Source organism: Nerophis lumbriciformis, linkage group LG38, assembly GCF_033978685.3.
Source record: "Nerophis lumbriciformis linkage group LG38, RoL_Nlum_v2.1, whole genome shotgun sequence".
Classification (NCBI taxonomy): domain Eukaryota; kingdom Metazoa; phylum Chordata; class Actinopteri; order Syngnathiformes; family Syngnathidae; genus Nerophis; species Nerophis lumbriciformis.
Window position 1 is genome coordinate 8955112 of NC_084585.2, and position 131500 is coordinate 9086611.

The following is a 131500-nucleotide window of genomic DNA, read 5'->3' on the forward strand; positions in this document are numbered from 1 at the left end:
GGGTGACTTGAGTAATTCCGATTTATTATTTTTTTCATTTTTATTTTTGAAATATTTTTAATGAAAAAAAAACCAAAAAAAAACCCCGCCAATGACAGTATTTTATTTGAGTGCCCTGAGTAATTATGAATGATTTTTTTTATTTTTCATTGAAAAAAACCAAGAATTTTATTTGGGTGTCCAGACTTATTTTAATTGACTTGTATTTTAACTTTATTTTAAAAATAAGCAGATATTAACAGTAAATGAACAAGTGGATTAATAATCCATTTTTACAGCTTGTTTTTTCATTTTTATATTTATTTAAAAAAAATCATTAAGGGAAAAAAAGGCAACTACAGTATTTTATTTGGGTGACTTGAGTAATTCCGATTTATTATTTTCTTCATTTTTATTTTTGAAATATTTTTAATGAAAAAAAAACAAAGAAAAAACCCGCCAATGACAGTATTTTATTTGAGTGCCCTGAGTAATTATGAATGATTTTTTTTATTTTTCATTGAAAAAAACCAAGAATTTTATTTGGGCGTCCAGACTTATTTTAATTGACTTGTATTTTAACTTTATTTTAAAAATAAGCAGATATTAACAGTAAATGAACAAGTGGATTAATAATCCATTTTTACAGCTTGTTTTTTCATTTTTATATTTATTAAAAAAAAATCATTAAGGGAAAAAAAGGCAACTACAGTATTTTATTTGGGTGACTTGAGTAATTCCGATGTATTATTTTTTTCATTTTTATTTTTGAAATATTTTTAATGAAAAAAAAACAAAGAAAAAACCCGCCAATGACAGTATTTTATTTGAGTGCCCTGAGTAATTATGAATGATTTTTTTTATTTTTCATTGAAAAAAAACAAGAATTTTATTTGGGTGTCCGGACTTATTTTAATTGACTTGTATTTTAACTTTATTTTTAAAATAAGCAGATATTAACAGTAAATGAACAAGTGGATTAATAATCAATTTTTACAGCTTGTTTTTCCATTTTTATATTTATAAAAAAAAAATCATTAAGGAAAAAAAGGCAACTACAGTATTTTATTTGGGTGACTTGAGTAATTCCGATGTATTATTTTTTTCATTTTTATTTTTGAAATATTTTTAATGAAAAAAAAACAAAGAAAAAACCCGCCAATGACAGTATTTTATTTGAGTGCCCTGAGTAATTATGAATGATTTTTTTTATTTTTCATTGAAAAAAAACAAGAATTTTATTTGGGTGTCCGGACTTATTTTAATTGACTTGTATTTTAACTTTATTTTTAAAATAAGCAGATATTAACAGTAAATGAACAAGTGGATTAATAATCAATTTTTACAGCTTGTTTTTCCATTTTTATATTTATAAAAAAAAAATCATTAAGGGAAAAAAAGGCAACTACAGTATTTTATTTGGGTGACTTGAGTAATTCCGATTTATTATTTTTTTCATTTTTATTTTTGAAATATTTTTAATGAAAAAAAAACAAAGAAAAAACCCGCCAATGACAGTATTTTATTTGAGTGCCCTGAGTAATTATGAATGATTTTTTTATTTTTCATTGAAAAAAACCAAGAATTTTATTTGGGTGTCCAGACTTATTTTAATTGACTTGTATTTTAACTTTATTTTAAAAATAAGCAGATATTAACAGTAAATGAACAAGTGGATTAATAATCAATTTTTACAGCTTGTTTTTTCATTTTTATATTTATTAAAAAAAAATCATTAAGGAAAAAAAGGCAACTACAGTATTTTATTTGGGTGACTTGAGTAATTCCGATTTATTATTTTTTTCATTTTTATTTTTGAAATATTTTTAATGAAAAAAAAACAAAGAAAAACCCCGCCAATGACAGTATTTTATTTGAGTGCCCTGAGTAATTATGAATGATTTTTTTTGTTTTTCATTGAAAAAAAACAAGAATTTTATTTGGGTGTCCAGACTTATTTGAATTGACTTGTATTTTAACTTTATTTTAAAAATAAGCAGATATTAACAGTAAATGAACAAGTGGATTAATAATCAATTTTTACAGCTTGTTTTTTCATTTTTATATTTATTAAAAAAAAATCATTAAGGAAAAAAAGGCAACTACAGTATTTTATTTGGGTGACTTGAGTAATTCCGATTTATTATTTTTTTCATTTTTATTTTTGAAATATTTTTAATGAAAAAAAAAACAAAGAAAAAACCCGCCAATGACAGTATTTTATTTGAGTGCCCTGAGTAATTATGAATGATTTTTTTTATTTTTCATTGGAAAAAAAACAAGAATTTTATTTGGGTGTCCAGACTTATTTTAATTGACTTGTATTTTAACTTTATTTTAAAAATAAGCAGATATTAACAGTAAATGAACAAGTGGATTAAAAATCAATTTTTACAGCTTGTTTTTTGATTTTTATATTTATTAAAAAAAAATCATTAAGGAAAAAAAGGCAACTACAGTATTTTATTTGGGTGACTTGAGTAATTCCGATTTATTATTTTTTTCATTTTTATTTTTGAAATATTTTTAATGAAATAAAACAAAGAAAAAACCCGCCAATGACAGTATTTTATTTGAATGCCCTGAGTAATTATGAATGATTTTTTTTATTTTTCATTGAAAAAACCAAGAATTTTATTTGGGTGTCCAGACTTATTTTAATTGACTTGTATTTTAACTTTATTTTTAAAATAAGCAGATATTAACAGTAAATGAACAAGTGGATTAAAAATAAATTTTTACAGCTTGTTTTTTCATTTTTATATTTATTTAAAAAAAATCATTAAGGGATAAAAAGGCAACTACAGTATTTTATTTGGGTGACTTGAGTAATTCCGATTGATTATTTTTTTCATTTTTATTTTTGAAATATTTTAATGAAAAAAAAACAAAGAAAAAACCCGCCAATGACAGTATTTTATTTGAGTGCCCTGAGTAATTATGGATGATTTTTTTTATTTTTCATTGAAAAAAAACAAGAATTTTATTTGGGTGTCCAGACTTATTTTAATTGACTTGTATTTTAACTTTATTTTTAAAATAAGCAGATATTAACAGTAAATGAACAAGTGGATTAATAATCAATTTTTACAGCTTGTTTTTTCATTTTTATATTTATTTAAAAAAAATCATTAAGGAAAAAAAAGGCAACTACAGTATTTTATGTGGGTGACTTGAGTAAATCCGATTTATTATTTTTTTCATTTTTATTTTTGAAATATTTTTAATGAAAAAAAAAACAAAGAAAAAACCCGCCAATGACAGTATTTTATTTGAGTGCCCTGAGTAATTATGAATGATTTTTTTTTATTTTTCATTGGAAAAAAACCAAGAATTTTATTTGGGTGTCCAGACTTATATTAATTGACTTGTATTTTAACTTTATTTTAAAAATAAGCAGATATTAACAGTAAATGAACAAGTGGATTAATAATCAATTTTTACAGCTTGTTTTTTCATTTTTATATTTATTAAAAAAAAAACATTCAGGGAAAAAAAGGCAACTACAGTATTTTATTTGGGTGACTTGAGTAATTCCGATTTATTATTTTTTTCATTTTTATTTTTGAAATATTTTTAATGAAAAAAAAACAAAGAAAAACCCCGCCAATGACAGTATTTTATTTGAGTGCCCTGAGTAATTATGGATGATTTTTTTTATTTTTCATTGAAAAAAAACAAGAATTTTATTTGGGTGTCCAGACTTATTTTAATTGACTTGTATTTTAACTTTATTTTAAAAATAAGCAGATATTAACAGTAAATGAACAAGTGGATTAATAATCAATTTTTACAGCTTGTTTTTTCATTTTTATATTTATTTAAAAAAAATCATTAAGGAAAAAAAAGGCAACTACAGTATTTTATGTGGGTGACTTGAGTAAATCCAATTTATTATTTTTTTCATTTTTATTTTTGAAATATTTTTAATGAAAAAAACAACAAAGAAAAAACCCGCCAATGACAGTATTTTATTTGAGTGCCCTGAGTAATTATGAATGATTTTTTTTTTTTTTTTCATTGGAAAAAAACCAAGAATTTTATTTGGGTATCCAGACTTATATTAATTGACTTGTATTTTAACTTTATTTTAAAAATAAGCAGATATTAACAGTAAATTAACAAGTGGATTAATAATCAATTTTTACAGCTTGTTTTTTAATTTTTATATTTATTAAAAAAAAATCATTAAGGGAAAAAAAGGCAACTACAGTATTTTATTTGGGTGACTTGAGTAATTCCGATTCATTATTTTTTTCATTTTTATTTTTGAAATATTTTTAATAAAAAAAAAAACAAAGAAAAAACCGCCAATGACAGTATTTTATTTGAGTGCCCTGAGTAATTATGAATGTTTTTTTTTATTTTTCATTGAAAAAAAACAACAATTTTATTTGGGTGTCCAGACTTATTTTAATTGACTTGTATTTTAACTTTATTTTAAAAATAAGCAGATATTAACAGTAAATAAACAAGTGGATTAATAATCAATTTTTACAGCTCGTTTTTTCATTTTTATATTTATTAAAAAAAAATCATTAAGGAAAAAAAGGCAACTACAGTATTTTATTTGGGTGACTTGAGTAATTCCGATTTATAATTTTTTTCATTTTTATTTTTGAAATATTTTTAATGAAAAAAAAACAAAGAAAAAACCCGCCAATGACAGTATTTTATTTGAGTGCCCTGAGTAATTATGAATGATTTTTTTTATTTTTCATTGAAAAAAACCAAGAATTTTATTTGGGTGTCCAGACTTATTTTAATCGACTTGTATTTTAACTTTATTTAAAAAATAAGCAGATATTAACAGTAAATTAACAAGTGGATTAAAAATCAATTTTTACAGCTTGTTTTTTCATTTTTATATTTATTTAAAAAAAATCATTAAGGAAAAAAAAGCAACTACAGTATTTTATTTGGGTGACTTGAGTAATTCCGATTTATTATTTTTTTCATTTTTATTTTTGAAATATTTTTAATGAAAAAAAAACAAAGAAAAAACCCGCCAATGACAGTATTTTATTTGAGTGCCCTGAGTAATTATGAATGATTTTTTTTAATTTTTAATTGAAAAAAAACAAGAATTTTATTTGGGTGTTCAGACTTATTTTAATTGACTTGTATTTTAACTTTATTTTAAAAATAAGCAGATATTAACAGTAAATGAACAAGTGGATTAATAATCAATTTTTACAGCTTGTTTTTTCATTTTTATATTTATAAAAAAAAAATCATTAAGGAATAAAAGGCAACTACAGTATTTTATTTGGGTGACTTGAGTAATTGCGATTTATTATTTTTTTCATTTTTATTTTTGAAATATTTTTAATGAAAAAAAAAACAAAGAAAAAACCCGCCAATGACAGTATTTTATTTGAGTGCCCTGAGTAATTATGAATGATTTTTTTTTTTTTTCATTGAAAAAAAACAAGAATTTTATTTGGGTGTCCAGACTTATTTTAATCGACTTGTATTTTAACTTTATTTTAAAAATAAGCAGATATTAACAGTAAATTAACAAGTGGATTAAAAATCAATTTTTACAGCTTGTTTTTTCATTTTTATATTTATTAAAAAAAAATCATTAAGGAAAAAAAGGCAACTACAGTATTTTATTTGGGTGACTTGAGTAAATCCGATTTATTATTTTTTTCATTTTTATTTTTGAAATATTTTTAATGAAAAAAAAACAAAGAAAAAACCCGCCAATGACAGTATTTTATTTGAGTGCCCTGAGTAATTATGAATGATTTTTTTTTATTTTTAATTGAAAAAAAACAAGAATTTTATTTGCGTGTTCAGACTTATTTTAATTGACTTGTATTTTAACTTTATTTTAAAAATAAGCAGATATTAACAGTAAATGAACAAGTGGATTAATAATCAATTTTTACAGCTTGTTTTTTCATTTTTATATTTATTAAAAAAAAATCATTAAGGAATAAAAGGCAACTACAGTATTTTATTTGGGTGACTTGAGTAATTCCGATTTATTATTTTTTTCATTTTTATTTTTTAAATATTTTTAATGAAAAAAAAACAAAGAAAAAACCCGCCAATGACAGTATTTTATTTGAGTGCCCTGAGTAATTATGAATGATTTTTTTTTTTTTTTTCATTGAAAAAAAACAAGAATTTTATTTGGGTGTCCAGACTTATTTTAATTGACTTGTATTTTAACTTTATTTAAAAAAAATAAGCAGATATTAACAGTAAATGAACAAGTGGATTAATAATCAATGTTTACAGCTTGTTTTTTCATTTTTATATTTATTAAAAAAAAATTATTAAGGAAAAAAAGGCAACTACAGTATTTTATTTGGGTGACTTGAGTAATTCCGATTTATTATTTTCTTCATTTTTATTTTTGAAATATTTTTAATGAAAAAAAAACAAAGAAAAAACCCGCCAATGACAGTATTTTATTTGAGTGCCCTGAGTAATTATGAATGATTTTTTTTTTTTTTTTCATTGAAAAAAAACAAGAATTTTATTTGGGTGTCCAGACTTATTTTAATTGACTTGTATTTTAACTTTATTTAAAAAAATAAGCAGATATTAACAGTAAATGAACAAGTGGATTAATAATCAATTTTTACAGCTTGTTTTTTAATTTTTATATTTATTAAAAAAAAATTATTAAGGAAAAAAAGGCAACTACAGTATTTTATTTGGGTGACTTGAGTAATTCCGATTTATTATTTTCTTCATTTTTATTTTTGAAATATTTTTAATGAAAAAAAAACAAAGAAAAAACCCGCCAATGACAGTATTTTATTTGAGTGTCCTGAGTAATTATGAATGATTTTTTTTATTTTTCATTGAAAAAGAACAAGAATTTTATTTGAATGTCCAGACTTATTTAAATTGACTTGTATTTTAACTTTATTTTAAAAATAAGCAGATATCAACAGTAAATGAACAAGTGGATTAATCAATTTTTACAGCTTGTTTTTTCATTTTTATATTTATTTAAAAAAAATCATTAAGGAAAAAAAGGCAACTACAGTATTTTATTTGGGTGACTTGAGTAATTCCGATTTAATATTTTTTTCATTTTTATTTTTGAAATATTTTTAATGAAAAAAAAAACAAAGAAAAAACCCGCCAATGACAGTATTTTATTTGAGTGCCCTGAGTAATTATGAATGATTTTTTTTATTTTTCATTGAAAAAAAACCAAGAATTTTATTTGGCTGTCCAGACTTATTTTAATTGACTTGTATTTTAACTTTATTTAAAAAAAAAAACAGATATTAACAGTAAATGAACAAGTGGATTAATAATCAATTTTTACAGCTTGTTTTTTCATTTTTATATTTATTTTAAAAAAATCATTAAGGGAAAAAAGGCAACTACAGTATTTTATTTGGGTGACTTGAGTAATTCCGATTTATTATTTTTTTCATTTTTATTTTTGAAATATTTTTAATGAAAAAACAAACAAAGAAAAAACCCGCCAATGACAGTATTTTATTTGAGTGCCCTGAGTAATTATGAATGTTTTTTTTTATTTTTCATTGAAAAAAAACAAGAATTTTATTTGGGTGTCCAGACTTATTTTAATTGACTTGTATTTTAACTTTATTTTAAAAATAAGCAGATATTAACAGTAAATGAACAAGTGGATTAATAATCAATTTTTACAGCTTGTTTTTTCATTTTTATATTTATTAAAAAAAAATCATTAAGGAAAAAAAGGCAACTGCAGTATTTTATTTGGGTGACTTGAGTAATTCCGATTTATTATTTTTTTCATTTTTATTTGTGAAATATTTTTAATGAAAAAACAAACAAATAAAAAACCCGCCAATGACAGTATTTTATTTGAGTGCCCTGAGTAATTATGAATGATTTTTTTTATTTTTCATTGGAAAAAAAACAAGAATTTTATTTGGGTGTCCAGACTTATTTTAATTGACTTGTATTTTAACTTTATTTTAAAAATAAGCAGATATTAACAGTAAATGAACAAGTGGATTAATAATCAATTTTTACAGCTTGTTTTTTCATTTTTATATTTCTTAAAAAAAAATCATTAAGGAAAAAAAGGCAACGACAGTATTTTATTTGGGTGACTTGAGTAATTCCGATTTATTATTTTTTTCATTTTTATTTTTGAAATATTTTTAATGAAAAAAAAACAAAGAAAAAACCCGCCAATGACAGTATTTTATTTGAGTACCCTGAGTAATTATGAATGATTTTTTTTATTTTTCATTGAAAAAAAACAAGAATTTTATTTGGGTGTCCAGACTTATTTTAATTGACTTGTATTTTAACTTTATTTTTAAAATAAGCAGATATTATCAGTAAATGAACAAGTGGATTAATAATCCATTTTTACAGCTTGTTTTTTCATTTTTATATTTATTAAAAAAAAATCATTAAGGGAAAAAAAGGCAACTACAGTATTTTATTTGGGTGACTTGAGTAATTCCGATTTATTATTTTTTTCATTTTTATTTTTGAAATATTTTTAATGAAAAAAAAACAAAGAAAAAACCCGCCAATGACAGTATTTTATTTGAGTGCCCTGAGTAATTATCAATGTTTTTTTTTATTTTTCATTGAAAAAAAAGAAGAATTTTATTTGGGTGTCCAGACTTATTTTAATTGACTTGTATTTTAACTTTATTTTAAAAATAAGCAGATATTAACAGTAAATGAACAAGTGGATTAATAATCAATTTTTACAGCTTGTTTTTTCATTCTTATATTTATTAAAAAAAAATCATTAAGGGAAAAAAGGCAACTACAGTATTTTATTTGGGTGACTTGAGTAATTCCGATTTATTATTTTTTTCATTTTTATTTTTGAAATATTTTTAATGAAAAAAAAAACAAAGAAAAAACCCGCCAATGACAGTATTTTATTTGAGTGCCCTGAGTAATTATGAATGATTTTTTTTTTTTTCATTGAAAAAAAACAAGAATTTTATTTGGGTGTCCAGACTTATTTTAATTGACTTGTATTTTAACTTTATTTTTAAAATAAGCAGATATTAACAGTAAATGAACAAGTGGATTAAAAATAAATTTTTACAGCTTGTTTTTTCATTTTTATATTTATTAAAAAAAAATCATTAAGGAAAAAAAGGCAACTACAGTATTTTATGTGGGTGACTTGAGTAAATCCAATTTATTATTTTTTTCATTTTTATTTTTGAAATATTTTTAATGAAAAAAACAACAAAGAAAAAACCCGCCAATGACAGTATTTTATTTGAGTGCCCTGAGTAATTATGAATGATTTTTTTTTTTTTTTTTCATTGGAAAAAAACCAAGAATTTTATTTGGGTATCCAGACTTATATTAATTGACTTGTATTTTAACTTTATTTTAAAAATAAGCAGATATTAACAGTAAATTAACAAGTGGATTAATAATCAATTTTTACAGCTTGTTTTTTAATTTTTATATTTATTAAAAAAAAATCATTAAGGGAAAAAAAGGCAACTACAGTATTTTATTTGGGTGACTTGAGTAATTCCGATTTATTATTTTTTTCATTTTTATTTTTGAAATATTTTTAATAAAAAAAAAAACAAAGAAAAAACCGCCAATGACAGTATTTTATTTGAGTGCCCTGAGTAATTATGAATGTTTTTTTTTATTTTTCATTGAAAAAAAACAACAATTTTATTTGGGTGTCCAGACTTATTTTAATTGACTTGTATTTTAACTTTATTTTAAAAATAAGCAGATATTAACAGTAAATAAACAAGTGGATTAATAATCAATTTTTACAGCTCGTTTTTTCATTTTTATATTTATTAAAAAAAAATCATTAAGGAAAAAAAGGCAACTACAGTATTTTATTTGGGTGACTTGAGTAATTCCGATTTATAATTTTTTTCATTTTTATTTTTGAAATATTTTTAATGAAAAAAAAACAAAGAAAAAACCCGCCAATGACAGTATTTTATTTGAGTGCCCTGAGTAATTATGAATGATTTTTTTTATTTTTCATTGAAAAAAACCAAGAATTTTATTTGGGTGTCCAGACTTATTTTAATCGACTTGTATTTTAACTTTATTTAAAAAATAAGCAGATATTAACAGTAAATTAACAAGTGGATTAAAAATCAATTTTTACAGCTTGTTTTTTCATTTTTATATTTATTTAAAAAAAATCATTAAGGAAAAAAAAGCAACTACAGTATTTTATTTGGGTGACTTGAGTAATTCCGATTTATTATTTTTTTCATTTTTATTTTTGAAATATTTTTAATGAAAAAAAAAACAAAGAAAAAACCCGCCAATGACAGTATTTTATTTGAGTGCCCTGAGTAATTATGAATGATTTTTTTTAATTTTTAATTGAAAAAAAACAAGAATTTTATTTGGGTGTTCAGACTTATTTTAATTGACTTGTATTTTAACTTTATTTTAAAAATAAGCAGATATTAACAGTAAATTAACAAGTGGATTAAAAATCAATTTTTACAGCTTGTTTTTTCATTTTTATATTTATTAAAAAAAAATCATTAAGGAAAAAAAGGCAACTACAGTATTTTATTTGGGTGACTTGAGTAAATCCGATTTATTATTTTTTTCATTTTTATTTTTGAAATATTTTTAATGAAAAAAAAACAAAGAAAAAACCCGCCAATGACAGTATTTTATTTGAGTGCCCTGAGTAATTATGAATGATTTTTTTTTATTTTTAATTGAAAAAAAACAAGAATTTTATTTGCGTGTTCAGACTTATTTTAATTGACTTGTATTTTAACTTTATTTTAAAGATAAGCAGATATTAACAGTAAATGAACAAGTGGATTAATAATCAATTTTTACAGCTTGTTTTTTCATTTTTATATTTATTAAAAAAAAATCATTAAGGAATAAAAGGCAACTACAGTATTTTATTTGGGTGACTTGAGTAATTCCGATTTATTATTTTTTTCATTTTTATTTTTTAAATATTTTTAATGAAAAAAAACCAAAGAAAAAACCCGCCAATGACAGTATTTTATTTGAGTGCCCTGAGTAATTATGAATGATTTTTTTTTTTTTTTTCATTGAAAAAAAACAAGAATTTTATTTGGGTGTCCAGACTTATTTTAATTGACTTGTATTTTAACTTTATTTAAAAAAAATAAGCAGATATTAACAGTAAATGAACAAGTGGATTAATAATCAATGTTTACAGCTTGTTTTTTCATTTTTATATTTATTAAAAAAAAATTATTAAGGAAAAAAAGGCAACTACAGTATTTTATTTGGGTGACTTGAGTAATTCCGATTTATTATTTTCTTCATTTTTATTTTTGAAATATTTTTAATGAAAAAAAAACAAAGAAAAAACCCGCCAATGACAGTATTTTATTTGAGTGCCCTGAGTAATTATGAATGATTTTTTTTTTTTTTTTCATTGAAAAAAAACAAGAATTTTATTTGGGTGTCCAGACTTATTTTAATTGACTTGTATTTTAACTTTATTTAAAAAAATAAGCAGATATTAACAGTAAATGAACAAGTGGATTAATAATCAATTTTTACAGCTTGTTTTTTAATTTTTATATTTATTAAAAAAAAATTATTAAGGAAAAAAAGGCAACTACAGTATTTTATTTGGGTGACTTGAGTAATTCCGATTTATTATTTTCTTCATTTTTATTTTTGAAATATTTTTAATGAAAAAAAAACAAAGAAAAAACCCGCCAATGACAGTATTTTATTTGAGTGTCCTGAGTAATTATGAATGATTTTTTTTATTTTTCATTGAAAAAGAACAAGAATTTTATTTGAATGTCCAGACTTATTTTAATTGACTTGTATTTTAACTTTATTTTAAAAATAAGCAGATATCAACAGTAAATGAACAAGTGGATTAATCAATTTTTACAGCTTGTTTTTTCATTTTTATATTTATTAAAAAAAAATCATTAAGGAAAAAAAGGCAACTACAGTATTTTATTTGGGTGACTTGAGTAATTCCGATTTAATATTTTTTTCATTTTTATTTTTGAAATATTTTTAATGAAAAAAAAAACAAAGAAAAAACCCGCCAATGACAGTATTTTATTTGAGTGCCCTGAGTAATTATGAATGATTTTTTTTATTTTTCATTGAAAAAAAACCAAGAATTTTATTTGGCTGTCCAGACTTATTTTAATTGACTTGTATTTTAACTTTATTTAAAAAAAAAAACAGATATTAACAGTAAATGAACAAGTGGATTAATAATAAATTTTTACAGCTTGTTTTTTCATTTTTATATTTATTTTAAAAAAATCATTAAGGGAAAAAAGGCAACTACAGTATTTTATTTGGGTGACTTGAGTAATTCCGATTTATTATTTTTTTCATTTTTATTTTTGAAATATTTTTAATGAAAAAACAAACAAAGAAAAAACCCTCCAATGACAGTATTTTATTTGAGTGCCCTGAGTAATTATGAATGTTTTTTTTTATTTTTCATTGAAAAAAAACAAGAATTTTATTTGGGTGTCCAGACTTATTTTAATTGACTTGTATTTTAACTTTATTTTAAAAATAAGCAGATATTAACAGTAAATGAACAAGTGGATTAATAATCAATTTTTACAGCTTGTTTTTTCATTTTTATATTTATTAAAAAAAAATCATTAAGGAAAAAAAGGCAACTGCAGTATTTTATTTGGGTGACTTGAGTAATTCCGATTTATTATTTTTTTCATTTTTATTTGTGAAATATTTTTAATGAAAAAACAAACAAATAAAAAACCCGCCAATGACAGTATTTTATTTGAGTGCCCTGAGTAATTATGAATGATTTTTTTTATTTTTCATTGGAAAAAAAACAAGAATTTTATTTGGGTGTCCAGACTTATTTTAATTGACTTGTATTTTAACTTTATTTTAAAAATAAGCAGATATTAACAGTAAATGAACAAGTGGATTAATAATCAATTTTTACAGCTTGTTTTTTCATTTTTATATTTCTTAAAAAAAAATCATTAAGGAAAAAAAGGCAACGACAGTATTTTATTTGGGTGACTTGAGTAATTCCGATTTATTATTTTTTTCATTTTTATTTTTGAAATATTTTTAATGAAAAAAAAACAAAGAAAAAACCCGCCAATGACAGTATTTTATTTGAGTACCCTGAGTAATTATGAATGATTTTTTTTATTTTTCATTGAAAAAAAACAAGAATTTTATTTGGGTGTCCAGACTTATTTTAATTGACTTGTATTTTAACTTTATTTTTAAAATAAGCAGATATTATCAGTAAATGAACAAGTGGATTAATAATCCATTTTTACAGCTTGTTTTTTCATTTTTATATTTATTAAAAAAAAATCATTAAGGGAAAAAAAGGCAACTACAGTATTTTATTTGGGTGACTTGAGTAATTCCGATTTATTATTTTTTTCATTTTTATTTTTGAAATATTTTTAATGAAAAAAAAACAAAGAAAAAACCCGCCAATGACAGTATTTTATTTGAGTGCCCTGAGTAATTATCAATGTTTTTTTTTATTTTTCATTGAAAAAAAAGAAGAATTTTATTTGGGTGTCCAGACTTATTTTAATTGACTTGTATTTTAACTTTATTTTAAAAATAAGCAGATATTAACAGTAAATGAACAAGTGGATTAATAATCAATTTTTACAGCTTGTTTTTTCATTCTTATATTTATTAAAAAAAAATCATTAAGGGAAAAAAGGCAACTACAGTATTTTATTTGGGTGACTTGAGTAATTCCGATTTATTATTTTTTTCATTTTTATTTTTGAAATATTTTTAATGAAAAAAAAAACAAAGAAAAAACCCGCCAATGACAGTATTTTATTTGAGTGCCCTGAGTAATTATGAATGATTTTTTTTTTTTTCATTGAAAAAAAACAAGAATTTTATTTGGGTGTCCAGACTTATTTTAATTGACTTGTATTTTAACTTTATTTTTAAAATAAGCAGATATTAACAGTAAATGAACAAGTGGATTAAAAATAAATTTTTACAGCTTGTTTTTTCATTTTTATATTTATTAAAAAAAAATCATTAAGGAAAAAAAGGAAACTACAGTATTTTATTTGGGTGACTTGAGTAATTCCGATTTATTATTTTTTTCATTTTTATTTTTGAAATATTTTTAATGAAAAAAAAACAAAGAAAAAACCCGCCAATGACAGTATTTTATTTGAGTGCCCTGAGTAATTATGAATGATTTTTTTTATTTTTCATTGAAAAAAACCAAGAATTTTATTTGGGTGTCCAGACTTATTTTAATCGACTTGTATTTTAACTTTATTTAAAAAATAAGCAGATATTAACAGTAAATTAACAAGTGGATTAAAAATCAATTTTTACAGCTTGTTTTTTCATTTTTATATTTATTTAAAAAAAATCATTAAGGAAAAAAAAGCAACTACAGTATTTTATTTGGGTGACTTGAGTAATTCCGATTTATTATTTTTTTCATTTTTATTTTTGAAATATTTTTAATGAAAAAAAAACAAAGAAAAAACCCGCCAATGACAGTATTTTATTTGAGTGCCCTGAGTAATTATGAATGATTTTTTTTAATTTTTAATTGAAAAAAAACAAGAATTTTATTTGGGTGTTCAGACTTATTTTAATTGACTTGTATTTTAACTTTATTTTAAAAATAAGCAGATATTAACAGTAAATGAACAAGTGGATTAATAATCAATTTTTACAGCTTGTTTTTTCATTTTTATATTTATAAAAAAAAAATCATTAAGGAATAAAAGGCAACTACAGTATTTTATTTGGGTGACTTGAGTAATTGCGATTTATTATTTTTTTCATTTTTATTTTTGAAATATTTTTAATGAAAAAAAAAACAAAGAAAAAACCCGCCAATGACAGTATTTTATTTGAGTGCCCTGAGTAATTATGAATGATTTTTTTTTTTTTTCATTGAAAAAAAACAAGAATTTTATTTGGGTGTCCAGACTTATTTTAATCGACTTGTATTTTAACTTTATTTTAAAAATAAGCAGATATTAACAGTAAATTAACAAGTGGATTAAAAATCAATTTTTACAGCTTGTTTTTTCATTTTTATATTTATTAAAAAAAAATCATTAAGGAAAAAAAGGCAACTACAGTATTTTATTTGGGTGACTTGAGTAAATCCGATTTATTATTTTTTTCATTTTTATTTTTGAAATATTTTTAATGAAAAAAAAACAAAGAAAAAACCCGCCAATGACAGTATTTTATTTGAGTGCCCTGAGTAATTATGAATGATTTTTTTTTATTTTTAATTGAAAAAAAACAAGAATTTTATTTGCGTGTTCAGACTTATTTTAATTGACTTGTATTTTAACTTTATTTTAAAAATAAGCAGATATTAACAGTAAATGAACAAGTGGATTAATAATCAATTTTTACAGCTTGTTTTTTCATTTTTATATTTATTAAAAAAAAATCATTAAGGAATAAAAGGCAACTACAGTATTTTATTTGGGTGACTTGAGTAATTCCGATTTATTATTTTTTTCATTTTTATTTTTTAAATATTTTTAATGAAAAAAAACCAAAGAAAAAACCCGCCAATGACAGTATTTTATTTGAGTGCCCTGAGTAATTATGAATGATTTTTTTTTTTTTTTTCATTGAAAAAAAACAAGAATTTTATTTGGGTGTCCAGACTTATTTTAATTGACTTGTATTTTAACTTTATTTAAAAAAAATAAGCAGATATTAACAGTAAATGAACAAGTGGATTAATAATCAATGTTTACAGCTTGTTTTTTCATTTTTATATTTATTAAAAAAAAATTATTAAGGAAAAAAAGGCAACTACAGTATTTTATTTGGGTGACTTGAGTAATTCCGATTTATTATTTTCTTCATTTTTATTTTTGAAATATTTTTAATGAAAAAAAAACAAAGAAAAAACCCGCCAATGACAGTATTTTATTTGAGTGCCCTGAGTAATTATGAATGATTTTTTTTTTTTTTTTCATTGAAAAAAAACAAGAATTTTATTTGGGTGTCCAGACTTATTTTAATTGACTTGTATTTTAACTTTATTTAAAAAAATAAGCAGATATTAACAGTAAATGAACAAGTGGATTAATAATCAATTTTTACAGCTTGTTTTTTCATTTTTATATTTATTAAAAAAAAATTATTAAGGAAAAAAAGGCAACTACAGTATTTTATTTGGGTGACTTGAGTAATTCCGATTTATTATTTTCTTCATTTTTATTTTTGAAATATTTTTAATGAAAAAAAAACAAAGAAAAAACCCGCCAATGACAGTATTTTATTTGAGTGTCCTGAGTAATTATGAATGATTTTTTTTATTTTTCATTGAAAAAGAACAAGAATTTTATTTGAATGTCCAGACTTATTTTAATTGACTTGTATTTTAACTTTATTTAAAAAAATAAGCAGATATTAACAGTAAATGAACAAGTGGATTAATCAATTTTTACAGCTTGTTTTTTCATTTTTATATTTATTAAAAAAAAATCATTAAGGAAAAAAAGGCAACTACAGTATTTTATTTGGGTGACTTGAGTAATTCCGATTTAATATTTTTTTCATTTTTATTTTTGAAATATTTTTAATGAAAAAAAAAACAAAGAAAAAACCCGCCAATGACAGTATTTTATTTGAGTGCCCTGAGTAATTATGAATGATTTTTTTTATTTTTCATTGAAAAAAAACCAAGAATTTTATTTGGCTGTCCAGACTTATTTTAATTGACTTGTATTTTAACTTTATTTAAAAAAAAAAACAGATATTAACAGTAAATGAACAAGTGGATTAATAATCAATTTTTACAGCTTGTTTTTTCATTTTTATATTTATTTTAAAAAAATCATTAAGGGAAAAAAGGCAACTACAGTATTTTATTTGGGTGACTTGAGTAATTCCGATTTATTATTTTTTTCATTTTTATTTTTGAAATATTTTTAATGAAAAAACAAACAAAGAAAAAACCCGCCAATGACAGTATTTTATTTGAGTGCCCTGAGTAATTATGAATGTTTTTTTTTATTTTTCATTGAAAAAAAACAAGAATTTTATTTGGGTGTCCAGACTTATTTTAATTGACTTGTATTTTAACTTTATTTTAAAAATAAGCAGATATTAACAGTAAATGAACAAGTGGATTAATAATCAATTTTTACAGCTTGTTTTTTCATTTTTATATTTATTAAAAAAAAATCATTAAGGAAAAAAAGGCAACTGCAGTATTTTATTTGGGTGACTTGAGTAATTCCGATTTATTATTTTTTTCATTTTTATTTGTGAAATATTTTTAATGAAAAAACAAACAAATAAAAAACCCGCCAATGACAGTATTTTATTTGAGTGCCCTGAGTAATTATGAATGATTTTTTTTATTTTTCATTGGAAAAAAAACAAGAATTTTATTTGGGTGTCCAGACTTATTTTAATTGACTTGTATTTTAACTTTATTTTAAAAATAAGCAGATATTAACAGTAAATGAACAAGTGGATTAATAATCAATTTTTACAGCTTGTTTTTTCATTTTTATATTTCTTAAAAAAAAATCATTAAGGAAAAAAAGGCAACGACAGTATTTTATTTGGGTGACTTGAGTAATTCCGATTTATTATTTTTTTCATTTTTATTTTTGAAATATTTTTAATGAAAAAAAAACAAAGAAAAAACCCGCCAATGACAGTATTTTATTTGAGTACCCTGAGTAATTATGAATGATTTTTTTTATTTTTCATTGAAAAAAAACAAGAATTTTATTTGGGTGTCCAGACTTATTTTAATTGACTTGTATTTTAACTTTATTTTTAAAATAAGCAGATATTATCAGTAAATGAACAAGTGGATTAATAATCCATTTTTACAGCTTGTTTTTTCATTTTTATATTTATTAAAAAAAAATCATTAAGGGAAAAAAAGGCAACTACAGTATTTTATTTGGGTGACTTGAGTAATTCCGATTTATAATTTTTTTCATTTTTATTTTTGAAATATTTTTAATGAAAAAAAAACAAAGAAAAAACCCGCCAATGACAGTATTTTATTTGAGTGCCCTGAGTAATTATCAATGTTTTTTTTTATTTTTCATTGAAAAAAAAGAAGAATTTTATTTGGGTGTCCAGACTTATTTTAATTGACTTGTATTTTAACTTTATTTTAAAAATAAGCAGATATTAACAGTAAATGAACAAGTGGATTAATAATCAATTTTTACAGCTTGTTTTTTCATTCTTATATTTATTAAAAAAAAATCATTAAGGGAAAAAAGGCAACTACAGTATTTTATTTGGGTGACTTGAGTAATTCCGATTTATTATTTTTTTCATTTTTATTTTTGAAATATTTTTAATGAAAAAAAAAACAAAGAAAAAACCCGCCAATGACAGTATTTTATTTGAGTGCCCTGAGTAATTATGAATGATTTTTTTTTTTTCATTGAAAAAAAACAAGAATTTTATTTGGGTGTCCAGACTTATTTTAATTGACTTGTATTTTAACTTTATTTTTAAAATAAGCAGATATTAACAGTAAATGAACAAGTGGATTAAAAATAAATTTTTACAGCTTGTTTTTTCATTTTTATATTTATTAAAAAAAAATCATTAAGGAAAAAAAGGAAACTACAGTATTTTATTTGGGTGACTTGAGTAATTCCGATTTATTATTTTTTTCATTTTTATTTTTGAAATATTTTTAATGAAAAAAAAACAAAGAAAAAACCCGCCAATGACAGTATTTTATTTGAGTGCCCTGAGTAATTATGAATGATTTTTTTTATTTTTCATTGAAAAAAACCAAGAATTTTATTTGGGTGTCCAGACTTATTTTAATCGACTTGTATTTTAACTTTATTTAAAAAATAAGCAGATATTAACAGTAAATTAACAAGTGGATTAAAAATCAATTTTTACAGCTTGTTTTTTCATTTTTATATTTATTTAAAAAAAATCATTAAGGAAAAAAAAGCAACTACAGTATTTTATTTGGGTGACTTGAGTAATTCCGATTTATTATTTTTTTCATTTTTATTTTTGAAATATTTTTAATGAAAAAAAAACAAAGAAAAAACCCGCCAATGACAGTATTTTATTTGAGTGCCCTGAGTAATTATGAATGATTTTTTTTAATTTTTAATTGAAAAAAAACAAGAATTTTATTTGGGTGTTCAGACTTATTTTAATTGACTTGTATTTTAACTTTATTTTAAAAATAAGCAGATATTAACAGTAAATGAACAAGTGGATTAATAATCAATTTTTACAGCTTGTTTTTTCATTTTTATATTTATAAAAAAAAAATCATTAAGGAATAAAAGGCAACTACAGTATTTTATTTGGGTGACTTGAGTAATTGCGATTTATTATTTTTTTCATTTTTATTTTTGAAATATTTTTAATGAAAAAAAAAACAAAGAAAAAACCCGCCAATGACAGTATTTTATTTGAGTGCCCTGAGTAATTATGAATGATTTTTTTTTTTTTTCATTGAAAAAAAACAAGAATTTTATTTGGGTGTCCAGACTTATTTTAATCGACTTGTATTTTAACTTTATTTTAAAAATAAGCAGATATTAACAGTAAATTAACAAGTGGATTAAAAATCAATTTTTACAGCTTGTTTTTTCATTTTTATATTTATTAAAAAAAAATCATTAAGGAAAAAAAGGCAACTACAGTATTTTATTTGGGTGACTTGAGTAAATCCGATTTATTATTTTTTTCATTTTTATTTTTGAAATATTTTTAATGAAAAAAAAACAAAGAAAAAACCCGCCAATGACAGTATTTTATTTGAGTGCCCTGAGTAATTATGAATGATTTTTTTTTATTTTTAATTGAAAAAAAACAAGAATTTTATTTGCGTGTTCAGACTTATTTTAATTGACTTGTATTTTAACTTTATTTTAAAAATAAGCAGATATTAACAGTAAATGAACAAGTGGATTAATAATCAATTTTTACAGCTTGTTTTTTCATTTTTATATTTATTAAAAAAAAATCATTAAGGAATAAAAGGCAACTACAGTATTTTATTTGGGTGACTTGAGTAATTCCGATTTATTATTTTTTTCATTTTTATTTGTGAAATATTTTTAATGAAAAAACAAACAAATAAAAAACCCGCCAATGACAGTATTTTATTTGAGTGCCCTGAGTAATTATGAATGATTTTTTTTATTTTTCATTGGAAAAAAAACAAGAATTTTATTTGGGTGTCCAGACTTATTTTAATTGACTTGTATTTTAACTTTATTTTAAAAATAAGCAGATATTAACAGTAAATGAACAAGTGGATTAATAATCAATTTTTACAGCTTGTTTTTTCATTTTTATATTTCTTAAAAAAAAATCATTAAGGAAAAAAAGGCAACGACAGTATTTTATTTGGGTGACTTGAGTAATTCCGATTTATTATTTTTTTCATTTTTATTTTTGAAATATTTTTAATGAAAAAAAAACAAAGAAAAAACCCGCCAATGACAGTATTTTATTTGAGTACCCTGAGTAATTATGAATGATTTTTTTTATTTTTCATTGAAAAAAAACAAGAATTTTATTTGGGTGTCCAGACTTATTTTAATTGACTTGTATTTTAACTTTATTTTTAAAATAAGCAGATATTATCAGTAAATGAACAAGTGGATTAATAATCCATTTTTACAGCTTGTTTTTTCATTTTTATATTTATTAAAAAAAAATCATTAAGGGAAAAAAAGGCAACTACAGTATTTTATTTGGGTGACTTGAGTAATTCCGATTTATTATTTTTTTCATTTTTATTTTTGAAATATTTTTAATGAAAAAAAAACAAAGAAAAAACCCGCCAATGACAGTATTTTATTTGAGTGCCCTGAGTAATTATCAATGTTTTTTTTTATTTTTCATTGAAAAAAAAGAAGAATTTTATTTGGGTGTCCAGACTTATTTTAATTGACTTGTATTTTAACTTTATTTTAAAAATAAGCAGATATTAACAGTAAATGAACAAGTGGATTAATAATCAATTTTTACAGCTTGTTTTTTCATTCTTATATTTATTAAAAAAAAATCATTAAGGGAAAAAAGGCAACTACAGTATTTTATTTGGGTGACTTGAGTAATTCCGATTTATTATTTTTTTCATTTTTATTTTTGAAATATTTTTAATGAAAAAAAAAACAAAGAAAAAACCCGCCAATGACAGTATTTTATTTGAGTGCCCTGAGTAATTATGAATGATTTTTTTTTTTTTCATTGAAAAAAAACAAGAATTTTATTTGGGTGTCCAGACTTATTTTAATTGACTTGTATTTTAACTTTATTTTTAAAATAAGCAGATATTAACAGTAAATGAACAAGTGGATTAAAAATAAATTTTTACAGCTTGTTTTTTCATTTTTATATTTATTAAAAAAAAATCATTAAGGAAAAAAAGGAAACTACAGTATTTTATTTGGGTGACTTGAGTAATTCCGATTTATTATTTTTTTCATTTTTATTTTTGAAATATTTTTAATGAAAAAAAAACAAAGAAAAAACCCGCCAATGACAGTATTTTATTTGAGTGCCCTGAGTAATTATGAATGATTTTTTTTATTTTTCATTGAAAAAAACCAAGAATTTTATTTGGGTGTCCAGACTTATTTTAATCGACTTGTATTTTAACTTTATTTAAAAAATAAGCAGATATTAACAGTAAATTAACAAGTGGATTAAAAATCAATTTTTACAGCTTGTTTTTTCATTTTTATATTTATTTAAAAAAAATCATTAAGGAAAAAAAAGCAACTACAGTATTTTATTTGGGTGACTTGAGTAATTCCGATTTATTATTTTTTTCATTTTTATTTTTGAAATATTTTTAATGAAAAAAAAACAAAGAAAAAACCCGCCAATGACAGTATTTTATTTGAGTGCCCTGAGTAATTATGAATGATTTTTTTTAATTTTTAATTGAAAAAAAACAAGAATTTTATTTGGGTGTTCAGACTTATTTTAATTGACTTGTATTTTAACTTTATTTTAAAAATAAGCAGATATTAACAGTAAATGAACAAGTGGATTAATAATCAATTTTTACAGCTTGTTTTTTCATTTTTATATTTATAAAAAAAAAATCATTAAGGAATAAAAGGCAACTACAGTATTTTATTTGGGTGACTTGAGTAATTGCGATTTATTATTTTTTTCATTTTTATTTTTGAAATATTTTTAATGAAAAAAAAAACAAAGAAAAAACCCGCCAATGACAGTATTTTATTTGAGTGCCCTGAGTAATTATGAATGATTTTTTTTTTTTTTCATTGAAAAAAAACAAGAATTTTATTTGGGTGTCCAGACTTATTTTAATCGACTTGTATTTTAACTTTATTTTAAAAATAAGCAGATATTAACAGTAAATTAACAAGTGGATTAAAAATCAATTTTTACAGCTTGTTTTTTCATTTTTATATTTATTAAAAAAAAATCATTAAGGAAAAAAAGGCAACTACAGTATTTTATTTGGGTGACTTGAGTAAATCCGATTTATTATTTTTTTCATTTTTATTTTTGAAATATTTTTAATGAAAAAAAAACAAAGAAAAAACCCGCCAATGACAGTATTTTATTTGAGTGCCCTGAGTAATTATGAATGATTTTTTTTTATTTTTAATTGAAAAAAAACAAGAATTTTATTTGCGTGTTCAGACTTATTTTAATTGACTTGTATTTTAACTTTATTTTAAAAATAAGCAGATATTAACAGTAAATGAACAAGTGGATTAATAATCAATTTTTACAGCTTGTTTTTTCATTTTTATATTTATTAAAAAAAAATCATTAAGGAATAAAAGGCAACTACAGTATTTTATTTGGGTGACTTGAGTAATTCCGATTTATTATTTTTTTCATTTTTATTTTTTAAATATTTTTAATGAAAAAAAACCAAAGAAAAAACCCGCCAATGACAGTATTTTATTTGAGTGCCCTGAGTAATTATGAATGATTTTTTTTTTTTTTTTCATTGAAAAAAAACAAGAATTTTATTTGGGTGTCCAGACTTATTTTAATTGACTTGTATTTTAACTTTATTTAAAAAAAATAAGCAGATATTAACAGTAAATGAACAAGTGGATTAATAATCAATGTTTACAGCTTGTTTTTTCATTTTTATATTTATTAAAAAAAAATTATTAAGGAAAAAAAGGCAACTACAGTATTTTATTTGGGTGACTTGAGTAATTCCGATTTATTATTTTCTTCATTTTTATTTTTGAAATATTTTTAATGAAAAAAAAACAAAGAAAAAACCCGCCAATGACAGTATTTTATTTGAGTGCCCTGAGTAATTATGAATGATTTTTTTTTTTTTTTTCATTGAAAAAAAACAAGAATTTTATTTGGGTGTCCAGACTTATTTTAATTGACTTGTATTTTAACTTTATTTAAAAAAATAAGCAGATATTAACAGTAAATGAACAAGTGGATTAATAATCAATTTTTACAGCTTGTTTTTTCATTTTTATATTTATTAAAAAAAAATTATTAAGGAAAAAAAGGCAACTACAGTATTTTATTTGGGTGACTTGAGTAATTCCGATTTATTATTTTCTTCATTTTTATTTTTGAAATATTTTTAATGAAAAAAAAACAAAGAAAAAACCCGCCAATGACAGTATTTTATTTGAGTGTCCTGAGTAATTATGAATGATTTTTTTTATTTTTCATTGAAAAAGAACAAGAATTTTATTTGAATGTCCAGACTTATTTTAATTGACTTGTATTTTAACTTTATTTAAAAAAATAAGCAGATATTAACAGTAAATGAACAAGTGGATTAATCAATTTTTACAGCTTGTTTTTTCATTTTTATATTTATTAAAAAAAAATCATTAAGGAAAAAAAGGCAACTACAGTATTTTATTTGGGTGACTTGAGTAATTCCGATTTAATATTTTTTTCATTTTTATTTTTGAAATATTTTTAATGAAAAAAAAAACAAAGAAAAAACCCGCCAATGACAGTATTTTATTTGAGTGCCCTGAGTAATTATGAATGATTTTTTTTATTTTTCATTGAAAAAAAACCAAGAATTTTATTTGGCTGTCCAGACTTATTTTAATTGACTTGTATTTTAACTTTATTTAAAAAAAAAAACAGATATTAACAGTAAATGAACAAGTGGATTAATAATCAATTTTTACAGCTTGTTTTTTCATTTTTATATTTATTTTAAAAAAATCATTAAGGGAAAAAAGGCAACTACAGTATTTTATTTGGGTGACTTGAGTAATTCCGATTTATTATTTTTTTCATTTTTATTTTTGAAATATTTTTAATGAAAAAACAAACAAAGAAAAAACCCGCCAATGACAGTATTTTATTTGAGTGCCCTGAGTAATTATGAATGTTTTTTTTTATTTTTCATTGAAAAAAAACAAGAATTTTATTTGGGTGTCCAGACTTATTTTAATTGACTTGTATTTTAACTTTATTTTAAAAATAAGCAGATATTAACAGTAAATGAACAAGTGGATTAATAATCAATTTTTACAGCTTGTTTTTTCATTTTTATATTTATTAAAAAAAAATCATTAAGGAAAAAAAGGCAACTGCAGTATTTTATTTGGGTGACTTGAGTAATTCCGATTTATTATTTTTTTCATTTTTATTTGTGAAATATTTTTAATGAAAAAACAAACAAATAAAAAACCCGCCAATGACAGTATTTTATTTGAGTGCCCTGAGTAATTATGAATGATTTTTTTTATTTTTCATTGGAAAAAAAACAAGAATTTTATTTGGGTGTCCAGACTTATTTTAATTGACTTGTATTTTAACTTTATTTTAAAAATAAGCAGATATTAACAGTAAATGAACAAGTGGATTAATAATCAATTTTTACAGCTTGTTTTTTCATTTTTATATTTCTTAAAAAAAAATCATTAAGGAAAAAAAGGCAACGACAGTATTTTATTTGGGTGACTTGAGTAATTCCGATTTATTATTTTTTTCATTTTTATTTTTGAAATATTTTTAATGAAAAAAAAACAAAGAAAAAACCCGCCAATGACAGTATTTTATTTGAGTACCCTGAGTAATTATGAATGATTTTTTTTATTTTTCATTGAAAAAAAACAAGAATTTTATTTGGGTGTCCAGACTTATTTTAATTGACTTGTATTTTAACTTTATTTTTAAAATAAGCAGATATTATCAGTAAATGAACAAGTGGATTAATAATCCATTTTTACAGCTTGTTTTTTCATTTTTATATTTATTAAAAAAAAATCATTAAGGGAAAAAAAGGCAACTACAGTATTTTATTTGGGTGACTTGAGTAATTCCGATTTATAATTTTTTTCATTTTTATTTTTGAAATATTTTTAATGAAAAAAAAACAAAGAAAAAACCCGCCAATGACAGTATTTTATTTGAGTGCCCTGAGTAATTATCAATGTTTTTTTTTATTTTTCATTGAAAAAAAAGAAGAATTTTATTTGGGTGTCCAGACTTATTTTAATTGACTTGTATTTTAACTTTATTTTAAAAATAAGCAGATATTAACAGTAAATGAACAAGTGGATTAATAATCAATTTTTACAGCTTGTTTTTTCATTCTTATATTTATTAAAAAAAAATCATTAAGGGAAAAAAGGCAACTACAGTATTTTATTTGGGTGACTTGAGTAATTCCGATTTATTATTTTTTTCATTTTTATTTTTGAAATATTTTTAATGAAAAAAAAAACAAAGAAAAAACCCGCCAATGACAGTATTTTATTTGAGTGCCCTGAGTAATTATGAATGATTTTTTTTTTTTCATTGAAAAAAAACAAGAATTTTATTTGGGTGTCCAGACTTATTTTAATTGACTTGTATTTTAACTTTATTTTTAAAATAAGCAGATATTAACAGTAAATGAACAAGTGGATTAAAAATAAATTTTTACAGCTTGTTTTTTCATTTTTATATTTATTAAAAAAAAATCATTAAGGAAAAAAAGGAAACTACAGTATTTTATTTGGGTGACTTGAGTAATTCCGATTTATTATTTTTTTCATTTTTATTTTTGAAATATTTTTAATGAAAAAAAAACAAAGAAAAAACCCGCCAATGACAGTATTTTATTTGAGTGCCCTGAGTAATTATGAATGATTTTTTTTATTTTTCATTGAAAAAAACCAAGAATTTTATTTGGGTGTCCAGACTTATTTTAATCGACTTGTATTTTAACTTTATTTAAAAAATAAGCAGATATTAACAGTAAATTAACAAGTGGATTAAAAATCAATTTTTACAGCTTGTTTTTTCATTTTTATATTTATTTAAAAAAAATCATTAAGGAAAAAAAAGCAACTACAGTATTTTATTTGGGTGACTTGAGTAATTCCGATTTATTATTTTTTTCATTTTTATTTTTGAAATATTTTTAATGAAAAAAAAACAAAGAAAAAACCCGCCAATGACAGTATTTTATTTGAGTGCCCTGAGTAATTATGAATGATTTTTTTTAATTTTTAATTGAAAAAAAACAAGAATTTTATTTGGGTGTTCAGACTTATTTTAATTGACTTGTATTTTAACTTTATTTTAAAAATAAGCAGATATTAACAGTAAATGAACAAGTGGATTAATAATCAATTTTTACAGCTTGTTTTTTCATTTTTATATTTATAAAAAAAAAATCATTAAGGAATAAAAGGCAACTACAGTATTTTATTTGGGTGACTTGAGTAATTGCGATTTATTATTTTTTTCATTTTTATTTTTGAAATATTTTTAATGAAAAAAAAAACAAAGAAAAAACCCGCCAATGACAGTATTTTATTTGAGTGCCCTGAGTAATTATGAATGATTTTTTTTTTTTTTCATTGAAAAAAAACAAGAATTTTATTTGGGTGTCCAGACTTATTTTAATCGACTTGTATTTTAACTTTATTTTAAAAATAAGCAGATATTAACAGTAAATTAACAAGTGGATTAAAAATCAATTTTTACAGCTTGTTTTTTCATTTTTATATTTATTAAAAAAAAATCATTAAGGAAAAAAAGGCAACTACAGTATTTTATTTGGGTGACTTGAGTAAATCCGATTTATTATTTTTTTCATTTTTATTTTTGAAATATTTTTAATGAAAAAAAAACAAAGAAAAAACCCGCCAATGACAGTATTTTATTTGAGTGCCCTGAGTAATTATGAATGATTTTTTTTTATTTTTAATTGAAAAAAAACAAGAATTTTATTTGCGTGTTCAGACTTATTTTAATTGACTTGTATTTTAACTTTATTTTAAAAATAAGCAGATATTAACAGTAAATGAACAAGTGGATTAATAATCAATTTTTACAGCTTGTTTTTTCATTTTTATATTTATTAAAAAAAAATCATTAAGGAATAAAAGGCAACTACAGTATTTTATTTGGGTGACTTGAGTAATTCCGATTTATTATTTTTTTCATTTTTATTTTTTAAATATTTTTAATGAAAAAAAAACAAAGAAAAAACCCGCCAATGACAGTATTTTATTTGAGTGCCCTGAGTAATTATGAATGATTTTTTTTTTTTTTTTCATTGAAAAAAAACAAGAATTTTATTTGGGTGTCCAGACTTATTTTAATTGACTTGTATTTTAACTTTATTTAAAAAAAATAAGCAGATATTAACAGTAAATGAACAAGTGGATTAATAATCAATGTTTACAGCTTGTTTTTTCATTTTTATATTTATTAAAAAAAAATTATTAAGGAAAAAAAGGCAACTACAGTATTTTATTTGGGTGACTTGAGTAATTCCGATTTATTATTTTCTTCATTTTTATTTTTGAAATATTTTTAATGAAAAAAAAACAAAGAAAAAACCCGCCAATGACAGTATTTTATTTGAGTGCCCTGAGTAATTATGAATGATTTTTTTTTTTTTTTTCATTGAAAAAAAACAAGAATTTTATTTGGGTGTCCAGACTTATTTTAATTGACTTGTATTTTAACTTTATTTAAAAAAATAAGCAGATATTAACAGTAAATGAACAAGTGGATTAATAATCAATTTTTACAGCTTGTTTTTTCATTTTTATATTTATTAAAAAAAAATTATTAAGGAAAAAAAGGCAACTACAGTATTTTATTTGGGTGACTTGAGTAATTCCGATTTATTATTTTCTTCATTTTTATTTTTGAAATATTTTTAATGAAAAAAAAACAAAGAAAAAACCCGCCAATGACAGTATTTTATTTGAGTGTCCTGAGTAATTATGAATGATTTTTTTTATTTTTCATTGAAAAAGAACAAGAATTTTATTTGAATGTCCAGACTTATTTTAATTGACTTGTATTTTAACTTTATTTTAAAAATAAGCAGATATCAACAGTAAATGAACAAGTGGATTAATCAATTTTTACAGCTTGTTTTTTCATTTTTATATTTATTAAAAAAAAATCATTAAGGAAAAAAAGGCAACTACAGTATTTTATTTGGGTGACTTGAGTAATTCCGATTTAATATTTTTTTCATTTTTATTTTTGAAATATTTTTAATGAAAAAAAAAACAAAGAAAAAACCCGCCAATGACAGTATTTTATTTGAGTGCCCTGAGTAATTATGAATGATTTTTTTTATTTTTCATTGAAAAAAAACCAAGAATTTTATTTGGCTGTCCAGACTTATTTTAATTGACTTGTATTTTAACTTTATTTAAAAAAAAAAACAGATATTAACAGTAAATGAACAAGTGGATTAATAATCAATTTTTACAGCTTGTTTTTTCATTTTTATATTTATTTTAAAAAAATCATTAAGGGAAAAAAGGCAACTACAGTATTTTATTTGGGTGACTTGAGTAATTCCGATTTATTATTTTTTTCATTTTTATTTTTGAAATATTTTTAATGAAAAAACAAACAAAGAAAAAACCCGCCAATGACAGTATTTTATTTGAGTGCCCTGAGTAATTATGAATGTTTTTTTTTATTTTTCATTGAAAAAAAACAAGAATTTTATTTGGGTGTCCAGACTTATTTTAATTGACTTGTATTTTAACTTTATTTTAAAAATAAGCAGATATTAACAGTAAATGAACTAGTGGATTAATAATCAATTTTTACAGCTTGTTTTTTCATTTTTATATTTATTTAAAAAAAAATCATTAAGGAAAAAAAGGCAACTACAGTATTTTATTTGGGTGACTTGGGTAATTCTGATTTATTATTTTTTTCATTTTTATTTTAGAAATATTTTTAATGAAAAAAAAACAAAGAAAAAACCCGCCAATGACAGTATTTTATTCGAGTGCCCTGAGTAATTATGAATGATTTTTTGTTATTTTTCATTGAAAAAAAACAAGACTTTTATTTGGGTGTCCAGACTTATTTTAATTGACTTGTATTTTAACTTTATTTTAAAAATAAGCAGATATTAACAGTAAATGAACAAGTGGATTAATAATCAATTTTTACAGCTTGTTTTTTCATTTTTATATTTATATAAAAAAAATCATTAGGGAAAAAAAGGCAACTACAGTATTTTATTTGGGTGACTTGAATAATTCCGATTTATTATTTTTTTCATTTTTATTTTTGAAATATTTTTAATGAAAAAAAAACAAAGAAAAAACCCGCCAATGACAGTATTTTATTTGAGTGCCCTGAGTAATTATGAATGATTTTTTTTTTTTTTTCATTGAAAAAAAACAAGAATTTTATTTGGGTGTCCAGACTTATTTTAATTGACTTGTATTTTAACTTTATTTTTAAAATAAGCAGATATTAACAGTAAATGAACAAGTGGATTAATAATCCATTTTTACAGCTTGTTTTTTCATTTTTATATTTATTAAAAAAAAATCATTAAGGGAAAAAAAGGCAACTACAGTATTTTATTTGGGTGACTTGAGTAATTCCGATTTATTATTTTTTTCATTTTTATTTTTGAAATATTGTTAATGAAAAATAAAACAAAGAAAAAACCCGCCAATGACAGTATTTTATTTGAGTGCCCTGAGTAATTATGAATGATTTTTTTTATTTTTCATTGAAAAAAAACAAGAATTTTATTTGGGTGTCCAGACTTATTTTAATTGACTTGTATTTTAACTTTATTTTAAAAATAAGCAGATATTAACAGTAAATGAACTAGTGGATTAATAATCAATTTTTACAGCTTGTTTTTTCATTTTTATATTTATTTAAAAAAAAATCATTAAGGAAAAAAAGGCAACTACAGTATTTTATTTGGGTGACTTGGGTAATTCTGATTTATTATTTTTTTCATTTTTATTTTAGAAATATTTTTAATGAAAAAAAAACAAAGAAAAAACCCGCCAATGACAGTATTTTATTCGAGTGCCCTGAGTAATTATGAATGATTTTTTGTTATTTTTCATTGAAAAAAAACAAGACTTTTATTTGGGTGTCCAGACTTATTTTAATTGACTTGTATTTTAACTTTATTTTAAAAATAAGCAGATATTAACAGTAAATGAACAAGTGGATTAATAATCAATTTTTACAGCTTGTTTTTTCATTTTTATATTTATATAAAAAAAATCATTAGGGAAAAAAAGGCAACTACAGTATTTTATTTGGGTGACTTGAATAATTCCGATTTATTATTTTTTTCATTTTTATTTTTGAAATATTTTTAATGAAAAAAAAACAAAGAAAAAACCCGCCAATGACAGTATTTTATTTGAGTGCCCTGAGTAATTATGAATGATTTTTTTTTTTTTTTCATTGAAAAAAAACAAGAATTTTATTTGGGTGTCCAGACTTATTTTAATTGACTTGTATTTTAACTTTATTTTTAAAATAAGCAGATATTAACAGTAAATGAACAAGTGGATTAATAATCAATTTTTACAGCTTGTTTTTTCATTTTTATATTTATTAAAAAAAAATCATTAAGGGAAAAAAAGGCAACTACAGTATTTTATTTGGGTGACTTGAATAATTCCGATTTATTATTTTTTTCATTTTTATTTTTGAAATATTTTTAATGAAAAAAAACAAAGAAAAAACCCGCCAATGACAGTATTTTATTTGAGTGCCCTGAGTAATTATGAATGATTTTTTTTTATTTTTCATTGAAAAAAAACAAGAATTTTATTTGGGTGTCCAGACTTATTTTAATTGACTTGTATTTTAACTTTATTTTTAAAATAAGCAGATATTAACAGTAAATGAACAAGTGGATTAATAATCAATTTTTACAGCTTGTTTTTTCATTTTTATATTTATTAAAAAAAAATCATTAAGGGAAAAAAAGGCAACTACAGTATTTTATTTGGGTGACTTGAGTAATTCCGATTTATTCTTTTTTTCATTTTTATTTTTGAAATATTTTTAATGAAAAAAAACAAAGAAAAAACCCGCCAATGACAGTATTTTATTTGAGTGCCCTGAGTAATTATGAATGATTTTTTTTTATTTTTCATTGAAAAAAAACAAGAATTCTATTTGGGTGTCCAGACTTATTTTAATTGACTTGTATTTTAACTTTATTTTAGAAATAAGCAGATATTAACAGTAAATGAACAAGTGGATTAATAATCAATTTTTACAGCTTGTTTTTTCATTTTTATATTTATTAAAAAAAAATCATTAAGGAAAAAAAGGCAACTACAGTATTTTATTTGGGTGACTTGAGTAATTCCGATTTATTATTTTTTTCATTTTTATTTTTGAAATATTTTTAATGAAAAAAAAACAAAGAAAAAACCCGCCAATGACAGTATTTTATTTGAGTGCCCTGAGTAATTATGAATGATTTTTTTTTATTTTTCATTGAAAAAAACCACGAATTTTATTTGGGTGTCCAGACTTATTGTAATTGACTTGTATTTTAACTTTATTTTTAAAATAAGCAGATATTAACAGTAAATGAACAAGTGGATTAAAAATCAATTTTTACAGCTTGTTTTTTCATTTTTATATTTATCAAAAAAAAATCATTAAGGAAAAAAAGGCAACTACAGTATTTTATTTGGGTGACTTGAGTAATTCCGATTTATTCTTTTTTTCATGTTTATTTTTGAAATATTTTTAAAGAAAAAAAAACAAAGAAAAAACCCGCCAATGACAGTATTTTATTTGAGTGCCCTGAGTAATAATGAACGATTTTTTTTATTTTTCATTGAAAAAAAACAAGAATTTTATTTGGGTGTCCAGACTTATTTTAATTGACTTGTATTTTAACTTTATTTTAAAAATAAGCAGATATTAACAGTAAATGAACAAGTGGATTAATAATCAATTTTTACAGCTTGTTTTTTCATTTTTATATTTATTAAAAAAAAATCATTAAGGAAAAAAAGGAAACTACAGTATTTTATTTGGGTGACTTGAGTAATTCCGATTTATTATTTTTTTCATTTTTATTTTTGAAATATTTTTAATGAAAAAAAAAAACAAAGAAAAAACCCGCCAATGACAGTATTTTATTTGAGTGCCCTGAGTAATTATGAATGATTTTTTTTTTTTTCATTGAAAAAAAACAAGAATTTTATTTGGGTGTCCAGACTTATTTTAATTGACTTGTATTTTAACTTTATTTTTAAAATAAGCAGATATCAACAGTAAATGAACAAGTGGATTAATAATCAATTTTTACAGCTTGTTTTTTCATTTTTATATTTATTTAAAAAAAATCATTAAGGAAAAAAAGGCAACTACAGTATTTTATTTGGGTGACTTGAGTAATTCCGATTTATTATTTTTTTCATTTTTATTTTTGAAATATTTTTAATGAAAAAAAAACTAAGAAAAAACCCGCCAATGACAGTATTTTATTTGAGTGCCCTGAGTAATTATGAATGATTTTTTTTTTTTCATTGAAAAAAACCAAGAATTTTATTTGGGTGTCCAGACTTATTTTAATTGACTTTATTTTTCAAATATTTTAATGTAGACAAAATAATAGGTGTATAAATGACACAATATGTTACTGCATACGTCAGCAGACTAATTAGGAGCCGTTGTTTGTTTACTTACTACTAAAAGATAAGTTGTCTAGTATGTTCAACATTTTATTTAAGGACTAAACTGCAATAAGAAACATATGTTTAATGTACTCTAAGATTTTTTGTTAAAATAAAGCCAATAATGCCATTTTTTGTGGTCCCCTTTTATTTAGAAAAGTATCGAAATACATTTTGGTACCGGTACCAAAATATTGGTATAGGGACAACAACCCTACCCCAGACCTTACTAAAGCCTGAAGAGAAACACGTGTCGCAGCTCACAAATGACACACTATATTGATTGGCCGTTTTATTTTCAATTAAAAATACTCTCAAGGTTGAAGAGTAAATCACACCAGAGTCGTGTGAATGCTGACAATAAACAGCGGCTGGAAATCTCCACTTTCACAGTCTGTCCACAGTTGGTGTGTTGGCCACACCAGGTCAGTGCAAACTTCAAATACTGTATCAAACCTAGCATGTCATATATCTGAGTCTACAAATGTCATTTAAAAAACCTCCTAGAAACACGAGGCTGTGTAAAAAGTCTGTCAAGATTTTAATGTTGTCTATTTATCCACTTAAACCGTCCAAAGCTTTGCCTTCACGGCGAGAGCACCCACGGGTGTAGAATGGAAGGTTGTCACTGACTTTGACAGGCCGTGCCGCTGCTCTTGGCCCCCGCCGCAGCTTTCTTGCGCCTCTTGTTGAGGAGCGGGTTGCTGGAGGTGTCCAGGTCCTTGATCTTCACCTGGTCGTAGTCCACGCGCATGGTGGCCAAGGCGCTGGTCATCTCCTCCTGGGACACGTCACAAGGAAGACACGCCGGCGGTTAAATGTGGAGGTGGCAGAATTGTGTCCATATAGGACCAATTTTTCTAGAAATATTAAAATTAAGAATATTTAGTTTCCCCCCCACATACAAAATCTTGTTCAAAGATTCTGCAACATCTCAAGGATCCTTAATTTAGGAATCCCAAGTTGAATAATGCTTTTTTAAAGAATAAAATACTTTTTTTAATCATGTAAAATTATTTGTCCATGCAGCTAGTTAACGTCACAATTTTTTTCCTAAAATCTAGTCTTTATCTTGGCTCTTTTTTGCAGTACATGATATATAACAATATAATAACATGTAAACTACAACATTTTACAATAAATAAGTAGACAAACTTGTCATGTCTGTGTAATCATATTTTGTTTTAAGTCATGTTTTGTTTAGTTTCTGGCTTTTCACTCCCTTGTCTTGTTTGCATGATTACCCATTAGTTTCACCTGTTCCACGTTTGGACTCATTGTGCACTCTTGTTTGTCACCATAGCAACCATTAGTTTTCACCTGTCACGTCACGCACCTGTTTCACGTTTTGAGTCACGCACCTGCTTTCACTAATCATGTCCATAGTATTTAAGTTCATTCATTTTCTGTTGTTCGTCCTGACGACATCCCCGCATTTATGCTCCTGCACACTCTCCACACCCTGATGACCCTTGCTACTCTTTTTTTCATGCCGGTTCCATGCCAAGTAAGTTTTTGTTTATTAAGCCACAGTTAGTGTTTTGTTTAATTGTTCATAGTTTCTGCCAATGTGCAAGTTTTGTGTTTATAGTCTAGTTTTGTGCGCGCTTTTCGTTTATTCCTTTTTTGATAGTTTAAATAAATCATGTACCCACCTTCAAGCCTTGACCAGTCCAGTTCATTTGCACCACGGGAGAACAAACCAAGCCACAGTCCCAGTCTTGACAGAACTGAAGTAATTATATAACTATATATGTCTATAACTGTGTGTGTGTATATATATATGTATATATATACATATATATAAATATATATACACAGTATATGTACATACATACATATACGTTTGTATGTGTCTATATATATATATATATATATATATATATATATATATATATATATATATATATATATATATATATATATATATATATATATATATATATATATATATATATATATATAAGAGATGAAATAGTCTTGTGATTTTTTCCCACACATACATATATATATATATATATATATATATATATATATATATATATACATATACATACATACATATACATGTATGTATGTGTATATATATATACATACATACATACCGTATTTTTCGGACTATAAGTCGTAGTTTTTTTCATAGTTTGTCATATTTTCGGGGGTGCGACTTATGTGTGAAATGATTAACACATTACCGTAAAATATCAAATAGTATTATTGATCTCATTCACGTAAGAGACTAGACGTATAAGATTTCATGGGATTTAGCGATTAGGAGTGACAGATTGTTTGGTAAACGTATAGCATGTTCTATATGTTATAGTTATTTGAATGACTCTTACCATAATATGTTACGTTAACATACCAGTTGGTTATTTATGCCTCATATAACGTACACTTATTCAGCCTGTTGTTCACTATTCTTTATTTATTTTAAATTGCCTTTCAAATGTTTATTCTTGGTGTTGGCTTTTATCAAATACATTTCCCCAAAAAATGGGACTTATACTCCAGTGCGACTTATATATGTTTTTTTCCTTCTTTATTATGCATTTTCGGCCGGTGCGACTTATACTCCGAAAAATACGGTACATACATACATACATATATACAGTATGTGTGTGTGTGTGTGTGTATATATATATATATATATATATATATATATATATATATATATATATATATATATATATATTTATTAGGGGTGTACATCTCTACTTTAATTGGGCAAAAAAAATAATGTAACATATACTGTTTATTTTTTTTGCCCAATTAAAGTAGAGATGTACACCCCTAATAAATATATATACAGTATATATATATATATATATATATATATATATATATATATACACACACACACACATACTGTATATATGTATGTATGTATGTACCGTATTTTTCGGAGTATAAGTCGCACCGGACGAAAATGCATAATAAAGAAGGAAAAAAACATATATAAGTCGCACTGGAGTATAAGTCCCATTTTTTGGGGAAATGTATTTGATAAAAGCCAACACCAAGAATAAACATTTGAAATAACACTGCATACAAAGCAAGGCATACTTGGTCAACAACCACACAGGTTACACTGACGGTGGCGGTATAAAAAAAACCTATAACACTCTTACTAATAATGCGCCACACTGTGAACCCACACCAAACAAGAATGACAAACACATTTCGGGAGAACATCTGCACAGTAACACAACATAAACACAACAGGACAAATACCCAGAATCCCATGCAGCCCTAACTCTTCCGGGATATATTATACACCCCCGCTACCAAACCCCGCCCACCTCAACCGTCGCACAGAGGGGGGGGGGTTTGTGTGAGGGAGCAGGGTTGGGGTGGGGTTTGGTGGTAGCAGGGGTGTATAATGTAGCCCGGAAGAGTCAGGGCTGCATGGGATTCTGGGTGTTTGTTCTGTTGTGTTTATGTTGTGTTAAGGTGCAGATGTTCTCCCGAAATGTGTTTGTCATTCTTGTTTGGTTTTGGTTCAAAGTGTGGCGCATTATTAGTAAGAGTGTTAAAGTTGTTTTATATGGTCAACGTCGGTGTAACCTGTTTCGGGGTCGCAGGGGGTGCTGGAGCCTACTCTCATATATATATATATATATATATATATATATATATGTATATATATATATGTATATATATATATATATATATATATATATATATATATATATATATATATATATATATATATATATACACCGCATTTTTCGGAGTATAAGTCGCACCAGAGTATAAGTCGCACCTGCCGAAAATGCATAATAAAAAAGGAAACAAACATATATAAGTCGCACTGGAGCCCAGCCAAAAACTGCGACTTATAGTCCGAAAAATATGGTATATATACATACACACACAGTATATGTGTGTGTAAATATATGTACATATATATATTAGGGGTGTGCATCTCTACGTTAAATGGCGATCCGATATGAATGGGTTCCAATACTATTCACTAACAATACTTTGTAAAACATTATGATTCGATGTGATACGACTTGATGCTTTTCGATCCAGATGTAAGCTTTGCCAGCTGAAAATGACACAATATGTTACTGCATACGTCAGCAGACTAATTAGGAGCCGTTGTTTGCCTACTTACTACTAAAAGACAAGTTGTCTAGTATGTTCACTATTTTATTTAAGGACTAAATTGTTCTTGGATTGCAATAACAAATATATGTTTAATGTACTCTAAGATTTTTTGTTAAAATAAAGCCAATAATGCTAATTTTTTTGTGGTCCCTTTTATTTAGAAAAGTATCGAAATACCTTTTGGTACCGGAACAACCCTAATGAAGTATTTTAGATGCATAAAAAAAATCATAATATGACCCCTTTAATGTGCCTTATAATCCGGTGCGCCTTCTGTATGAAAATAGCCCCGAATAGACCCCTTCAACGTCAGTGCGCCTTATGGTCGGAAAAATAAGGTAGGCTTAGTTTGTACACTAAATATAACACAACCCTCCCTTTTATGCATTCAGGCTTGGGCCATCTGCAAAAAAAGGCAGTAGTAGTGTGTACTATTACACCACCTGGGCTTGTCATGTAGTAACTGTGAAGGTGCAGGAAGTTGCAAATGTGACGCAGTTCCTCTAACGCTGCTAAACTTCCATGTTAGTGCAATAGTTTGTGCTCATTTGCTTCTTCATTCTTACATCTGAGACTGTATTTTTCTGACACGCACTGCAAAAACTAAAATCTAAGTAAGATGAAATATCTCAAATAAGGGTGATATTTGCTTATTTTCTGTCTGATAAGATAATTCTTCTCACTAAGCAGATTTTATGTTAGAGTGTTTTACTTGTTTTTTTTGGTCCTAAATGATCTCAGTAAGATATTACAGCTTGTTGCTGAGATTTGATGACCTATATTGAGTAAAACATGCTTGAAACTAGAATATCAAGTGTTGCAAAGCTGTGTCATCAACACTCACAAGTATAAAACTACTTTTTTAAAGTAATCATTTCTTATTTCAAGCATGAAAAAAAAAAAATCATGACTTTGACACAATTGTGTCTCATAATTAAAACAGATGACAGCCAAATTTACTTTGCTGTTTTATTTTCAATGAAACAATAGAAAATAGGTACTCATATAGTAGTACAGTTGGCACAGTACAGTAAACTAGTTAATAAAGTTAATATTTAAACATTTAACATGTGACATTTCTAACAATTTTGAACAGAAATAGTTCATGCACATTCAGATAAATTCTTCAAAATTACAATTAAAAACATTTTGGCCGGGGGCCGGGCTGTATATATGCGCACTAATTGACTGAAAGAGCACGCACTTGGCATGATGATGTCATGTTATCCATGGAAAAATGCATTTTTAGACAATATGATTTGCCTGAGCGGCTAGGAGACCCCGAGAGTAACAAGCGCTTGCCTTGTTGCCTTTCCATTAAGAACAATAAATTAGTTTTTAGTATAAGTTTGCTGGTTTCAAGAAATGTAATGCCGAGCGCATATCATTATGTCAAGATAATGGAACTAGCATTAAGAATGTTTTTTCAACATATTGAGCAAAAAGGTCTCATTTTTTTTTTCTACCAAGAAAAGTGCACTTGTTATTAGTGAGAATATTCTTATTTTAAAGGTATTTTTGGGTTCATTGAGGTTAGCTAATTTTACTTGGTTTGGAAAGTCTTGACAAGCCAAATGTTCTTGTTCTATTGGCAGATAATTTTGCTTCGTTCAAATAAAATACCCCTAATTTTTGTATTTTTTTTTCTTGTTTTTGAACCGACGTTTAAGTTCTTAACCTTGTTGGAGGTACCGAACCCCACCAGTTTCATATGCGCATTCACCGAACCCTTCTTTAGTGAAAAATAAAATGTTTATTTTTTTAAATTCAAGACAAAGTTATATGTTTTTGGTAACACTTTAGTATGGGGAACATATTCTAAGTAACAAAGACTTAATTTAGAGTTATTTGGACACTCGGGGAACATATTCTAAGTAACAAAGACTTCATTTAGAGTTATTTGGACCCTAGGGGAACATATCCTAAGTAACAAAGACTCAATTTAGAGTTATTTGGACACTCGGGGAACATATTCTAAGTAACAGAGACTTAATTTAGAGTTATTTGGACACAAGGGGAACATATTCTAAGTAACAAAGACTAATTTAGAGTTATTTGGACACTAGGGGAACATATTCTAAGTAACAAAGACTATATTTAGAGTTATTTGGACACTAGGGGAACATATTCTAAGTAACAAAGACTAAATTTACAGTTATTTGGACACTAGGGGAACATATTCTAAGTAACAAAGACTCAATTTAGAGTTATTTGGACACTAGGGGAACATATACTAAGTAACAAAGACTTAATTTAGAGTTATTTGGACACTCGGGGAACATATTCTAAGTAACAAAGATTAAATTTAGAGTTATTTGGACACTCTGGGAACATATTCTAAGTAACAAAGACTTCATTTAGAGTTATTTGGACACTCGGAGAACATATTCTAAGTAACAAAGACTAAATTTAGAGTTATTTGGACACGAGGGGAACATATTCTAAGTAACAAAGACTTCATTTAGAGTTATTTGGACACTCGGGGAACATATTCTAAGTAACAGAGACTAAATTTAGAATTATTTGGACACTAGGGGAACATATTCTTATTAACAAAGACTTAATTTAGAGTTATTTGGACACTAGGGGAACATATTCTAAGTAACAAAGACTTAATTTAGAGTTATTTGGACACTAGGGGAACATATTCTAAGTAACAAAGACTTCATTTAGAGTTATTTGGACACTCAGAGAACATATTCTAAGTAACAAAGACTAAATTTAGAGTTATTTGGACACGAGGGGAACATATTCTAAGTAACAAAGACTTAATTTAGAGTTATTTGGACACAAGGGGAACATATTCTAAGTAACAAAGACTAAATTTACAGTTATTTGGACACTCGGGGAACATATTCTAAGAAACAAAGACTTAATTTAGAGTTATTTGGACACGAGGGGAACATATTCTAAGTAACAAAGACTACATTTAGAGTTATTTGAACACTTGGGGAACATATTCTAAGTAACAAAGACTATATTTAGAGTTATTTGGACACTAGGGGAACATATTCTAAGTAACAAAGACTATATTTAGAGTTATTTGGACACTAGGGGAACATATTCTAAGTAACAAAGACTTAATTTAGAGTTATTTGGACACTAGGGGAACATATTCTAAGTAACAAAGACTTCATTTAGAGTTATTTGGACACTCGGGGAACATATTGTAAGTAACAAAGACTTAATTTAGAGTTATTTGGACACTAGGGGAACATATTCTAAGTAACAAAGACTTAATTTAGAGTTATTTGGACACTAGGGGAACATATTCTAAGTAACAAAGACTAAATTTAGAGTTATTTGGACACTCGGGGAACATATTCTAAGTAAAAAAGACGAAATTTAGAGTTATTTGGACACTAGGGGAATATATTCCTATTAACAAAGACTTAATTTAGAGTTATTTGGACACTAGGGGAACATATTCTAAGTAACAAAGACTTCATTTAGAGTTATTTGGACACTCGGGGGAACATATTCTAAGTAACAAAGACTAAATTTAGAGTTATTTGGACACTCGGGGAACATATTGTAAGTAACAAAGACTTCATTTAGAGTTATTTGGACACTAGGGGAACATATTGTAAGTAACAAAGACTTCATTTAGAGTTATTTGGACACTAGGGGAACATATTCTAAGTAACAAAGACTCAATTTAGAGTTATTTGGACAGTAGGGGAACATATTCTAAGTAACAAAGACTTAATTTAGAGTTATTTGGACACTAGGGGAACATATTCTAAGTAACAAAGACTATATTTAGAGTTATTTGGACACTCGGGGAACATATTGTAAGTAACAAAGACTCAATTTAGAGTTATTTGGACAGTAGGGGAACATATTCTAAGTAACAAAGACTTAATTTAGAGTTATTTGGACACTAGGGGAACATATTCTAAGTAACAAAGACTATATTTAGAGTTATTTGGACACTCGGGGAACATATTGTAAGTAACAAAGACTTAATTTAGAGTTATTTGGACACTAGGGGAACATATTCTAAGTAACAAAGACTCAATTTAGAGTTATTTGGACACTAGGGGAACATATTCTAAGTAACAAAGACTTCATTTAGAGTTATTTGGACACTAGGGGAACATATTGTAAGTAACAAAGACTTAATTTAGAGTTATTTGGACACTAGGGGAACATATTCTAAGTAACAAAGACTTAATTTAGAGTTATTTGGACACTAAGGGAACATATTCTAAGTAACAAAGACTTAATTTAGAGTTATTTGGACACTAGGGGAACATATTCTAAGTAACAAAGACTTCATTTAGAGTTATTTGGACACTAGGGGAACATATTCTAAGTAACAAAGACTTCATTTAGAGTTATTTGGACACTAGGGGAACATATTCTAAGTAACAAAGACTAAATTTAGAGTTATTTGGACACTCGGGGAACATATTCTAAGTAAAAAAGACGAAATTTAGAGTTATTTGGACACTAGGGGAATATATTCTTATTAACAAAGACTTAATTTAGAGTTATTTGGACACTAGGGGAACATATTCTAAGTAACAAAGACTTCATTTAGAGTTATTTGGACACTCGGGGGAACATATTCTAAGTAACAAAGACTAAATTTAGAGTTATTTGGACACTCGGGGAACATATTGTAAGTAACAAAGACTTCATTTAGAGTTATTTGGACACTAGGGGAACATATTCTAAGTAACAAAGACTTAATTTAGAGTTATTTGGACACTAGGGGAACATATTCTAAGTAACAAAGACTATATTTAGAGTTATTTGGACACTCGGGGAACATATTGTAAGTAACAAAGACTTAATTTAGAGTTATTTGGACACTAGGGGAACATATTCTAAGTAACAAAGACTTCATTTAGAGTTATTTGGACACTAGGGGAACATAGTCTAAGTAACAAAGACTCAATTTAGAGTTATTTGGACACTAGGGGAACATATTCTAAGTAACAAAGACTTCATTTAGAGTTATTTGGACACTAGGGGAACATATTGTAAGTAACAAAGACTTCATTTAGAGTTATTTGGATACTAGGGGAACATATTCTAAGTAACAAAGACTTAATTTAGAGTTATTTGGACACTAAGGGAACATATTCTAAGTAACAAAGACTTAATTTAGAGTTATTTGGACACTAAGGGAACATATTCTAAGTAACAAAGACTTAATTTAGAGTTATTTGGACACTAGGGGAACATATTCTAAGTAACAAAGACTTCATTTAGAGTTATTTGGACACTAGGGGAACATATTCTAAGTAACAAATACTAAATTTAGAGTTATTTGGACACTAGGGGAACATATTCTAAGTAACAAAGACTCAATTTATAGTTTTTTGGACACTAGGGGAACATATTCTAAGTAACAAAGACTAAATTTAGAGTTATTTGGACACTCGAGGAACATATTGTAAGTAACAAAGACTTAATTTAGAGTTATTTGGACACTAGGGGAACATATTCTAAGTAACAAAGACTTAATTTAGAGTTATTTGGACACTAGGGGAACATATTCTAAGTAACAAAGACTTAATTTAGAGTTATTTGGACACTAGGGGAACATATTTTAAGTAACAAAGACTTAATTTAGAGTTATTTGGACACTAGGGGAACATATTCTAAGTAACAAACACATAATTTAGAGTTAATTGGACACTAGGGGAACATATTCTTATTAACAGAGACTTAATTTAGAGTTATTTGGACACTCGGGGAAGATATTGTAAGTTACAAAGACTTAATTTAGAGTTATTTGGACACTAGGGGAACATATTCTAAGTAACAAAGACTAATTTAGAGTTATTTGGACACAAGGGGAACATATTCTAAGTAACAAAGACTTAATTTAGAGTTATTTGGACACTCGGGGAACATATTCTAAGTAACAAAGACTTCATTTAGAGTTATTTGGACACTAAGGGAACATATTTTAAGTAACAAAGACTTAATTTAGAGTTATTTGGACACTAGGGGAACATATTCTAAGTAATAAAGACTAAATTTAGAGTTATTTGGTTAGGGTCAGGGTTATAATAAGGCCATGCCGTATAAGGCATTAATAAGTACTTAATAATGACTAGTTTGAGCCAATATGTTACTAATTTGCATGTTAATAAGCAACTAATTAATGGTGAATATGTTCCCCATACTAAAGTGTTACCATGTTTTATCACTGGTGCACAAAATGAAGCGTGCATGAACATCACCTTGTTCAAACAACAAAACCAACACAGTGCATAAACTCACAACAAATTACACACCTGCAAATCAGTCAGCTGTTGCCGTATCCGTAATACGCCGATAGGGAGAAGTTTGTATTTACACGATGAGTCGGGTGTGTTTTGACCTCCGCCGAACCCCGAACCAGTTTCAGAAATCGCCAAAATTGAACTTCTACCAACCTTTTATCCGTCACACTTGAGAATAAGATGAAGAAAGACGTCGGTTATACAGGAGTGAAATCTTAAAACAACAACAGCATTGCGCAACAATCCTCCATGACATTACTCTCTATGATGTACTCTATTATTATTATCTCTTATCACACCAGACTTGCACATTCAACTAATAAGAGGGATTGCTTCTCATTCCTTTCACACACAACTGTGATATGCAATTGTGTAACACAAAGGCGCAAAAACAAGTTGTGTGTCGCTATTATACAAACACATGTTTGTACGCGGTAATAATAAACTCTAATAATACAATTAGAAACACAATAAATTATAGAACTGAATATCATTTAGAGCAGGTAACTTAAGTAAACACTATTCCACATTTTTATAAAGCTTATATTATTGCATTCAGAATGTTCTAGTATTGTTGTAAATCAGATGATTTGTGGTATTGAATGCTACACAAAATAAAGTGGCGAGCGCATACACCTAAAGCAGGGGTGTCAAAATCATTTTAGCTCAGGGGCCGCATGGAGGAACATCTGTGCACACGCGGGCCGGACTATTAAAATCATGGCATTAAAACAAAAAAATAAAGACAACTTCAGGTTGTTTTCTTTGTCTTACTTTGGGCAAAAATAGAACAAACACATTCTGAAAATATTACAATAAAAATATTGAAAAGAATACCGGTAGTGGTAAAGTTTAGATCCATGAAGGAAAGAAGAAAGTGAATGAATGTTTATAACTGAATACATTTACATATGCATAAAAATATAAAAAAATTTTTTATTTAGAAATGTCCGATAATAGCTTTTTTGCCGATATCCGATATTCCCATATTGTCCAACTTTTAAATACTGATTCCGATATCAACCGATACCGATATATACAGTCGTGGAATGAACACATTATTATGCCTAATTTTGTTGTGATGCCCCGCTGGATGCATTAAACAATGTAACAAGGTTTTCCAAAATAAATCAACTCAAGTTATGGAAAAAAAAAAATGCCAACATGGCACTGCCATATTTATTATTGAAGTCACAAAGTGCATTATTTTTTTTAACATGCCTCAAAACAGCAGCTTGGAATTTGGGACATGCTCTCCCTGAGAGAGCATGAGGAGGTTGAGGTGTGGGGGGGTTGGTAGCGGGGGTGTGTATATTGTAGTGTCCCGGAAGAGTTAGTGCTGCAAGGGCTTCTGGGTATTTGTTCTGTTGTGTTTATGTTATGTTACGGTGCGGATGTTCTCCCGAAATGTGTTTGTCATTCTTGTTTGGTGTGGGTTCACAGTGTGGCGCATATTTGTAACAGTGTTAAAGTTGTTTATACGGCCACCCTCAGTATGACCTGTATAGCTGTTGACCAAGTATGCTTGCATTCACTTGTGTGTGTGTGAAAAGCCGTAGATATTCAGTGATTGGGCCGGCACGCAAAGGCAGTGCCTTTAAGGTTTATTGGCGCTCTGTACTTCTCCCTACGGCCGTGTACCAGTAAGTACAGCGGCGTTTTAAAAAGTCATGCATTTTACTTTTTGAAACAGATACTGATAATTTCCGATATTACATTTTAAAGCATTTATCGGCCGATAATATCAGCAGTCCGATATTATCGGACATCTCTAATTGGTTCCAAAAAATGTGAATACTTTCCGGATGCTGTATCTTCATTGCCCGTCTCTCATTATTATCATTATTATTATTGTCTCTCATCATTAATAAGTACTGTATTTTCCGCACTATAAGGCGCACCGGATTATAAGGCGCACCGCATTATAGGGCGCATAGAATAGACGCTACAGTAGAGGCTGGGGTTGAGAGACCTGTTGTGGCTCAATATTGGTCCATATATAAGGCGCACCGGATTATAAGGCGCACCTTCAATGAATGACCTATTTTAAAACTTTGTTCATATATAAGGCGCACCGCAATATAAGGCGCACCACATTATAGGGCGCATAGAATAGACGCTACAGTAGAGGCTGGGGTTGAGAGACCTGTTGTGGCTCAATATTGGTCCATATATAAAGCGCACCGGATTATAAGGCGCACCTTCAATGAATGGCCTATTTCAAAACTTTGTTCATATATAAGGCGCACCGCAATATAAGGCGCACAGCATTATAGGGCGCATAGAATAGACGCTACAGTAGAGGCTGGGGTTGAGAGACCTGTTGTGGCTCAATATTGGTCCATATATAAGGCGCACCGGATTATAAGGCGCACTTTCAATGAATGGCCTATTTTAAAACTTTGTTCATATATAAGGCGCACCGCAATATAAGGCGCACCGCATTATAGGGCGCATAGAATAGACGCTACAGTAGAGGCTGGGGTTGAGAGACCTGTTGTGGCTCAATATTGGTCCATATATAAGGCGCACCGGATTATAAGGCGCACCTTCATTGAATGGCCTATTTTAAAACTGTGTTCATATATAAGGCGCACCGCATTATAGGGCGCATAGAATAGACGCTACAGTCGAGGCTGGGGTTGAGAGACCTGTTGTGGCTCAATATTGGTCCATATATAAGGCGCACCGGATTATAAGGCGCACCTTCAATGAATGGCCTATTTTAAAACTTTGTTCATATATAAGGCGCACCGCAATATAAGGCGCACCGCATTATAGGGCGCATAGAATAGACGCTACAGTGGAGGCTGGGGTTGAGAGACCTGTTGTGGCTCAATATTGGTCCATATATAAGGCGCACCGGATTATAAGGCGCACCTTCAATGAATGGCCTATTTTAAAACTTTGTTCATATATAAGGCGCACCGCATTATAGGGCGCATAGAATAGACGCTACAGTAGAGGCTGGGGTTGAGAGACCTGTTGTGGCTCAATATTGGTCCATATATAAGGCGCACCGGATTATAAGGCGCACCTTCAATGAATGGCCTATTTTAAAACTTTGTTCATATATAAGGCGCACCGCATTATAGGGCGCATAGAATAGACGCTACAGTAGAGGCTGGGGTTGAGAGACCTGTTGTGGCTCAATATTGGTCCATATATAAAGCGCACCGGATTATAAGGCGCACCTTCAATGAATGGCCTATTTTAAAACTTTGTTCATATATAAAGCGCACCGCATTATAGGGCGCATAGAATAGACGCTACAGTAGAGGCTGGGGCTGAGAGACCTGTTGTGGCTCAATATTGGTCCATATATAAGGCGCACCGGATTATAAGGCGCACCTTCAATGAATGGCCTATTTCAAAACTTTGTTCACATATAAGGCGCACCGCATTATAGGGCGCATAGAATAGACGCTACAGTAGAGGCTGGGGCTGAGAGACCTGTTGTGGCTCAATATTGGTCCATATATAAGGCGCACCGGATTATAAGCCGCACCTTCAATGAATGGCCTATTTTAAAACTTTGTTCATATATAAGGCGCACCGCATTATAGGGCGCATAGAATAGACGCTACGGTAGAGGCTGGGATTGAGAGACCTGTTGTGGCTCAATATTGGTCCATATATAAAGCGCACCGGATTATAAGGCGCACCTTCAATGAATGGCCTATTTTAAAACTTTGTTCATATATAAGGCGCACCGCATTATAGGGCGCATAGAATAGACGCTACAGTAGAGGCTGGGGTTGAGAGACCTGTTGTGGCTCAATATTGGTCCATATAGGGGGCGGTATAGCTCGGTTGGTAGAGCGGCCGTGCCAGCAACTTGAGGGTTGCAGGTTCGATCCCCGCTTCCGCCATCCTAGTCACTGCCGTTGTATCCTTGGGCAAGACACTTTACCCACCTGCTCCCAGTGCCACCCATACTGGTTTAAAAATGTAAATTAGTTATTGGGTTTCACTATGTAAAGCGCTTTGAGTCACTTGAGAAAAGCACTATATAAATATAATTCACTTCACTTCACATATATAAGGCGCACCGGATTATAAGGCGGACCTTCAATGAATGGCCTATTTTAAAACTTTGCTCATATATAAGGCGCACCGCAATATAAGGCGCACCACATTATAGGACGCATAGAATAGACGCTACAGTAGAGGCTGGGGTTGAGAGGCCTGTTGTGGCTCAATATTGGTCCATATATAAGGCGCACTGGATTATAAGGCGCACCTTCAATGAATGGCCTATTTTAAAACTTTGTTCATATATAAGGCGCACCGCAATATAAGGCGCACCGCATTATAGGGCGCATAGAATAGACGCTACAGTAGAGGCTGGGGTTGAGAGACCTGTTGTGGCTCAATATTGGTCCATATATAAGGCGCACCGGATTATAAGGCGCACCGGCAGCTTTTGAGAAAATTGGACGTTTTTAGGTGCGCCTTATAGTGCGGAAAATACGGTACACGCTTCTTGTCTTGTGAGCACTTTTGAAGATCCACCTCCATTAAATTCAATGTGAATTAAAAGCTGACATTATTATGGTTTAACCATCTGCGTGGTAGACAAACAATTACTACCACAATGCACTTTTTTGTAGTTTGAATGTAATTACTAGTGTATATACTGTATTTGTGTTGGTATTAAAACTACTTTGCTGTGATTTGTTCTGTAATGTCGCACAATGACCAGAGGGGGTCAGTGTTGGTGCAGTTCAGACCTTGACGTCCTCCCACATCTCTCTGTCCTCAGTCAGCACCCGGGTGGTGTGGAGCGGCGTGGAGGGAACCGCCATGGACTGCTGCAGAGTGCAACAACAACAACATGATGTGTAAACACTGTGTTGAATAAACAAAAAGTAGTAGCAACAATATACATTTTGTGTGTGGGTGTGTGTGGCAAAGTAAACTTACACTAATCCAAGGGTGATTCATAAACTGGGTGATGGTCATTCTCTCATTGGGGTCCGTCTTCAGCAGCTGGTTAATCAAGTCTTTACCTAGTAGAGGAAAACAAACTTAGGATAATTGAAGTGATTATAATGGCACGTCAAACCAATTAAGTCAAAGAAAAAGTTGTAAACTGTTAGCAAATACAAAAAGTGAAACTTCCAATGTTGAAATGAACTCAATTCAATGTTTTTAACCACGCAGGCAGAGCATTAAGTCCTATTTTTGACCATCGTGTAAGCATAAAGACAAGTATTAGGTGAAAATGTGTTATGATATGAAATAATGTCAGTATGTGGAGTCTTTTACAAAGGTCACCTAACTGATGGTGCAGTTGAAATTAGGGATGTCCCGATCCAGGTTTTTGCACTTCCGATCCGATACCGATATTGTTTTTGCACTTCCGATCCGATACCGATACTGACCGATACTGGCCTATCCGAGCATGTATTAAAGTTTAAAGTTATTTAGTCTACTTGGTTGTCAGAATCATGTTGAAAAGGGTTTTAGTACTCTTGATAACAACTAGCCAGCTGAATTAGGGGAGTTTGAATAATACACAATGGTTGGTAACAAGAAACTGACCTGTTTATTCAAGGAGAAACACAAAATAGACAAAATTATACATGACAAACAGAAATGGCATCATTGAAACTAGGGCTGGGCGATATGGCCTTTTTTTAATATTGCGATATTTTAAGGCCGTATTGCGATACACGATATATATCTCGATATTTTGCCTTAGCCTTGAATGAACACTTGATGCATATAATCACAGCAGTATGATGATTCTATGTGTTTTGATTGATTGATTGAGACGTTTATTAGTAGGTTGCACAGTGAAGTACATATTCCGTACAATTGACCACTAAATGGTAACACCCCAATAAGTTTTTCAACTTGTTTAAGTCGGGGTCCACTTAAATTGATTCATGATACAGATATATACTATCAGATATATACTATCATCATAATACAGTCATCACACAAGATAATTACATTGAATTATTTACATTATTTATAATCCAGGGTGTGGAGGGGGGCGCCGGATGTAAGTGTCAAAAAGACAGCCAAAAGAGTTTGATATGAGAATAAATCTAAAGTTAAAATATAGGGTAGAAATGCACCCATTTGCAGGAAATGTAGTCTTGATTTTCAACATTTTCTTTCAAGGCTTGCATGTCTACATTAAAACATTCTTCTTCATACTGCATTAATATATGCTACTTTTAAACTTTCATGCAGAGAAGGAAATCACAACTAAATAGATCACTAATTTTTTCAGACGGTGTTGATCTGGAAATTTTTGCCTCGGCATTTTGATGGTGTGGACGTGTGGCACCGAATGGAGATAAGCGTCTCGACAGACATTACAATATTTGAACAATGATGACGAAAACGGTTTTCTCTGTCGTGTCCGTGTGTCGAAAATTGTTATGCGCTTATTTTTTTATTTGATTTTGTGCGTGGCATAGATTTGCCGTGCGCAGAGGACGTTTGAGCAGGCGCGCACCTTAGCGGCTGCGCTAGCATCACAGCTAACGTAAGCCATGCTGCTACCTCTCTGCTCGGGGAGGACGTATACGTATGTGACGTATGACGTGACAGTATGTGACGTATGACGTGACAGTATGTGATGTGTGTAAGAAGGTGCGCTCTCTGTCTGTGAGAGGGAGACACAGGAAAGAGTGAGAAGAGCCTGTCGTGTAATGCCAGCAGCTAAAAGCAACTGCGTGAGATTCCACAGACCTGTGGATGTGTTGAAGGTGTGCTGGAAAAAGCGGAACGGAAATTACGGAGCAGCAGAAAAGTGGAATGTATTATTTAAATCGGTGCGTTGGAAAACACGGACCGGAGTTTTTTTTTAAACTGGATCTGGATCGGCATTTTCCCATGCCTTGCCGATACGCATTTTTTGGCAAATATCGGCGGCCGATCCGATCCAAATATCGGATCGGGACATCCCTAGTTGAAATGGTAAAAAAAAGAGAGGTTTACCACTATAAAATACAACTAAACAAAAGTAAACTAAAACTGCTAACTCTTTGAAGAGACATATTGGAGCTAGACCAGTGGTGTCAAAGTCAAGGCCCGCGGGCCAGATCCAGCCCGCGAATGATCGATCTATGGCCCCCGGGATGATATTTGATTAGTATTAGAAGCGGCCCACAGGCCACAGCCGCCTGCTGCTGTTTTGCATGCACCAATACTCCATTAGTGTTGGCGCTAGGAAGTGTCAAAATGGGGTCCCAGGGACCCCATCAAGTCATCAAAATGGGGTCCCACACAATGTTCCCTCTAATTTTTCATATGTGTGAGCAAACGCAAAAACTCCCTGAACATTCAGTGGAGCCCATGTGAGCAACATCAGATGTGCACACTGTGGCTACACCAGCAGCACACCTGTCCCAAACATGACTAAATAACAAGTTCAATCTCCATCCATTCATCCATTTTCTACCGCTTGTCCCTTTCGGGGTCGCGAGGGGTGCTGGAGCCTATCTCATCTGCATTCGGGCGGAAGGCGGGGTACACCCCGGACAAGTCCCCACCTCATCGCAGAGCCAACACAGATAGACAGACAACATTCTCTTATTATTATAATCAAATGACAGCAGTCATTTCCATTTCTAATATAAGTGTTTAGGCCCACTTACAATGACAATAACAAAACATATTGTTTTTCATGAACTGTGTACTTGTATTGTTTGTCTGGGTGGAGGTCCTGCTTTGGAAATAATTTGTACCCCTTTCAGACATTGCATTTAGTTCTCATTAAAACATTCACATGTTGCACAATGAGATGTAAGCAGGGGATTATGTGTACATTCCTGCAACTTCCTGTTTGTAAAAAATATATTTTTATTAGTATTTATTTAATATACTAACAGCATTTCATGATTAATATTTATAAATTAAGATTCCTAATAAATGACACTAGAATAAGCAGTGTTTAGGCCCACTTACAGTGACAATAACAAAACATATTGTTTTTCATGAACTGTGTACTTGTATTGTTTGTCTGGGTGGAGGTCCTGCTTTGAAAATAATTTGTACCCCTTTCAGACATTGCATTTAGTTCCCATTAAAACATTCACATGTTGCACAATGAGATGTAAGCAGGGAATCATGTGTACATTCCTGCAACTTCCTGTGTGTAAAAAATATATTTTTATTAGTATTTATTTAATATACTAACAGCATTTCATGATTAATATTTATAAATTAATATTTCTAATAAATGACACTAGAATAAGCACACATTTGATTGGTAAATCATAGTGTAACGACCTGGAATGACACTTTATGTGTGGTGTTGGAGTTGTCCGACTTTTTGTGTGGCTGTAAACGCATCACTGGCTAAGTGCCATATGTGCATGTGTTGACGCAAGTGAGAAAGAGCGAGCGGCTGCTGTTGATATAACAAAGTTGCTTTTGGTCTGGTTTGTACTGCAGAAAATGACCACTTTTGCTAGATATAATGTTTTTTACTAATGTTTTGGTGATGTGTTTATGGCCGACAATAAAGAGTTTTGCTCAGTAAAGTGATTGATGGAATTCATGTCCTCAAAGCGTCTCGACGGACGATACAATATTTGAACAATGATGACGAAAACTGTTTTCTCTGTCGTGTCCGAGTCGTGTCGAAAATCGTTATGCACTTATTTTTTTATTTGATTTTGTGCGTGGCATAGATTTGCCGTGCGCAGAGGACGCTTGAGCAGTGCGCAATTGCACAGGCGCGCACCTTAGAGGGAACATTGCTCCCACAGTACATTTTTGGGGTCACACTTTTTTGTAAGCGTTTTGAAAACAAATGATAAATGTATGCATTATCCTGTTATATCTCACATTCTATATTGTGTTTTGGAAAAAGGTTGTCATAAACGTTATTTAATTCATTAAAAAAAAATATATAAATGAAAACACATTTTCTTTCCTTCATGGATCTAAACTTTACCGCTGCCGGTATTTTTTTTCTATATTTTTATTGTACTATTTTCAGAACGTGTTTGTTCTATTTTTGGCCAAAGTAAGACAAAGAAAACAACCTGACGTTGTCTTTATTTTTTAGTTTTAATGCCATGACTTTAATAGTCCGGCCCGCGTGTGCACACATTCTACTACATGCGGCCCCTGAGCTAAAATGAGTTTGACACCCCTGAGCTATAGACCTGTCTTCAAAACGTGCTGACATAGCCATACTGCCATCTAGTGGTGTTTTATAGATATTGTTTGAATTGGGGCCTGTTAATTGTGTGTTTATCAGGGATGTAACAGTATTGTCTGTCTCCACTCGGGATGGTCTCCTGCTGGCCCTACTATGGACTGGACTCTCACTATTAACTAGATCCACTATGGACTGGACTCTCACTATTATGTTAGATCCACTATGGACTGGACTCTCACTATTATGTTAGATCCACTATGGACTGGACTCTCACACTATTATGTTAGATCCACTATGGACTTGGACTCTCACACTATTATGTTAGATCCACTATGGACTGGACTCTCACACTATTATGTAAGATCCACTATGGACTGGACTCTCACACTATTATGTTAGATCCACTATGGACAGGACTCTCACAATATTATGCTCGATCCACTATGGACTGGACTCTCACACTATTATGTTAGATCCACTATGGACTGGACTCTCACTATTATGTTAGATCCACTATGGACAGGACTCTCACAATATTATGCTCGATCCACTATGGACTGGACTCTCACACTATTATGTTAGATCCACTATGGACTGGACTCTCACTATTATGTTAGATCCACTATGGACTGGACTCTCACACTATTATGTTAGATCCACTATGGACTGGACTCTCACTATTATGTTGGATCCACTATGGACTGGACTCTCACTATTATGTTAGATCCACTATGGACTGGACTCTCACAATATTATGCTCGATCCACTATGGACTGGATTCTCACTATTATGTTAGATCCACTATGGACTGGACTCTCACTATTATGTTAGATCCACTATGGACTGGACTCTCACAATATTATGTTAGATCTACTATGGACTGGACTCTCACTATTATGTTAGATCCACTATGGACTGGACTCTCACTATTATGTTAGATCCACTATGGACTGGACTCTCACACTATTATGTTAGATCCACTATGGACTTGGACTCTCACACTATTATGTTAGATCCACTATGGACTGGACTCTCACAATATTATGCTCGATCCACTATGGACTGGACTCTCACACTATTATGTAAGATCCACTATGGACTGGACTCTCACACTATTATGTTAGATCCACTATGGACAGGACTCTCACAATATTATGCTCGATCCACTATGGACTGGACTCTCACTATTATGTTAGATCCACTATGGACTAGACTCTCACACTATTATGTTAGATCCACTATGGACTGGACTCTCACAATACTATGCTCGATCCACTATGGACTGGACTCTCACACTATTATGTTAGATCCTCTATGGACTGGACTCTCACTATTATGTTAGATCCACTATGGACTGGACTCTCACTATTATGTTAGATCCACTATGGACTGGACTCTCACTATTATGTTAGATCCACTATGGACTGGACTCTCACAATATTATGTTAGATCCACTATGGACTGGACTCTCACACTATTATGTTAGATCCACTATGGACTGGACTCTCACTATTATGTTAGATCCACTATGGACTTGACTATCACACTATTATGTTAGATCCACTATGGACTGGACTCTCACAATACTATGCTCGATCCACTATGGACTGGACTCTCTCACTATTATGTTAGATCCACTATGGACTGGACTCTCACTATTATGTTAGATCCACTATGGACTGGACTCTCACAATATTATGCTCGATCCAGTATGGACTGGACTCTCACACTATTATGTTAGATCCACTATGGACTGGACTCTCACAATATTATGCTCTATCCACTATGGACTGGACTCTCACTATTATGTTAGATCCACTATGGACTGGACTCTCACAATATTATGTTAGATCCACTATGGACTGGACTCTCACACTATTATGTTAGATCCACTATGGACAGGACTCTTACAATATTATGCTCGATCCACTATGGACTGGACTCTCACTATTATGTTAGATCCACTATGGACTGGACTCTCACACTATTATGTTAGATCCACTATGGACTGGACTCTAACAATATTATGCTCGATCCACTATGGACTGGACTCTCACACTATTATGTTAGATCCACTATGGACTGGACTCTCACTATTATGTTAGATCCACTATGGACTGGACTCTCACTATTATGTAAGATCCACTATGGACTGGACTCTCACTATTATGTTAGATCCACTATGGACTGGGCTCTCACAATATTATGTTAGATCCACTATGGACTGGACTCTCACAATATTATGCTCGATCCATTATGGACTGGACTCTCACTATTATGTTAGATCCACTATGGACTGGACTCTCACACTATTATGTTAGATCCACTATGGACTGGACTCTCACAATATTATGTTAGATCCACTATGGACTGGACTCTCACAATACTATGCTCGATCCACTATGGACTGGACTCTCACAATATTATGTTAGATCCACTATGGACTGGACTCTCACAATATTATGTTAGATCCACTATGGACTGGACTCTCACAATACTATGCTCGATCCATTATGGACTGGACTCTCACAATATTATGTTAGATCCACTATGGACTGGACTCTCACAATATTATGTTAGATCCACTATGGACTGGACTCTCACAATACTATGCTCGATCCACTATGGACTGGACTCTCACAATATTATGTTAGATCCACTATGGACTGGACTCTCTCACTATTATGTTAGATCCACTATGGACTGGCCTCTCACAATATTATGCTAAATCCACTTGACGTCCATTGCACCGGTCGCACATCTGCGGTCCTCTCCAAGGTTTTATCATTGTCCCATTGGGTTGAGTTTTTCCTTGCCCTGATGTGGGATCTGAGCCGAGGATGATGTTGTGGCTTGTGCAGCCCTTTGAGACACTCGTGATTTAGGGCTATATAAGTAAACATTGATTGATTGATTGCGGTATTGTGGTTTCAAAATCTTGACAATAATGCCGTGAAGCGTGACCCTATCAAACGAAAACTTGGTGAGTGTAGTTTTTTAGGCACTTTTGCTTGGGCGAGTGTGAAAATAAACTACATTTCCAGAATCCGATTCATTCAATTAATACTTGAGGTACAGGAAAAACTGTTCTTATTTACAATAATGCTTATCCATCCATCCATCCATTCATCCATCCATCCATCCATTTTCTACCGCTTGTCCCTTTCGGGGTTATCCAACAAAGGAAATCATTTTGAATGTGTTGTTTGTGTTTTTTTAAATATTTGGTTAAAAGATTTCAGCATAAACTTTTTAGCACATTTAAAATAACTGCGATAATAATAATAACCATGCTGATTTGGGTCACATTAACCGTGATAAGAATTTGTTCATACAGTGACCGTCATCTACAACAGATTTTTATCCCAAATGACTGTGACATCTCTGACTATGTGTGACTCATTCACATTTTAAGAATGCTTCGGCATCGTTGCACAACATTGATTTTTAAAAGCAATGACTTTACTGAGACATTATCTGTTCATTTGGTGCTTCAGGCCGGTCTGTCTCTCGCACACACAAACATTTACGGAATCTTGTCAAATGACTTTGTTATCACTTTATCGAACCGCGCATGCGAGTGACATCGAGGCCACATTGGGACCTCTGCGTGTTTATACTGTCGTCTGATAAAGATCACATTTTTACTTGTAATCTAAATAGTCAGCTGGAAAAAAAAATCTGATTTTGAAAAAATCTGATTTGGGCCACTCTGGGCCAACGTACTGTATTTTCCGGACCATAGGGCGCACCGGATTATAAGGCGCACTGCCGATGAGCGGGTCTAGTCGGGCCGATTTTCATACAAACGGCGTACCGGATTATAGGGCGCATTAAAGGAGTCATATTATTATTATTTTTTTCTAAAAGTAAAACACTTCCTTGTGGTCTACATAATATGTACCGTATTTTCCGCACTATAAGGCGCACCTAAAAACCACAAATTTTCTCAAAAGCTGACAGTGCGCCTTATAACCCGGTGCGCTTTATATATGGATAAATATTAAGATTCATTTTCATAAAGTTTCGGTCTCGCAACTTCGGTAAACAGCCGCCATCTTTTTTCCCGGTAGAACAGGAAGCGCTTCTTCTTCTACGCAAGCAACCGCCAAGGTAAGCACCCGCCCCCATAGAACAGGAAGCGCTTCTTCTTCTACTGTAAGCAACCACCCGCCCGCGTAGAAGAAGAAAAAGCGCGCGGATATCACCGTACGTTTCATTTCCTTTGTGTGTTTACATCTGTAAAGACCACAAAATGGCTCCTACTAAGCGACCGGGATCCGGTTCATGAAAAGACGCAATCTCTCCATCCGCACACGGATTACTATTTCACAGCAACTGATATTCCTGTGAACCGCACTGTGGATACAACGGGAGCACGTACGGTGAATATTCGCACCACAGGGAATGAGAAGTCATCCTTCACTGTGGTTCTAGCTTGCCATGCTAATGGCCAGAAACTTCCACCCATGGTGATATTCAAAAGGAAGACCTTGCCAAAAGAGACCTTTCCAGCCGGCGTCATCATAAAAGCTAACTCGAAGGGATGGATGAAGAAAAGATGAGCGAGTGGTTAAGGTAAGTTTAAGTTTACGCGAAGAGGCCGGGTGGCTTTTTTCACGCAGCTCTGTCCATGTTGATATACGTATGTTTGTGATTGCACATTTGCGTACATTTTGGGAGTGAACAGAGTTGTTAGAACGCTGGTTTTTAATATATTATTAAAGTTTGACTGACCTATCTGACTGTTTTTTTGACATTCCTTTAGCGCAGTTAGATGCGGCTTACAACATGGGGCGGCTTATTGGTGGACAAAGTTTTGAAATATGCCGTTCATTGAAGGTGCGGCTTATAACCCAGGGCGCCTTATGGTGCGGAAAATACGGTAATGGTGGTTCTTTGGTCAAAATGTTGCATAGATGATGTTTTACAGATCATCTTCAAGCCACTTTCCGACAGTCGCTTCAGGATGCGCCGTTTTGTGGGCGGTCTTATTTACGTGACTCATCTTCGACAGCATCTTCTCCCCGTCATCTTTGTTGTAGCGGTGTAGCGTGCAAGGACGGGAGTGGAAGAAGTGTCAAAAGACGGAGCTGACTGTTTTAATGACGTTCAGACTTTACTTCAATCAATAACGGAGCAGCATCTCCTCATCCGTGGCTCACTAGTGCAACAACAACACCGGAAATGTGTCCCGTGAGAAACCGTCCGACCGGAACTCTCTAATAACTAAAGTTCCTTGGGTGAATAATGTGAACTCACTACACCGGTATGTTTTAGCGCTTTCATGGCGAGTTCACTGACAGATATAAGTAAGAACTTTACACTACTTTATATTAGAAATGGCAACAACGAAGGATGAATGTCACATCACAAGAAGATAAAGAAAAAGAAGAAGCTTATCGACTATGGTGTCGGCACGAACTACAAAGGTGGACGCGCACATATTTTCAGGATTTATGCAGATCCCAAATACAGATTAGCAGGTACCAGAAGGTAAGAAAAGTTTCTTTTGCATAATATTGTGAAACGAAACGCCAGATAATATGTCTTACCTTATACACACACCATAAGTCCTAACCTTACGGCTTTTTAGTGTGGTTTGCTAGCTGCACTAAAGCGAACCAACAGGCCCTCCAGCGAGTGGTTAAAGCGGCGGGGAAAATTACAAGGACGATACTCCCAGAGATGAGTGCCATGTACACGACTCGCTGCCTAAAGCGAGTACATAACATCCTGAAGGACAGATACCACCCAGCACATGGCCTCTTCAGCATGCTACCCTCTGGAAGGAGGAATAGATCGATTCGCGCCAGGATCACCATGACATTCAGACTTTACTTCAATCAATAACGGAGCAGCATCTCCTCATCCGTGGCTCACTAGTGCAACAACAACACCGGAAATGTGTTCCGTGAGAAACCGTCCGACCGGAACTCTCTAATAACTAAAGTTCCTTGGGTGAATAATGTAAACTCACTACACCGGTATGTTTTAGCGCTTTCATGGCGAGTTCACTGACAGATATAAGTAAGAACTTTACACTACTTTATGTTAGAAATGGCAACAACGGAGGATGAATGTCCCATCACAAGAAGATAAAGAAAAAGAAGAAGCTTATCGACTATGGTGTCGGCACGAACTACAAAAGCGGACGCGCACATATTTTCAGGACTTATGCAGATCCCAAATACAGATTAGCAGGTACCAGAAGGTAAGAAAAGTTGCTTTTGCATAATATTGTGAAACGAAACGCCAGATAATATGTCTTACCTTATACACACACCATAAGTCCTAACCTTACGGCTTTTTAGTGTGCTTTGCTAGCTGCACTAAAGCGAACCGACAGGCCCTCCAGCGAGTGGTTAAAGCGGCGGGGAAAATTACAAGGACGATACTCCCAGAGATGAGTGCCATGTACACGACTCGCTGCCTAAAGCGAGTACACAACATCCTGAAGGACAGATACCACCCAGCACATGGCCTCTTCAGCATGCTACCCTCTGGAAGGAGGAATAGATCGATTCGCGCCAGGACCACCAGAATGTCTCACAGTCTGTATCCCCAGGCTGTGAGACTGCTAAATGAACAGCCTGCCCCTTTGCTGTCCCGGACCATCTTAATACCTGACTCTTCACCACGTCAATAATTGTGCTCTGGACATTGCATGGCTGCAACATCAACGTAACACCCATCAGACATCTAACTGTTCCCACCCCCACACCCCTCTATTCGCGATCTTCTTGACAATGCTAAACTGTAAACTATGGTCAACCTGCACTTCAATGCAGTTTCTATGCAGCTAGACAAAGCTCAAACAAAATCTCGTTGACATGTATGACTTAAGTGTTATTATGACAATGACAATAAAGGAATTGATTGAATAATACTCGTATATTGAAGCACAGAACAATCCATCAAGCGGTGCAGCTTCATAACTTACCAAAGTCCTACTAAAAAATGTTGATAGATTATTGAGCGCCGTGTGTATTGTTATATATTTTCAATAGAACCTATAAAATGTTGGTGTTGTTTACTTGAGTCTAGGGATGTCCCGATCCGATATTTGGATCGGATCGGCTGCCGATATTTGTCAAAAATTGCGTATCGGCAAGGCATGGGAAAATGCCGATCCAGATCCAGTTTAAAAAAAACTACGGTCCGTGTTTTCCAACGCACCGATTTAAATAATACATTCCACTTTTCTGCTGCTCCGTAATTTCCGTTCCGCATTTTCCAGCACACCTTCAACACATCCACACGTCTGTGAATTCTCACGCAGTTGCTTTTAGCTGCTGGCATTACACGACAGGCTCTTCTCACTCTTTCCTGTGTCTCCCTCTCACAGACAGCAAGCGCACCTTCTTATACACGTCACATACTGTCACGTCATACGTCACATACTGTCACGACATACGTCACATACGTATACGTCCTCTCCCAGCAGAGAGCGAGGTAGCGGCATGGCTAACGTTAGCTGTGATGCTAGCGCAGCCGCTAAGGTGCGCGCCTGCTCAAGCGTCCTCTGCGCACGGCAAATCTATGCCACGCACAAAATCAAATAAAAAAATAAGCGCATAACAATTTTCGACACACGGACACGACAGAGACAACAGTTTTCGTCATCATTGTTCAAATATTGTGACGTCTGTCGAGACGCTTATCTCCATTCGGTGCCACACGTCCACACCATCTAAATGCAGAAGCAAAAATTTCCTCATCAACACCGTATGAAAAAATTAGTGATTTTTTTAGTTGTGATTTCCTTCTCTGCATGAAAGTTTAAAAGTAGCATATATTAATGCAGTATGAAGAAGAATGTTTTAATGTAGACATGCAAGCATTGAAAGAACATTTTGAAAATCAAGACTACATTTCCTGCAAATGGGTGCATTTCTACCCTATATTTTAACTTTAGATTTATTCTCATATCAAACTCTTTTGGCTGTCTTTTTGACACTTACATCCGGCGCCCCCCTCCACACCCTGGATTATAAATAATGTAAATAATTCAATGTGATTATCTTGTGTGATGACTGTATTATGATGATAGTATATATCTGATAGTAAGTGGACCCCGACTTAAACAAGTTGAAAAACTTATTGGAGTGTTACCATTTAGTGGTCAATTGTACGGAATATGTACTTCACTGTGCAACCTACTAATAAAAGTCTCAATCAATCAATCAAAACACATAGAATCATCATACTGCTGTGATTATATGCATCAAGTGTTCATTCAAGGCTAAGGCAAAATATCGAGATATATATCGTGTATCGCAATATGGCCTTAAAATATCGCAATATTAAAAAAAGGCCATATCGCCCAGCCCTAGTTCAATGATGCCATTTCTGTTTGTCATGTATAATTTTGTCTATTTTGTGTTTATCCTTGAATAAACAGGTCAGTTTCTTGTTACCAACCATTGTGTATTATTCAAACTCCCCTAATTCAGCTGGCTAGTTGTTATCAAGAGTACTAAAACCCTTTTCAACATGATTCTGACAACTAAGTAGGCTAAATAACTTTAAACTTCAATGCATGCTCGGGTAGGCCAGTATCGGTCAGTATCGGTATCGGATCGGAAATGCAAAAACAATATCGGTATCGGATCGGAAGTGCAAAAACCTGGATCGGGTCATCCCTACTTGAGTCTTATTGCAGTCTTCACATATCTCTTATGTGTGACTGCCATCTACTGGTCACACTTAACATTTCACCATGTACCAGATAAAATAGCTTCGAGGTCGGAAAGCACAACCAAAATGATTCAGTACTATAGGTGCACCAGGTTATAAGGCGCACTGTCGAGTTTTGAGAAAATGAAATGATTTTAAGTGCGCCTTATAGTCCGAAAAATAGGATATATGTGAGTGAGACTGTGCTGAACGCTTGTTTTAGGGCGGGGCTCCCACCTTCCTGAGACACGTCAGCCCACTCTGGTTTGGGAAACTCATATTGGCCCATCCTGATTCTCCTCTTCATTCCCGGTGAAATAGCCTGACCCGTGTTGGAGTAAAATGGGGGGAACCCGCACAACCTGCAAGTGAGAGAACGTTATATAAGACACTTGTCATATGTCCACTCACTATACTGTACTCACACGATGTACATGATGACGCCCAGAGACCACATGTCACATGACTTGTCGTATTTCTCCGGACCCAAAACCTCCGGTGCTGATTCGTGACCACAGAAAAAAACAAAATATGTCATTAAAAATAAGAAACATGCAATTTTGGGTGAAAATGTCAACTAAAACTCGATAACACAAACACTTAAAGAGGTATGCCACGCGACGTAAAAACAGAACTAACCCACGTAGTAAGGTGTGTAGCAAGGGGTCTGTAAAGGGTTGTGTTGTGAGGTTTCCTTTGCGAAGCCAAAGTCTGTTAGTTTGAGGATTGCGTTTTTGTGCTTGGAGGTGTACAGCAGGTTTTCAGGCTGTCAAAAGACAAGATGGGGCAAAAATTATTATTATTTTCTTTTTTTTGGAAACCCAAAAAAGTAGTCATAACATTGATCTCACCTTGATGTCTCTGTGGGCAATGTTAATATTGTGCAGAAACTCGATGGCTGAGCCGATGTCTCTCATAATCTCTGACGCCTCTGGGATGAAAAGGGGGAGAATGCACAGTCTCAAACCAGAAGCCATAAAAACAAAAAGGAGCAAAACAAAAAGGGAGAAAGATAACAAATCTGTGTTATGGTATTTCATCAAATTGGTTATTTTCAGAGGTGGGTAGTAACGCGCTACATTTACTCCGTTACATCTACTTGAGTAACTTTTGGGATAAATTGTACTTCTAAGAGTAGTTTTAATGCAACATACTTTTACTTTTACTAAAGTATATTTATAGAGAAGAAACGCTACTTTTACTCCGCTACTTTTATCTACATTCAGCTCGCTACTCGCTACTAATTTTTATCGATTTGTTAATGCACGCTTTGTTTGTTTTGGTCTGTCAGACAGACCTCCATAGTGCCTGCGTTTCAACAAATACAGTCACTGGTGACGTTCACTCCGTTCCACCAATCAGATGCAGTCACTTGTGACGTTGGACCAATCAAACAGAGCAAAGTGGTCACATGACCTGACTTAAACAAGTTGAAAAACTTATTGGGGTGTTACCATTTAGTGGTCAATTGTACGGAATATGTACTGTACTGTGCAATCTACTAATACAAGTTTCAATCAATCAATCAAAAGTGTGAAGGAAAAAAAGACCCTTTTTTATTTCAACCGTACATCCCGTCGAAAGCCTAAAGACTGACTGCACAGTTCCTGTCTTCACAATAAAAGTGCCGCTCCATCGCGCCTGCTCTTTCAAAATAAGAGTCTCCGAAAGCCAGCGCAAACAAGCTAGCAAGCTAGCAAGCGACGGAGTTTGCCAATGTATTTCTTGTAAAGTGTATAAAAACGAATATGGAAGCTGGACAAATAAGAAGCCAAAAACCAACCACTTTCATGTGGTATTAGACCAGGGGTCGGCAACCCGCGTCTAGCGCCGCCCTAGTGGCTCTCTGGAGCTTTTTCAAAAATGTATGAAAAATGGAAAAAGTTGAGGGTAAAAAAAATAAATTTTTGTTTTAATATGGTTTCTGTAGGAGGACAAACATGACACAAACCTCCCTAATTGTTATAAAGCACACTGTTTATATTAAACATGCTTCACTGATTCGAGTATTTGGCGAGCGCCGTTTTGTCCTACTAATTTTGGCAGTCCTTGAACTCACCTTAGTTTGTTTACATGTATATTTTTCTGCGACTTTCTAGGACGTGTTTTATGCCACTTCTTTTTCTGTCTCATGTTGTCCACCAAACTTTTAACGTTGTGCATGAATCCACAAAGGTGAGTTTTGTTGATGTTATTGACTTGTGTGGAGTGCTAATCAGACATATTTGGTCACTGCATGACTGCGAGCTAATCGATGCTAACATGCTATTTAGGCTAGCTATATGTACATATTGCATCATTATGCCTCAATTGTAGCTATATTTGAGGTCATTTAGTTTCCTTTAAGTCATATTAATTCAATTTATATCTCATGACACACTATCTGTATGTAATATGGCTTTTAATTTTTTGCGGCTCCAGACAGATTTGTTTTTGTATTTTTGGTCCAATAAGGCTCTTTCAACATTTTGGGTTGCCGACCCCTGTATTAGACAGAAAGGAGGAACTATTTTTCTCCTCCATTTGAAAACGTGGACGTTATCATCACTACTGTCTGATTACAATCAATGCAAGTCATCAGAATCAGGTAATACACCAACTTATATTCTTGTTTTCATGAAAGAAAGAAATCTATGTGTTAAACATGCATGTATATTCATTAAAACACCTTTAACATGTAAACAAAAATGGCAAAATAAATAAATATAAATTATATACTGTATATATCAATGTATGTATATATATATATGTGTATATGTATATATGTGTATATATATATATATATATGTGTGTGTGTATATATATATATATATATATATATATATATATATATATATATATATATATATATATATATATATATATATATATATATATATGTATATATATGTATATATATATATGTATGTGTGTATATGTTACTCATCAGTTACTCAGTACTTGAGTAGTTTTTTCACAACATACTTTTTACTTTTACTCAAGTAAATATTTGGGTGACTACTCCTTACTTTTACTTGAGTAATAAATCTCTAAAGTAACAGTACTCTTACTTGAGTACAATTTCTGGCTACTCTACCCACCTCTGGTTATTTTAGAGAGCAGCAATTATTTATTTGGAGGTGTCGGTTTAAGGATCCTGTTTGTACAAAAACTACAACACTGATTCCCATAAAACTTTGGTAATCGATGGCTCATTCGGCTCACAAGAACCCATTTCATTTAGTTGCAAATGGGAATAAAAATGTGTATATACGTTATTAAGACACGATTTTGTTATCCAAAGTAGTTACAGTAAGTAGAGATGTCCGATAATATCGGACTGCCGATATTATCGGCCGATAAATGCTTTAAAATGGAATATCGGAAATCATCGGTATCGGTTTCAAAAAGTAAAATGTATGACTTTTTAAAACGCCGTTGTACGGACCGGTACACGGACGTAGGGAGAAGTACAGAGCGCCAATAAACCTTAAAGGCACTGCCTTTACGTGCCGGCCCAGTCACATAATATCTACGGCTTTTCACACGCACAAGTGAATGCATAGCATACTTGGTCAACAGCCATACAGGTCACACTGAGGGTGGCCTTATAAACAACTTTAACACTGTTACAAATATGCGCCACACTGTGAACCCACATCAAACAAGAATGACAAACACACTTCGGGAGAACATCCGCACCGTAACACAACGTAAACACAACAGAACAAATACCCAGAAACCCTTGCAGCACTAACTCTTCCGAGACGCTACAATATACACCCCCCGCTACAAGTTGCTGAGCCGAGTGCTGTTCTGGCGCATTTGCACCCAATAGAATATAGTTGAAACCAGGCTACCGGGCTCCCGTGAGGATCTATAGTGGTCAGGAGAATCCACACTTGTCTTTTAAATCTCACATTGAATTTTTTTTTTTTTTTTATAAACAAGTCTTGTTTTTTTCCTACAAGTAAGAAACGTTTGATCCTGACTACTTTCATGCCTTTGCTAGATTATGGACACTTGCTTTTTATAAATGTACCTGAAAACCTTTTTGAAACAATTAAAACTGTTTATGCCTTACGTTTTATTACTGGTTGTGGCCACCTTGTCAACCATTGCACTTTATATGCAACGGAAACCTGTAAGAACTTTATTTAAAATGCACTTTTCATTTGACACCAAATCACAAAGTGCTAAAACTTTTGCTAAAACAGTCCATCTTTGTCTGTCCGCAGATTTCCCGATGGATGGTTTTTATATATTCATCCCTTCTTAGGCTGTTTACCACCTGTTTATGTGTAGAGATTCCAGACGCTACACTGCAAAAAGTCAGTGTTCAAAAACAAGAAAAAAAAATACAAAAATGAGGGGTATTTTTATTTGAACAAGCAAAATTATCTGCCAATAGAACAAGAAAATTCGGCTTGTCAAGACTTTCCAAAACTAGTAAAATTAGCAAACCTCAATGAACCCAAAAATACCTTAAAATTGTCATGTCTGTGTAATCATGTTTTGTTTTAGTCATGTTTTGTTTAGTTATTGGACTCTTTAGTTTCTGGCTTTTCACTCCCTTGTCTTGTTTCAATGATTACCCATTAGTTTCACCCGTTCCACGTTTGGACTCATTGTGCACTGTTTGTCACCATAGCAACCCATTAGTTTTCACCTGTCACGTCACGCACCTGTTTCACGTTTTGAGTCACGCACCTGTTTTCGTTAATCATGTCTGTAGTATTTAAGTTCATTGTTTTCAGTTTGTCTTTCTGGTGACATCCCCACAATTATTCTCTGCACATTTCTGACACTTGATTTCATGTCCATCGTTCATGCTGCTCCTTTTAGTCCATGCCAAGTAAGTTTTGTTTGTTAATGCTATAGTCTTTTGGTTTCATCAGAATCAGAATCAGAATCAGAATCAGCTTTATTGTCATTACGCAAGGTAACGAGATTGAGGCCATTCCATACAGTGCGATGTGTGCATGCTAGAAAAACAATGTGCAAATATATAGAAATATAAAAAATTTAGAAGTGCAATGAATATGGTGTGAAATGAATATATACATGAAAAAACAAAACAAAAACAGGGTGGTTGGTGGAATGGGTTATTGCACCGAAGAGAAGGCAGTTATGAGGGACAATGGGGCAGTCCGTTCAGGATGGTTATGGCCCTGGGGAAGAAGCTGTTCTTTAGCCTGTTTGTTTTAGTTAGTTTGTTCTCCGCCACTGTGCGCGCTTTTCGTTTGTACTTTATTTTGATATATTAAATAAATCATGTATTTGCATTCCCGTCTCGCCCGAGCCAACTTTCCGTTGCATTCCGGAAAAGCAAACACCCAGGACCAAGTCATGACAAAAATAAGTATATTCTCACTAATAACAAGTGCACTTTTCTTGGTAGACAAAAAAAGAGACATTTTTGCTCAATATGTTGAAAAATATTCTTAAATTAAGTGAATGCTAGTGCCATTATCTTGACATAATGATATGCGCTCGGCATCATGATTTTTTTTTTTCATGCTTGAAGTAAGAAATTATTACTTTAAAAAAGTAGTTTTATACTTGTGAGTGTTGATGACACAGCTTTGCATCAGTTGATATTCTAGTTTTAAGCATGTTTTACTCAATATACGTCATAAAATCTCAGCTACAAGCTGTAATATCTTACTCAGATCATTTAGGACCATACTTGCCAACCTTGAGACCTCCGATTTCGGGAGGTGGGGGGTGGGGGTGGGGGGCGTGGTCGGGGGTGGGGTGGGGTGTGTGGTTGGGGGCGTGGTTAAGATATATATATATATATATAAGAAATACTTGACTTTCAGTGAATTCTAGCTATGTATATATATATTTTTTTATTACATATATATATATATAAATATATATATATATAAATAAAAAAAATACTTGAATTTCAGTGTTCATTTATTTACACATATACACACACACATAACACTCATCTACTCATTGTTGAGTTAAGGGTTGAATTGTCCATCCTTGTTCTATTCTCTGTCACTATTTCAGAACACACACATTATACAAATATACATTATAAAATCAATAAGAAAACGGGAGCTCTAATTTGGGAGTCTGAATTAGGATCAGAAGTTCCTATATAAACATTGCGCACTCACGTCGCCTTTTTGTATTGATTACTGCAGCTGTACACTGGATTCATTCACAAATACAAACTACAACTCACAAACACTTTAGAGTTAGGCTCCACCATCAGAATGTGTACTTAAACTTATAAAGATCACATGGATATTATTCAGTGAGTTGATTCACCAAAACTAACCTGTTATACAGGAGGAAAAAGCACACAGGACGTTTCAATTGTTCACAGACTGGTCGCGCTCATCAGAATGACAAGACACTTCCGGTCTGCAGGTGATAGCATTCAATTGGGAAGAAACGCCCTACTGCCCCCTCCTGACCAATGTGAATACTGATAAATGTGGAACGACAGCTCCAAAAACGAATTCAAACCACAAAATAAAATAAATAAATCAACACAAAAATGTGACACATTATGGGTGGGTCACATATGCATGTAGAGTAGATGGCAGTATTGTCCTGTTTAAAAGTGTCACAACATTGCTGTTTACGGCAGACAAACTGCTTTACGGTAGACGGAAACCTGACTGCTGTTGTTGTGTGTTGTTACCGCGCTGGGAGGACGTTAATGAAACTGCCTAACAATAAACACACATAAGAAACCAAGAACTCGCCCTCCATCATTAGCTGTTTCTATTGTGAGAAAGCGGACGTGTGAACAGGCTGTCAACACGTCACTCAGGTCCGCATGGAGCTGGAGGGGGCGTGGCCTCCAGCTCCGCCTAAATTTCGGGAGATTTTCGGGAGAAAATTTGTCCCGGGAGGTTTTCGGGAGATGCGCTGAATTTCGGGAGTCTCCCGGAATATCCGGGAGGGTTGGCAAGTATGTTTAGGACCAAAACACTTAAAACAAGTAAAACACTCTAACATAAAATCTGCTTAGTGAGAAGAATTATCTTATCAGACAGAAAATAAGCAAATATCACCCTTATTTGAGATATTTCATCTTACTTAGATTTCAGTTTTTGCAATGTACCCTTTGCAATCACACAGGACATCCTTGGCGTGTTGGTTCTGAGAGCCAACACAAGCCTTGGGGGGAAAAAAGCCTTCAGATATGCCATTCCATTGTCATGGAATGAATTACAAAAGAATCTGAGGCTACCTGAACTATCATTTTTGGGGAAATTTCAGGCTATTTTAAAGGATGGAGAAACTGGTTCTAATGGGCAATGTACCTGTTTTTACTGTAACAATATATTTTTACCTATTGCATGTTTTTATGTTAATGTTGGAAGTAATTTGTACTTTTCCTATAGTGCTGCAGATTTTTTTTGTGTGTGTTTTGAGTGTCAATGTATACTGCTATACAGTTATACACTGACTACTCTTAAAAGGACCCATAGCCTTCAATGACCTAAATTACACTAACCAGTTCTCCTTGCTTGTCCCTTAAAATAAATCTAGCAGTCATTTCCCGTAATAGCAATTAGTTGTTGAGTATTCGGTAGATAATTAACCGTACTTGAAACGCACCCTTTCATTTGCCAGACTCTACATGCCACCCCTTCTTGGTGAGAGGTCATCTACAGCAGTGTTTTTCAACCACTGTGCTGCGACACACTACTTTGTCTGGTGTGCCGTGGGAAATTACGCAACTTCACCTAATTGGTCCAAATAATATTTTTTTTTGCAAATCAATAATTATAATCTGCAAATAATGTGCCGTTGCTTAGTGTCTGTGCTGTGTAGAACTCGGCAGGGTAACCACGTAATACTCCATGTCAGTAGGTGGCAGCGGGTAGTTAATTGCTTTTGTAAAAGTCGGAATGTGTCGGGTGAGACGAGGATGGTTTGTTGTGATCCCAATATGCAGACCGCAGCGGGAGGCAGCGTGCAGGTAAAAAGGCATGCAATGCTTAAACCAAAAATGAACGAAAGGAAAAGGCAATGGCTATGCAAAGCGAAAGTAAAAGTGAACTGGCTACAAAGTAAACAGAAACAAAATGCTGGACGACAGCAAAAACTTACGACGTCCACAAAGTACATCCGTACATGGCCATACTTGCCAACACTCCCGATTTTCCCGGGAGAATCCCGAATTTCAGTGCTCCTCCCGAAAATCTCCCGGGGCAACCATTCTCCCGATTTCCACCCGGACAACAATATTGGGGGCGTGCCTTAAAGGCACTGCCTTTAGCGTCCTCTCTCACCTGAAAAGGATACTATTATATATGTCTCCGTTATCCATAGGTTTATCTATAACCCATAAAGTAGGCAGGCACGGAGCTATTTCTCAGCGTGTGTTTATTCCAGCCGGCACGTTAATACACTGACACACAACATCCGGATTACCATCATGCATTGCTTCAAAACTACAGCAAGTAGTAATGTCCAAAAACATAACAGAGACGAAGCAGAAGAACGACGAAGAGACATGGTGGCAAGTTCCAAAATGATTGGATAAAATAATTTCAGTTCATCCTCCCCCCCATCTCCCGAATTCGGAGGTCTCAAGGTTGGCAAGTATGTACATGGCATGACCATACTTGCCAACTTTGAGACCTCCGATTTCGGGAGGTGAGGGATGGGGGCGTGGTCGGGGGTGTGGTTAAGAGGGGAGGAGTATATTGACAACTAGAATTCACCAAGTCAAGTATTTCATACATATATATATATATATATATATACATATATATATATATATATATATATATATATATATATATATATATATATATATATATATACATCCTGAAAATATATGCAAACAAAACTGTGTTTGGATGATTGATACTTCAAACCTGCATAAATAAATATTAAGGAATATAACATAACTTGGCTTCTGAGGGTTTCAAAATGTAATGAATAAAATGCTAAATTTGTTGATAAACAAGCAATTATTTTAATAATTAAATATGGTCATTTTAAATGAATTATGATAATAATTTAAAATCAATTATTTCAAATATGTTTATTTTAATGTATAATTCTATGGCTGGATGTAATAAGGAGTCACGAAAAAATACAAATAAAAATACAATTAATTTTGATGTTTTTAGCAAAATATAGTAAAAATGTATTTAGTTTTTTTTTTTTTTTTAATAAATAAATATATTTATTTTTAGGTAAAATAAACATAATAATAGTGGAGGAGTTCAAGTACCTCGGAGTCTTGTTCACGAGTGAGGGAAGAGTGGATCGTGAGATCAACAGGCGGATCGGTGCGGCGTCTTCAGTAATGCGGACGCTGTATCGATCCGTTGTGGTGAAGAAGGAGCTGAGCCGGAAGGCAAAGCTCTCGATTTACTGGTCGATCTACGTTCCCATCCTCACCTATGGTCATGAACTTTGGGTCATGACCGAAAGGACAAGATCACGGGTACAAGCGGCCGAAATGAGTTTCCTCCGCCGGGTGGCGGGGCTCTCCCTTAGAGATAGGGTGAGAAGCTCTGTCATCCGGGGGGAGCTCAAAATAAAGCCGCTGCTCCTCCACATCGAGAGGAGCCAGATGAGGTAGTTCGGGCATCTGGTCAGGATGCCACCCGAATGCCTCCCTCGGGAGGTGTTTCGGGCACGTCCGACCGGTAGGAGGCCACGGGGAAGACCCAGGACACGTTGGGAAGACTATGTCTCCCGGCTGGCCTGGGAACGCCTCGGGATCCCCCGGGAGGAGCTGGACGAAGTGGCTGGGGAGAGAGAAGTCTGGGCTTCCCTGCTTAAGCTGCTGCCCCCGCGACCCGACCTCGGATAAGCGGAAGAAGATGGATGGATGGATGGATGGTTACAATTTATCTCTAGTCTGGATGATTTAGTTCTTGTCACCCTGTTGTCCTCCCGTCATGAAAAAAAGGCTGTCCTCACTCAGGTCCGCATGGAGCTGGAGGGGGGCGTGGCTTCCAGCTCCGGCTGAAAATCGGGAGATTTTCGGGAGAATATTTGTCCCGGGAGGTTTTCGGGAGAGGCGCTTGAATTTCGGGAGTCTCCCGGAAAATTCGGGAGGGTTGACAAGTATGGGCATGACAATCAACAATGTCCACACAAAGAAGAATAGCAACAACTTAAATAGCCTTGCTTGCTAACACAAAGCAGGTGCGGGGAATAGTGCTCAAAGGAAGACATGAAACTGCTACAGGAAAACACCAACAAAACGGGAAGGGCCACCAAAATAACAGCGCAAGACAAGAAGTAAAGCACTACACACAGAAAAACACAAACAAACTCAAAATAAGGCACGACGACCTGGTGGAGTTTCATTTTTATTAACGTTTTTTTGCTGGTGGTGTGCCTCCGTATTTTTTCATGAAATTTTTTTTGATGCCTCAAAAAAGGTTGAAAAACACTGACCTCCAGAACTGGAATCCATTTCCCCGCATAGACAGTGTGGATGAGGGAATGTAAAATGATTATTTTGATCACTTAATTGCATGTTTTGTTGCCCTGGTCCATGATTACTTCACAACTGATATGGTTAACATTATGAGGAAAAAAACATATAAATATAATGTATAGTATATATATATATATACTGTATATGGATACTATAGCCCAGACCTGTGCAAATTAAGGCCCGGGGGCCACATGCGGCCCGTTGAGTTTTTCAATCTGGCCCGCCGGACATTCCCAAATAATTTTTTTAGATCTTTAAGATGGAAACTGGGGCTGCCATTATGATGTGCAGTCGTGTTTTCTAATGACCGTAAGTCTTCAACAATACAAAGTATTTCAATGGTTGGAATATGCGTTTATGGATGATATACCAGTTACTACGGTAATCTAATTAGTTACTATGGTAATCTACGTCACAGCAGCTCAGACGAGGCACCGAGCAGTGTGGGCGGGGAGCGTTTACACAGACGCGGAAGGAGATTTTCACAACAAAGTTCTAAAGCTTAGGGATATATAGAATAGAATAGAATAGAAAGTACTTTATTGATCCCCTGGGGAAATTCAGCAAATATTGTTTTTTGTACCCTTTGCGTTCATATTTCACTGTTTGTTGCATTTTTATTGCGTTTCACTTGATTGTAAAATATGTCGATCGAAAGGGGGTGTGACATTCATATTTTGTCGATATTCAGTGTTTTATCCTTCATAGAAAAAAAATTAAAATTCCATTGCGTTTTTTAAGGCGGTCTGTCATGACGTTTTTAGCATTCAATCAGACATTATTGTGAGGTTTTACATCAGTGTTCCTAAAAATAGATATACCGGCCCCAAGACACATTTTTTTTCTCTAAATGTGGCCCCCCGAGTCAAAATAATTGCCCAAGCCTGCTATAGCCTGTGTTTCCTTATCTTCAATGTCTGCTTGTCATGGGTATTTTCTTATTATTCTTATTATGGCATTTTTAATATTTTGTATTCCTTTTTTTTAACCTCCATGCATCTGTATGTTCCCACCGTTGTAAAGCTGTTCTTTCAGCATTTTCTCAAGCACCAATAAACTCAACCCAAGGTGCAAATGCAGAAATAAAACATCAGTAGAAGAGGACGCAAAATAGAATGGGCCGGCTGTATATATGCGCACTAATTGACTGAAAGAGCACGCACTTGGCGCGATGATGTCATGTTATCCATGGAAAAATGCATTTTTAGACCATATGATTTGCCTGAGCGGCGAGGAGACCGCCTTGTTGCCTTTCCATTAAGAACAATAAATTAGTTTTTAGTATAAGTTTGCTGGTTTCAGGAAATGTAATGCCGAGCGCATATCATTATGTCAAGATAATGGCACTAGCATTTACTTCATTTAAGAATATTTTTCAACATATTGAGCAAAAAGGTCTCTACCAAGAAACGTGCACTTGTTATTAGTGAGAATATTCTTATTTTAATATATTTTTGGGTTCATTGAGGTTAGCTAATTTTACTTGTTTTGGAAAGTCTTGACAAGCCGAATTTTCTTGTTCTATTGGCAGGTAATTTTGCTTAGTTCAAATAAAATACCCCTAATATTTGTTTTGTTTTTCTTGTTTTTGAACACTGACTTTTTGCAGTGTGGTTATGACGGCACACCACTGTTTGAATATATTGTCGAGTGAGAAGATATATTGCAATACAAATGGCTTCTGAAATATGATGCCTGTAAAAATCTGTACTCTGCACTCCATCTATCCTGGATCCAAAAAAAAAAAAAAAATGCCGCAATTTTGATCCATTCTCACCTTTCTCTGTGAAAGCTTGGTCCCCTCTGGCCTGGATCCTGCTGAACAGCTCTCCACCCTCCATACTGTGCACACAAACATACAAAAATTAAGCAATGAAGACACCGATTTGGTAAGTTGCAGACAATGGGACAAATGTAAAATAGCAACACGAAACCACTTTCTGATTGAGCTGGGGACTAACTAGATCCGCCTCCTCACACAACCTGATAGTTCCCTTCAGGAAAAGGGCCTTCAGCCAGTCGGCCTTCTCAGTAAGAGCAGTCCAGTTTTATGAACAAGATCCCTTCTCATATACGCTATGTTGACACATTAAGGCAATTTAAATGCTAAAATCAGGGCCGGCCCGTGGCGTAGGCCGTATAGGCAAATGCTAAGGGCGACGTCCATCAGGGGGCGCCACGCCAGTGCCACAAATGTTGGAGAAAAAAAAGAAAGAAAAAAAAAAGTTGGTACTATTATTTCTAAATACAAAAAATAATCCCACGTTAATTAAATTGCAAAGTAAAGCCTATTTAATAGAAATATTATTTGTTACAACATTAAATCAAATGTAACCCAAATGTTAGATTAAAAAAATATATAATTAAAAAAAAAAAAAAGAACAATTTAAGTTGTTTTGATAAGCCACTTAAGTCATCCAGTAGCGATAAAATTATAAAATGATACTGCTGAATAGACGATATGTGTAATAGTTTTTATTTTTTAAACATTTGTTTATTGGATTTTTGACATATTCAGTCCAGAAATACAATTAAAAACATTTCAAATGTAACCCAAATGTTAGATTAAAAAAATATATAATTAAAAAAAAAAAAAGAACAATTTAAGTTGTTTTGATAAGCCACTTAAGTCATCCAGCAGCGATAAAATTATAAAATGATACTGCTGAATAGACGATATGTGTAATAGTTTTATTTTTTTACACATTAGTTTATTGGATTTTTGACTATTCAGTCCAGAAATACAATTAAACACATGTCAAATGTAACCCAAATGTTAGATTAAAAAAAAATATATATATTTTTTTAAATAAGAACAATTTAAGTTGTTTTGATAAGCCACTTAAGTCAACCAGCAGCGATAAAATTATAAAATGATACTGCTGAATAGACGATATGTGTAATAGTTTTTATTTTTTTACACATTTGTTTATTGGCTTTTTGACATATTCAGTCCAGAAATACAATTAAACACATGTCAAATGTAACCCAAATGTTAGATTAAAAAAATATATAATTGTTTTTAAAATAAGAACAATTTAAGTTGTTTTGATAAGCTACTTAAGTCAACCAGCAGCGATAAAATTATAAAATGATAGTGCTGAATAGACGATATGTGTAATAGTTTTTATTTTTTTACACATTAGTTTATTGGATTTTTGACATATTCAGTCCAGAAATACAATTAAACACATGTCAAATGTAACCCAAATGTTAGATTAAAAAAATATATAATTAAAAAAAAAAAAAGAACAATTTAAGTTGTTTTGATAAGCCACTTAAGTCAACCAGCAGCGATAAAATTATAAAATGATACTGCTGAATAGACGATATGTGTAATAGTTTTTATTTTTTTACACATTTGTTTATTGGATTTTTGACATATTCAGTCCAGAAATACAATTAAACACATGTCAAATGTAACCCAAATGTTAGATTAAAAAAATATATAATAAAAAAAAAAAAAAAGAACAATTTAAGTTGTTTTGATAAGCCACTTAAGCCAACCAGCAGCGATAAAATTATAAAATGATACTGCTGAATAGACGATATGTGTAATAGTTTTTATTTTTTTACACATTTGTTTATTGGATTTTTGACATATTCAGTCCAGAAATACAATTAAACACATGTCAAATGTAACCCAAATGTTAGATTAAAAAAATATATAATTAAAAAAAACAAAAAACAATTTAAGTTGTTTTGATAAGCCACTTAAGCCAACCAGCAGCGATAAAATTATAAAATGATACTGCTGAATAGACGATATGTGTAATAGTTTTTATTTTTTAAACATTTGTTTATTGGATTTTTGACATATTCAGTCCAGTAATACAATTAAACACATGTCAAATGTAACCCAAATGTTAAGATTTATTTTTTTTATTTTTTTTTAAAATAAAAAAACTATATATTTTTTACCTTACAGTCCAAATGTGTCGACACACACTTAGAATGGAGGATTAGTGGCCTTGTGGTTAGAATGTCCGCCCTGAGATCGGTAGGTTGTGAGTTCAAACCCCGGCGGAGTCATACCAAAGACTATAAAAGCCAGTAATTTCCAGGAGTTATCTCCATTCTGAGTAGCCTCTGATTTACTAATGGTTGTAAAAATGTGTAAATTAAATATTAAATTCCAACATTTCTGTCAACGACGATTCCTGCGACACATCCTCATTTTGATAGTAGGCTATTATAGCTATTATAGACACTTACGTCACGTGTTGCCTTCATTATAACACTTATATACCGCTTTTAATTTTTTTGCGGCTTCAGACAGATTAGTTTTTTGTATTTTTGGTGCAATATGGCTCTTTCAACAATTTTGGTTGCCGACCCTGTCATGTCTGTGTAATCATGTTTTGTTTTAGTCATGTTTAGTTATTGGACTCTTTAGTTTCTGGCTTTTCACTCCCTTGTCTTGTTTCCATGATTACCCATTAGTTTCACCTGTTCCACGTTTGGACTCATTGTGCACTCTTGTTTGTCACCATAGCAACTAGAGATGCGCGGTTTGCGGACACAACCGCGGAGTCCGCGGATTATCCGCGGATCGGGCGGTTGAAATAAAAAAAAATTAGATTTTATCCGCGGGTCGGGTCGGGCGGTTGAAATAAAAAAAAATTAGATTTTAAATAGATTCAGGCGGGTGGCAGTTAAACCAATTCGGAAATATATATACATAGTTAAATGTTGATACCCACATACGAAAAACGAGCAGGCACCTGCTGCATATGCCACAACAGAAGAAGAAAAAAAAAAGAGATGGACACTTTTACGGAGCGGAGAAGGGACGCCTCGCCGGGGTCCGGGACCGAGGCCCCTTCCCCCGAGAGGGCCCCACCGGGAGCCGTAGCTGAGGCCATCCGCGAGAAGGGCCCGACGCACGTCCAGGGTCACCACCGCGCCCACCGCACCGACACCCCACCTCGTCCGCCTTCGCCGCGGCCGGCGTCACGCGCAGCAGGTAAGCAGCTTACCTGCCCGCCACCCCCGTGGCCGGGGGCTCGTAACAGGGGTCACTCCGCGCGCTCTGCCCGCGCAGCTTACCTGCCCGCCACCCCTGTTGCCGGGGGCGCGTAACAGGGGTCACTCCGCGCGCAGTGCGCTCACGAAAGGGGTGGGGCTCACCCTGGTTGATATAGACAGCAGGACGGTGGCCATGGAAGTCGGAACCCGCTAAGGAGTGTGTAACAACCCACCTGCCGAATCAACTAGCCCTGAAAATGGATGGCGCTGGAGCGTCGGGCCCATACCCGGCCGTCGCCGGCAGCGAGATGCGCTTGGAGGTGCGCTCAGCGCGGCTCCCATATGATTGCGCACTGGTGTGCGTCTGGGCCGTGACAGCGTGGCACGCGAATGTCTGTGCTGCATTGGATCAGTCTCCTTTCTTTAACAGGCAAAAGCTTTATAACCTCACTAATGCCTTGCATCGTCTATATTAGATATATAACAACGGGCGGGTGCGGTTCTGATTAAATGTTAGATCAGGTGGATGGCGGATGGTTGACGACTTTCTGATGCGGTTGCGGATGAAATAATTGCCTATCCGCGCATCTCTAATAGCAACCCATTAGTTTTCACCTGTCACGTCACGCACCTGTTTCACGTTTTGAGTCACGCACCTGTTTTCGTTAATCATGTCTGTAGTATTTAAGTTCATTGTTTTCAGTTTGTCTTGCTGGTGACATACTGTCAAGACTTGGTCCTGGGTGTTTGCTTTTCCGGAATGCAACGGAAAGTTGGCTCGGGCGAGACGGGAATGTGAGTACATGATTTATTTAATATATCAAAAAAAAGTACAAACGAAAGGCGCGCACAGTGGCGGAGAACAAACTATGAAACCAAAAGACTATAGCATTAATAAACAAAAACTTACTTGGCTTGGACAAAAATAGTAGCATGAAGGATGGACATGAAAAACAAGTGTCAGGAATGGAGATGTCAACAGAAAGACAAACTGAAAACAATGAACTTAAATACTACAGACATGATTAACGAAAACAGGTGCGTGACTCAAAACGTGAAACAGGTGCGTGACCTGACAGGTGAAAAACTAATGGGTTGCTATGGTGACAAACAAGAGTGCACAATGAGTCCAAACGTGGAACAGGTGAAACTAATGGGTAATCATGGAAACAAGACAAGGGAGTGAAAAGCCAGAAACTAAAGAGTCCAATAACTAAACATGACTAAAACAAAACATGATTACACAGACATGACAGACCCCTGCCCTAAAAGAAAGAGGAAGTGTACTATTTGTGGCCTCACAGCGGAAGAGACATATCCGAGAGATGAGTAAAACTGCTTCTTTGCTAAACGCAACTAAAATGTCCTCGGCTAACCTCCAATATGACACAGGAAGCAGCTCATAACGCAGTAACACACAGGGTCACTACAAACAGTGCAACACACACCGTTGCTATGCCACTCTGTTACGTCAATAAATATGACGTCAAGAGATCAAACATTCCGTGTCACAGTTGCTAGGGTCAGGAGGACCATTTGCGAGTAATACGCTGTAAACACTCACATGCACACAGTTATGTTATCATAATATGTCGTCCACATCACTGCAGACATGCTCATTTTGTTGCGTCAGTTTGGAGTCACTTGACTTGACTTCTGGCACACACACACACACACACACACACACACACACACACACACACACACACACACACACACACACACACACACACACACACACACACACCAACTGGTGGCAACTCCTAATGACTTCAAACTGACCTTCCTGTGTTCTAAGTTGTTTCACACCTGCCAACTTTTGAAATCAGAAAAACCTAGTACCCAGGGTCCAGGGGCCGCAGGCCCCGGTAGGTCCAGGACAAAGTCCTGGTGGTGGGTTCAGGGGCCCCGACGCAAAATGATTATTAGCATTCAGATAGCAACATCGCGTGGACATCGGGGACGGTACCTCTGGATTGGCAGACCGGGGTGGTGGTTCCTCTCTTTAAGAAGGGGAACCGGAGGGTGTGTTCCAACTATCGTGGGATCACACTCCTCAGCCTTCCCGGTAAGGTCTATTCAGGTGTACTGGAGAGGAGGCTACGCCGGATAGTCGAACCTCGGATTCAGGAGGAACAGTGTGGTTTTCGTCCTGGTCGTGGAACTGTGGACCAGCTCTACACTCTCGGCAGGGTCCTTGAGGGTGCATGGGAGTTTGCCCAACCAGTCTACATGTGCTTTGTGGACTTGGAGAAGGCATTCGACCGTGTACCCCGGGAAGTCCTGTGGGGAGTGCTCAGAGAGTATGGGGTAACGGACTGTCTTATTGTGGCAGTTCGCTCCCTGTATAATCAGTGTCAGAGCTTGGTCCGCATTGCCGGTAGTAAGTCGGACACGTTTCCAGTGAGGGTTGGACTCCGCCAAGGCTGCCCTTTGTCACCGATTCTGTTCATAACCTTTATGGACAGAATTTCTAGGCGCAGTCAGGGCGTTGAGGGTATCTGGTTTGGTGGCTGCAGGATTAGGTCTCTGCTATTTGCAGATGATGTGGTCCTGATGGCTTCCTCCGGCCAAGATCTTCAGCTCTCACTGGATCGGTTCGCAGCCGAGTGTGAAGCGACTGGGATGGGAATCAGCACCTCCAAGTCTGAGTCCATGGTTCTCTCCCGGAAAAGGGTGGAGTGCCATCTCCGGGTTGAGGAGGAGATCTTGCCCCAAGTGGAGGAGTTCAAGTACCTCGGAGTCTTGTTCACGAGTGGGGGAAGAGTGGATCGTGAGATCGACAGGCGGATCGGTGCGGCGTCTTCAGTAATGCGGACGCTGTATCGATCCGTTGTGGTGAAGAAGGAGCTGAGCCGGAAGGCAAAGCTCTCGATTTACCGGTCGATCTACGTTCCCATCCTCACCTATGGTCATGAGCTTTGGGTCATGACCGAAAGGACAAGATCACGGGTACAAGCGGCCGAAATGAGTTTCCTCCGCCGAGTGGCGGGGCTCTCCCTTAGAGATAGGGTGAGAAGCTCTGTCATTCGGGAGGAGCTCAAAGTAAAGCCGCTGCTCCTCAACATGGAGAGGAGCCAGATGAGGTGGTTCGGGCATCTGGTCAGGATGCCACCCGAACGCCTCCCTAGGAAGGTGTTTCGGGCACGTCCGACCGGTAGGAGGCCACGGGGAAGACCCAGGACACGCTGGGAAGACTATCTCTCCCGGCTGGCCTGGGAACGCCTCGGGATCCCCCGGGAGGAGCTGGATGAAGTGGCTGGGGAGAGGGAAGTCTGGGCTTCCCTGCTTAAGCTGCTGCCCCCGCGACCCGACCTCGGATAAGCGGAAGAAGATGGATGGATGGATGGATGGAAGCATTCAGATAGGTTAAAATGTTGCTAAAACCATCACTTTTCTATCAGTCACAGTGACTTTTCAAAACAGAAATATTACAGCAAAAATCATATGGGTTGATTGACATGTTTATTCTGTAAGCTAACTTCAATAGTTTGAAATTATTTTGTTTTGAACATGTTATCGTTATCACAAATAAAAAGATATACTGTACACGGAAATTATTTTTGATTTGATTTATTGTTTATGTAATAAAAGATTTACTTAAAATTTTATGTTTTGTGAGTTTTTTTTATGCTACGAACTGTACTTACCGGCGATGTAAACCGAAGGAGACATTTCCGTAATGAAAGCTGCAACACCCTTTTTAGATCCCATCATCACTGCAGCATTATCGGCAGCAAAGCAAACCAAATTCTGCCAAGGAATTTCGTTTGAGTCTATTTCTTCCGCGAGTATTTTGCAAATGTTTTCGCCTGTGGAAGCCGTATTGCATTCCCTCAAAGACAGAAGTACCGACAATACTTTTCCAGTGTCGTCATCGAAATATCGAACACAAATGGGGTACAGTTTTACATCGTCATAATCGGTGCTGCCGTCAGTCGACATGCTAAATGGTTCCGTCTTCATGACATCGGCGATACTTTTTGAGGATTCTGTTCCAAGACACTGAATAATGTTTGATGTTTTGGTTCGACCACATCCATATTTTTTGGCGATTTTCGAGTCGGGAAACATTTTCCGAAATAACTGTCCCATGTGATCAGCCAGTGCGATTGGAAGTCCATGCTCAATTTTTGCCTCCGTAAATAAAACTTCGGCATTTATCACATCCAAAGAATCTGTTTGGGCGATGAAAAACGTTGAAAGTTTTCCACTTGTATCGCTAGCAACGGCATTAGACTTGGTTTTTTTTGTCCCAACGTGGTCTTTTACATCGCTAATTCCTCCGTGTCCGATCGAAAAATCTTGTCTGCACAAGGTGCAATTTGCGTAGTTTTCACCCTTTTTGGAACGGATAATTATTCCCGGATAGGCTTTTGAATATTCTCATACCTGCCAACTTTTGAAATCAGAAAAACCTAGTAGCCAGGGTCCAAGGGCCGCAGGCCCCGGTAGGTCCAGGACAAAGTCCTGGTGGGGGGTTCCTTCGCCCCCCGACGCAAAATGATTATTAGCATTCAGACAGGTTAAAATGTTGCTAAAACCATCACTTTTCTATCAGTCACAGTGACTTTTCAAAACAAAAATATTACAGCAAAAATCATATGGGTTGATTGACATGTTTATTCTGTAAACTAACTTCAATAGTTTGAAATTATTTTGACAGTTAATGCCAGTTATCCTGTCAACCTTTCACAAGACTTCAATTTGTTAATTGAAAGTATAAACAGTATAAACACTTTTTACAGTAAACAAATGGTAAAACAGTACTAAACAATTCCATAAAAAAAAAATTGGTGTCATTATTAACTTTCTGTCCAAGCTTGTATAATCTACTGCCTTGTTCAATTGTAAAAAATATTCTGTGCCTAAAATTCACATTTCTATCACAATTATCATACTGTAAACATGGTAAGCTAACTTCATTAAAATTAATAGTCCTGTCAATAGCATGGAAATACAATTCAAATGTAGTTTTTTTGTAAGCCTTTCAAAAGAATTCAAAATATGAAAAATTAATGAAAATTAATTTAAGCCATCAGACACTTGAAAAGTGGCACATCACATCTCTAATGTAATCATTTTAACTTTTCAACAGAAATAGCACTGCAAAAATATTAAGGACATACTTCTGTATTTTGGTAGTTATGCTGTCAACATTTAACAAGATTTCTTCAACTTGGACTTGAAAGCATAAATAGTATAAACACTTTTAACAGTATAACAGTACTAAACAATTCCAATAGATAACATTGGTGTCATTACCTTTTTGTTTGCTCAATTATTGCCTCCGTAAATAAAACTTCGGCATTTATCACATCCAAAGAATCTGTTTGGGCGACGAAAAACGTTGAAAGTTTTCCACTTGTATCGCTAGCAACGGCATTAGACTTGTGTTTTTTTGTCCCAACGTGGTCTTTTACATCGCTAATTCCTCCGTGTCCGATCGAAAAATCTTGTCTGCACAAGGTGCAATTCGCGTAGTTTTCACCCTTTTTGGAACGGATAATTATTCCCGGATAGGCTTTTGAATATTCTTCACGGAATGACTGCAGTTTTCTTTTCGGTTTAAGACTCGTTTGCGATTTTTCTCCGGCTGATTCCATGATCGTTCGCTCGTTTGGAAACAATGGCAACAGGTGCCTCGTGCTTGGCAGCGGTGCTATAAATAGCCTCGCGCATGGCATTCGGAATGGCTCGATAGGAAGTTACGGGAAGCAGTGTCGATTGTCATTGTTGTTACGCGATTTCGTGAATAAAACTTTTAAAAACTTTTTTTTTTTTAATTAATGAAAAAACGTATTTTTTATCACTGCAACCGTAACCCGGAATAGGTTGATGAAAACCGTACTAATTACGGGGAAACCGGAGTAGTTGGCAGGTATGTTGTTTTACACAACTGAGGTAGGAGAAGGCATTCTGCTTAGCTTTAGCTTTAAGGGTTCATATAGGGCTGGGTGATATATGGAATGTACTCGATATATCGCGAGTTTGTCTCTGTGCGATATAGAAAATGACTATATATCACGGTATATAGTATAGTATACGTTCTCACGCAGTTGCTTTTAGCTGCATTACACTACAGGCTCTTCTCACTCTATCTTGTCTCTCCTTCTCACAGAGACATAAAACAAGCGCACCTTCTTACATACGTCACATACTGTCACGCGTGCAACATCAGACGCCCTCGCAGAGCAGAAAGTTAGCAGCATGGGTAACGTTAGCTGTGGTGCGAGTGGTAATACGAGAGAAAGAAGGTGCGAATCTGGCAACAAATGAAGGAAGAATTAATTCCCAAGAAAAACAGCACGTCTGGCGGTGGTTTGGCTTCAAGCGGGAAGATGTCGAACAGACAACCGTAATATGTCAAGTATGCGGCAAAAGCGTTGCTACAAAAAGTAGCAAGCACTACTAATTTGTAGCATTATTTGAAAAGTCACCCGCTAGAGCAGGGGTGCTCACACTTTTTCTGCAGGCGAGCTACTTTTCAATTGATCAAGTCGTGGGGATCTACCTCATTCATATATATAATTTATATTTACTTATTTATGAAATATATGTTTTTGTTAACAAGTTAAAGGTGTTTAATGATAATAGAAGCATGTTTAACACATATAGTTAATATTGTTAACAACTTAAAGGTGGTTAAAGATAATACAAGCATGTTTAACACATATAGTTAATATTGTTAACACGTTAAAGGTGTTTAATGATAATACAAGCATGTTTAACACATATAGTTAATATTGTTAATAAATTAAAGGTGTTTAATGATAATACAAGAATGTTTAACACATATAGTTAATATTGTTAACAAGTTAAAGGTGTTTAAAGATAATACAAGCATGTTTAACACTTATAGTTAATATTGTTAACAAGTTAAATGTGTTTAAAGATAATACAAGCATGTTTAACACATATAGTTAATATTGTTAACAAGTTAAAGGTGTTTAAAGATAATACAAGCATGTTTAACACATATAGTTAATATTGTTAACAAGTTAAAGGTGTTTAATGATAATACAAGCATGTTTAACACATATAGTTAATATTGTTAATCAGTTAAAAGTGGTTAAAGATAATACAAGCATGTTTAACACATAGTAAATATTGTTAATAAGTTAAAAGTGTTTAAAGATAATACAAGCATGTTTAACACATATAGATTCCTTTCTTTCATGAAGACAAGAATATAAGTTGGTGTATTACCTGATTCTGATGACTTGCATTGATTGGAATCAGACAGTGGTGCTGATAATGTCCGCATTTTCGAATGGAGGAGAAATAAAGTCCTCCTTTCTGTCCAATATCACATGAAAGTGGTTGGTTTTTGGCATCTTATTTATCCAGCTTCCGTACTCCTTTGTATACACTTTACAAGAATACATTGTCGGCAAACTCCGTAGCGTGCTAGCTTGTGCACGCCAGCTTCCTGAGACTCTTATTTTGTTAGTGCAGGCAGGATGAAGCAGAGCTTTTATTGTGCAACTGTGCAGTCGGTCTTTGGAGTTTTGACGACAGGTACGGCGCCAGAGTCTGTTGAAATAAAGTGTTTCTCGCCTTCCTGTCGGCAATTTTTTTTAATGAGCTGGCAGCAGCCAGCGTCATCTCAGAAGACCCTCGGGTGCCGTGAATGTCAATCAAGTGACGAAAGTGACGTCATAGTGAAGATTTATGATCGCTCATTTTTAGGACAAATTTTTTTAATGCCTGGCTGGTGATCGACTGACACACCCTCCGAGATCGACCGGTAGCTCGCGATCGACGTAATGAGCACCCCTGCGCTAGAGAATGAAGAGTGCTTGAAACTCCGCATGTGAACATCTCCGGCCGGTGACACACCCACAAAATGCCCAAGCAACCATTTCCACATCAACAACGTATAAAAAAAATAGTCAACAAGAGAAGGAGATAACATCCGCAGGAACCTACCACATAGCAAAGGACATACACTATTTGATTTTCTATTATGCAGCTCATTTTTATTTGACATTTATTGAAATATCTTGTGTGACATCATGCACAAAAGTGCACTTTATTTGTTTTAAACTATTGTAGTGGCGTCCTGTACAAAAAGTGCACTTTAATTGAGTGTTGTTTTGATATGTCATCTTAGTGACATCATGCACAAAAGTGCACTAATAGCTTGTTTTAAAATGTCTCTGACAATCTTGCACTTTCTGTTTTGGAAATGACATGAATGTTTGTGCCACTGCTTAATAACTGTTTAATAAATACACTTTTGGTCAATTGACTTAGTTGTGATTTCCCTCTCTGCATGAAAGTTTAAAAGTAGCATATATTAATGCAGTATGAAGAAGAATGTTTTAATGTAGACACATAGAATCATCATACTGCTGTGATTATATGCATAAGTGTTCATTCAAGGCTAAGGCAAAATATCCACATATATATGGTGTATCGTGACATGGCCTGAAAACATCGAGATATTAATAAAAGGCCATATCGCCCAGCCCTAGGTTCATATTGTAATTTTTTGCTACAATATTTTTAAAACACTTCATTTTGGACTACACAACAAGTATTGGTGGTTCGTTGGTGAAAAATGTACATACCGTATTTTCCGTACCATAGGGTGCACCGGATTATAAGGCGCAATGCCGATGAATGGTCTATTTTTGATCATGTTTTATACATAAGGCGCACCGAATTATAGGGCGCAATAAAGAAGTCATATTATTATTATTTTTTCTAAATGTAAAACACTTGCTTGTGGTCTACATCAGTTTTTCAACTTTTTTTGAGCCAAGGCACATTTAAAAAAATAAAAAATACGGAGGCACACCACCAGCAGAAAAGAAGCTAAGAAGCAATGTTACTTAATTAAACCTCTTGGTATTTGGTTTATAGATCATCCATTTTAAAGTTACAGTACCAATGATTGTCACACTAGGTGTGGTGAGATTATCCTCTGCATTTGACCCATCACCCTCACCCCCCTGGGAGCTGGGAATAATAACACGGGGAATAATTTTTGGTGATTTAACCCCCAATTTCAACCCTTTGATGCTGAGTGCCAAGCAGGGAGGTAATGGGTCCCATTTTTATAGTCTTTGGTATGACTCGGCCGGGGTTTGAACTCACGACCTACCGATCTCAGGACGGACACTCTAACCACTAGGCCACTGCGCAGGCCATGATGTTCTGGGTTACAGAGAGCTGGAGTATACAGTATTTTGAAAATAAAGTCTAATCAACTAAACATTTCCAAATTGCTTTGTATTATGTCTGCGGAGCCTCTAGGGGTCACGGACCCCCTGTTAAAGACCTCTGCACTAGTGCATCAGTGACTACAGATGAAAGTGTCCTACAATAGATTGAAACATAACACAAAAATACATCTATTTAAAAAAAAAAATAAAAAAAAAGCTATATGTTTTATATTTGCTAAGAGTTGTCAAATTCCCAAGCTGGTTCGATGATAGTAAAGTGTACAGTACCATTCCATGATTATGAGCAGGCACTTTTTCCCCTGATGCATGTTTTCATACAGGTTGAGAATTGGAACAATGTGCGGCCCGCCAGAGACCCGCCAGTGAAGCTCCACTTCTCGCTTCGCTTTGGGGCTGTCATAGAGGATCTGGAAGACATATAAAGGGGAAAAGAAATGAGTGCAGGACATATACTGTATAAACAGTAAGGGTGTAACGGTACACAAAAATTTTGGTTCGGTACGTACCTCGGTTTAGAGGTCACGGTTCAGTTCATTTTCGGTACAGTAAGAAAACAACAAAATATACATTTTTTGGTTATTTATTTACCAAATTTGTACATAATGGCTTTATCCTTTTAACATTGGGAACACTATAATAATTCTGTCCACGTTAATCAACATTAAACTGACACAATTTGTTGCTCAGATTAAATAAAATGACAAAACTTTTCTTCTACATTAAACAGTTTCAAGTCAACTCATCATGCTTAATTTATTACAGCATTTGGGAAGCCTGTAGTTGATTTTTATTATGTAAATGTTATATTTTTATCAACATGTGATAGCAGGGACCCTGCCATTCAAAACTAGGCTGCTGCATTTCTAATGATTAATGTAACTATAGCTGAAAAAATGGTACAATAGCAATAGGAGAGACTATTCATCCCTGAACACCATGGAGTTCCATCCATCCATCCATCTTCTTCCGCTTATCCGAGGTCGGGTCGCGGGGGCAGCAGCCTAAGCAGGGAAGCCCAGACTTCCCTCTCCCCAGCCACTTCGTCCAGCTCCTCCCGGGGGATCCCGAGGCGTTCCCATGCCAGCCGGGAGACATAGTCTTCCCAACGTGTCCTGGGTCTTCCCCGTGGCCTCCTACCGGTCGGACGTGCCCTAAACACCTCCCAAGGGAGGCGATCGGGTGGCATCCTGACCAGATGCCCGAACCACCTCATCTGGCTCCTCTCGATGTGGAGGAGCAGCGGCTTTACTTTGAGCTCCCCCCGGATGACAGAGCTTCTCACCCTATCTCTAAGGGAGAGCCCTGCCACCCGGCAGAGGAAACTCATTTCGTCCGCTTGTACCCCGTGATCTTGTCCTTTCGGTCATAACCCACAGCTCATGACCATAGGTGAGGATGGGAACGTAGATCGACCGGTAAATTGAGAGCTTTGCCTTCCGGCTCAGCTCCTTCTTCACCACAACGGATCGATACAGCATCCGCATTACTGAAGATGCCGCACCGATCCGCCTGTCGATCTCACGATCCACTCTTCCCTCACTCGTGAACAAGACTCCGAGGTACTTTAACTCCTCGACTTGGGGCAGGGTCTCCTCCCCAACCCGGAGATGGCACTCCACCCTTTTCCGGGCGAGAACCATGGACTCGGACTTGGAGGTGCTGATTCTCATCCCAGTCGCTTCACACTCGGCTGCGAACCGATCTAGCGAGAGCTGAAGATCCTGGCCAGATGAAGCCATCAGGAGCACATCATCTGCAAAAAGCAGAGACCTAATCCTGCAGCCACCAAACCGGATCCCCTCAACGCCTTGACTGCGCCTAGAAATTCTGTCCATAAAAGTTATGAACAGAATCGGTGACAAAGGGCAGCCTTGGCGGAGTCCAACCCTCACTGGAAACGTGTCCGACTTACTGCCGGCAATGCGGACCAAGCTCTGACACTGATCATACAGGGACCGAACTGCCACAATAAGACAGTCCGTTACCCCATACTCTCTGAGCACTCCCCACAGGACTTCCCGGGGTACACGGTCGAATGCCTTCTCCAAGTCTACAAAGCACATGTAGACTAGTTGGGCAAACTCCCATGCACCCTCAAGGACCCTGCCGAGAGTATAGAGCTGGTCCACAGTTCCACGACCAGGACGAAAACCACACTGTTCCTCCTGAATCCGAGGTTCGACTATCCGGCGTAGCCTCCTCTCCAGTACACCTGAATAGACCTTACCAGGAAGGCTGAGGAGAGTGATCCCACGATAGTTGGAACACACCCTCCGGTTCCCCTTATTAAAGAGAGGAACCACCACCCCGGTCTGCCAATCCAGAGGTACCGCCCCCGATGTCCACGCGATGTTGCAGAGTCAACTCATCATGCTTAATTTATTACAGCATTTGGGAAGCCTGTAGTTGATTTATTATGTAAATGTTATATTTTTGATCAACATGTGATAGCAGGGACCCTGCAATTCAAAACTAGGCTGCTGCATTTCTAATGATTAATGTAACTATAGCTGAAAAAATGCTACAATAGCAATAGGAGAGACTATTCATCCCTGAACACCATGGAGTTCATGTAGGCTTAATGATGCACTTACATTATTATATCAACTATCAGAGACAGAAACTCTTCATTTAACATAATGTCCTTTTTTGCTGCTTCTACACAGCTCAATCAACACAGAAAAGGGTAAAATGAAATAACAGACAGACAGACAGGGCTTTGCTGTCCGTAACACACACACACACACACACGCAAACACACGCACACAAAAACGTTACGCTAAAAGCTAATTAGCCTTCACCCCAAGACAGGACTGCGAGCGAGCGGAGCTGCCGTTTACGTTTATGTCACTGCTGATTGGCTGTTACCACTCCGTGTGTAACCAATCAGATGGTTGTGTGGGTGGGACAATGCTGGGTGCTGTGTAGAGGACTGACAGAGACAGAGGCAGAACGAAGCGTAGCAGCTTGTTAAGACTTTAGCTCAGGGGTGCTCACACTTTTTCTGCAGGCGAGCTACTTTTCAATTGATCAAGTCGTGGGGATCTACCTCATTCATATATATAATTTTGATATTTACTTATTTATGAAATATATGTTTTTGTTAACAAGTTAAAGGTGGTTAAAGATAATACAAGCATGTTTAACACATATAGTTAATATTGTTAATACATTAAAGGTGTTTAATGATAATACAAGTATGTTTAATACATATAGTTAATATTGTTAATACATTAAAGGTGTTTAAAGATAATACAAGCATGTTTAACACATATAGTTAATATTGTTAACAACTTAAAGGTGGTTAAAGATAATACAAGCATGTTTAACACATATAGTTAATATTGTTAACAAGTTAAAGGTGTTTAAAGATAATACAAGCATGTTTAACACATATAGATTCCTTTCTTTCATGAAGACAAGAATATAAGTTGGTGTATTACCTGATTGTGATGACTTGCATTGATTGGAATCAGACAGTGGTGATGATAACATCCGCATTTTCGAATGGAGGAGAAAAAAAGTCCTCCTTTCTGTCCAATACCACATGAAAGTGGTTGGTTTTTGGCATCTTATTTGTCCAGCTTCCGTACTCCTTTGTATACACTTTACAAGAAACACATTGTCGGCAAACTCCGTAGCTTGCTAGCTTGTGCACGCCAGCTTTCTGAGACTCTTATTTTGGTAGCGCAGGCAGGATGAAGCAGAGCTTTTATTGTGCAACTGTGCAGTCGGTCTTTGGAGTTTTGACGACAGGTACGGCGCCAGAGTCTGTTGAAATAAAGTGTTTCTCACCTTCCAGTCGGTAATTTTAATGATCTGGCAGCAGCCAGCGTCATCTCAGAAGACCCTCGGGTGCCGTGAATGTCAATCAAGTGACGAAAGTGACGTCATAGTGAAGATTTATGATCGCTCATCTTTAGGACTATTTTTTTAATGCCTGGCTGGTGATCGACTGACACACCCTCCGAGATCGACCGGTAGATCGCGATCGACGTAATGAGCACCCCTGCTTTAGCTTATGCGGCTACTTAATATGTTCGTGTGGAAACTCGTTCGGTACACCTCCGAACCGAACCGAACCGAAACGGTTCAATACAAATACACGTACTGTTACTACCCAATAAACAGCTAATCAGTTCTTTATCTAGTTTCTACTGTTTATCCTGTTTGGAGCGACCGGTGAGCAGCAATAATGATTTCTTTAAGAAATTCAAAATACGCATATAGTGCTGTTTTGGTTGTGTACGACCGTAGTGTGTGTCATGAATAACAACACGTACGCGGACAGCAGGTGGTACACACGGACATAGTGTGCATGTCCAGTCAGTGTGTATTTTTGGATATGACAGCCATGGAGTGATCCACTTTTCACACCAAGGCCACTCTGGTCGCACCACAAGGGGGCTGACTCATGGACATATGGACATTCAAAACTGATTAGAGACAAGTAACCTGCTTATTTGTTGATTCAAGAAGTAGAAACTCTAGTCAGTAACAGCTTCCGACTGGATGTGTGGATAAGGAAGTGATAGCGTGTGTGCACAACAGACAGGTTGAAAGGAGAAGTCTATCTGGCGTAGGGTGTGACTACTCACATGAAAGGTGACTTTGATCAAAATAATGAGAGCTTTTGTTGTTGGGAGCTCATTTTTATGGCTTTACAACCCTCATTTCCTGCACTGCAGACTTAGCGGTGATGTATAAAGAGTGGATTAAAAACTACAAGAATCACAGAGAGGGAGTGAGTCATCTCATGTGCTGATAAGTCTCTAAACACAGATTGGCTTCATTTTGCTCAACCAATTAACAGCCTCCTCTCACGTCTACATGGAGGCTGTATTCCAACACGCAACCCAAACACAGTATATCGTATTAGTTACCACAAGTTGGCTCTGTATTCAAAAGGCAATAAAGAAAAAGGGTTCAAACAGGGAATTTTTGACAGTGATCAGCTAACCAACTCTGTTCTACAAACCCCAAAACCAGTGAATTGAGTTGAGTTTGAGTTTAATTCGAACATGCAAGTATACAACATGATACATCACAATCTCCAGTTTCTCTTTTCAACATGTTCGAAAAGGAGTAGGAAGAAGCAGAGCTTATTTAATCCTACCCCTTTTCTTTTACATAACAGTTGCTACAACTTTTGTTCACTTCCTGTTCTCAATTTATTCACAATATACTCCTTAAGTAATCACAATAAAATAAGTAAATAAATGATAATTGGTGAAGTAAGTTACATTTCATATGTTGAGATAAGTAAGATTATTTTGTGAGTGAAAGAATGAAAGAATGGATGAGTTAAATAAATTCAGAATGTTTATCATGGTTCTTCTTCTTTGTACTTTGTAAACACTTTAAGTTTGAAGAGTTTCTTGAAGTGGATCATATTAGTACATTGTTTGATTGCTTTGCTTAATCCATTCCATAATTTAATTCCACATACTGATATACTGAAGGTCTTAAGTGTTGTACGTGCATACAAATGTTTTAAATTACATTTCTCCCTAAGATTATATTTCTCCTCTTTTTTTGAGAAGAATTGTTGTATATTCTTGGGTAGCAGGTTATAGTTTGCTTTGTGTATCATTTTAGCTGTTTGCAAATTCACTATGTCGTAGAATTTCAGAATCTTTGATTCAATAAATAAAGGATTTGTGTGTTCTCTATATCCAACATTATGTATTATTCTAACTGATCTTTTTTGTAACACCGTTAATGAATGAAGTGTACTTTTGTAATTATTTCCCCATATTTCTGCACAATAACTCAGATATGGTAACACTAGTGAGCAGTAGAGAATATGAAGTGATTTTTTGTCTAGAACATGTTTTGCTTTATTCATTATTGACGTGTTTCTTGCTACTTTATGTTGTATATTTTTTACGTGAGATTTCCAGTTCAATTTATCATCAATCATTATACCTAGAAATTTGGTTTCATTTACTCTTTCAATTTCTATTCCGTCTATTTGTATTTGTGTTTGACTTTCTCTTCTACTGTTACCAAATAGCATTATTTTAGTTTTACTGAGATTCAACAATAGTCTGTTTTTGTCAAACCATCTTTTTAATTTGTTAATTTCTTCTGTTATTATTTGTAGTATCTTCTGTGTGTTCTCTCCTGAACAAAACACTGTTGTATCATCCGCAAATAATACTAACTAGTTGTCACGTTGTGTAAATGGTAAATAAAAACAATGATTTGCAAATCCTTTTCAACTTATATTCAATTAAATAGACTGCAAAGACAAGATACTTGACGTTCGAACTGGAAAAACTTTATTTTTTGCAAATATTAGCTCATTTGGAATTTGATGCCTGCAACACGGTTCAAAAAAGCTGGCACAGGTGGCAAAAAATACTGAGAAAGTTGAGGAATGCTCATCAAACACTTCTTTGGAAGATCCCACAGGTGAACAGGCTAATTGGGAACAGGTGGGTGCCATGATTGGGTATAAATGCAGCTTCCACAAACAAGGATGTGGCGAGTTGTCACCACTTTGTGAACAAATGCGTGAGCAAATAGTCAAAGAGTTTAAGAACAACATTTTTCAACCAGCTATTGCAAGGAATTTAGGGATTTCACCATCTACGGTCCGTAATATCATCAAAATGTTCAGAGAATCTGGAGAAATCACTGCACGTAAGCGATGATATTACGGACCTTCGATCCCTCAGGCGGTACCTCATCAAAAAGCGACATCAGTGTTACAAAAAAGATCAGTTAGAATAATACATAATGTTGGATATAGAGAACATACAAACCCTTTATTTATTAAGTCAAAAATATTAAAGTTCGGTGATTTGGTAAAATTGCAAACAGCTAAAATGATGTACAAAGCAAACTATAACCTGCTACCAAAGAATGTACAACAATTCTTCTCAACTAAAGAGGAGAAATATAACCTTAGAGGAAAAAATAATTTAAAACATTTATATGCACGTACAACACTTAGAACTTTTAGCATATCAGTATGTGGAATTAAATGATGGAATGGATTAAGTAAAGAAGTTAAAAATTGTACTGATATGATCCAGTTTAAGAGGTTGTTCAAAATAATAGTGCTTACAGAGTACAAAGAAGAACAATTATGAGAAATACTTTCAACCTTATTGAAAATAAGATATTCTTCATCTCAGTATGTTAATAATGACTGAATTAATTAATTAATTACATATTACAAAACTGTTGTATACTAATTCATAGATGTTATTTTATTATATAAAAAGGTCAGCAAATGATTCTATATATTTGTAAACGCTTTGAAGTGGGAAAGGGGTAGGATTAAACAAGCTTTGCTTCTTCCTACTCCTTTTCGGGCATGATGTAAAATGAAATGATATGAAATTGTGTGATGTATTATGATGTAAGTGTGTTCATGTTCGAAATAAACTAAAGAAAGAAAGAAAAGTGTGTAAAGGATATCACCACATGGGCACAGGAACACTTCAGAAAACCACTGTCAGTAACTACGGTTCGTCTCTACATCTGTAAGTGCATCTTAAAACTCTACTTTGCAAAGCGAAAGCCATTTATCAACAACTAGGGATGATGTTCGATAATAAATTATCGAGTTCGAGCACATTATCGAATTCTCTTATCGAACCGATTCCTTATCGAACCTCTTATCGAATCCAGATAGGTTGTGTGTGCATTGAGCATACTTGCCAACCCTCCCGAATTTTCTGGGAGACTCCCGAAATTCAGCGCCTCTCCCGAAAACCTCCCGGGACAAATATTCTCCCGAAAATCTCCCGATTTTCAGCCGGAGCTGGAGGCCACGCCCCCTCCAGCTCCATGCGGACCCGAGTGAGGACAGCCTTTTTTCACGACAGGAGGACAACAGGGTGACAAGAACTAAATCATCCAGACTATTATTTTGTTTATCTTACCTAAAAATAAATATATCTATTAATTAAAAAAAAAAAATAAATACATTTTTATTAGATTTTGCTAAAACATCAAAATTAATTGTATTTTTTTTTGTATTTTTTCTGACTCCTTATTACATCCAGCCATAGAATTAAAATAAACATATTTGAAATAATTAATTTTAAATGATCATAATAAGTCATTTAAAATGACCATATTTAATTATTAAAATAATTGCTTGTTTATCAACAACTTTAGCATTTTATTCATTACATTTTGAAGCTCTCAGAAGCCAAGTTATGTTATATTCCTTAATATTTATTTATGCAAGTTTGAAGTATCAATTATCCAAACACCGTTTTGTTTGCATATTTTCAGGATGTATATATATATATATATATATATGAAATACTTGACTTGGTGAATTCTAGCTGTCAATATACTCCCCCCTTCTTAACCACGCCCCCAACCACGCCCCACCCCACCCACCCCCGACCACGCCCCCCACCCTCCACCCCCCACCTCCCGAAATCGGAGGTCTCAAGGTTGGCAAGTATGGCATTGAGTTCCACAAGCCATAGACGTGCTGCGCCTTATTTATGCGTTAAATATAGAAATAGCACCCGTAACTGACACGGTGCGCCTTATGGTCGTGAAAATACGGTATAGTGGCTTCGATAACGGGAACCGGTTCTCAAAAAGGGATTTGAACCCATGGAATCGGTTCTTTTCTTATTGAACAATCGGGAGAACCGGTTTCCAACATCATCCCTATCAACAACACCCAGAAACGCCGTCGGCTTCGCTGGGCCCGAGCTCATCTAAGATGGACTGATGCAAAGTGCAAAAGTGTTCTGTGGTCTGACGAGTCCATATTTCAAATTGTTTTTGGAAACTGTGGACGCTGTGTCCTCCAGAAAAAAGAGGAAAAGAACCCTTCGGAATAGAGATGTGATAAATGCGTTAAAATGTAATATCGGAAATTATCGGTATCGTTTTTTTTATTATCGGTATCGTTTTTTTTTTAAATGTATTTATTTTTTATTAAATCAACATAAAAAACACAAGATACACTTACAATTAGTGCACCAACCCAAAAAACCTCCCAAAAGGGTTGATTCTTTCTGTTATTAATATTGTGGTTCCTACATTATATATCAATATATATCAATACAGTCTGCAAGGGATACAGTCCGTAAGCACACATGATTGTGCGTGCTGCTGGTCCACTAATAGTACTAACCTTTAACACTTAATTTTACAAATTTTCATTAATTACTAGTTTCTATGTAACTGTTTTTATATTGTTTTACTTTCTTTTTTATTCAAGAAAATGTTTTTGATTTATTTATCTTATTTTATTTTATTAATTAAAAAAAAAAAGTACCTTATCTTCACCATACCTGGTTGTCCAAATTAGGCATAATAATGTGTTAATTCCACGACTGATATCGGTATCGGTTGACATCGGTATTGGTAATTAAAGAGTTGGACAATATCGGAATATCGGATATCGGCAAAAAGTCATTATCGGACAACCCTACTTCGGATTGTTCTAGGTCAGGGGTCGGCAACCCAAAATGTTGAAAGAACCATATTAGACCAAAAATACAAAAACAAATCTTTCTGGAGCCGCAAAAAATTAAAAGCCATATTACATACATATAGTGTGTCATGAGATATAAACTGAATTAAGAGGACTTAAAGGAAACTAAATGAGCTCAAATATAGCTACAAATGAGGCATAATGATGCAATATGTACGTATAGCTAGCCTAAATAGCATGTTAGCATCGATTAGCTTGCATGCAGTGACCAAAAATGCCCGATTAGCACTCCGCACAAATCAATAACATCAACAAAACTCACCTCTGTTCATTCACGCACAACCTTAAAAGTTTGGTGGAAAAAATGAGACCGAAAAAGAAGTGGCATAAAACACGTCCTAGAACGTCGGAGAAAGTTATACATGTAAACAAACTAAGGTGAGTTCAAGGACCGCCAAAATTAGTAGGACAAAACGGCGCTCGCCAAATACTCGAATCAATAAAGCTGACAGTGTGCTTTATAACAATTAGGGAGGTTTGTGTCATGTTTGCCCTCCTACAGAAACCATATTAAAATGAAAAATATATTTTTTCCCCCTCATCTTTTTCCATATTTCATACCTTTTTTAAAAAGCTCCAGAGAGCCACTAGGGCGGCGCTAAAGAGCCGCATGCGGCTCTAGAGCCGCGGGTTGCCGACCCCTGTTCTAGGCGCAAAGTTCAAAAGCCAGCATCATTTATCATGTTATCAAGGACGCCCCTGCTTATTTCAGCAAGACAACGCCAAGCCAAAAGTGTTCTGTGGTCTGACGAGTCCACATTTCAAATTGTTTTTGGAAACTGTGGACGTCGTGTCCTCCGGACCAAAGAGGAAAAGAACCATCCGGATTGCTTTAGGCGCAAAGTGTAAAAGCCAGCATCTGTGATGGTATGAGGGTGTATTAGTGCCCAAGACATGGGTAACTTACACATCTGTGAAGGCACCATTAATGCTGATAGGTACATACAGGTTTTGGAGCAACATATGTTGCCATCCAAGCAACGTTACCATGGACGCCCCTGCTTATTTCAGCAAGACAACGCCAAGCCACGTGTTACATCAACGTGGCTTCATAGTAAAAGAGTGCGGGTACTAGACTGGCCTGCCTGTAGTCCAGACCTGTCTCCCATTGAAAATATGTGGCGCAATATGAAGCCTAAAATACCACAACAGAGACCCCCGGACTGTTGAACAACTTAAGCTGTACATCAAGCAAGAATGGGAAAGAATTCCACCTGAAAAGCTTCAAAAATTTGGTCTCCTCAGTTCCCAAACGTTTACTGAGTGTTGTTAAAAGGAAAGGCCATGTAACACAGTGGTAAAAAAAAATGCCCCTGTGCATAATAAATATGCTGTTGGCATTTTTTTCCATAACTTGAGTTGATTTATTTTGGAAAACCTTGTTACATTGTTTAATGCATCCAGCGGGGCATCACAACAAAATTAGGCATAATAATGTGTTCATTCCATGACTGTATATATCGGTATCGGTTGATATCGGAATCGGTAATCAAGAGTTGGACAATATATGCAAAAAAGCCATTATCAGACATCTCTAACACGTATCATTTCAAGGTGTTTGCGGGCCAGATAAAATGATGTTGCAGGCCTTGCGTTTGACACCTTTGACCTAAAACAACACAAGAATAGGGCATTTTTACTTTGAGAGAGAGGTAAAATACTGCCCACAACGCTATGACAACAGATGCTCGCTGGCACCACTTCAAACTTTGCATATTTATTGAGCTATATGTGACTTTAAGTAAATTCAACCTATTGGTCAAACGCCGTGTGCCTCCCCTCCCGATCACTTCATTCCTTTTAGCGCAAATAAATGTATTGCTTTTCCCATTGACCTATGATGTCACACCAAAGCAAGGTTTCTTTGCAGCTCCTCACAAATCGCTCTTTATTGCGGGTCCAAAGCAAAGACTGGTGGGAGAGAGTTGTTTTGAAGAGATTTTTGGACGGAGAATGGAAAGAAAACTTTCAAATGTCTCAACGTTCATTCAATGAGTTCTGTGGATTGATGGAAGGAGTTTTAATTCCGAAGAAACAGACTGTCCGTGCCCGAGTACTACTTCAGATATGGTTCCTGTTGTTCTGTACAAGCTTGCCAGTTGTGCAGAACACAGAGTTATTGCTAATCAGTTTGGAGTGGACAATCTTCCATCTCACTATTCATTAGTTCTTAGACTTAGACTTACACTGCAAAAACTGAAATCTAAGTAATATTAAATATTCCAAATAAGGGTGATATTTGCTTATTTTCTTGTCTGATAAGATAATTCTTCTCACTACGCAGATTTTATGTTAGAGTGTTTTACTTGTTTTAAGGGTTTTGGTCCTAAATGACTTCAGTAAGATATTACAGCTTGTTGCTGAGATTTGATGACCTATATCATTTGATCACTCTGATGCGGCTCAGCAGCTTACTTGCTGAACCCCCCAATTTTCCCGTGAGACTTCCGGATTTCAGTGCCTCTCGCAGAAAACTCCCGGGATTAATATTCACCGATTTCCACCCTTACAGCTATAATAAGGGCGTGCCATGAAGGTACAACATTTGGCGCTCTCTACAATCTGTATTAACAGCGTGCCAGCCCAACACTTGTTATACAATATACATCTTCTGCTTGCACACGCACGTGACAGCAAGGCATACTTTGTCAACAGCCACACAGGTTACACTGACGGTGACCTTATAAAACAACTTTAACACTCTTACTAATAATGCGCCACACTTTGAACCAAAACCAAACAAGAATGACAAACACATTTCGGGAGAACATCTGCACCTTAACACAACATAAACACAACAGAACAAACACCCAGAATCCCATTCAGCCCTGACTCTTCCGGGCTACATTATACACCCCTGCTACCAGGGGCGGCATGGCGTAGTGGGTAGAGCAACCGTGCCAGAAACCTGAGGGTTGCAGGTTCGCTCCCCGCCTCTTACCATCCAAAAATCGCTGCCGTTGTGTCCTTGGGCGGGACACTTCACCCTTTTCCCCCGGTGCCACTCACACCGGTGAATTGAATGACGAATGATAGGTGGTGGTCGGAGGGGCCGTTGGCGCAAAATTGCAGCCACGCTTCCGTCAGTCTACCCCAGGGCAGCTGTGGCTATGAAAGTAGCTTACCACCACCAGGTGTGAATGATTGATGGGTTCTACATGTAAAGCGACTTTGGGTACTTAGAAAAGCGCTATATAAATCCCAGTTATTATTATTATTATTATTATTACCACCAAACCCCGCCCCCACCCCAACCCTGCTCCCTCACACATCAACCCCCCCCCCCCCCCCCGCCCCTACATAATACAAGCATGTTTAACACATATAGTTAATAAGTTTAAGGTGTTTAAAGATAATACAAGCATGTTTAACACAAATAGTTAATAAGTTAAAGGTGTTTAAATAAAAAACAAGCATGTTTAACACACATATTGTTAATAAGTTAAAGGCGTTTAAAGGTAATACAAGCATGTTTAACACATATAGTTAATATTGTTAACAAGTTAAAGGTGTTTAAGGATAATACAAGCATGTTTAACACATATAGTTAATAAGATAAAGGTGTTTAAAGATAATACAAGCATGTTTTACTTGTAGTTAATAAGTTAAAGCTGTATAAACATAATACAAGCATGTTTAACACATATAGTTAGTAAGTAACAGGTGTTTAAACATAATATTTGCGTCGGTTGAGGTGGGCGGGGTTTGGTAGCGGGGGTGCATAATGTATCCCGGAAGAGTTAGGGCTGCATGGGATTCTGGGTATTTGTCCTGTTGTGTTTATGTTGTGTTACTGTGCAGATGTTCTCCCGAAATGTGTTTGTCATTCTTGTTTGGTGTGGGTTCACAGTGTGGCGCATTATTAGTAAGAGTGTTATAGTTTTTTTTATACCGCCACCGTCAGTGTAACCTGTGTGGTTGTTGACCAAGTATGCTTTGCTGTCTCTTAAGTGAGCAAGCGGAAACACCGTACAACATGTGGCTGATCAGGCACGCTGGTTGTAGTGGGTGCTATATGCTGTACCATCACGGCACGCATGACGCTGGCAAGCGCCATTCATTTAAAACCCGCGTGCCGCACCAGCTTTCAAATTCCATATAAAAGTGTGGGCCGCGTGTCTGAGACCCCTGGTTTATACATAGCACAAAGCAAAAAAAAAACTTTTTATACAGTGTTATTTCATTTAAAATTTCAAGAAATTTTGCGGCTCCCATTGTTTTCTATCATTTGCGAAACTGGTCAAAATGGCTCTTTGACTGGTAAAGGTTGCCGACCCCTGACCTATATTGAGTAAAACATGCTTGAAACTAGAATATCAAGTGTTGCAAAGCTGTGTCATCAACACTCACAAGTATAAAACTACTTTTTTAAAGTAATCATTTCTTATTTCAAGCATGAACAAAAAAAAATCATGACTTTGACACAATTGTGTCTCATAATTAAAACAGATGACAGCCAAATGGACTTTGCTGTTTTATTTTCAATGAAACAATAGAAAACACGTACTCATATAGTAGTACAGTTGGCACAGTACAGTAAACTGACAGTTAATATTTAAACATTTAACATTTCTAACAATTTTGAACAGAAATAGTTCATGCACATTCAGATAAATTCTTCAAAAATACAATTAAAAACATTTTGGCCGGGGGCCGGGCTGTATATATGCGCACAAATTAACTAAAAGAGCACAGTACAGTAATCTATTTATTTATATCTGCACCTTATTGCTCTTTTATCCTGCACTACAACGAGCTAATGCAAAGAAATGTTGTTCTTATCTGTACTGTAAAGTTGAATGACAATAAAAAGGAAGTCTACACTGCAAAAAGTCAGTGTTCAAAAAACAAGAAAATACAAAAATGAGGGGTATTTTATTTGAACTAAGCAAAATGATCTGCCAATAGAACAAGAAAATTCGGCTTGTCAAGACTTTCCAAAACAAGTAAAATTAGCTAACTTCAATGAACCCAAAAATACCTTAAAATAAGTATATTCTCACTAATAAAAAGTGCACTTTTCTTGGTAGAAAAAAAAAAGAGACCTTTTTGCTCAATATGTTGAACAATATTCTTAAATGAAGTAAATGCTAGTGCCATTATCTTGACATAATGATATGCGCTCTGCGTTACATTTATTGAAACCAGAAAACTTATACTAAAAACTAATTTATTGTTCTTAATGGAAAGGCAACAAGGCAAGCGCTTGTTACTCTCGGGGTCTCCTAGCCGCTCAGGCAAATCATATTGTCTAAAAAGGCATTTTTCCATGGATAACATGACATCATCGCGTCAAGTGCGTGCTCTTTCAGTCAATTAGTGCGCATCAAAAACATTTTTATTGTAATTTTGAGGAATTTATCTGAATGTGCATGAACTATTTCTGTTCCAAATTGTTTGAAATGTTAAATGTTTAAATATTAACTGTCAGTTTACTGTACTGTGCCAACTGTACTACTATATGAGTACGTATTTTCTATTGTTTCATTGAAAATAAAACAGCAAAGTCCATTTGGCTGTCATCTGCTTTAATTATGAGACACAATTGTGTCAAAGTCATGATTTTTTTTTTTTTTTCATACTTGATATAAGAAATTATTATTTTAAAGGGGAACATTATCACAATTTCAGAAGAGTTAAAACCATTAAAAATCAGTTCCCAGTGGCTTATTATATTTTTCGAAGTTTTTTTCAAAATTTTACCCATCACGCAATATCCCTAAAAAAAGCTTCAAAGTGCCTGATTTTCATTTTTTCATCAAGTCCATTTTCCTGTGACGTCACATAGTGAAGCCAACACAAACAAACATGGCGCATAGAACTGCAAGGTATAGCGACATTAGCTCGGATTCAGACTCGGATTTCAGCGGCTTAAGCGATTCAACAGATTACGCATGTATTGAAACGGATGGTTGTAGTGTGGAGGCAGGTAGCGAAAACGAAATTGAAGAAGAAACTGAAACTATTGAGCCATATCGGTTTGAACCGTATGCAAGCGAAACCGACGAAAACGACACGACAGCCAGCGACACGGGAGAAAGCGAGGACGAATTCGGCGATGGCCATCTAACCAACGATTGGTATGTGTTTGTTTGGCATTAAAGGAAACTAACAACTATGAACTAGGTTTACAGCATATGAAATACATTTGGCAACAACATGCACTTTGAGAGTGCAGACAGCCCAGTTTTCATCAATTAATATATTCTGTAGACATACCCTCATCCGCGCTCTTTTCCTGAAAGCTGATCTGTCCAGTCCAGTTGGAAATGCATCTGCTTTGAGTGTCGCAGGATATCCACACATTCTTGCCATCTCTGTCGTAGCATAGCTTTCGTCGGTAAAGTGTGCGGAACAAACGTCCAATTTCTTGCCACTTTCGCATCTTTGGGCCACTGGTGCAACTTGAATCCGTCCCTGTTCGTGTTGTTACACCCTCCGACAACACACCGACGAGGCATGATGTCTCCAAGGTACGGAAAACAGTCGAAAAAACGGAAAATAACAGAGCTGATTTGACTCGGTGTTTGAGAAAATGGCGGATTGCTTCCCGATGTGACGTCACAACGTGACGTCATTGCTCCGAGAGCGAATAATAGAAAGGCGTTTAATTCGCCAAAATTCACCCATTTAGAGTTTGGAAATCGGTTAAAAAAATATATGGTCTTTTTTCTGCAACATCAAGGTATATATTGACGCTTACATAGGTCTGGTGATAATGTTCCCCTTTAACATCTCAATCACACCATTATTATTTTATTACATTATTTATTTATTTATTTATTATTATTATTATTATTGTGGATTATTATTATTATTATTATTATTATTTATTTATTTATTGAATTTTATTTATTATTTATTTATTACATTATTTTTTCTGCAACATCAAGGTATATATTGACGCTTACATAGGTCTGGTGATAATGTTCCCCTTTAACATCTCAATCACACCATTATTATTTTATTACATTATTTATTTATTTTATTTATTTTATTTATTTTATTTATTTTATTTATTTTATTTATTTTATTTATTTATTTATTATTATTATTATTGTTATTATTATTATTATTGTGGATTATTATTATTATTTATTTATTTATTGAATTTTATTTATTATTTATTTATTACATTATTTTTTCTGCAACATCAAGGTATATATTGACGCTTACATAGGTCTGGTGATAATGTTCCCCTTTAACATCTCAATCACACCATTATTATTTTATTACATTATTTATTTATTTTATTTATTTATTTATTATTATTATTATTGTTATTATTATTATTATTGTGGATTATTATTATTATTTATTTATTTATTGAATTTTATTTATTATTTATTTATTACATTATTTTTTCTGCAACATCAAGGTATATATTGACGCTTACATAGGTCTGGTGATAATGTTCCCCTTTAAAAAAGTAGTTTTGTACTTGTGAGTGTTGATGACACAGCTTTGCATCAGTTGATATTCTAGTTTCAAGCATGTTTTACTCAATATAGGTCATCAAATCTCAGCAACAAGCTGTAATATCTTACTGACATCATTTAGGACCAAAACCCTTAAAACAAGTAAAACACTCTAACATAAAATCTGCTTAGTGAGAAGAATGATCTTATCAGACAGAAAATAAGCAAATATCACCCTTATTTGAGATATTTAATCTTACTTAGATTTCAGTTTTTGCAGTGTGGGAGAGTGGCCGTACCAGTAACTTGAGGGTTCCGGGTTTGATCCCCGCTTCCGCCAACATAGTCAATGCCGTTGTGTCCTTGGGCAAGACACTTAACCCACCTGCTCCCAGTACCACCCACACTGGTTTAAATGCAGCTTAAAGATGTAGATAATGTGTTTCACTATGTAAGCACCTTGAGTCTATAGAGAAAAGCACTATATAAATATAATTAACTTCACTCACTTCACTAACAATGGGCCCAATTTAAACAGGTATTTCCTTCGTCCACACACTTCCTTCTACATGTTTCACTTCCAGACACACAACACTTCCTCATTCTCTAACCAGCTCAGTGGCCTTGTGGGTAGAGTGTCCGCCCTGAGACTGGGAGGTTATGAGTTCAAACCCCCGGTGGAGTCATACTAAAGACTTGGCACTCAGCATCAAGGGTTGGAATTGAGGGGGTTAAATGACCAAATGATTCCCGAGCGCGGCGCACGCTATTATTTATTTATTCACTGTTCTGTTACAGAGAACAAAGAAATGGGATAAAATTGCTATGGCATGAAAAGGGGTAGGATTAAATAAGCTCAGCTTCTTCCTACTCCTTTTCGGACGTGCTGTAATGAAACAACTGGAAATATGTGATGCATTACATTGTATGCATACTCCAAATAAGCTGAAACTGAACATTAAAATATATTTATTGTATTTTGTTTGTGTAAATTAGGGATGTCCCGATCCAGGTTTTTGCACTTCCGATCCGATACCGATATTGTTTTTGCATTTCCGATCCGATACCGATACTGACCGATACTGGCCTATCCGAGCATGTATTAAAGTTTAAAGTTATTTAGCCTACTTAGTTGTCAGAATCATGTTGAAAAGGGTTTTAGTACTCTTGATAACAACTAGCCAGCTGAATTAGGGGAGTTTGAATAATACACAATGGTTGGTAACAAGAAACTGACCTGTTTATTCAAGGATAAACACAAAATAGACAAAATTATACACGACAAACAGAAATGGCATCATTGAACTAGGGCTGGGCGATATGGCCTTTTTTTTAATATTGTGATATTTTAAGGCCATATTGCGATACACGATATATATCTCGATATTTTGCCTTAGCCTTGAATGAACACTTGATGCATATAATCACAGCAGTATGATGATTCTATGTGTTTTGATTGATTGATTGAGACTTTTATTAGTAGGTTGCACAGTGAAGTACATATTCCGTACAATTGACCACTAAATAGTAACACCCGAATAAGTTTTTCAACTTGTTTAAGTCGGGGTCCACTTAAATTGATTCATGATACAGATATATACTATCAGATATATACTATCATCATAATACAGTCATCACACAAGATAATCACATTGAATTATTTACATTATTTATAATCCAGGGTGTGGAGGGGGGCGCCGGATGTAAGTGTCAAAAAGACAGCCAAAAGAGTTTGATATGAGAATAAATCTAAAGTTAAAATATAGGGTAGAAATGCACCCATTTGCAGGAAATGTAGTCTTGACTTTCAAAATGTTCTTTCAAGGCTTGCATGTCTACATTAAAACATTCTTCTTCATACTGCATTAACATATGCTACTTTTAAACTTTCATGCAGAGAAGGAAATCACAACTAAAAAAATCACTTATTTTTTCATACGGTGTTGATGTGGAAATTTTTGCCTCGGCATTTTGATGGTGTGGACGTGTGGCACCGAACGGAGATAAGCGTCTCGACAGACGTCACAATATTTGAACAATGATGACGAAAACTGTTTTCTCTGTCGTGTCCGTGTGTCGAAAATTGTTATGCCCTTATTTTTTTATTTGATTTTGTGCGTGGCATAGATTTGCTATGCGCAGAGGACGCTTAAACAGTGCGCAATTGCACAGGCGCGCACCTTAGAGGGAGCGTTGCTCGCACGGCTGCGCTGGCATCACAGCTAACGTTAGCCATGCTGCTACCTCTCTGCTCGGGGAGGACGTATACGTATGTGACGTATGACGTGACAGTATGTGACGTGTGTAAGAAGGTGCACTTGCTGTCTGTGAGAGGGAGACACAGGAAAGAGTGCCGTGTAATGCCAGCAGCTAAAAGCAACTGCGTGAGAATTCACAGACCTGTGGATGTGTTGAAGGTGTGCTGGAAAATGCGGAACGGAAATTACGGAGCAGCAGAAAAGTGGAATGTATTATTTACATCGGTGCGTTGGAAAACACGGACCGGAGTTTTTTTTTAAACTGGATCTGGATCGGCATTTTCCCATGCCTTGCCGATACGCAATTCTTGGCAAATATCGGCAGCCGATCCGATCCAAATATCGGAACGGGACATCACTAGTGTAAATAAGGTTTTTTTTATTTTTTATTTTTTTTTTTTATAAAGAAAAGGCGCTGGCTTCTTCTGTGGAAAAGGATCATGTGGCATCTGCTAGCTCTTGTGCGCCACCACAATTCATACTGACTCAGTGTGTGTGGCAACGTACTATTAAAATAATAATGATGTCATGTTTACAATAAATACAATAAACAGGCTGTAGACTCTACAGTGTAAAAAATTCATGATGTAAAATCGTTTCTTTCTGGAAACATTTCTATTGGCAACATTGTTTACAAACAGAAATAGCCAGTATTGTTGACGTGCCTTCGCACTAAAGCAGACAATTTATCCTCATTATCTAAATAACGACCAAAAAAAATCAACCAAAAATCCTCAAGCTCCAAGGTTAGTGAGTGGTCTCACCATGATAAAGTAAAGCATCAGAGCTCTACTCGCAGCATCTCTAAACAGGATATGAGCTTTAATGAGGGTCAGTAGAGACTTATTAACTCATTTGAGAGCCCCGCCTGTTTGGAGCAAACCTTCACCAGGATGAAAGCCTTTGTTAAAGTCTGTTAGTGGAATGAAATCCTTTACCAAAAATGTAGATAAGTGACATATTTGAATTACCCATGTTGATGTGGAGTTTCACTAAAATAATACCAGTGTATGCACTGCAAAAAGTCAGTGTTCAAAAACAAGAAAAAAAAATACAAAAATGAGGGGTATTTTATTTGAACTAAGCAAAATTATCTGCCAATAGAACAAGAAAATTCGGCTTGCCAAGACTTTCCAAAACAAGTAAAATGAGCTAACCTCAATGAACCCAAAAATACCTTAAAATATGTATATTCTCACTAATAACAAGTGCATTTTTCTTGGTAGAAAAAAATGAGACCTTTTTGCTCAATATGTTGAAAAATAGTCTTAAATGAAGTAAATGCTAGTGCCATTATCTTGACATACTGATATGTGCTCGGCATCATAATTTTCATTTTTCATGCTTGAAGTAAGAAATTATTACTTTAACAAAGTAGTTTTATACTTGTGAGTGTTGATGACACAGCTTTGCAACACTTGATATTCTAGTTTCAAGCATGTTTTACTCAATATAGGTTAGGGATGTTCCGATCCGATATTTGCATCGGATCGGCCGCCGATATTTGCCAAAAAATGCGTATCGGCAAGGCATGGGAAAATGCCGATCCAGATCCAGTTTAAAAAAAAACTCCGGTCCGTGTTTTCCAACGCACCGATTTAAATAATACATTCCACTTTTCTGCTGCTCCCTAATTTCCGTTCCGCATTTTCCAGCACACCTTCAACACATCCACAGGTCTGTGGATTCTCACGCAGTTGCTTTTAGCTGCTGGCATTACACGACAGGCTCTTCTCACTCTTTCCTGTGTCTCCCTCTCACAGACAGCGAGCGCACCTTCTTACACACGTCACATACTGTCACGTCATACGTCACATACTGTCACGTCATACGTCACATACGTATACGTCCTCCCCGAGCAGAGAGGTAGCAGCATGGCTAACGTTAGCTGTGATGCTAGCGCAGCCGCTAAGGTGCGCGCCTGTGCAATTGCGCACGGCAAATCTATGCCACGCACAAAATCAAATTAAAAAATAAGCGCATAACAATTTTCGACACACGGACAAGACAGAGAAAACAGTTTTCGTCATCATTGTTCAAATATTGTAACGTCTGTCGAGACGCTTATCTCCATTCGGTGCCACACGTCCACACCATCAAAATGCAGAGGCAAACATTTCCAGATCAACACCGTATGATAAAAAATAGTGATTTTTTTAGTTGTGATTTCCTTCTCTGCATGAAAGTTTAAAAGTAGCATATATTAATGCAGTATGAAGAAGAATGTTTTAATGTACACATAGAATCATCATACTGCTGTGATTATATGCATCAAGTGTTCATTCAAGGCTAAGGCAAAATATCCACATATATATGGTGTATCGTGACATGGCCTTAAAATATCACAATATTAAAAAAAGGCCATATCGCCCAGCCCTAGTTTCAATGATGCCATTTCTGTTTGTCATGTATAATTTTGTCTATTTTGTGTTTATCCTTGAATAAACAGGTCAGTTTCTTGTTACCAACCATTGTGTATTATTCAAACTCCCCTAATTCAGCTGGCTAGTTGTTATCAAGAGTACTAAAACCCTTTTCAACATGATTCTGACAACTAAATAGGCTAAATCACTTTAAACTTTAATACATGCTCGGATAGGCCAGTATCGGTCAGTATCGGTATCGATCAGTATCGGAAGTGCAAAAACAATATCGGTATTGGATCGGAAGTGCAAAAACCTGGATCGGGACATCCCTAATATAGGTCATCAAATCTCAGCAACAAGCTGTAATATCTTACTGAGATCATTTAGGACCAAAACCCTTAAAACAAGTAAAACACTAACATAAAATCTACTTAGTGAGAAGAATGATCTTATCAGACAGAAAATAAGCAAATATCACCCTTATTTGAGATATTTCATCTTACTTAGATTTCAGTTTTTGCAGTGTACTTCTTGAATCAACAAATAAGCAAATAAGTCATGAAAATATAGAAACTGCATTGAAAGGAGAAGGTGTGTCCAAACTTTTGGCCTGTACTGTATATATATAAATAAATAAGTTATCGGTTATCGTTCTTGAGAAGCAGGAAGTTATCTGTATGCGTATCGGCTTGGGAAAAAATATTGTGCATCCCTTCTCAGTCAATGCGTTTTCTTTATTTTCATGACTATTTACATTGTAGATTGTCACTGAAGGCATCAAAACTATGAATGAACACATGTGGAGTTATTGTAATTAACAAAAAAAGATGAAATAACTGAAAACATGTTTTATATTCTAGTTTCTTCAAAATAGCCACCCTTTGCTCTGATTACTGCTTTGCACACTCTTGGCATTCTCTTGATGAGCTTCAAGACGTAGTCACCTGAAATGGTTTTCACTTCACAGGCGTCAATCTACAATGTAAATAGTCGTGAAAATAAAGAAAACGCATTGAAAGGAGGTGTGTCCAAACTTTTGGCCTGTACTGTAATTGTATCAATAAATAAGTGATCGGTTATCGTTCTTGAGAAGCAGGAAGTTACCTTTTTGCGTATCGGCTTGGGAAAAAATATTGTGCATCCCTTCCAATAACACAAAAATATGTCTTTAAAAACAATGTTGTTGTTTTTTTTTTATGCACATGCGTCTTGGCATTTATGGCATCTCCTCAGTGGCCTAGTGGTTAGAGTGTCCGCCCTGAGATCGGTAGGTTGTGAGTTCAAACCCCAGCCGAGTCATACCAAAGACTATTAAAATGGGAGCCATTACCTCCCTGCTTGGCACTCAGCATCAAGGGTTGGAATTGGGGGTTAAATCACCAAAAATGATTCCCGGGTGCGGCGACCGCTGCTGCCCACTGCTCCCCTCACCTCCCAGGGGGTGATCAAGGGGATGGGTCAAATGCAGAGGACAAATTTCACCACACCTAGTGTGTGTGTGACAATCATTGGTACTTTAACTTTAAATTAGACATTTAACCCCCAACCTTTACACTGCAAAAAGTCAGTGTTCAAAAACAAGAAAAAATAAAATAAAAATTAGGGGTATTTTATTTGAACTAAGCAAAATGATCTGCCAATAGAAACAAGAAAATTCCAAAACAAGTAAAATTAGCTAACCTCAATGAACCCAAAAATATCTTAAAATAAGTATATTCTCACTAATAACAAGTGCACTTTTCTTGGTAGAAAAAAAGAGACCTTTTTGCTCGATATGTTGAAAAATATTCTTAAATGAAGTAAATGCTAGTGCCATTATCTTGACATAATGATCATCATTTTTTTTTCATGCTTGAAGTAAAATATGATTACTTTAAAAAAGTAGTTTTATACTTGTGAGTGTTAATGACACATCTTTGCAACACTTGATATTCTAGTTTCAGGCATGTTTTACTCAATATAGGTCATCAAATCTCAGCTACAAGCTGTAATATCTTACTGAGATCATTGAGGACCAAAACCCTTAAAACAAGTAAAACACTCTAACATAAAATCTGCTTAGTGAGAAGAATTATCTTATCAGACAGAAAATAAGCAAATATCACCCTTATTTGAGATATTTAATCTTACGTAGATTTCAGTTTAAGCAGTGTAGGCTTTTACTGTTAAATATACAGCTTACAATAACCTATTTTTTAAATTAAAAACATTACTGCAAACGACCCCTGTGGCTTTAAAGAGGAACACTGGGTAAAGTATACATACGTTTCTATTCTTTCTACAGGTTATTAAAAGCCGACCATTAAAACTACTTTGGCTCCCTGCAGGCAGGCAAGGTAATAGAATCTAAAGACGGCAAATGAATCACATTGGATGGCTTCCACCCAGCTCTGCTGCAAAGTAGATTAAAGCTATAGCCCTCGTTATGTTCAGCACCACTAGAGGAATATGTCATCAAAACGCAAACCCACTAACCTCCGCTCCATGCACATTGAAAACTTTTGGCTTTCAAAGCGCCCTAATGTTGAACATACTGCCTAAATTAGCTTGAGTGGCAATAAGGAACTCAGCGGTGTGCCAGGCAACCATGGGGTTTTAATTACAATCAAGAGTAGGTCCGGTCAGTTTACGAGCAGGACATGCCGGGCGGAGAACACAAATATTTGTTGTCATCACCTTTGAGCTGAGTGTGTCATAGTCGCTCAAATGTTCTTTTCTTCCCTGAGGTAGACATGTTTATTAATATCAACCCGCTCATAGAAATACTTAGTTACTAAATGATTTGGACTTATATATGGTCAAAAGTTTACATACGCTTGTAAAGAACACAATGTCATGGCTGTCTTGTGTTTTCAATCATTTCTACAACTCTTACTTTTTCGAGATGTTATTTATTTTTTTAATACACTGTCACACTTTCAATCCAATCAATCCAATCCACTTTATTTATATAGCACATTTAAACAACAAAAATGTTTCCAAAGTGCTGTACAACAATATTAAAAACAATCATCAAATATTATCCTTAGCTCCACCAATGACTGAATAAAAACAAAAAATAAATAAATATAAAACCAATATAAAAATAAATATGATTAAAAACGATTTTAAAGGGTAAAGCCAATTAAAACAGTAAATAGAAATCAAAATTTATAAAAAATACAGAAGACAACAGAGGACCACACAACTCACGGAGTATTAAAAGCCAAAGAATAAAAGTGGGTCTTACTTTGAGGTTGTTTATTCAATGTAAAGTGCTTTTTACAAATAAAATCTATTAATTATTATTATTCAATTTAGCTGAACTGCCCTGTGAGGTGGCAACTTGTCCAGGGTGTACCCCGCCTTCTGCCCGATTGTAGCTGAGATAGGCTCCAGCAGCCCCCGCGACCCCGAAGGGAATAAGCGGTAAAAAATGGATGGATGGATGGATGGAACTGCACCTTGTCGAGAGGAGTGGTCAAACATTCAATCAGAAGCTTGTGGATGGCTACCAAAAGTGCCTTATTGCAGTGAAACTTGCCTAATAATAACATTGCTGTATGTATATTTTCGACCCAGCAGATTTTGGTCACATTTTCAGTAGACCCATAATAAATTCATAAAAGAACCAAACTTCATGAATGTTTTTTGTGACCAACAAGTATGTGATCCAATCACTCTATCACAAAAAAAATAAGAGTTGTAGAAATGATTGGAAACTTACGGAGCCCCTAAAGTACAGAGCCCCTAAAGGGACATGGGGGAATATTTTTTATTTTTTATTTTTTTTAGACCTGTATCTCGTGCGCACGAGATATATGTCTAAAAAAAAAAAAAAAAAAAAAAAAAATTATTTTTATTTTTTTATAACTTTATAAAAAGTTTCTCGTGCGCACGAGATACATGTCTAAAACAAAAATTTAAAAAATACAATTATACCAAAAAAAAAATTTCCTCTATGTCCCTTTAGTACGGAGACCTTAAAGGGACATGGGGGATTTTTTTTAAAATAATTTTTAATTTTTTTTTTTTAGACATCTCGTGCGCACGAGAAACTATCTCGTGCGCAAGAGATACATGTCTAAAAAAATTATACAAAAAAAACATTTCCTTTATGTCCCTTTAGTATGAAGCCCGTAAAGGGACATGGGGGAATTTTATATTTTTTATAATTTTTATATTACATTTTTTTTTTTAGACATGTATCTTGTGCGCACGAGAATCTATCTCGTGCGCAAGAGATACATGTCTAAAAAAAAAATAAATAAATAAAAATTATACAAAACAAAAAAATCCTCTATGTCCCTTTAGTACGGAGCCCCTAAAGGGACATGGGGGAATTTTTTTTTTTTTATAATTTTTAAAAAAAAAATTTTTTTTTAGACATGTATCTTGTGCGCACGAGATACATGTCTAAAAAAAATAAAAAATAAAAAAATTATACATTTATTTTTTTTTTTTTTTTATAACTTGATAAAAAGTTTCTCGTGCGCACGAGATACATGTCTAAAAAAAAATTATCCAAAAAAAAAAAAATTCCTCTATGTCCCTTTAGTACGGAGCCCCTAAAGGGACATGGGGGAATTTTTTTTCTTTATAATTTTTTTGTTTATTTTTTTTAGACATGTATCTCGTGCGCAAGAGATACATGTCTAAAAAAAAAAAAAAAAATTTTTAAATTATAAAATTTTTTAATTAATTTTTTTATAACTTGATAAAAAGTTTCTCGTGCGCACGAGATACATGTGTAAAAAAAAATTATACAAAAAAAAAATTCCTCTATGTCCCTTTAGTACAGAGCCCCTAAAGGGACATGGGGGAATTTTTTTTTCTTTATAATTTTTCTTTTCTTTTTATTTTTTTAGACATGTATCTCGTGCGCAAGAGATACATGTCTAAAAAATAATAAAAAAAATGTAAATGATACATTTTTTTAATTAATTTTTTTATAACTTGATAAAAAGTTTCTCGTGTGCACGAGATACATGTCTAAAAAAAAATTATACAAAAAAAAAATTCCTCTATGTCCCTTTAGTACGGAGCCCCTAAAGGGACATGGGGGAATTTTTTTTTTTTTAATTTTTTTTTTAATACATGTATCTCGTGCGCACGAGATACATGTCTAAAAAAAATAAAAAAAAAAAAAAATAATAAATTTTTTAAATTAATTTTTTTATAACTTGATAAAAAGTTTTTCGTGCGCACGACATACATGTCTAAAAAAAAAAAAAATAATAAAAAAGTATAAAAAAATTAAAATTCCCCCGTGTCCCTTTAGGGGCTCCGAAGAAACTCAAGACAACCATGACATTATGTTCTTTACAAGTGTATGTAAACTTTTGACTATGGACTATAAATGCTTCGAATCATCTTTTCATTGAACATCTTCTAATCTCAGTCTGCAGCTCTCATATTCTTTGACTGCTGCTGCCTTCCTGCTATTACATCTTAGATCTGAGTGGATTACAGTAAAACGCTGTGAGTGAGTATGTGGTGGAGTAATGGTAGGTGACAGCGCCTACAGCAGGGCTATTCAACCACATAATGAAGAGGGCTGCACTTTCAAGAGCCTAAGGGCTCAGGGGCCGGACATCTAAATGTGGATGTTTCGTCAGAAAGTGCCTCCGCAGGTTATATTCCTTTGAGACTGTTTACTTAATTGCGGGTGTGGCAATGACATGACTCCTCCAGTCAGCCAGGTGTGGAAACAGAATTTCAGAACGAGATTCTCTTATTTCTTAAATATTTCTATTGATTTACTGATGGATGATTTATGCCTGTTAATTTACGCCAGAGAACATTTAGTAAAATGTGCATTCCTATTTTTTTTAATGTTATATTCAATAATGTGGTACAGACAAAACAATATACCTACTTACCTATTTAAACAGGATAAGCATGCCTGTAGACAAGCTCAATGTATTCCACCAGGCCAATTGTCTACACTACTGTGAATGTATGTTCAAATTGCCACTATGCCCATAATCTCTTGTTTTAATCCCTGTACTCCCTTACATTATATTTTCTTAATCCGTATTACAAAACCCAAAACCAGTGAAGTTGGCATGTTGTGTAAATTGTAAATAAAAACGGAAAACAATGATTTGCAAATCCTTTTCAACTTATATTCAATTGAATAGACTGCAAAGACAAGATATTTAATGTTCGAACTGAATTTTTTTTTTGGCAAATAAACGTTTGGGAACTGAGGAGACACATTTTTGAAGCTTTTCAGGTGGAATTCTTTCCCATTCTTGCTTGATGTGCAGCTTAAGTTGTTCAACAGTCCGGGGGTCTCCCTTGTCGTATTTTACGCCAGTGTAGTACCCGCACTCTTTTACTACGAAGCCACACTGTTATAACACGTGGCTTTGGCATTGTCTTGCGGAAATAAGCAGGGGCGTCCAAGATAACGTTGCTTGGATGGCAACATATGTTGCTCCAAAACCTGTATGTACCTTTCCGCAATAACACAGATGTATAAATTACCCATGCCTAAGGCACTAATACACCCCCATACCATCACAGATGCTGGCTTTTCAACTTTGCGCCTAGAACAATCCGGATGGTTCTTATCCTCTTTGTTCCGGAGGACACGACGTCCACAGTTTCTAAAAAAAAAAACTATTGGAAATGTGGACTCGTCAGACCACAGAACACTTTTCCACTTTGCATCAATCCATCTTAGATGAGCTCGGGCCCAGCAAAGGCAGGCAGCCTTTCTGGGTGTTGTTGATAAATGGCTTTGGCTTTGCGTAGTAGAGTTTTAATTTGCACTTACAGATGTAGCGACGAACTGTAGTTACTGACAGTGGTTTTCTGAAGTGTTCCTGAGCCCATGTGGTGATATCCTTTACACACTCTTTTAGATGCAGTACCGCCTGAGGGATCCAATGTCACAGGCATTCAATGTTACGTGCAGTGATTTCTCCAGATTCTATGAACCTTTTGATTAGATGGTGAAATCCCTTAATTCCTTGCAATAGCTGGTTGAGAAATGTTGTTCTTAAACTGTTGGACAATTTTCTAAAACATTTGTTGACAAAGTGGTGACCCTCGCCCCGTCCTTGTTTGTGAATGACTGAGCATTTCATGGAAGCTGCTTTTATACCCAATCATGGCACCCACCTGTTCCCAATTAGCGTGATCACCTGTGGGATGTTCCAAATAAGTGTTTGATGAGCATTCCTCAACTTTCTCAGTCTTTTTTGCCGCTTGTGCCAGCTTTTTTGAAACATGTTGCAGGCATCAAATTCCAAATGAGCTGATATTTGCAAAAAATAACAAAGTTTTCCAGTTCGAATGTTCAGTACAAATCATTTGTTTTTATTTACGATTCACGCAACGTGCCAACTTCACTGGTTTTGGGGTTTGTATTTAGGATACAGTTATTAACCTCTATTTGCCTGAAAGTGTATATATTTTTAAATTATACGTAAATAATGCACTTTGTGAAAGTCAAAGTATAGTATTTCCCATAGTTGTAGTGGGTATTAGCATTATGTCAGGGAGAGCATGTCCCAAATTCCAAGCTGTTGTTTTGAGGTATGTTAAAAAAAATAATGCACTTTGTGACTTCAATAATAAATATGGCAGTGCCATGTTGGCATTTTTTTTTTTCCATAAATGGAGTTGAAGTTGTTCTCTTATTTTGGAAAACCTTGTTTTTGATTGATTGAAACTTGTATTAGTAGATTGCACAGTACAGTACATATTCCGAAAATTGACCACGTAAATCAACTCATGGTAAAGTTACATTGTTTAATGCATCCAGCGGGTCATCACAACAAAATTAGGCATAATAATGTGTTAATTCCACGACTGTATATATCGGTATCGGTTGATATCGGAATCGGTAATTAAGAGTTGGACAATATCGGCATATTGGATATCGGCAAAAAAGCCATTATCGGACATCACTACTAAGAATTCAAGCTGGAAGGCTGTTGTTCTTCACTCGAAACAATAATTTCCATTGTTTAAAAACACAATATCTGAAAATTTTAACACATTAGAATTTATAAATAATGTATTGGTATGTTCATTGTAGCACACTTTGTGTATTATTCTAATGACCCTTTTTTTAAGTTTATTTATTGGGTCTATGTTTGTTTTATAAACATTTCCCTAAACTTCAACACAATATGTTAAATATTGAAAAATAAAAGAATAATATAACATATGCAGACATGTCTTATTCAATTGTGCCAAATAGAATAGCTGGTCAGACTGGGTAAAGAGGTGGAAATTAGGATTAGGGACACAATTGAATTTGTTATGTCGTCAATATTCAGTGTTTTATTGTTCATAGTTAATATTGTAAATCCCACATTCCGGATTATAATCTAGTCAGGTCTTTTTTCATAGTCTTTTTTTTTTTTTTGTAAATGTAAAACACTTCCTTGTGGTCGACATAACATGTAATGGTGGTTCTTTGGTCAAAATGTTGCATAGATTGTGTTTTACAGATCATCTTCAAGCCGCTTTCTGACGCTTCAGTAGGCGCCGTTTTGTGGGCGGTCTTATTTACGTGGCTCACCTTCGGCAGCGTCTTCTCCCCGTCATCTTTGTCGTAGTGAACACGCTACGAACAATGGGAGACCGGGCTTTCTGCTCCACTGCTCCCAGTCTGTGGGACGCTCTCCCTGACCACCTGAGGGTACCACAGACTGTGGATGCTTTTAAAAAAAGCTTAAAAACCCTTCTTTTTTAAATATATGCGTGCTAGCTCTAGTTGTTTATTTAATTATTCTTTTATTTGTATTTTTTTAATACACTGTAGCACTTTGAGGTTGTTTGCTCAATGGAAAGTGCTTTTTACAAATAAAATCTATTATTATTATTATGATGCTAGTCAATTGACACAAGACAAGAGGTATTGTACAAACCCCGTTTCCATATGAGTTGGGAAATTGTGTTGGATGTAAATATAAACGGAATACAATCATTTGCAAATCATTTTCAACCCATATTCAGTTGAATATGCTACAAAGACAACATATTTGATGTTCAAACTGATAAACATTTTTTTTTGTTGTTGCAAATAATCATTAACTTTAGAATTTGATGCCAGTAACACGTGACAAAGAAGTTGGGAAAGGTGGCAATAAATACTGATAAAGTTGAGGAATGCTCATCAAACACTTATTTGGAACATCCCACAGGTGAACAGGCAAATTGGGAACAGGTGGGTGCCATGATTGGGTATAAAAGTAGATTCCATGAAATGCTCAGTCATTCACAAACAAGGATGGGGCGAGGGTCATCACTTTGTCAACAAATGCGTGAGCAAATTGTTGAACAGTTTAAGAAAAACCTTTCTCAACCAGCTATTTGCAAGGAATTTAGGGATTTCACCATCTACGGTCCGTAATATCATCAAAGGGTTCAGAGAATCTGGAGAAATCACTGCACGTAAGCAGCTAAGCCGGTGACCTTCGATCCCTCAAGCTGTACTGCATCAACATGCGACATCGGTGTGTAAAGGATATCACCACATGGGCTCAGGAACACTTCAGAAACCCACTGTCAGTAACTACAGTTGGTCGCTACATCTGTAAGTGCAAGTTAAAACTCTCCAATGCAAGGCGAAAACCGTTAATCAACAACACCCAGAAATGTCGTCGGCTTCGCTGGGCCTGAGCTCATCTAAGACGGACTGATACAAAGTGGAAAAGTGTTCTGTGGTCTGACGAGTCCACATTTCAAATTGTTTTTGGAAACTGTGGACGTCTAAGAGGAAAAGAACCATCCGGATTGTTGTAGGCGCAAAGTTGAAAAGCCAGCATCTGTGATGGTATGGGGGTGTATTAGTGCCCAAGACATGGGTAACTTACACATCTGTGAAGGCGCCATTAATGCAGAAAGGTACATACAGGTTTTGGAGCAACATATGTTGCCATCCAAGCAACGTTACCATGGACGCCCCTGCTTATTTCAGCAAGACAATGCCAAGCCACGTGTTACATCAACATGGCTTCATAGTAAAAGACTGGCCTGCCTGTAGTCCAGACCTGTCTCCCATTGAAAATGTGTGGCGCATTATGAAGCCTAAAATACCACAACGGAGACCCCCCGGACTGTTGAACAACTTAAGCTGTACATCAAGCAAGAATGGGAAAGAATTCCACCCGAAAAGCTTAAAAAATGTGTCTCCTCAGTACCCAAACGTTTACTGGGGTGTTGTTAAAAGGAAAGGCCATGTAACACAGTGGTGAACATGCCTACTTTGGCACGTGTTGCAGCCATGAAATTCTAAGTTAATTATTATTTGCAAAAAAAAAATCAAGTTTATGAGTTTGAACATCAGATATGTTGTCTTTGTAGTGCATTCAACTGAATATGGGTTGAAAATGATTTGCAAATCATTGTATTCCGTTTATATTTAGTATCTAACACAATTTCTCAACTCATATGGAAACGGGGTTAGTAGATATAAAAAGTGTAATTAACAGAGGTTATGGGTGTCATAAGTGAAGTATTAGTAGTAAAAAAAAAAGGAGTTGTTACCTTGAGAGCGCACTTCTCTCCAGTCTTCCTGTTGAAACACTGCAGAACTTTGCCATTAATGCCCAAACCCAGAACCTGACTGGATATTTTGTAGTCGTCCGTCACGGAGTGTCTCTTGATGTCCACTTTGGTGATGCCGGGCAAAGGGAAGTGGCTCTCCTCGGGGGCCGAAGCGGCAGCGGTCGCAGTCGGCTGTTGCTTCGGGTCAGTCAGCGGCGATTCGTGCTCGGCTTCGGCAAGAGGCGCTCGCAGCGGCTTCTCCTTCCCGTCGCCATCCTGCAGCATGTTCGGACTTGAGCAACACAAAAAAAGCGGGAGTGATTCAGCCGAGTCGGTGACTCCTCCAGTGTCCGGTAAATGCGTCAAGTCGACGGGTTCGGCCGTCCCGGACACCCTCCCTTCCCCGCCCCTTTACGGCTTACAAAAAAAACGTCCGAGTTATGTGCTCATTACCTTTAAAAAGTGTCAAAAAGAGTACAGCGTAGTCTTCTTTGATATAGTTGTATCTGTGAAAAGAAACATAGTGGAGTGTTCACATGGACAGTGTGTGGAGGAGGACACGCCCTCTACTGTAACAACGCATGGCGCAACCCGACCCTGGTGGCTGTCTTAAAGGAGCAGCGTCAACAAGTGCTGCTTCACTCCAAATCTGGACTTTACAAAGTTCTTCTTCATCATCTGGTTAGTAATATCGTGATAGTTGTGGGAATGTTCCAAAGCATTCTCACACATATATCATTTTCTACACCACTTCTTCTTCTTCTTCTTCATATGGTTTTCTACACCAATCTCCTTCTTCTTTTTCTTCATATGGTTTTCTACACCAATCTTCTTCTTCATACGGGTTTCAACACCAATCTTTTTCTTCTTCTTCTTTTTCTTCAAATGGTTTTCTACACCAATCTCCTTCTTCATATGGTTTTCTACACAAATCTTCTTCTTCTTCTTTTTCTTCATATGGGTTTCTACACCAATCTTCTTCTTTTTCTTCATATGGTTTTCTACACCAATCTTTTTCTTCATGTGGTTTTCTATACCAATCTTCTTCTTCTTTTTCTTCATGTGGTTTTCTACACAAATCTCCTTCTTCTTCATATGGTTTTCTACACCAATCTTCTTCTTCTTTTTCTTCATATGGTTTTCTGCACCAATCTTCTTCATATGGTTTTCTACACCAATCTCCTTCTTCTTCATATGGTTTTCTACACCAAGCTTCTTCTTCATATGATTTCCTACACCAATCTTCTTCTTCATATGGTTTTCTACACCAATCTCATTTTTCTTCTTATGGTTTTCTACACCAATCTCCTTCTTCTTCATATGGTTTTCTACACCAAGCTTCTTCTTCATATGATTTCCTACACCAATCTTCTTCTTCATATGGTTTTCTACACCAATCTCATTTTTCTTCTTATGGTTTTCTACACCAATCTTCTTCTTCATATGGTTTTCTACACCAATCTCCTTCTTCATAGGGTTTTCTACACCAATCTTCTTCTTCTTCTTTTTCTTCATATGGTTTTCTACACCAATCTCCTTCATATGGTTTTCTACACCAATCTGTTTCTTCATATGGTTTTCTATACCAATCTTCTTCTTCTTTTTCTTCATGTGGTTTTCTACACCAATCTTCTTCTTCATATGGTTTTCTACACCAATCTTCTTCTTTTTCTTCATATGGTTTTCTACACCAATCTCCTTCTTCTTCTTCTTCATATGGTTTTCTACACCAATCTTCTTCTTCTTTTTCTTCATATGGTTTTCTACACCAATCTCCTTCTTCTTCTTCATATGGTTTTCTACACCAATCTTCTTCTTCATATGGTTTTCTACACCAATCTTCTTCTTCATATGGTTTTCTACACCAACCTTCTTCTTCATATGGTTTTCTACACCAATCTTCTTCTTCATATGGTTTTCTGCACCAATGTTCGTGTTCTTCATATGGTTCTCGACACCAATCTCCTTCTTCTTCATATGGTTCTCTACACCAATCTCTCTTTCTTCAAATGGTTTTCTACACCAATCTCATTTTTCTTCATATGGTTTTCTACACCAATCTTTTTCTTCATATGGTTTTCTACACCAATCTTCTTCTTCATATGGTTTTCTATACCAATCTTCTTCTTCTTCTCCTTCTCCTTCATATGGTTTTCTACACCAATCTTCTTCTTCTTCATATGGTTTTCTACACCGATCTTCTTCTTCATATGGTTTTCTACACCAATCTCCATCTTCATATGGTTTTCTACACCAATCTTCTTCTTCTTCTTTTTCTTCATATGGGTTTCTACACCAATCTTCTTCTTCATATGGTTTTCTACACCAATCTTCTTCTTCTTCTTTTTCTTCATATGGTTTTCTACACCAATCTCCTTCATATGGTTTTCTACACCAACATTTTTCTTCATATGGTTTTCTATACCAATCTTCTTCTTTTTCTTCATGTGGTTTTCTACACCAATCTTCTTCTTCATATGGTTTTCTACACCAATCTTCTTCTTCTTTTTCTTCATATGGTTTTCTACACCAATCTTCTTCTTCATATCGTTTGCTACACCAATCTTCTTCTTCATATGGTTTTCTACACCAAGCTTCTTCTTCATATGGTTTTCTACACCAATCTTCTTCTTATTATTATTCTTCATATGGTTTTCTAAACCAATCTTCTTCTTCATATGGTTTTCTACACCAATCTTCTTCTTCATATGGTTTTCTGCACCAATCTTCTTCTTCATATGGTTTTCTACACCAATCTTCTTCTTCTTCAAATGGTTTTCTACACCAATCTCATTTTTCTTCATATGGTTTTCTACACCAATCTCCTTTTTCTTCATATGGTTTTCTACACCAATCTTTTTCTTCATATGGTTTTCTACACCAATCTTCTTTTTCATATGGTTTTCTACACCAATCTTCTTCTTCATATGGTTTTCTACACCAATCTTCTTCTTCTTCTTCATATGGTTTTCGACACCAATCTTCTTCTTCTTCTTCATATGGTTTTCTACACCAATCTTCTTCTTCTTCTTCTTCATATGGTTTTCTACACCAATCTTCTTCTTCTTCTTATGGTTTTCTACACCAATCTCCTTCTTCATATGGTTTTCTACACCAATCTCCTTCTTCTTCATATGGTTTTCTACACCAATCTCCTTCTTCAGATGGTTTTCTACACCAATCTCCTTCTTCATGTGGTTTTCTACACCAATCTCCTTCTTAATATAGTTTTGTACACCAATCTTTGTCTTCTTCATGTAGTTTTCTACACCAATCTCCTTCTTCTTCATATGGTTTTGTACACCAATCTTCGTTTTCATATGGTTTTCTACACCAATCTCCTCCTTCTTCATGTAGTTTTCTACACCAATCTCCTTCTTCTTCATATGGTTTTCTACATCAATCTTCTTCTTCATATGGTTTTGTACACCAATCTTTGTCTTCATATGGTTTTCTACACCAATCTGCTTCTTCTTCATGTAGTTTTCTACACCAATCTCCTTCTTCTTTATATGGTTTTCTACACCAATCTTCTTCTTCATGTGGTTTTCTACACCAATCTCCTTCTTCATATGGTTTTCTACACTCGTCTTCTTCTCCAGATTTTGGCGCGCTCTACCTTCCACATTTCCCACCCGATTCAAACCGTTCCAACTTCAAACTGTTCAGCCTATTCGGGCTTTCCCATGACACATTCCAAACATTTTCAGATTTCCCAGTATTCAAGGTTTTCCGAGACATTTTTCCCATTTAAAATGAATCGGCCAATTTTTCCAAACTTGCACCATTTCTACATTTTTCAACCGATTCAAACCATTCCACCTTCTACACATTGCACCATCCTAGGAATTCAAACTACCCTTTTTCCAAGTTCAAAAAAATTCCAGGATTTTCCAGAATTCCTGGTTTTCCAAAGCCCTATTTCCACTCTTTTTTCTGGCGACTATTCCTTCCACATTGTTCAACGCATTTCAGCCGTTGCACTGTCAAAACATTCCACTTAAATAGGGGGAAAAAAGTTGTTTTTTGAACTGGAAAAAATCCCGGTTTTCCCGAAATTCCAGGAATTCCGTAATACCATTTCTCAATTCAACAAGTTACTACTTCAACATTTCTCGACCGATTTGAAAAATTCCAACACCAACCATTTCAACTCATTCAGACCATTTTTTCCCCCTCATTTTCAAAAAAATTCCAACATTTCCCGAAATTCCCAATTTTTTTAAAAATTCAATGGAACAATCTTTAATGTTCAACAATTCTTCTTACATTCATACTACATTCTGTCAGCATTTCAGTTCAACTTCAGCATTGGAGCATTCACACACAATTCCTTCAGGAATTGCCTTGTCTAGTTTAAGTGTTAATATTTGATACAATACTGTGCAACAAAAAAAAAGTTGAAATAAAACTGAAAAAAACATTCCAGTGTTACTTCCCGGTTCATGGTGTGTGGTGTGTGGTGTGTATTTGGGGGTCTTTTCAAAATGTGAAAAATACATTAATATCCTTTTATTTAGATCCGGAATGCCCAAACACTGTCATTTCATTTTTACCCGACAAAGGTTGGCTACCAAATTTGCCACATACCATAGTCATACTGACCTATTTCAAGCTGCACAATCATTGGTGGCATGTCTGCAAGGCTACACTGTAAAAAAAGAAAGTTGGTAGATTTTAACGTAAAAACCTGGCAGCTCAGTCGCCTAAAATTTACCATGAAATAATCAATGGTACCTTTTTTTTCCATTTACAGTTATGCACTGTAAAAACAGAAAACGTATAAAAGTAGCCACTCAGTCGCCAGAATTTTGTGGTAAAAATAATAGATAACAGTGGTACCTTTTTTCAATTTATAGTACAGTGAATTCCGGACTTTTTCCTACGCTTTGAATCCTGCGGCTAATTTATGGATTTTCTTTCGCTAACAGCCATAATGAAAATAGTTTTCATTAAACACAAGCAGAGACATTGAAAAGGTGTCATTGTCTGTGTTCTGGCGCTATTTTTTTGGACGAGTTTGCTCATTGCAGGTGCTGCGGGGGGGAATGCCTACAGTATTTCCGTCTGTTTAGTGCTTTAAACCGGAAGTACAAGCCGCTGTTCTGTCTTCTTGTCATCCATAGCGTTTTTACTCGTGTGGATTCTTGATTCATCCCTCCAAGCAACATGTGTAAGTTTTACAATATAACTAAAACTATTCATACTTACTAAACCGTCCCATGTGTGATGTCTGTGTTGCCAGTGTTTTCATGCATATTTGTATGTGCCATCTAATGAGCTAACACGCTAACACGTTTAGGAGTGTCTGTGTTAGTGTTATTACCTTACAATGGCATTCTTTTTGTGTTGTTTCAGTTTCACAAATTCCTCAGTAAATTCACCAATACATCACCGTGGAGGTATTAAGTCTGTTTAGCTGATTGGAGAGCTAGTTTCCGCAGCTAGTGGGTCCATGGTGATGACTTCTGTTTTGTTTGATCAGCCGTTTTACTGCCGTGTTACAGGCGTTTGTAAATAAAGTTACAGAATCTTTCTGTGTAAATAACTCATTTTACAACGTATCTGTGGGGTATAGTCTGGTGCTGCTAATTTAGTGGGTGTGGCTAATACACAGGTGCACTCTATAGCTTGGAAAATACAGTCATGCACAAAAAAAATGGCTGTAGATTTTTCCAGTAAAAAAATGACAGCTCAGTTACTATAATTTGGAATTTATAAGAACAACAGCAGTACAGTTTTTCAATTTACAGTAATTAAAAAAATTAACAGTAAATGTTATGGAAACATTGTAGTGGCTGAGCTGCCAGGTTGTTGTTGTTTTTTAATCGTAAAATGTATTAAAAACAATTTTCCAGACTAACTAGTCACATTTAAATTGGAGATTCTTGCTCTACAGTATAGTTATGACTTTTTGACGCTCTATGGAAAATTATCATCTTGGCGATATACAAACCCCGTTTCCGTATGAGTTGGGAAATTGTGTTAGATGTAAATATAAACGGAATACAATGATTTGCAAATCCTTTTCAACCCATATTCAGTTGAATATGCTACAAAGACAACATATTTGATGTTCAAACTCATAAACTTTATTTTTTTTTTGCAAATAACAATTAACTTAGAATTTCATGGTTGCAACATGTGCCAAAGTAGTTGGGAAAGGGCATGTTCACCACTGTGTTACATGGCCTTTCCTTTTAACAACACTCAGTAAACGTTTGGGAACTGAGGAGACACATTTTTTAAGCTTCTCAGGTGGAATTCTTTTCCATTCTTGCTTGATGTACAGCTTAAGTTGTTCAACAGTCCGGGGGTCTCCGTTGTGCTATTTTAGGCTTCATAATGCGCCACACATTTTCAATGGGAGACAGGTCTGGACTACAGGCAGGCCAGTCTAGTACCCGCACTCTTTTACTATGAAGCCACGTTGATGTAACACGTGGCTTGGCATTGTCTTGCTGAAATAAGCAGGGGCATCCATGGTAACGTTGCTTGGATGGCAACATATGTTGCACCAAAACCTGTATGTACCTTTCAGCATTAATGGCGCCTTCACAGATGTGTAAGTTACCCATGTCTTGGGCACTAATACACCCCCATACCATCACACATGCTGGCTTTTACACTTTGCGCCTATAACAATCCGGATGGTTCTTTTCCTCTTTGGTCCGGAGGACACGACGTCCACAGTTTCCAAAAACAATTTGAAATGTGGACTCGTCAGACCACAGAACACTTTCCCACTTTGTATCAGTCCATCTTAGATGAGCTCAGGCCCAGCGAAGCCGACGGCGTTTCTGGGTGTTGTTGATAAACGGTTTTCGCCTTGCATAGGAGAGTTTTAACTTGCACTTACAGATGTAGCGACCAACTGTAGTTACTGACAGTGGGTTTCTGAAGTGTTCCTGAGTCCATGTGGTGATATCCTTTATACACTGATGTCGCTTGTTGATGCAGTACAGCCTGAGGGATCGAAGGTCACGGGCTTAGCTGCTTACGTGCAGTGATTTCTCCAGATTCTCTGAACCCTTTGATGATACTACAGACCGTAGATGGTGAAATCCCTAAATTCTTTCCAATAGCTGGTTGAGAAAGGTTTTTCTTAAACTGTTCAACAATTTGCTCACGCATTTGTTGACAAAGTGGTGACCCTCGCCCCATCCTTGTTTGTGAAAGACTGAGCATTCTTTGGGAAGCTGTTTTTATACCCAATCATGGCACCCACCTGTTCCCAATTTGCCTGTTCACCTGTGGGATGTTCCAAATAAGTGTTTGATGAGCATTCCTCAACTTTATCAGTATTTATTGCCACCTTTCCCAACTTCTTTGTCACGTGTTGCTGGCATCAAATTCTAAAGTTAATGATTATTTGCAAAAAAAAAAAAGTTTATGAGTTTGAACATCAAATATGTTGTCTTTGTAGCATATTCAATTGAATATGGGTTGAAAATGATTTGCAAATCATTGTACCGTATTTTCCGCACTATTAGCTGCACCTAAAAACCACAAATTTACTCAAAAGCTGACAGTGCGCCTTATAACCCGGTGCGCTTTATATATGGATTAATATTAAGATTCATTTTCATAAAGTTTCGGTCTCGCAACTACGGTAAACAGCCGCCATCTTTTTTCCCCGTAGAAGAGGAAGTGCTTCTTCTTCTACGCAAGCAACCGCCAAGGTAAGCACCCGCCCCCATAGAACAGGAAGCGCTTCTTCTTCTACTGTAAGCAACCACCCGCCCGCGTAGAAGAAGAAAAAGCGCGCAGATATTACGTTTCATTTCCTTTGTGTGTTTACATCTGTAAAGACCACAAAATGGCTCCTACTAAGCGACAGGTTTCCGGTTCATGAAAAGACGCAATCTCTCCATCCGCACACGGACTACTATTTCACAGCAACTGCCTAAAGACTTTCAAGAAAAGCTGGCTACTTTCCGTGCATATTGTAAAAACAAGATAGCTGAAAAAAAGATCCGGCCAGAGAACATTATCAACATGGACGAGGTTCCACTGACTTTTGATATTCCTGTGAACCGCACTGTGGATACAACGGGAGCACGTACGGTGAATATTCGCACCACAGGGAATGAGAAGTCGTCCTTCACTGTGGTTCTAGCTTGCCATGCTAATGGCCAGAAACTTCCACCCATGGTGATATTCAAAAGGAAGACCTTGCCAAAAGAGACCTTTCCAGCCGGCGTCATCATAAAAGCTAACTCGAAGGGATGGATGAAGAAAAGATGAGCGAGTGGTTAAGGTAAGTTTACGCGAAGAGGCCGGGTGGCTTTTTTCACGCAGCTCCGTCCATGTTGATATACGACTCCATGCGCGCCCACATCACGCTGGTTTTTAATATATTATTAAAGTTTGACTGACCTATCCGACTGTTTTTTTGACATTCCTTTAGCGCAGTTAGATGCGGCTTACAACACGGGGCGGCTTATAGGTGGACAAAGTTTTGAAATATGCCGTTCATTGAAGGCGCGGCTTTTAACCCAGGGCGCCTTATGGTGCGGAAAATACGGTATTCCGTTTATATTTACATCTAACACAATTTCCCAACTCATATGGAAACGGGGTTTGTACAATAAAACATACTTTCATTTTGTAAAGGTATCATTTTGTGGCCGTATTTGACGCACTATCGTGTGTGTGTGGCCTACGGACCATTGACACATTTTCACTTTGGCCCTTGGAGGCAAAGCGTTTGGGCATTCCTGATTTAAACCTTCATGAAACTTGTAACTGTTCTATCTTGGACTTTCGTAAATCAATTAAAAAAATGTTTGTGTGATGATGCTAACTGTATCTGGTGGCTGAAGTGTGTTCAATAGTCCAAAGCACAAATGAGGGCCACTCCCCGTTTGATCCAGTGTCCAGGCGTTTGATCCGTGGGCAGCTCCACTGCGATCACATAGTTGGTGGAATGACCCGTAGTGGACAACGTGCCTGTGAAAACAGATCAGGACCTCATGACAGTTGAAACGCTCGCTCTTCAGTTTCCACACAAGACGACGGGCTGATTACTGCGGCTGGAAAATACAGGGCTCCACTTTCTAGGGCCTTCGTGAAATAGGATGCCAGCTGACTGCGGTCTATTTTTGGGGTGAGATAAAACCTGAGGAATACTGTCACTTACATGGTAATAACTCAAACTCAATTACGCAGCTCACAAAAGTTTTTTTTAGAAAGGAAACTTTCAATTTAATTTAGACTGGTCTGTGTACGTATTAGACTACCGTACGGGTGTCAAACTCATTTTAGCTCAGGGGCCGCATGGAGGAAAATCTCTGCACACTCTTAAAGGGGAACATTATCACCAGACCTATGTAAGCGTCAATATATACCTTGATGTTGCAGAAAAAAGACCATATATTTTTTTAACCGATTTCCGAACTCTAAATGGGTGAATTTTGGCGAATTAAACGCCTTTCTATTATTCGCTCTGTTGTGACGTCACATCGGGAAGCAATCCGCCATTTTCTCAAACACCGAGTCAAATCAGCTCTGTTATTTTCCGTTTTCTCGACTGTTTTCCGTACCTTGGAGACATCATGCCTCGTCGGTGTGTTGTCGGAGGGTGTAACAACACGAACAGGGACGGATTCAAGTTGCACCAGTGGCCCAAAGATGCCAAAGTGGCAAGAAATTGGACGTTTGTTCCGCACACTTTACCGACGAAAGCTATGCTACGACAGAGATGGCAAGAATGTGTGGATATCCTGCGACACTCAAAGCAGATGCATTTCCAACGATAAAGTCAAAGAAATCTGCCGCCAGACCCCCATTGAATCTGCCGGAGTGTGTGAGCAATTCAGGGACAAAGGCCCTCAGTAGCACGGCAAGCAGTTTGTTCCCGCAGACGAGCAAGCTAAACCCCCTGGATGTCTTGGCTCACACCGTCCCTTATGCCACCGAAGATGATCAAGAGAAGAATATCGACCCTAGCTTCCCTGGCCTGCTGACATCAACTCCAAAACTGGACAGATCAGCTTTCAGGAAAAGAGCGCGGATGAGGGTATGTCTACAGAATATATTAATTGATGAAAACTGGGCTGTCTGCACTCTCAAAGTGCATGTTGTTGCCAAATGTATTTCATATGCTGTAAACCTAGTTCATAGTTGTTAGTTTCCTTTAATGCCAAACAAACACATACCAATCGTTGGTTAGAAGGCGATCGCCGAATTCGTCCTCGCTTTCTCCCGTGTCGCTGGCTGTCGTGTCGTTTTCGTCGGTTTCGCTTGCATACGGTTCAAACCGATATGGCTCAATAGCTTCAGTTTCTTCTTCAAGTTCGTTTTCGCTACCTGCCTCCACACTACAACCATCCGTTTCAATACATGCGTAATCTGTTGAATCGCTTAAGCCGCTGAAATCCGAGTCTGAATCCGAGCTAATGTCGCTATAGTTTGCTGTTCTATGCGCCATGTTTGTTTGTGTTGGCTTCACAGGAAAATGGACGGGTGTATATAACGATGGTTAAAATCAGGCACTTTGAAGCTTTTTTTAGGGATATTGCGTGATGGGTAAAATTTTGAAAAAAACTTCGAAAAATAAAATAAGCCACTGGGAACTGATTTTTAATGGTTTTAACCATTCTGAAATTGTGATAATGTTCCCCTTTAAAATCACGGCGTTAAAATTAAAAAATAAAGACAACTTCAGATTGTTTTCTTTGTCTTACTCGGGCCAAAAATAGAACAAACACATTCTGAAAATATTACAATAAAAATACGGGAAAAAATACCAGCAGCGGTAAAGTTTAGATCCATGAAGGAAAGAAGAAAGTGAATGAATGTTTATAACTGAATACATTTACATATGCATAAAAATGTGTTTTCTTCATACTTGCCAACCTTTGCCAATTCGGGAGATGGGGGCGTGGGGGGGTTTATTGTATATTGTAGCGTGCCGGAAGAGTTCGTGCTGCAAGGGGTTCTGGGTATTTGTTCTGTTGTGTTTATGTTGTGTTACGGTCAGAGGTGGGTAGAGTAGCCAGAAATTGTACTCAAGTAAGAGTACTGTTACTTTAGAGATTTATTACTCAAGTAAAAGTAAGGAGTAGTCACCCAAATATTTACTTGAGTAAAAGTAAAAAGTATGTTGTGAAAAAACTACTCAAGTACTGAGTAACTGATGAGTAACATATACACACACACATATATATATATATATATATATATATATATATATATATATATACACACACATATATATATATGTATACATACATTGATATATGCAGTATATAATTTATATTGATTTATTTTGCCGTTTTTGTTTACATGTTAAAGGTGTTTTAATGAATATACATGCATGTTTAACACATATATATTCCTTTCTTTCATGAAAACAAGAATATAAGTTGGTGTATTACCTGATTCTGATGACTTGCATTGATTGTAATCAGACAGTAGTGATGATAACGTCCACGTTTTCAAATGGAGGAGAAAAAAAGTTCCTCCTTTCTGTCTAATACCACATGAAAGCGGTTGGTTTTTGGCTTCTTATTTGTCCAGCTTCCATATTCGTTTTTATACACTTTACAAGAAATACATTGGCGGCAAACTCCGTAGCTTGCTAGGTTGCTAGCTTGTTTGCACTGGCTTTCGGGGAGACTCTTATTTTGAAAGCGCAGGCGCGATGGAGCGGCACTTTTATTGTGAAGACAGGAACTGTGCAGTCAGTCTTTAGGCTTTTGACGGGATGTACGGTTAAAATAAAAAAGGGTCTTTTTTCCTTCACACTTTTGATTGATTGATTGGAACTTTTATTAGTAGATTGCAGAGTACAGTACATATTCCGTACGATTGACCACTAAATGGTAACACCCGAATACGTTTTTCAACTTGTTTAAGTCAGGTCATGTGACCCCTGGCTCTGTTTGATTGGTCCAACGTCACCAGTGACTGCATCTGATTGGTGGAACGAAGTGAAACGTCACCAGTAAGGCAGGCACTTTGAAGGTCTGTCTGACAGACCAAAACAAACAAAGCGTGCATTAACAGATCGATAAAAATTAGTAGCGAGTAGCGAGCTGAATGTAGATAAAAGTAGCGGAGTAAAAGTAGCGTTTCTTCTCTATAAATATACTCAAGTAAAAGTAAAAGTATGTTGCATTAAAACTACTCTTAGAAGTACAATTTATCCCAAAAGTTACTCAAGTAGATGTAACGGAGTAAATGTAGCGCGTTACTACCCACCTCTGGTTACGGTGCGGATGTTCTCCCGAAATGTGTTTGTCATGGGTTCACAGTGTGGCGCATATTTGTAACAGTGTTAAAGTTGTTCATACGGCCACCCTCAGTGTGACCTGTATGGCTGTTGATCAAGTATGCCTTGCATTCACTTATGTGTGTGTAAAAAACGCATACATCATGTGACTGGGCAGGCCCGCTGTTGGTATGGAGGAAAAGCTGACGTGACGACAGGTTGTAGACGACGCCAAAGGCAGTGCCTTTAAAACACGCCCCCAATATTGTTGTCCGGGTGGAAATCGGGAGAATGGCTGCATCTCAACCCCGCCCCCCTCAAAACCACCCACCCCATCTCCCGAATTCGGAGGTCTCAAGGTTGGCAAGTATGCCCCCGAGTGAAAATAATTGCCCAGGTACATACAGACGAGGTCCAGTAGAGCCAGTCGTGTTTATAGTATACTGACCAGCGCGTGTTAGGGTCTTATAGATGGGGCAGATGTAGATCCCAGAGGTTGGAGGTTTGCGATTAGGTGTGGGGATGAACCAAATGGCGGCCATATCTGTGTAGAGCTCCTTAGGTCTGGACTCTGTGAGCAGAGCGTCATTATTATTCCAGCGAGCACCCTCGATGAATAAACCACTGATGTAACAGCCCATGTCTGGCTTCTCATTTATATCGGACACTGACTTCAGCACGACCTGAGGAGACAAGCAGACCGGTGATCAAGTCCACACAGACGCAGACAAATGAATGTGACTTTCCAATGAAGAACAAATCCACATGCAAATTACCTGAAAGTCAAAACCGATGGTGTCTATGGAGATGCCGAAGCGACGCGCGTAATTCTGCAGGGTTCCGGTGAGAAAAGCTTGAGGGAAATAGAAGCCGCTAATCCAGAAGACGGGCGGGATGCCATCGGAGATCCATCCCTGAAGAAAACTGATCCTCTTCAGCAGATCCGAAACCCAGGAGGCCAGAGGCTTGAGGGACGGGTAGGCCTGGACGGGGCAACACAAACACACACACAATCCCTGGTGGTCTAGTGGCTAGGATTCGGCGCTCTCACCGCCGCGGCCCGGGTTCGATTCCCGGTCAGGGAACAGTATTCTTTTAACCCTTGTGTAACGTTCATATTGTTGTTACTCAGCCAGCGTTTGTGGGTCTGATGGACCCGTTGCATTTTGTGGCTTTTAATGCCTCACAATCAAACACTTTTGTGTTAAAATACTGAACAGATGTTTACCTTATCCCAATAAACATCTGTTCAGTATTTTAACATAAAAGTGTTTGATTGTGAGGCATTAAAAGCCACAAAATGCAACGGGTCCATCAGACCCACAAACGCTGGCTGAGTAACAACAATACGAACGTTGCATGGACAATTTCTCTGCCAGTTTCTGCATCCCACAGGGATTCTTCTTTTGTGTTTCTGCACCTGCGGTTCCCACACAAGGTTGCAACATTGTTTGTCAACACTGTCTGCTCTCATTTTCTCGCACATTTGACCCTCTGATGTTCTGTGTACCTGCACTCTGTCCTCCTCCTGTCTAGGCCTGTTGTGTGTGTGTGTGTGTGGGTGGGTGGGTGCGTGTGGTACACAGAACATCAATTTCCACACTTCTATTAGCCCCGGGTCCAGTGGACCCGGACATCTTATATGTAATA

General features: G+C 34.4%; 2 protein-coding genes and 1 non-coding gene across 4 annotated transcripts in view; 1 reads left to right on the forward strand and 2 right to left on the reverse strand.

Annotated features, from left to right (window-relative positions):
- Nucleotides 1-33132: 33132 nt before the first annotated feature.
- Nucleotides 33133-118297, reverse strand: mapkapk3 (MAPK activated protein kinase 3). 2 transcript variants are annotated; one of them, XM_061932257.1, is made up of 11 exons: nt 118087-118297; nt 117634-117925; nt 85884-86023; nt 73232-73296; nt 61880-61959; nt 61668-61794; nt 61454-61529; nt 61266-61390; nt 48143-48228; nt 47950-48030; nt 33133-33636 (listed from the first exon to the last, which is right to left on the reverse strand). In XM_061932257.1, the coding sequence occupies exons 2-11, from the start codon at nt 117916-117918 to the stop codon at nt 33481-33483; spliced, it is 1221 nt and encodes a 406-aa protein (XP_061788241.1). In that variant the 5' UTR covers nt 117919-117925; nt 118087-118297; the 3' UTR covers nt 33133-33480. The 2 variants fall into 2 exon arrangements, with proteins under 2 accessions (XP_061788241.1, XP_061788240.1); XM_061932256.1 differs by having other exon boundaries at nt 117634-118297.
- Nucleotides 118298-125865: 7568 nt separating this feature from the next.
- dnah1 (dynein, axonemal, heavy chain 1) overlaps nt 125866-131500 on the reverse strand; it is a 175343-nt gene continuing 169708 nt past the window's right edge. The window contains exons 76-78 of the mRNA XM_061932510.2: nt 130627-130833; nt 130299-130533; nt 125866-126585 (exon numbers count right to left, since the gene is read on the reverse strand). Of these exons, the coding sequence (XP_061788494.1) occupies nt 126464-126585; nt 130299-130533; nt 130627-130833 (564 nt within the window). The 3' untranslated portion in view covers nt 125866-126463. The remainder of the gene's footprint in view (nt 126586-130298; nt 130534-130626; nt 130834-131500) is intronic.
- trnae-cuc (transfer RNA glutamic acid (anticodon CUC)) lies at nt 130864-130935 on the forward strand. The gene has a single exon. It is a non-coding gene; the product is annotated as a tRNA-Glu (tRNA).

Bases quoted from the DNA above. Each gene is read 5' to 3' on its own strand.
- mapkapk3 (XM_061932257.1), bottom strand. From the start codon at position 117,918: ATGCTGCAGGATGGCGACGGGAAGGAGAAGCCGCTGCGAGCGCCTCTT. The intron at 86,024-117,633 runs GTAACAACTCCT...TATGTCTTCCAG, and splicing joins GAGAGAAGTGCGCTCTCAAG to ATCCTCTATGACAGCCCCAA. The intron at 48,031-48,142 runs GTAAGTTTACTT...TGCACTCTGCAG, and splicing joins TGAATCACCCTTGGATTAGT to CAGTCCATGGCGGTTCCCTC.